This window comes from Indicator indicator, chromosome 4, assembly GCF_027791375.1.
Source record: "Indicator indicator isolate 239-I01 chromosome 4, UM_Iind_1.1, whole genome shotgun sequence".
NCBI classification, from domain to species: Eukaryota; Metazoa; Chordata; class Aves; order Piciformes; family Indicatoridae; genus Indicator; species Indicator indicator.
Genome location: NC_072013.1, coordinates 1,610,450 through 1,754,628, shown reverse-complemented (window position 1 = coordinate 1,754,628; position 144,179 = coordinate 1,610,450).

Here is a 144,179-nt window from a genome sequence, read left to right as displayed (position 1 = left end):
TAATATTGCAGCTTTTGGGAAATTTGACAGCTAATTTTAGTTTGAGAAGGTGTATCACAGTTTACAGTTGTTCTTCTGATGAAAAACCACAATGTTGATCACCATCTCTGTGTAAAAAAAAAAAAAAAAAAGGAGGAATGATCAGTGGAAATGTTTCAAATAAACCTCATTTAATTTAAAATTGAGAGGTTTTGATGGTGTATATTATAACTACTGTTTTCAGTTCTTCTCTTTGTCTGATTCATCCCAGCATATTTATTTTATATTGCAGGACACATAAAAAGATCATTTTTACACACACATGTGGAAATCATAGAATCATAGAATCACAGAGTCAAAGAGTCACAGAACTGTTGAGTTTGGAAGAGACCTTTGAGATCACCCAGTCCAACTCCTAGCCTTGAGCTTGCAATCCCACCACTACTTCTAAGCCACTATGACTAAACCATATTCCTGTGTGTCACATCCACACATCTTTTACGTACTTCCAGTAATGGTAACTCCACCACTTCCCTAGGCAGCTTGTTCCAATGTTTGATAACCCTTTCTGTGATGAGATATCTAACCTGAACCTCCTCTGGCACAACTTGAGGCCGTTTTCTCTTGTCATGTCACTTGTTTCATGTGAGAAGAGACTGCTCCCTGCCATGCTACAACCTCCTTTTCAGGTAGTTGTAGAGGGCAACAAAGTGTCTTCTCAGTCTCAGTTTCCTCATCCATTCCTCATAAGATTTGTGTTTGAGGCCCATCAGCAGATGGGTTGCTCTTCTTTGGACATGCTCCAGCATCTCAATGTCCTTTCAGTGAATGGCCCATAATTGAACACAGGGTGACAATCCCTTCCCTACTCCTGCTGGCCACATGTGTCAGTGTGAGCTGAAATTCCCCCCCCACCGACAATAACCAGGCTAGCTCAGTCTGGAAGCAAATGAAAAGCTGTATTTACAAGCAGAGTCTAAAATCTACAGTGAAATGCAATGAATATGTACAAATATACAAAATTCACAACATTCACAAATATATACAATCAACAGAAAAAAAGCACAATCGATCTCCCTTTGCTTCCCCCCAAGGGGACCCTCCCAAAGGGGCCTCCCTCTCCCAGGAGCTTCCCCCCCAGACCCCCCTGGACAGAGAAGCAGAGTTTAGTTAGAGCAGAAAGTTGTTAACTTAGCTGCCAAGGTCAGTACGTGTTATCTTCAGCCAGAAGAGAAGAAGAAACAGCAGCCAGACAGCCCAGCAACTGCCCCCACTGCCGAACGCAGAATGTGCCGAATGCCTACTTTGTTTTGGGTAATAGTTCTTAAACATTTCTATCTATCCAATGGAAGTGTTTAGAACAATCGTTATTTTGCTTTCTTACACCCAATAGTGACTTATTTACATTCTTTCACTTTCTCTGTTCTGAACTTTGCAAGGAAAAATTAAAAAGACAGTTTCAAACCATCACAGTCCACCCCTTCTAAACAATTCCATTGGCTGCTACTATCATTTATCTAATCTAAAATAATATCTACAACACTAGGTGAATAAAGACCATAGTCCATTCCGGCTATCTCAGATGTAGATGATTCAAAAGAGTCAAATCACAGGAAAAACAGCAAACAGTTTGTTTCCTCACAGATGGAGCGAAGGAAGGAACAGGGACTCTCAGGTGACTCAGGGCTCTCAGGGTTCGTGCACCGTAGATCTCATGAACTCTCCTCTTGGGCACGATGCTGTATCTGCGCAACACTCAGAATTTAACCTCTTTCAGCCAAAGTTAGATTTCTTTGTGGAATACACTGAATTTCACCATTTTCTTGCATCACCCAATAGGTGTGACCAGGACCTTCAGCAGAAACCACCCCTCGGACAGGTTTGGCCTCTCCTGAAGGAGAAAATACCCAAACAGTTTTGCCTAACAGATTCTTTTCTCTGATAACAGGAACTCTATCACCTTCTTCCTTTCGCAACAAATCTGATTGGGCAGGTCCAGCTCGATTCACTGAACCTCTACTATTCACCAACCAGCTTGCTTGTGCTAAATGTTTCTCCCAGTTTTTCAAAGATCCACCCCCCATGGCTTTGAGAGTGGTTTTCAGCAAACCGTTGTAGCGTTCGATCTTCCCTGCAGCTGGTGCATAGTAGGGAATGTGGAATATCCACTCGATGCCGTGCTCTTTGGCCCAGTTTTTTACAAGATTGTTCTTGAAATGAGTTCCATTGTCTGACTCAATCCTCTCTGGAGTTCCGTGTCTCCACAGGATTTGTCTCTCCAGGCCAAGAATGGTGTTACGTGCAGTTGCATGAGGAACTGGATAAGTTTCCAGCCATCCAGTGCTTGCCTCTACCATAGTCAGCACATACTGCTTACCAGATGGAGAACGAGGTAGAGTGATGTAGTCAATCTGCCAGGCTTCACCATACTTGTACTTGGACCATCGGTCACCGTACCACAAGGGCTTGATCCGCTTTGCCTGCTTAATAGCAGCACAAATGTCACAATCATGGATGACTTGTGTGATAGCATCCATGGAAATGTCAATGGATCTGTCACGAGCCCATCAGTAGGTTGCATCTCTGCCTTGATGTCCTGACGAGTCATGGGCCCACCGAGCTAAGAACAGCTCACCTCGGTGTTTCCAGTCAAGATCAGGATCAGGATCAGAGTTTGTGTCCACCTGGGAAACTCTTGCAGCTAGACCTGCCTGATGGTTGTGTTGTTGTTCTTCAGTAGCTTTGCTCTTAGGAATGTAAGCATAGATGTGTCTCACTTTCACTGGGATTCTCTCAATGCGAGCAGCAATGTCTTGCCACAGATCTGCAGCCCAGATTGGCTTTCCTTTCCTCTGCCAGCCACTCTTCTTCCAGTCTTTCAGCCAACCCCACAAGGCATTGGCTACCATCCACGAGTCGGTGTAGAGATAAAGCTTTGGCCATCTCTCACGTTCAGCTATGTTAAGAGCTAGCTGGACAGCTTTTACCTCTGCGAATTGACTGGATTCTCCTTCTCCATCTCTCGCTTCTGCAACTCTGCGCGTTGGGCTCCACACTGCAGATTTCCATCTCCGCTTGTTCCCAACAAGACGACAGGAACCGTCTGTGAACAAAGCATATCTCTTTTCATCATCAGACAGATCACTGTAAGGAGGAGCTTCCTCAACACGAGTTACTCTCTCCTCTGGAGGTTTTGCACAGCTTGTGCCTTCTGGCCAGTTTGTGATCACCTCCACCAAACCAGGCCTTTCGAGATTTCCCATTCGAGCTCGCTGTGTTATTAGAGCCATCCACTTAGACCAGGTAGCATCTGTTGCATGATGTGGTGAAGAACCTTTGCCTTTGAACATCCAATTCAGAACTGGCAATCTAGGAGCTAGAAGAAGTTGTGACTCAGTTCCAATCACTTCAGAAGCAGCTTTCACTCCTTCATAAGCAGCTAAAATCTCTTTCTCTGTTGGAGTGTAGTTTGCCTCTGAGCCTCTGTAGCCACGACCCCAGAAACCAAGAGGACGTCCTCGTGTCTCCCCTGGAGCTCTTTGCCATAAGCACCAGGTTGGACTATTGTCACTCGCGGCCGTGTACAGAATGTTCTTAATGTCTGGACCAGTTTGGACAGGTCCCAGACCCATCGCTTGGACTACCTCTCGCTTGATCTGGTCAAAGGCTGCTTGTTGCTCAGGACCCCATTGGAAACTGTTTCTCTTTCGAGTCACATCATATAGAGGTTTCACAATCTGACTGTATCCAGGAATGTGCAGTCTCCAAAATCCCACTATGCCTAAGAAACGCAGAGTTTCTTTCTTGTTGATGGGATTTGCCATGGTGGAGACTCTGTTTATCACATCCATTGGGATGTGACGGCGACCGTCTTGCCACCGCACTCCCAGAAACTGGATTTCTCTGGCAGGTCCTTTCACCTTGTCTCGCTTGATAGCGAAACCAGCTTGCAAGAGAATGTCAATGATTTTATTACCTTTCTCGAAGACTTCTTCAGCAGTCTCACCCCAGACGATGATGTCATCGATGAACTGAATGTGTTCTGGAGCTCCACCTTTCTCCAAAGCATCATGGATCACTGCATGGCAGATGGTTGAACTGTGAATCCACCCCTGGGGCAAACGATTGAATGTGTACTGAATGCCTCTCCAGGTGAAAGCAAACTGAGGCCTGCATTCCTCTGCTATGGGAATAGAGAAGAAAGCATTAGCAATGTCTATGGTAGCATACCATTTGGCCTGCTTGGATTCCAGCTCATATTGGAGTTCCATCATGTCTGGTACAGCTGCACTCATGGGTGGAGTTACTTCATTCAAGGCACGGAAATCAACTGTCAAACGCCACTCTCCATTCTGCTTTCTCACAGGCCAGATTGGACTGTTGAAAGGTGAATGAGTTTTGCTGATGACCTTCTGACTCTCCAACTGACGAATCAAGTTTTGAATGGGCACCAAAGAGTCACGGTTGGTTCTGTATTGTCTGTGATGCACAGTTTGAGAAGCAACCGGCAGCTTTACATCCTCTATCTCATGTTGTCCCACAACTGCAGATTCATCTGAAAGCTCAGGTCTGATAGACAACTTCAATTTTCCTCCATCAATTTCTACAGTTGCTATTCCAAAAGCCCATTTGTAACCCTTAGGGTCTTTAAAACGCCCTTCTCTCAGAAAGTCAATTCCCAAAATACAAGGTGCATTAGGACCTGTTACAATAGTATGTTTCTTCCACTGCTTCCCAGTTAAACTTATATCAACCTCTATCTTAAACAACTCTTGAGATCCACCAGTGACTCCCTGAATAGTTATAGATTCTCCCCCTTGATAATTTGATGGTATTATGGTGCACTGAGCTCCTGTGTCAACCAAGGCCCTGTACTTCTGAAATTTTGAAGTGCCAGGCCACTGGATGTACACATCCCAATAGATTCTGTTATCTCCATTATCCCTTACCTCCCCCTGGCGGAAGGCAGGGCACCCCTAATGGTGGGGATTACCTCCACATGTACAGCTGGCACAACGTCCAGCACCAGAATTAGGATCATTGTTGGAGCTATCAGAGTTGTTCTGGGAAACTGAGGAAGCGACAGCTACCCTCCTGGTATTGCTACCTCGGGATCTGCCCCTCTGCAGCTCCCGTAACCTCTTGAAAAGATCAGAAGTTGGTTGACCATCCCATCTGTTCATGTTCTCACCAAACTGATCACGCAGAGTTATCCAGATACTGCCACGTGATTGCCTCTGCTGTCTGTTTTGGTTTGACCTATTCTGGAATGGCCTTCTTGGAGCACGTCTGTTCCTAACAGCTGAAACTTGTATCCATCTGGAGGAAGAGGAATTAGAATCATCCCCCTTCATCAAGTTGGATATGGAGGTTTTAAGTTCCTCCTTCAGCTCTTTCATGCAATTCTCAATCTTTCCAGACAAAGTTTCAATGGCTGAAACCAAAGAAGTACGTGCAAGACTATCCTCCAACTGCCTCATTTGGTCAGTGAAATGGCCAACAGTAGGAGGTGCTCCACCATAATTTCTTGCCACAATCCTGCTTGCCAGAATAGTAGCATAATTAGGAGGAGCAAGCTTAATGAGCTTTTTGGCAAGGCCTGTTCCAACAGGAATTTCATCAGGATTTAGAGTCTTAATGTCTCCATACATTACTTCTCTCACAGCAAACTCTCTCAGACGCTTGATTCCCTCAGCTATTGTGGTCCAAGGCTTAGGGTTCCATGGTAAATCATCTCTGCTGGGGTACCTCAGCGAGACTGCCAGTAGGAGGCGTGCCCACAGAGAAACTTTACCAATGCACTTGCCTAGATGCCTGTCTATGCCTGTATCCTTTGAGAGCATCCCCAACTGAGAGGCCGACTTGTCACCTACCACCAATGCTGGGGCTCCCATATCAAAACACCTGGCTGGCCAAGACAGGACTGGCTCATTATCTCCTCTGATGTAATCCTTCCTCACATGTCTAATTTCCTGTCTGGGTGCATTAGCTGACTGTATGTCATCCTCATCCTCATCATCATCATCATCCTGAGGTCGCTGTCCCCATAATCCTATTTTAATCCTCCGTTGAATTTCTTTGAGTTCAGAGGCACTACCAGCAGTTGCTAATCTACCAGGGTCTACATCCTGACCTACATCTCCATCATCCATGTGGGGTCTCAAGAGGTCTACCAGAGTTTTAAGGCTAACCCTCTCTTCCTCATCAGAAGGATCTTTCTTAACAGAGGGACCCTGAGTAGAAGGACCCTCATCTCCATCTGCACCATCTCCTGCAGCATCTGCATCTCCTTTACGCTTTCTGCTTACAGTGGCCACCAAATTTACTGGCTTGGTTTTCACGTTCACAGCAGAGTTGGAAGAGCAAGTAGCCTTATGTCTTTCCTGATACAGTGCTATCAGTAGCCATATGATTATTCCAAGAAGCAACAAAATTAAGATTAAGGCTAGTACAAGATATCTAGGGTACCACTGGTTCCAAGGACCCTCTGTAGTTGTAAGAGGAGTAACAAACTCATATGTGTCTGCTAGCAGATCCATAGTTGAGTTACCATAGCTTCTTAGCCCAATAAGACCACAACAGAATTCACCAACATTCAGTAGCTTATTCTTAACCCAAAGAAACGACTTATATGCCACATATCTCACAATCTTGTCTATCATGCAGGTAACAGCCCATCTGTAGACAATTGCACCGATAATAGATGAAATAAAATGACTCAGAATCCAAAACAGCTTCATTTTGCTTCCTAATCTGAGCAGAAATAAATCACAAGCAATCGAGCCCCGAGTTGGAGCGCCAAAAATAAAAAGTGTGTCGGTGTGAGCTGAAATTCCCCCCCCCACCGACAATAACCAGGCTAGCTCAGTCTGGAAGCAAATGAAAAGCTGTATTTACAAGCAGAGTCTAAAATCTACAGTGAAATGCAATGAATATGTACAAATATACAAAATTCACAACATTCACAAATATATACAATCAACAGAAAAAAAGCACAATCGATCTCCCTTTGCTTCCCCCCAAGGGGACCCTCCCAAAGGGGCCTCCCTCTCCCAGGAGCTTCCCCCCCAGACCCCCCTGGACAGAGAAGCAGAGTTTAGTTAGAGCAGAAAGTTGTTAACTTAGCTGCCAAGGTCAGTACGTGTTATCTTCAGCCAGAAGAGAAGAAGAAACAGCAGCCAGACAGCCCAGCAACTGCCCCCACTGCCGAACGCAGAATGTGCCGAATGCCTACTTTGTTTTGGGTAATAGTTCTTAAACATTTCTATCTATCCAATGGAAGTGTTTAGAACAATCGTTATTTTGCTTTCTTACACCCAATAGTGACTTATTTACATTCTTTCACTTTCTCTGTTCTGAACTTTGCAAGGAAAAATTAAAAAGACAGTTTCAAACCATCACACTACACTATTCCTGATACAGGCCAGGATGCTGTTGACTTTCTTGGCTACCTGAGCACGCTGATGGCTCATATTAATCTGGCTGTAAATCAACATAGAATCATAGAATATATCCAGGTCCTTCACTGCTGGGCTGCTCTCCAGCCACTCTTCCCCAAGTCTGCAGCATTGCATGGGGTTGTTGTGACCCCACTGCAGCATTTGTCACTTGACCTTGTTGAATCTCACACTGTGGGCCTCAGCCCATCTATCCAGCCTGTCCATATCTCTGGAGAGCCTTCCTGCCCTCCACCACACCCACCCATCTTTGTGTCATCTGCAAAGTTACTGAGGGTGCATTCAATCCCCTTTTCGAAATCATTGATAAAGATGTTAAACAGAACAGGTTCCAGTACTAAGCTCTGGGGAAATTCAAAGCCTTGTGAAATCAATTGTATACTTTTCTTAATTTCCCAGAAGAATTAGGGAAGTAATGTGGCAGTGGGTGTCTCACACATTCAGATGCAAAGTATCACTATGCAAAAATAGTCAGTTTTGCTTTAACTGGACAGCTTTGTCTACATTTTGTATGAATTTGCATGCTCATGACTGCACATTTTAATTGCTCTAAAAGTGCCTCAAGCCAGAGGCAGACACTTCAAATTACATCAAAATAAATGAATGAATATCAGTAGTAATGTTCATCGCTTCTGCTGGATACACAGACTGGCAAAATGTGCTCAATATAATCTACATGTTTGAACAACATACCTTTAAACCATTAAACAGAATGAAAATTAGCTTTCAAATTACAAAGCCTGGATTCAAAGTGATTTCACAAGCTTGCCACAGATAACAATTATGAACAGGAGAAGTAAATAAGAGATGAGCTTATTTTGTAAAGGACTGTTTGTAGACCTAGAGGATTTGGTTAGTGTCACGAGCTCTTCACTTGCATTATGCTGGATGCTATCTTACAATTCACAGCTTCCTTTCTTTGAGCTTTTTACATACTATAATAGCAGGTGTTTTTATTATTTCCTTCAGTTTCTTATAGATGGACTGACAGTATCTGAAACCAGACTGAAACTGCACCCTTCCTGTAAGCTTAGCACTGGTGTTTCCTCCAGCTATACCATGTAAGTTTCTGAGTATTCAGAGGCAGTAGAAATGGGGGGGGAAAAAAGTAAAGAAAAAAAAAAGAAGAAGAAAAACGAACTTTTGAGAACACACTTTCACTGATCTCAGGGCAAAATACTTTGTAATAATGGCATTGGTTATTTCTACTACTCCTTCTTCTTCCCCTGCTCCAGCCCTTTTCATGATGCTATTACTGAAAGAGGTTAATGATATTACATTTGTGACAGCCATAGCATTCTATTGAAACATTCATATCCTCTTTTTTCTTTTGAAGGACAAAATAGTGAAGTGATCTCTCACTTGTTTGTTTGTTTCCAAAGGGTAAATCAATGTGTCTCTTTCAATGAATACTTCCACTGTGTCCATCCATACTTTTCGTGTGTCCATCCAGCTTTTCCATCTGGCAATTTCAGACAGAAATTCAGCAACATAAAGACAATTGCCATTAGGCTGCAAGTGGCAGCAATGGGAGATTTCTTCCCTTTGTTGTTTTTTTCATTTGACCTTTTTCTTTGCGTAACATGTTTATACAATAATAATTTGCTGGTTTTTTCCCTCTTTGAAAACAAACAAATCCAAACTTTAACACAAAATGCTGAACAGATCATTAACAGGTTACATTTCATGTTCTTGCTCAGACTGTTCAGAGAACAAAGCTGACAAAGAGCAGGGGATGAAAAGGGAAAACTGAGACTGCTTGCATCTAAGTTGGACTAATACCTTAAGGGTTGTCACACTTAACAGTTGAAGAGCCAATGTTCATAAGACGTAAAAGCGTTCCTGCAGTGTCAAACCTTGGCAGGACTAGAAGAAAACAGCATAATCTTGTTTTCCATTTCTGCTGGGTAGCCGACATTTCTGTCTCACTCTGTCATGAAGTAATCATTAAAAGAGCCTGGCATTTTACAAAATTTGGTAAACAAATGAGGGCTTTGGAGATTTTTTCCCCTTTTACATTTTTTTTTCTGAGAAGAGAAACCTGCTGTCAGAGGTGACTGAGAAATTATCTTTGCATACACATATCTACACAAGAATTGTTGGTCCTGTAACTACTATAGCTAATTGAAATTCACACTCTGGTCATGTATATATGTGTATGTTAAAGAACAAATTTGATGTCACACATGTGTACTATAGTTAGGGCAAGATTATGAGCTTTTATTTACAGGTTTGAGCAAGGTAATGGGGTTGGACTTGCCCTTCTGTGTAGGAACTATATATTTAGCAAGACAGAAAAACAGAGGTAAAGTCCTTCTGTTGGGCTAGCCATGAGAGCAGTGAGTATGTAGATGCAATATCCAATGGTCAAAGCATTGGAAGTAATCCGAGTTTAAGCAAGTTAAGACCAAATTCCTAAAAGAACTGAAAAGTACCACCTAGACAGAATTTGAGTTCTTATGCATTAGCATCATAGGAGCAGGGTTTAGAACTCCCTCTCACGCATGCACTCACTCTAAATCTATGGATGTCTACTGTTTGACAGAAATTATACAAGTGTCTAAAACACTATTTCTGTGTTTATGAATAAATATCTCCTCTGGAACAGAACAAAGATACTTCCTAAACTCAGATCTCATTATGGTGAAATAAGGTGTCTCACCACATGAGGCAAGGCTGACTAATTCACAGATGAATTTCTATAGAAAATTGCATCTACTACTGCTAGGAGAAAAAATAATACTTCCCCTTTTGTTCTCTTGTTGCTTTGGTATATTAATGTTGTGGTTAGATATATTACACAGAACCACAAAATGACTGAGTTTGGAATGAATCTTTGGAGATTGTGCAGTCAATTCCCTCACACTCGAAGCAGGGCCAGCTACAGAATGTTGTTCAGGGCCATGTCCAGTTGAATTTTCTGTTTCTCCAGGAAAAAGATTTCACAATCTTTATGACCGATATGTGCCAGAGTTTGATCACCCTTGCAGCAGGGACAAAAATGCTCAAAAAGCTGAAACAATTTTTCAAAAGCTGAACAATCCCAGCTCTTTCAGCCTCACTGCCCATAACTGCTTCAGTTCCTCAGTCATCTTCTCAGCCCTGCAATGGAGTCTCCAACATTCTAGATGTGCAGCCCTCTATGATCTGAAAAATATAGAGATTTACAGGCTCAATTCTTTTGTTGCATATTTATTTTAAGTCATTTGAGCCTCGTATAGCTAAAGTGTTTACTTCTGTGTGAGTTGCAGGTGTTCAGGATATTTCAGGATTTGGCCTGTCTTCAGCATTTTCATCCAGAAAGCAGATAATTCCATGTGATTGAATCACTTCTTTTTTGCATGTGTAGTTGAACAATGCAACCCAACAGCACACAATTGTCTGATAAGAAGCACGTTTTTTCCAGGTTTGTAACAGAAGAGTTGTTTCTAAAAGTGATTTGCACTAAAAGTGATTTTTGTATTGCATTATACACATGCACTTCCAATTGATGAAGATACTACAGGATTTTCACTGCTAACAAATGGGCAAGATTTTGATTGCTTTACAGATTGCTTGGAATGCTTAGATCACTGTAACATTTAAAACAAAGGTTAATTATTCTCCACTCATAAAGCTTTGAGTTTGACTATGGCTGGATTCATCCTAGACTGACACCATTAACACATGCACACTTATACGATTAAGCTCTTAATTAAGGCCTTAATTAATTGTTATGAATTACATTGCTCTGTTCAGTGTTTCAGGCAAGATCTGTACTTACGAGTAGATTTTCCCTTATAAGGTTTGAATGTGCGAAAACATTCAGCTTTTTTGCTTCTGGCTACTAATTAATTTTCAATGTGACAAGTTAGATATCTGGGTGCCTGATTTCTCACCTGGATGAAAGTCTCTGTTTTAAAAAAAATTACTAAGAAAATCTCCCATTTCCATTCTTCCTTCTTCCCAAAACAATAACACAAAAAGACTTACCAAGAAAAAAATCAATTTCTTGAAATGACTTTTAAATTAAATTAAAGTTGGTGAGAAATTTGATATCAAGAGTTCTAGAGAGCAAAGTCATCACTGAGCAAAATCAATACAGAGTTCTCTAATTCAAGCTTCTCCACCTATTTAACTCAGCTCTAATCTGGAGGACACATTCTTAGGTCAAGATCTGTCACATTCGTTTCTTAGCTTCTCAGGTAGGTGCCAGATTATATCAAAGCATATATTCATATACTTAGGAACTGGAAAATGTAGTGAGTTTAGCAAATCATTTTATATAGATCATTAAACAGCTGTCAGAAAGTGATAGTCTGGGGTCGCTACTACCCTGGGCTGAAAGTAGAACCGTGATCTGCCATAAGTAATAAAAAGCTTCATATTACATTATCACCAAGGTTAGTGGATTTTATGTTTATCCAATAGTCTTTTTTATCTGTCAACAAATTTCTAAAATTTACATTATGAATCCTGAGAGGATTAACACCTTTTAGTGTTAGAGGAAAGAGAAAAGATAGCCTTTATTCTGATAAAAAGATGAGGAAAGAAATAGAATTTATGCAAACACTCTAAATACTTCTATGCTTTCTTCCTGTGTTTCAACTCTAGGATCTGCCAGAGGATGTTTTCACTGACATGTAGGATTTTATCAGGAAGAGTCATAAAGTTCTACTCTAAAAGCTAAAGGAAGTAGTCAAGCTAGGTAAAATAAGACATATGAGATAAAGGCTTGGTATTATACTAAGAAATCATGACAAACTCAATAGATGAGCAAGCACCATTTATAGATATAATGCAAAACTACTTTTCTCTTCTTAGTTCAGACACATTATGCTCGTGATGTAGAAACGATCCCCTACATCTGGATTCAGACTTCTAATCACAATCTATGATGTTGTCTTTTTACTGGTATTTTATTTTCTGAAGAATCTGTTTTGGGAAAGAAACCATCCATGGTTTATGTTTTTGAAAATGATACAGTGTGGAGGGGAACAAAAAAGGAGAATGACAACATGACCCAAACCAAACAGACATGGGGGAATGACCCTAAGGAATAAGAAGTCATGCCCATACCTAAAGCCCTGAACCCCTTATGGCCTCTTTTCACTGTCTTCTCATTGAAAGGAACCCAGATATCTCCCATTCACACACACACACACTCCACCAGTGCTAGGTATTCCATTTTTTCAAAGTTCTTTCCTCCATAACTATTTTCTACCCTTTTTTGATCCCCAGTGCCAAATCTGTAACTATTTTTATATGACCAGACAAATTAAGTGTAAGACTTTGCTCATCCAATTAAAAAAACAAACAACCAACAAACATATGAATTGATGGATATTATTCTATAGCAGGACAATGAGAAAGAAAATATTGAATCTTCTCATTGCAGAAGAAAAATGGAAGAATGAATTAATAGAGCTTTATATTTATTTAATATTCAATTTTTTTCCCTAAAAATTCTTGTGCAGAAAACAAAGCAAACATCAAAATATCCAACAACATAGATGATGCTTACTTGACAATAAAAGATAAAATGTACAGGGTAATTTGGTGCTCTTAGTACTAATAAATAACATAAATCAATACCTAGGATACCCTGTGTGTGTTCTAATGGTTAAAATAAACACAAACATTAGTCTGGGATAAAAAAAAATCTTCTAAGATAACACGTCAGAAACTTTGCTTCATTTCATGTTCCCTGAACTCCTACAGACTCACTCAATGCTAAAACATCTTCAGGATCTCAGCAGCAAATCTGAATCTTGCAATATTGTTTTTGTGGATAAATTTTCTGCAAATAAAACTAGTTAGCTTGATTTACGATTACATCACTTTTTTAATGCTTGTCTTTCAAATGGTTTCTGGGCAGAAGTAAGAAAAAACTGTTGAGGAAAATATATGTATTTAAATATTAATGAACCATTAAATAATGCCTGTTTCCATTTTCTCTTTCTCAACTGGTAGAACAGACATTAAACTGTGTGAAGTATGTGGGATGATGTTTCCAAGGAAACAGCATGTGAATAAACAAATTGACGAATTCGAACACACCGACCTGCAAAAATGAGTACATCATGAAATTACGTTATCTTGTTACATAACAGTCACTTATGTTACTCATGGTAAAATGCTCAGGGTGGCAGAAGCTGGGGTCATTATCAGGGGAGCACTTATGTTTTCTCAGAGTCCCTGCTGTTTGGCAAAGAAATAGATTGGAAACACTGAAAAGCTCAAAAGAGAGTAGCATCATGAGTTCCTGTACATATCTCACTTGTGTTCTTTCTCACTCACGTAGATGACTGTGGGGAGAGAGTACTTTCTTCAGTGCTGCCAGCTCTCACCAGTTCTAAAGGAGACAACCCAGTGGAAGCAAGGTTGTCAGGCATCTTGTGTTATCACATAAAACTCAGCTTTCTAAACTAAGAGTAAAATTCAAATCTCTTTCTCCAAAAGTTACTGTCATGTTTTGGAATCCCAGTATTTTTTAAATAATTAGCCCCATTAATGTAGATTTCAAAAATGTAGCTTCTGTCCATATTTCCAAGCTGTGGTTCAGGAAAGTATGTCTATGTACTTTTGCAGCTGCTTTCTCAGTTGAGCCGATGGGTCTTACTAAAGCCTTTGAGTGCTACTGTCAGTTCAGTGCTGCTGAGAATCTTTCACAATCCAAGATGGCAACATCATAGTGTGACAAGCGTTACCCTAAGCTAAGTTCGTATTTATAACATCCAAGAAAGTCATGCTAACTTTCAGTATGTGGTCCACACTAATTAAGTCAGTCAAAATAATTAATAAAGTTCAAAAAATTCCAAGAGTTGGTAGATATAGCTAACATGGCAGTTTTCCTCATGTGGATAGCCGGTCCAAAACTGCCTACAAAGGTAAAAGGTTGATTGATATAAAAATTGAGATCTTGTCTGAGACATCATTCGCTGTCAGCAACATAGAAGTACACCATATAGCTTGTTACACTTATTTTGTTCACAATTTGCAAACCCAGACAGCAAATTAGAACATTTAAATGTCTGTTCTTCATACTGGGCTGAATTGGCTTTTCATCAGATATACATTCTATGGTGATGGTAACTTGAAAGCAACAGAAAACTTTTCTGAACAGTACAATCTTCACATAAGTGAACAAGCTGAGTTCAGTACACTGTATGAAACCATCTCTCAGGTCTGAACAAGCCCCTGTTAATACAAATAAAATACCATCATCTTCATATTAGTAAATTTAAAAGTATGACCTCACTCGCTATAATCTCAGACACATACAATTTAGATAGATGTGAGGAGAGTATCTGATGGCACCTGATGGTGTATCCAAGTATGCAGAATAAAACTGCAAGTATTCACCGAAAACATTTTGTTTTTACGTTCCAGGGTTTTGCTCTAAATGGAAATTTTTACTTGAATATTTCTGAGGAAGGCAGTGAGGAGTGCTTTACTGAACAGGATTAAACTGATTGTGGGAAAAGCTCTGCTGAATGTCATTAATGTGAACATAATGATAATCTTTAGATGTCATCTAGCATTAAAACATGTTCTATTTTCCTTCTTAAGAACCTAATATTTCCCCTGTGGTAAACTGGATGAGCATAGCTCAAAAGAATCAAGTACAAAAAGAATCAAGGCTTAATCTAGACACATAACAGAAAAATGTGTGGCCCTATAAAAGAAAAGATTCATAGCATGCTACTTTTTTTCCTTAGGAGATAGAAATTGAAATTAGCAACCAATGATAACTCAATAAATGGAAGTCCATTGACATAATTTTGGAGTGTGCTGATAAACACCTGTAACATTTATACTGATTGCCTCAAGAGGAACTCTTATGTAACTTTGATATGGGGACAGTATGATGAAGAATTCTTTTTCTTAGAAGCAATAATAATAATAATAACAGTAAAAGAGCTGGACCAATTTTTTTCTGACTTCTTTAGGCAAGTGCTTTCTTCAGCTTTATGTTTATATAAGAAGGAATGTATGATTTTTTGCTACAGATGGAACAAAACAAAGAAATTAATTCAATTCCTGCTTGTACTTGCAGCTTATTAAATTCTTTGGAACTTAGACTGCATTTTGCATGTCAATCAAGTAAAATCATTCCTAAATTTAAAAATACATTTTTTTCTTCCCTTCCCACTTTTGCCCATGCAATACTGAAAATCTGACTGCCTTTTTATCTTTCCACAGAACAAAAGATACATCTTTATGGCTTTCTCTTTTTTTTGTTTTTAAACTGCTACTTAATATTGGGTTTTAAAGTAAGTTTTAAAAAAGTTAATGGTTTGAAATTAACTTGTTCCATAAAACTACATACCTTAAGGGCTGGGGAAAAGCAAAACAAAATAAAACAAAACAAAACAAAAAAAAAACAGCAAAACACCACCACCACTAAACCAAACACAAACCAAACAAAACTCACCAAAACCCAAAAGGCACAACAACAGCAAAAAAGCAACCACAACAACAAAAACCTCCAAAAACACCACTCTATAGTGATGGCTAAAGGAAGGAATTTGGAATAATATTTTTGATATTTTCAGAAGAAGTTTTCCACATAGTGGGACTGCTAAACAAAGATTGTAAAGATTAGCTTCAAAGAAATTCTTAGGATAAAAAAAAAGAAGAAAAAGAAAAAAGAATTGTCCAATGAGAAGATGCATAACCAGAAGTTCTCCTTCTGGATATTCTTAAACCTCCTAGGTTTATAATAATCCAGTTCAGTCTGCCATGCTTGGTATAATATCATCTTGACATGGGTATTTCTCTGACTTACATTTACCACAATCAAAGTCAATATGACCTTGACCAAGTTCAATGCCTTAAGAAACTTCCACTTTTCTGAAGATTACAATATTTGACCACTTTTAACCTCAACTCTTTTCATTTTTTTTCATGCTTACTTTTTGGCAGGAGACCTCTTCTAGAATTCCAATCTTCTATTTCATTCGACATAGAAATACAAGTCTAGAAGATACTATTTATGAAGGAGTCCACAGAAGCATTGAATAAAGAGTAGGTTTTTAGATACATTAGAAACTGTAGGACTTTTTGGACGGCAGGAACCCAAGAAGAAAGAAACCAGCTGCACCCTATTCATGATGGTAAAAAGCTAATCCAAAACGAAAAAGCCCCTAAAGGATTATTTAAATCAGAAGTTAAAAGAAATCCAGATGTTGCACAAGAGCAGCTATTTTGGGTTGACAGTCTGCAGAAGTGGTATCAAAGCTAATGCTAAGTGTGCCACTCAAAAGAAAGGAAGGAAATTACCGATGTCAGCGCAGTATCTTGCACATAGAATATGAAATCAGTGAAATGGAAGCAAAACTTCATGCTTCCTTGCCCATATTGGGAGCCTGGAAAATAAGATAAGGAAATTTTTAAAGGCTTGGAATCAAAACAACAACCCTGACACACCAGGTATCTCAGAGATTTGGTGAAAGAAGAACAATCCATGGAATGCTGCGGTGTCGGGCTTTCAGCTTCATAGGAATGCTAGAGTAGGACATAAGGGTGGAGAAGTGATACTGGGTGAAGGTTAATATGGAGCTCAAACAACATTCAAGTGTTAAGATAAGAAAGTAAAAGCATTATTCATTTTGCATGCTATTAATAAAAATGTAGAACTTGCACAGAACTATCTCCTTATCAGCAGCATGGTAGTGACAGGAAATACTGAGACAAATTTGGGCAAAGTACTAAGTGAGAGAGATTCTGATTACCTATCTAGAAATCTGATAACTGATTGAACAGGGTGAGATGTAAACTTAATTTTTTGGTTCTGATGAATGATTTATTTCCAGAACAAGTCTTGGAACACATAGGAAAAGATTTTGTTAAAAACTTTGGTCTTGAGTAGTGAAGGAGGATCCAGTTCAAGAGATACTATTGCAAAAAAACCCTAAAGAAGCCAAAACCCATATCCAACTCCATCTAGGCAAGACAGAGAGAGAGGAATTCCAAGTAAAATTAATGTCAAATTAAAAATAAACCAAAATGACTAAAAGATCTCAAAATCATTTATTAGATCAGTAAGCTTAGAATAAAAGCTAGGGATAGTATTAGAGAAAGGTCAGTTTCTGAGAAATGTAAATCATGCCAAATATGAAGACAAGCAGAGAGAATAAAGTATCTCCAAAAAAGGGAGATCATTCATAAGCAGAAAATTGCTATAACTCAAAAAGAATTTGAAGCACAACCAGCAAAGGCTATTTATGCTGATAGCTAGATTTTCTCTAAGCACATCAAAAGCAGGTCTGAGAATTGATGAGACCACGTGGTTACAAAACTATGAAAAAGTAATTGAATGTGATAAGACTGTAGCATATAAACACAATTGAATTCTTTGATTTATTTGTTACTGCTGAAGACATTAGACAGATCCCCCCCTTCTTTTGTAGCATATAGGTCAAAGGAATTGAATAACTTCTAAAAATATACAAAGGACTGTAACAGATAAACACATGGTAAATGGATTCACCTGTCTGTTTCCTCCAACATAGAAGTGAGGGAAAAGTAACACATGAAAAAAAAATCTCTGGATTGAGATAAAGATAAATGCACCACTACCTAACAGTACAGTACATGATTACCTTAGCTCAGCCTATTTGCCAAAAAGCACAGCAAAATGAAGAAAAAAAAATCACAAAAGAAAACCAGGGTGCTACCCCACTCCCACCTATATGGGGTCCATTCCTGCAGGCAAGAGCAAACACCCAAAACCCAGAATCAAAAAGGAGCAACCAGAACAATAAGCCTCTCATGTTGCAATCTGAACTTTCATTTTGAATTGACATGATATCAGCACGGTATGAATAACAGCAGTAAATATTCAACTTAACCCATGACAAGGAGATATTAGGCAAAGAAGATAGGTCTTCAGGATGAGATGGTATTTCTTTATAGTGTGTAACCTATTATTATGAGGCAAATTGCACATACAGTTGACTCCTATCTCTGGAAGGAGATCTACCTGGGATCATGACTCTGGCTTCCATCCTTGGTAAGATAGTTGAGCCTATAATACAAAAGTAAGAGCACTGAACACATCAGTAGATGTAGACTGTTGGGAAAGAACATATCTTATGTATAGAAAACTCCTTCCTCACTGACATGCTTCAGTTCTGCAAGAATAATAATTACCATGGGTATAAATAAGATAAAGTTGACTCAATCTATCTGATTTTTTTAGAAAAGCCTTTGACCTCCCCATCAAATGAGCTAAATTATAAGCTTAGCAAAAAGTTTCCTTTATGCACTCAAAATTGGTTAAAAATAGAAAGGATAGGGTCTACCAGATGTTTTAAAGGATAGGGAAATATTTATAATGGGGTTTCATAGGGTGGATCATAGCTCTGTTATCTTCCAAGCATTGTTAAAATTTGAATTTTGTGAATATATTCTTGCTGTTAATCTTGCTGCAAGTGATCATATGTCTGAATTGTTTGCTCTTCACTTTTGCATGTCTCATAATCTTTGTTTACTTCAGTGATATTTTGGTAGTTTCTTAGTCCAGGTCTTTCAATATAACATAAGATTTCCATTTATCTTCTCTACTTACAACTATTTGATGAAAAAATGTATAGACAAAACCAAGTTCTTGAGATTTTTAATTTAAATTCTAATGAATAATAATATATGGTAGCTCATTAGTTTCATAAATCTAATTTCATTTAATAAGCAAGGAAGACAACTTAAAAATAAAGCTTTAAGATGTTTTATTCAATAATGTCATATTCAAAAAGTATTGAAATACATTGATTTCATGTCACAGAAGAATTAGTGTCCAAATATATTCTCTTTGCAATATAAGAAAGAGAAAAGGGTATAATTAGGAGAGAGAAAAAGAATTTAAACTTGTTTCTCTCCCCATGTTTTTCTCTCATTTCCATGTTGAGAGATGGATTTTTTTAATTTTTTTTTTTCCTTAGGATTTGAGGTGGAAGGTGTGTTTTTCTAAAGACTTCATTAAAAGAAAGGAAAAAGAAAAAGTAGAGTTTTTTTCAGATAAAGGCTATATTAGTCTGTGTGTTGACTGTGAAAAACATAAATTGCCCAAGGGTTCAGATGGTTATCATAAGGAGCAAGTACCAGGAAATGTGGATAGTACACTAACATATAGAATATTCTTGAAGATTTAACAGAATATTTTAGGTCTTAAATAGGTCATTCTGTAACAGAAAGTCCTTGTAGGTTTCTTCTTTACAGAAGAAATGACTAAGAGCTTCTTAATCATACCTTTCTGGAGCTATACTGCATTTTCTGTGTCACGGTTTATTGTAGGAATATGTTTGTCCTATTTAATTTTTTACTTAGTGCTTAAAGGCAAGAAGGACTCTAATCATTTAATAGTTTTTTTTTTAATATTACTTACCACTGAACTGTAAGCTGACTGCACGGTCAGCATTATGGGACTGCACAAGAAAAGCTGCACGCTCAAATCTGACAGTTTGATTGTACAGTCCAACACAGAGGATACTGCTGTGGTGAGGCATTTTGATTCATCAGACATCACTTTGATTTCAGTCCTGAGAAGAAACACAAGGTACGAACAGCAATGCATACACCACATCAGAAGGATGGAAAATAAAGACCATATTGAGGAGTTTCTGTTGTGTGTATACTGCAGAAAGTTAATGCACATGCAGACACACAGAATACTCTAAATAAAATTACTCCTGCACAAAAATTCTCCCTGAGATAGCATCACTGTCTTTTGGGCTCTTGACAGCTTTAAAGGCCATTACTAACAACTCCTCTGCAATATATTCCTCTGCATCACGTAAGTGTCAGAGAATCAGATCAGGAAAAACTCCCATTAAAATAAATTAAAGTTGTGTCTACATAAGAGGCAAAGTAAAACATCAGAGTTCTTTTTGTTGGGTCCCAGGACCTAGATATAAAGAATATGCCCAATAAATAGCATTCTAGGACAGGTGCTTTGTTCTCTTAGCTATTCACAAAGACAGGTAATAAACTTGTAATAATTGTACCCTGGGAACTTGCAAAGATGCCCATAAGCATGCATCAATTTTTAGTTATGAAGAAGTGATATTTCAGTTCTGATATCCAGGTAGAAATTTGAAAAATGTCTTAATTTCTCCTTATTTGAGAGAGAAAGATAATTCACTCTTTTTTTTTGCTATTTCCCCCCCCCCCCTTTTTTTTTTTAAGTGCAAGTAATGCCAAGTGCATTATTTGAGTATGATATACTGTTAGGCTTAGTAAGGAGTTGAGAAACATAAAAGTTAAATAGCGTATCATACTGTTTCCTCAGTCACCTGTGTGAGAAGAGCCTAGAACCCAACATACCAAATCAGACAAAACTAAGGTGTGAGGATAAGATTTTTTCAAACAACAGAAAAGTCTCATTTAAAGTGAATAAATTCCTGCTTTTCCTATTTCATTGAAATGAAGTTTGAGAATCACAGCCAATCCTTTGGCATACATTGATTACTCTCCTCTCATCATTCTAGAAATAACAAATAAATCTTTCCTTCTCCAGGCAAAAATAAACAAGCAAATACAAATAAATGGATCAATGCATTTGTTTCAAAATTGTGTGAATGTTTTTACATTCAAATGTAAAAATGTTTACAAATACCTTTTGTAAACACATACCTTTTGTTCATGTTCTTTAACACAATTATGGAGTATTTCTATATACTACAGTAAGGCAGGCCATATAAAAAAATTGAATAAAGTAAAAATTTTTCCCTGTTGAATTGCTCTGAGTTTACTGATACTGTGCCCACTTGCATTTATCATAAAATTTCACTGTTCTTGAATGATGTATTTCTAAACCATGAATATTTTCCCAGGTAGAGAGTCCAAGAGGTTGAACAGTTCTTTTGCAGAACAGAAGACAGAATGCTGTCTTGTGTGTGTGTGTTGCATTTTACACACCTTTCAGTTTATATGTGGATAAGTAAATGTGAAATTACATCAGAACAAATTCACAAAACAGTTTCAAAAGAGTAAGCAGTCAGTGAAACTTTGAATATTTTAATTCATTGTTCAGAACCAGAAGATGATAAAAGGATATTAACGGTTCTTGAGAATGGCCTAGAGAACAGAGGGTTCATTCATACTTAGTTATGGCTTTCTTGTCCTCATCAAAAGATAAAATCTAGATATTTCTGATGGGTCTCTGGCCACAGACTGGGAAGTATTGCCTGAATTCTACATATGATATTGCTGTACATTGAGCAAAGATGTGTTTTTTTTCTCAGGTTCTCTTACATAGAATTGTCTTTTGTTGAAATTATAGTTAACATGGAAGTTAAAATATAAACAGAATGTAATCTGTGTAGCTCATATGCCTCTACAATATTTGAAAGACAAAAATACAGACAAACAAACAAAAAAACTCCCCCTAAAAAATAGAAAACTTTGTTTTGGGTGCAAACTGTCTCCATCAAAATCTCTAGTAATATATTTTTTCAGTTAGGGGGTGTTGGGTTTTATGTTTTTTTGTTTATGTTTTGGGGGAAAGAAAGGAGAAGGTAAAATATCAAGAGAAACTAAGGATTTTTCAAAAATAAATCTGCATCTTAAATCTCATGTGAAAATTTAGCCTAGACCAAATTTCCATGCAGCAGTCTTAAATGTAATGGAAACACAAAGATGGACCCTTCACCATGTCACTGCTGTAGTTAGACAGGCTGTAGTGAATTGAATTAATGGAGGATGACACTTTCCAAGTTTTTCTGTGGAGAAAATGTCATAGCAGCAAATACAGACACCTCAACAAAATTCCACAGAAACATGCATTAGGAATGAAGATGGACCTTTAGTCAGATTTGCAAATTCAGCATCAGATGAAACTACTCTCACAGTGCTAATTTCCAGCTGATTACTACTGGCAAAGAGCTATTTCATGGATCTTGTCAACTACCATCACAAAAGGAAGTGGGTGCTTATAATTTTTTTCCAGAATTGGAAATCTATTCTGACAATATGTGTTTTCTTCATTGCTTTTTATTTTCAGACTTGGTTTGAAATGTTGCTAGAATAAATCCTTATAAACAGTGCATTATTTTCTTGAATTGTAAATTGGGTATTTACCAACGAGCACCTATAAAGCATTTCAGACTATTTTTTGAACTATCCTAAAATATTGATCTGAAAACAAATTATAAAATTACCAAAAAAAAAAAAAAGCTTTCCTTGTTTAGAATTTATAATTTAAAGATTTGGATCCATATTTACACTAAAGCAAATGTTTGTCTTATGTCCTTCTCATGCACGTAAATAATTACTTCTAATGTGAACTTTCATTATGCATATTAAACATTGGTCTACACTGGGATATTAAGGAAATTAATAACACCATACTTTGACTTTTTCATTCATATTGCACATGCAACATGTGAAAATACCTTGGACCCATTATCCAATGACTTTGAGAAATATGTATTAGGTACAGACTATATGTTTTTTTCTCTCCATTTCTTAATATACATTTCAGGAAACAAGTTGAAGAGCAGGAAATTATTGTGTCTATGGGAAGGCATAGAATGTAAAGAAAGACAACAGTAAGTACACTAAATAGCATGCAAGAGTTTTCCAGATGAAAGCTTTGCTGAGATACAATGAATACATTCTTTAACCCAGGGGTATTCCTAAATGTCATAACTAAACTACAAGGGTCCCAATATATGACTCAAAGTACTGATGAGTACTTGTTTAGCAGTGAGAATACAGTCACTAAAATCAATGACTGATCCTTGTTATAGTATGTATCACCTTATCGTCACTGAGGACTGGAACAATGAAACTGACTTCATTATTCTCTGTAATCATAATTGTTTTATATGTGTGCAATTTAAAGAATTATTTTTTACTCAGTGGTGACCACAAAACATCTATCCACTAACTCACACTTGCACATGCACACAAAAACTAGTGCTATTTTCTCTCTTATTAAATCTGTTAGGTAAGCTTAAAAGCACAGTACATTTGCAGAGGGGGAAGTGGCAGAGGAACTGTGATCATAAAAATTTTTCCCCACTGGCCAGAGTAAGACATTTTTCAGACATGAAAGACAATGACCTTATTGTCATGGGAAAATTCCTCACATTCTTCTACAATACTAAAGGATATACTACATGACAAAGTAAAGATATTCCCTGTGTGCATTATTTTGAAACTGTCAATATAATTCCAATTGTCAGTGTTAATTTCCAGAGAATTTTTCACTGTTTAGAAATCTTCATTTTCTTTCCATTTCACATATTTAATAAGTAACTGTAATGCTCTACTGCAGTCCCCTAACTGTATCTCCTTCTACTTTTTATCCTAGTTGTTTGCTTAGGCCAAGATCCTCTGGGTGATTCTTTTAGGAGAGTTTTCTCAATTTAAACTCAAATAAAACTTCTTTTAGCCCTTACTACAGGCATTACACTAATGGCTAAGCCTGTTATTATTTCCAGATGTAGTTCCTTTCTGTCTACACCCAGGTACTGCTCAGCTGTGTTTGAAGTCAAGCAATCTATTCACACACACAAAAGAGAAAAAGAAAAAAAAAATCCAACTTGAGAAATGTCCATACAGCTGAACTGTAGACTCATGAATTCCTCACTCTAATGTTTACATACCTCTGAATGGCTTCAATTGCTACCAGCCAGGGGCCTGGGTGTTCTGCTTGCCACATAGAAATCCGAAACCTGTAAGAATTTCATAAACAATAGTTCCTAACCAAAAACATATGCTCACCAGGCCACTCTGTAAGGCATTAAACGCCTAGGGAATGTGAAGGAGAGGAGAAGGGGGAGAAGGAAAAAGAGAAGAAAGCTGAATGTTTTGTTAAATGAAGTAGGATTGTCAGTTAAAGACTGTTATTTTTCTTTTTCAGGAGATTTTGCACTCTCAGTGTTTTGCCTAAAATAAACTCATTCTGATGCCTGTCTCTTGCTATCCACTATAAAATATTTAAGCTAAACAAACATGTGCTGTAAAATATTTAAATCTGTCTTTTTTTCTGTTTACCCAGTTTACTCACTTTTTGCCCAATGAATTTTGAAACTTACAAGACAACTTGTCACAACAGCATGACATAGAATCTTCCATACTGCACATAAATTAGAGTCCAAAATAAATGTTTAAACTCATTTTTCAGCCTTATTAACCAGTGAAAGTTTCCTTCCCCACCGCTTAAACTATCTGCAGCTATTAGGATTCCACAATTTCCCTTGAGAAACTATTCTACAATCTAATAGACTCCACCATAAGGAAATTCTTTTGATATAATTGAGCCCATATTTGCTTAATATGTATTCTTTAGCTTGGAAAATTCAGATACGATGGTTGGTGGGGAAAGGGAGGTAACCTGATGTCTATGTTATGCTTTCAGGTTGTAAGTGAAGGTCACCTCAAAAAAAGTGGAGAACTGATCACAAACATGGCATCTTTTGTTGGCAAAATACGATGCAATGACTTAAACTTTGCTGGCTTCCTTTGATATTCTTTGAAAACTCTATTGGCTTCTCTCCACAAGAAAGGAACCCTCATAGAATCTCTATAGATTTGGTGGGATGATTGCATATGAGAAATGCTGAGGTGATGTGATTCATTTTATCCTTCCATCACTGCTGCACAAGCAACAGTATGTGCTTTTGAATGTTTTCATGCTTTACGAACTGAATTTGACTGTAGTTCTATGTATTTAAACAGGGAACATAGACCTAGAGCTCTCAGTAATGCCTGTTTATGCATAGCTAACTCAACAATAAAATATCAGACTAGCTAATGCTGCAATGTGAAGAGAGTTTCAAGATCAGTACTGAAAATATCCCAAATTTTACCCCATTTTGTGCTTTAGATGTACTTTTCAACTGATGACACACAAGTATCTGAACAACTTCTATTCAGTGTCTGAAGTATAACAGTAGAAAGAATTGTTACATAAAAAATACACACATTTACACAGAGGCACATTTACAAATATAAGTTCTAACAGCAGACATATAGAAATAATTTTTAAGTGTTCAACTGGGCAAAAGTAAAATTCAGAGGGGAAACAAAAGCACAGAAAATGGATAGTTGTATTTTTTTCCTATTGCCTTAGTTGTATATAATCAGTCTTGCTTATATCAAAAGTTCTTTAATCAGTTTTACCACTTACTGTCCCACTGTGTCATCAAAACCACACTCCTCTGCTGATCCATGAGGTCTGCTTTGCCTCACTATGACTGCACTAAAAGTTTCAGATATACTTATCTGAACTTCTAATACTTGATGGCTCTTAATGAATAGGTCTTGACAAATACTTTGTGGAAGCTATTTCAAGAGGCGTTAAGCAAGAAAGAAAGGAATGTGGATTCAAGAAAGAGTAAGAAGACAGAAAGCTTACAGAAATAAAATAAACTGTAGTCTTATCTTCCCCACAGTAGCTTCTTCAAAGAAACATCTGAAAAGAAAATACTGCTGACAGCATGCAAAGAAACCTGTAGGTTCATGCTAAGCTGCAGCAGAACGCTGCATACAGTATTTTTAACTTCATGAACAATAACAACTTGTCTCTTTTGATTTCCTCATAGATTCTTTATTTGAACACTTTCATATGCTGATGCCACAGTATTTCTCTTCCAAAAATGACACAGGCACTTGGAAGCACCACATTCAGGCTCATCTTTGTATTGAACATGTACAGTGTCTACATTGAAAACCTTTGATAATATATTGATCTCTCCACATCTGCTGTGGAGTGTATGGCATTAATGTTACACTATTTTTTTAGAAAAATATGGTGCAAAATGGAAATGAAGAAACATGGTTCTGATGATTTGAAATAAATGATCAACTATGGGGAACAGCTTAATTGGCTAAAGTAAAACAGAAAAATCTGCAATGCTGTTCTTTGCAAGACAATCAAGGTCAGCCTCTCCTGTTTCCCATGGCTGTAGTAATGAGTTAACACAGAGTAGTCTATATGACATATATGCCACTATTTATCACATGCAAAAAACCTACTTTATCCAAAACATCTTTTATGAACTTTTGTTAGATTACAATCAAACACCATGACTGTGTTGTCATGAAATTATAGAGGAGTGACCTTTTATCCTTAACTAACATAAATGTCATTCCTAAATTCCAACATAGTCAATCCTCTTCTAGGATATTTCTAGATTAATAGGCACAGTCTAGCCTATATCACAGTATCACAGTGCATTAGAGGTTGGAAGGGACCTCCAGAGATCGTTTGATTCCACCCCACTGCCAAAGCAGGATCACCTAGGGTAGTCAATATCTACCTTTTTTCTTGTCTCTGTACTGCATAAATATGCTTACTCTCTCTGCTTTGTAGAAAGGCAGATAATCTTACATTAACTGAATCTTCCTGTGTACATCGCTTGCATATTGACTGCTCTCAGAGAGGTCTTTTAATATCTCTACAACTTAGTATTATACACAGCTGAAAAATAATTCTATTTATTTTCATTGTAAGGAAAATATCCACTTGATAGAGACATTCTAAGATCTTATAATACTTAAATCATCTGAAGTTTATATGTGTTACTTTAGTGTGGAGTAATTTAATAGAATTTTTTTACATGTGTAAGTCTAAACTTCTTTTTTTTTTGGTTTATATATACAACTTTTTTAATGCAACGACTCACATATATGTGGAAAATAAATATGGAACTAAGCCTATAGTGTAATTTCAGATGACTTTATCATGTCTTAATATATCAAGCATCAATTTGTATGCTGATGAACATTAAGCAATTGGAAACTTATAAATGTACAGAAACAGTATAATTTTGCCCTTTAATGAAACCTTGAAGGAGAACTTGAAGCCTTAAAGGCCCACTGAACAGTCAACAGCTAATATTATGTAGCATTCCTTGGTAATATGAAAGGAGGAGAGGATGGTTCAGATTTCTATCTAAAAAGGATACCTCTAAACCACTAATTTCTGGGTTTTGTTTGTTTGTTTTTTATTATCTCACTTCATGAAGCTATAGGAAAGGAGTACAGTGATTCTAGGAACAGGAAGAAAAAGAGATGCAGTCATATTCTTCCTGCTATTGTGAGTAATTTACTTTGCTTATCCAAATCAGCCTGTTGCAATTTTCATGAAATACTGCTAACAGTTGAAATAACTCAGATGTTCCCACTTCAAAGTGCCAAATATTATCACTATTGTCTCACAGTTGTCACAGATGAACTCATCAGGCTTTTATCTCTCTTGCTGTAGGGCCAGGGGTTGGTCTCCAAAGGGAAGAAGGGCTGATTTCTATGCCCTAAATGCATATAATTGCTGGAATTTGCAGTTTTGTAGTCTGGGTAACCCTGAGAGTTTGCATCAAATGTAGTCTGCATGCCTACTGTTAACAGTCATGCATTTGGTCATATAGCTTTTGTGACTTAAAATATACAATGTCCTAATTAATTAAACTTTGATATTTATTTCTTGTCTGCATTGTTCTCATTTTTTTCCTTCTCCAACTTGCTTTCCTTCCCCCCCCTTACTGTTCAAATTAGTTTTTTATTTGTCTAAATAATTAATAATGCTACCTTTATATCTAATCAGTCTAGTCCTATAGTAAATAATGGAACAATATAATAGAACAATAAAATTGAAACCTTTGATTCTCCTTCAGCACAAAGACTTTTATTAGAAATTGTAATGCCATATGAGAACATTGTTTATCTTATTATTTCACGGATAAGTGTCAAATCTAAGTTTCAATTCATGCTAAGTATATAACTGTAATTGAAAATGTATGTATTGTTATGCAATAGAACTCCATGACCTATCTGCAGAATACTTACTGTGGCTTTATGGACTATTGATGTGCCAAAGACCACACTGAAAATTGCCTTCTCATTGGACTCATTTGCAACATTTCCTTTCTTGTGCTCCACACAATCAAAAGCCCTGCCATCACTTCTAAAAACGTATATTCTTGTGTTACTTATCTTGAAATAAAATTCCAGTGCATACAAAGCAGTCTATAGTCTTCACTATAAGCATTTGTGCACGTCAAAGATGATTGAAAACTTCCCTGTAGTATTGAACTTAGCATATGAATCATGTAACAATTATATTTTGCCTAGTCCTCAATAAAATTTGACATTGTGAATAACTCATGTTGAGAATACACTTTTTCCTCTCCCACAGAGACAACACAGCTGGATAGATTTAGATAAGACAAACTTCCCAAATTAAGCAAAACCCCACATATGTCCCTTTTTTCACAGTTCAGGTCATAGTGCAAATTATAAACTGTAGTAATTTAATGGCCCCATTCATAGCTTTAGGATGCTTGCTAGTACTGTAAATCTAGCAGGCAATTTGCTGGGATTACTGTTTTCTGATCAAAAGAGTGCAATGAGTTGAATAATGGAATGTTCCTTGTCAGGATTAAGGAGTGTCAACAAAGATTGCAGGAGAGAAAAAGATGGAATAGCAGATCTTGCCACATCAGCTAATGACTGAATCACAGTGTCAACTACGTGGATAAGCCCCAGTAGTGAAAGAGTAAAGGCACTCAGGCCTCATGACAGTTTTACAGTTTCAGGAGCTCTTCTCAGGATTGGAGAGGATGAGGCTTGGTCAGTGTTTGGGCAAAAATACGTTCCTATCCCTAACTGTTGTGGAAAACTTTATTCAGTTTTATAAGGATAAGATTCATATTCAAGTTAAAAACGTAAAAATAAATATAGTAGAACTTGTAACTGAAGCTGTCAAACCTATTTTGCTAAAGTCTTTTATTATGAAAGATCAGTAAAAATGGAAGAGAGAAGGATGAGCTTTGAACAGAAGAAAATGTCACTCCCTACAAAAACATACATACATACAAAATATTATACCACAACTACAATTTGTTCATTTATAAGGTCCTTGATTTTTCCAGATCCATTTTCTGACCTGCTTATTTTCCAGGAATATTAACCAATGTTTTCCCTCCTTCTTTTCTTGCAGATGCTTATAGGAATTTTGTTTCTATATGGCGTCAGCAAAAAGGAAACTGTAACGGCATCTGATTGCAACAAAGATGATTTAATGAAAAAAAGGGAATTAAGGTGACAACTTTGGTAATTATTTTTATTATGTGAGCAGTCATGTTTCTAAAAAAATTAATTTAGATGCTCTGTGGGGAAGCTGCAATTCTATATTTGTCTGCCTTAAGTATTAAAGTCTATAAAAGCTCATATGTTGTTATATAGAATCCTATCTTGCTTTGAAATTAACTAAGGTCTGGTTCTATGTGATGAAGAAATAAGCAGGTTGTCTAGATGTCATCAAATAGGGAAAAAAAGTCTTTGTATTATATTCAAAAGATACTAATTCTTCAGTTTCATAGCTGACATGTCTGGTCCTTTTCCCAGTGTCTTAACAATAGTTACATTGATACAGATGCTGTAATAAGGAGATGTGGGGAACAGTAGGCTTTGGAAGCAATTTAAACAAGCTACACAACAGAGATAAAGGTAAAGCAAACACTAAAATATTGTTACACACACACACACCCCCCAAAATAAAAAAAAAAAAAAGAATCCCTGTACTGCCTAACAGCTTTACATACATTCAGCAAAACTGTTTACATTTCAAAGATTTTAAAACATTATAATATTATAATTATAATAAACTAGACTACCAGCATATCTCTACTTATTCCTACTATGGAAGTATAGAGATGTAAGGTGGGTGGTATCTTATGGAGTTTATGTATGGTTAAATAGAGGTACTGAGTAATTTTTCTCTTCTATGATACAGTGGCACTGAAGAAACCTCAACCAGGAGTCCAAGACCTTTTCAGAGTAATTCCTTTTGACCTACCTGGAATTAATTACCATCTGTCTCATGCTATCTTCCTAGCTGAAGGTGAACTAACAGTATCAACATGGGGGCTGAAATAATGCTTACCAGCAGATTTCATTGGTCTGTTGCCAAACTGACAGGGTCCCATCTGCTTTTTGAGGACATCTTGCAACAAACTCAGGTGCTTTCTTAATGACCTGACATAACTATTTAAAGATGCATTTATGATTATAATATATTGTTTTCTTAATTACAGCAGCAGAGATTTCTATTTTTTATTTTTATGCTCTTAGGCTTTGTTTTCTTTCTTGCTGCTGTCTTACTCCCAACTCCTTCAGCATATCAATTATACCACATTAGATTTCTTTAGACCAATCCATATTTAGATAAGGTATTCAAGAGACTTGAACTTTTATTTTCTTGCATGAATGTGCAGCATAATGGAGGTGATTCTCTTCATTCCCTGATAAATGGTAAATATGAAAATCTTTACTATGCTAAACTCACCTTGGATGTTTATAAACACACAGAGTTTAGGGCAAATATGCATTTGAGACTGTGAATGAAACTGTTTTCTTTGACTTCCCACTGCATTTGAGTTAGTAAGCGATCTTTAAATTAAAACTATGAAATAACAATGGAAGAAGTTTAGTATTCCCAGTTCAATGTTGAAGGAAAAAAAAAAAAAGGTGAAATTCAGAATTGCAGAATCTTTGAGTGAAGAAGTGAGAAAACTCCTTTAGTCTAGAAGAAGATTTTGCGATTTTGGAGTGTGTAACTCTCCCCTAATCTGTCAGCTTTTCTCTGTATTTTCTATAGTTTTAAAGGGAGGTTAGAGTGACTGGTATCCACAAAGTCTACATGCGAGCTGCAGGTATATGAGATCATGTATGCCTCACATGATGTACCTCTCTCCCTTTCATAAAAAAATAGGTGTTTTGAATTTAGTGAAGATTCCACTGACCAGTCAGTTTCAATGAGCTGAAAGGACACATATTTTGAAGTTGAAGAAGGCATGTCAGAGGAAATGCCCTCCTTTTGGAAGCTAGGTTACCCTGTTTCTAAATGTTTTTATTTAGCTTCTGCATCACCATGTTCTTTGCTCTTACCTATAGTAAGAGAGACAAAAGAGATAATCACCAGATTGGAAAACATGTCATAGGTACTTTCTAACCACTCTCTCTCACTTCCTAGTTTGCTATTTCTGCCTTTTTTGGTTGTTTGTTGTGTGGTTTTTTGTTTGCTTTGTTTTTGTTTTTTTTTTGTTTTTCTCTGAAGTCTCTTCCATAATGATTTCATTACTGGAGATTATAAGCCATTTGTGCCATTAGAGTCAGAAATTGCTCCAGAATTACTACTCATTTGCCTTTTTTTTTTTTTAATGACAGACATGTTGATGGCTTTAGAATCACAGTTCCTTTCATAATGCGTATCTCAGAGCACAGCTTCTGCTATACGCAGCCAAAAGTTATTCCTTAGAGCCTGTGGAAACCCACACCTGAGATTTTAAACATGTTCATGCACACCAGATGCACTTTCACAGGATGTCCTCAGATACCTGTGAAAGAAACACATTGGGAAAGAAAAAAAATGTGTACTCACGTTATGGTTGGTCTTTAATTACTTTTTCAATGCACTCTAAACTTTGTCTCTAAGTCTAAGCCAATGAAATCGAGCCAAATTTGAGGCAGTTGTAATGTTAAGAAAGAAAGTTATTACTTTTGTCTATGTTCTAATATCAAAGTAGGCTAATGCAGGAGTTACTAATTGGAAAACAGCATTTTCAACCAGTCAGAGCAGACTTGTGAGAAACTTAAAAGTCATAGAATCATCAAAGAACCATAAAATTGCTTGGTTTGGAAGGGACCTTAGAGATCATCTACTCCAACCTCCCTGCCATGGACAGGGATGACTCTCAACTAAACTCAACTTCTCAAGGCCTCGTCCAACCTGGCCTTGTACACACTCAGAGAGGAGGCATCTGCAGCATCCTTTGCTAACCTATTCCAGAGTCCCACCAACCTCATACTGAAGAACTTCTTCCTAAGATCCAGTCTAAAACTACTCTCCCTCAGCTTAAAAACATTTTCTCTTGTCCTTTCACTAGACAGCCTTATCAAAAGTCCCTCTCCAGCCTTCCTGTAGGTACTGTAAGGCAGCTTTAAGGTCCACCTGGACCCAGCTCCCTCAGCCTATCCTCACAGCAGAGGCATTGCTGCCCTTGGATCATCTTTGTGGCCCTCCTCTGGACTTCTTCCAACAGCTCTGTGTCCTTCTTATGATGTGGACACCAGAACTGGACACAGTATTCTAGGTGGGGTCTCACAAGAGCAGAGTAAAGGGGAAGAATCACCTCTCGACCTGCTGGCTACACTCCTCTTGATGCAGCCTTCTTGATGCAACAATTTGCCTTCTGGGCTGCATGAGAGCACTGCTGGCTCATTCTGAGTTTCTCTTCAATCACTACACTCAAGTCTCTTCAGAGCTACTCTTAACCCACTCTGCACCCAGCCTGTGACTGGCCCAACCCAGATGCAGGACCTTGCACTTGGACTTGTTGAACCTCATGCAGTTGGCACTGGTCCAATTCTCAAGCCTATCAAGATCCTGCTGAATGGCATGCCTTCCCTCATAGTATCACACAACACTTTCCTTTACATATCTAAGAAGAAAATACAAGATAAAAATCTGTTTGTACACTTTGTTATCTCTATTGGAATTATATAACTTTCATGGTACCTTTTTTTAGCTCTTGGGCTAAGAAATCTTACATGGTACATCAATTCACTAAGCAAGAATGGCTTCAAATGAAAATTCTTCATGTGGAATCAAACTTAAATTTAGATCCAACTATCTTTACATTGGTTTACATCTGGCACTGTCAGGCTCACTTCTGTGATACACTCAGATATTTCTCATATATATTACGCATAACTTGTGCCTAGATCACTCAGAAAGCAGTCAGTTTTAAATTTATAGTGTCAAAGAGACCTGTCTCAGTTATAGTGATTCTGTTAAGTTGATGTCTCCTAATCAAACATCTTTGGAGTACCAACAATCACATTTTTCCATAGATGTTCACATATATTTGAGATTGTATATTGCTGAACTCATCTGCCCTGTTAGTGGCAAGACTGCCAGTATTGTAGTGTTGAATATAATGACAGAAAGTATCTATCATAGATCATCTTTTCCCTCTCCGTATTTTAAAATTATGCTATGTAGATGTTGTTGGGTTTTTTTGTTTTTTTTTTTTTCCCCACCAGGATTTATTATCTTTCTGTATCTCCTTGGTATACATGAATTATCCTAATAGGAGAGATTTTCTCATTATACAATCAGCATCTTATTTCAAGGAGGTGCTTCTAACTACAGACTCCCTAGGAGATGGAGGGAGGGAGGAAGGAAGGAATCAAAACTGCAAAGCTATTTGTTAGGCCTCAAAGGGTCAATGGTATTTCATTTTCTGTGCTTATGATTAACTTCTCTGTCTAACATTTTAATTGAGACAGTCTAAAACCCTCCAACCTTATTTTATATTGTCTCTGTGATATTTTGTCTTAGATATCAATTAAAAAAAACCCGTGTTTTCATCATAGACAGAAAAAATGAAAGTAATGAAACAAGTGCTAGTGTAATGTTCCTATAATCATGTAATCAGAGAGACAAATTAACCACAAAAGGAGTCAAAGTGAGAAAGGACATCTGTACAACATAGAAATATAAAGGCACTGGTATTTCATTAGAGTTTATTAGCTACAAGGAAATGGAGCATGAGAGAAAAGCATGGTTTTGTTGAGAAGAGGAAGTCAGTCATTTATTATTCCAAGCCTTACAGTCTTAAAAATGTTTGCAATTTCAGATTCACCTTTCCCACCCAATTCAACCTTGTTAAAAATAATGTTACTTCATGGCTGTTGTGCATATGGATTTTTATTTTTTTTCTCAACCTCTCTCCCTGTCAATGTCTCTCAGGGAAAGAGGAAACCATTTCAGCTATTGCTGATATAAAAACTATTTCCCTGGTAACAAGAAGATTCCTCCCTGCTCCCCACTCCATCCCTTCCCTTTAATCTAAATAAGTTTCTGATACTTTCCCCTCATTTCCCATAGCAATGGCATATCAAATTGTTGTGATCTCCGATCTGATGTGTCAGTATGTTACTGGTTTTCATTAGGGATAAAACTTGATACGAATCAGGTGAACTTCGAGATCACTGACTGAATAAAGTACACCTTATTACAAAGGAGCTAGCTAAATGATCAGCTCAAATTTCCTCAATCCACTTTTATTATAAAGTGCAATTTTGAAATGACAAGCAATTGTCCTCCTCAGTTTCATGGAACATGTTCAGTACTGGACATGATGACTCTCTAAATGGTACAGAGACAATCTCTCATACATACAGGCTGTATCCTAGAGGATGTAATCCAGGCTGAATTCCTAACATGGCCATGAAAAAACATCTGATTCTTTCGAGTAAGAGCAAGAGAAACAGACATAGAGGGCTTCACAGGAGAGGGTTTGCCTTATTTGCCTACAATATGAAAAAAAAAGTAAAAAACAAGTAGTTGGAGTGTCTTCAATTCTGCTACTCACAGGCAAAATATCTAGAGAGAAGATCAGGATGTATGGCCAACTGTTGTTACAAAACAACTGATACATTTTGGTTAGATGTTTTGTAAGATGTTGCCTAAATGTTCACACGCGTCCTCTGATATATCTCTTGGTAATAACTCTTCATATGTCAAGGTGTAAATATTTCGAGATTTCATTTTCATCCACTACAGTTTGGAGTCTTAGGCACTTTCCATTTTAAGCCCAGGGTAACTTTCATTTAACTTTTTATTTAACTTCTCATTTAAACTCCCAGGGTGATTTTAATCTATACTATCTCAAAATACCAAAATCCAACTCTCACATCATATAATGAGCTCTCACTGCCCTCAAAATTAACCTGTGGTACTAGCACAATTTTTTTTTGTACTATTATGGTAATGTATTTCACAGAAAAATCTTCTCAACCAGTGTTTCAAAATCTGCTGGCTACCAAAATTGTTAATTACCCTTATGCTTGGGTTCAATGAGTAACCTGTATCAACTATACACAGATACTTGACCTACAGAATCACAGAATGTTAGAGTTTGGAAGGGGCATGAAGTATGTGTATTAATTAATACATTAAAATAATTATTAATTAATATATTAAATGGTTATGGAAAATAAACTTAAATGTAGGAAATATTTCCTGTTGAAACATACTAATAAATTACCAAGGAGGAAAGGGTATGATTACGTCTGAGTCGTTTATTAGTGAGTCAAATGGAGTGGATGAGGCCTTGTTAAAAGATGTTCTACATGCAAAGCTATGGTATAACAACAAGCTGGAGATACTGTAGCAGTGCGAGATGTGCCCTTCCCTTTTTATAAATTAACAGGTAAAAGATCTTTATTCCCATTATATGTACGTGTATGGAAAGCTGAAAACACACTACTTGAGAGAGAAGAGGTTTTAAGTAACTATGAGCAATCAAAATCTCTTACTGTTCACTAAGAGCTGGGGGTACATGCTTAAACCTCAACAGTCTTGATTTGTATATTCCAGAGGTAAAGAAGATTGACCACACATGAAGAAATCTGATATACCAAGCAAGATTAAGTGTTATAAAGGAATGAATTTTACAGCAGTACTTGATTAAACCCTTTCACGGTGTAAAGTTCTGTTCTTTTTTCAGACAAATCCTCTCCATGGTGATGGATCAGCTATAGCAGACATGTCTCAGCTGTATGATCTGTTTTGACTGTAATAAATAACAAAACTTGCTTATTCAGAAAGATGTTACATTCTGTAGACAATCATGTTACATGCAAAATATTCACCCTTTTTTGTATCAAAATGTAAGTAAGTGAAAGGCTGAGAGAGATGTGAGATTCTCTTCAAAGAAAGTATATGGTTTCCTGTAACTATCTGCAACATGGACAAGTCTATAAATATCTTAAACTTCCTAGTGACTTGAAGTTATTCTTAGATATACTAGTATCTCCAGTACTAGAGATTTCCTCTTGTCTCCACAGATACCAAAAACTTCACGGGCTAGATAAAGGTCCTTTTCAAATTTCATATAATCTTTAGCCTTTCATGCATCAGCTGTGAAAATCAATTAGTGTTGGCAAAACTAAGCAGCTGTATGTTCTTGGTAATGAAAAATACCAACTGCACTCTAGTGATTTTCTCTGTCTGTAAAAAGAAAGATGATACTTATGAATTTCTTTTTCACACTTTTTGCTACACAGAATTGCCTTTTTGCTTCTGCTTTTGAAAATCACCAGATGTGCCAGACAGATTAACGCAGGGCCAGACAAATTAACACAGGGCACTGTTTAGAAAGGCTTGAGAGCCATGTTGTATCATAGTCCTGACATTATTTATTCCCTGAGGCTAGTGTGAAGCTGTGTTTCAAAGTAATTGGGTGCCAAAGTGAACTTACGCTAATTCTTTAATAATATTATGGTGCCCAGCAAACCTTTAGGAATTTAAAAGCTATCCTCTTACAAATGTCTTTTGCTTCTTTGGCTGCCCAGAGAGATGGTGGAATCTCCTTTTCTAGAGATGTTCAAGACCCATCTGGATGAGTTCCTGTGTGACCTAGCCTAGGTGATCCTGCTTTGGCAAGGGAGTCAGATTTGATTATCTTTGGAGGTTCCTTCCAGCCCCTACCATTCTTTCTGCACTCAGGAGAATGATAGAGAATCTTTGGACTTGGGAAACTTGAAGGGAGTGTTTGAAGGAGAGGATATAAAAAGATCTCATTCTCTGCGCTGATTATAACTCTATAGCCAAATGTGCATTTGTCTAACACCTGACAACACTGAATTCAGCATAAATAAGAAATGGAGAATAAAAAAAAACAGAAAAGGCAAAAAAGAGGGCTTTTAATGTTCCAAGGTTTATTGGACTTTGTGAGTCTACCTTCTCTTCCCTTTCCTATTCCTTCCCTTTCCCTCTGAAGAGTTTCAAGTTTCTTTGATTCATTCTATTTTCTTTTGCTTTTACTAGGCCTACACAAATCTAGGAACAAATCAGAAATGGATCACCATTTAAGAGTCACTGCTTAGTGAATTTTCCCTTCCCATTAGGAACGTACTGTATTACAGAGAAGCATTTAAGCTCCTTTCATTGTCATGAGGCAGAGTGCTTTTTCTTGAGAAGATAAATTAAATTTAGACTAAAATCTCCAAATATGCCTATTAACTTACAGTATTATATCTTATCATCTTTCTGAGCTCCTGTTCACACATCAGTTATATCAATTGTCTGTCATAGTAAGAACTGAAATGTCACTAGTCCAGTCAGTTCTCACCAAATACCAGAGGGAAGAAAACCTCCCAGTAGTTTAATTTCCTGAATGATAATAACATTAATTTCTTCCTCAGTTCAAGCACAGGAAAATATATTGGAAATAAAAGGTTAGTTAGAAACCTAAAATAAACTGTATAATATTATTCTAGTGTGTGTAAGGGAAACTAAAGAGAAGGAACAGAAGAGATATTTCAAATATATAAATGACTATCACATCACATTTACTGAAGGTTTCTTTCAACAATGACTGTCGTAGTTCCTATTTATGAGAGATAGCCTGCATGAACAGTGATTTTATATTACATGGTATTTAATTATTTTTCTCCAGTTGCAGAGGCAAATTATAGGATGTATCAGATTAAGAATTCACCTCCAAAGTTCTGCCTCACTAAGGTGAACAAAAATCTAAGGATATATGAGGTACTGAAGCAGTAATTAGCCTAGAATATTTTTGCAGCTCTTAATGTACTGATAAAGTTTCAAATATGTTTCCTAATTTATAAAGAAATATGTTGTATATGCTACAATTATTTAATCCTTTTATGACCTACATAGGGAAAAGTCAGAAAATTATATCAACAGAGATGGAAAAAATCCTCCAAAAACCAAACTAGTGAAATCTACTTCTTTTGAAACTTTTTTAAAAATTGAAATACATCCAAGAACTAGGAGTTTTCATTAGTTTTGAGCAGAGGACCTCAACAGAGTCTAATTCTTTTAACTCAGCCTGCATGTAATGTATTAGTTGCATCCTTTTTACACTTTCAATTTCTAGAACTAGCTTCAAACCAATTCTTAATCCATCCATATATTATAATATGTACTATTACTCAGAACCCTAAATAGCTTATTCAAACTACAAACAAATCAAAAAGGCTTACTGTCATAAGTTACCTGAGGTCAACAGCTCTCTGAGCTTGTCCTAATGACATTTGATCAACTGGCATGTGAGCTGACTACATCACTCACTGATACACACAGTAAACATGTTCAGAAATTGCCAAGTTTCCCATTTCTTTTAGAATATTCAGAAATCTTGGATAAGCAGTGAAGAAAATATATTCAAAGGTACACCTGCAAACCCACAGATAAAATAGAGAGCTTTTTGTGGAGTAGGAAAAAAAACTTTAGAGTGCATACTGACCTATTTAGATTGTTACTAGATGACTTTAAAAGATTATAATTTTATACTATTTCCATACTTTTTTTTTCCCTGAGAATCACAATGTGTCAATCAATAAAATCTCACTATTTGCTGCCTTACATACTTAGAAATGTTCTATGCTTTGAGTATGCTGCATTGACTGCTTTCCCTGAGAACAAGTATTCTGATCACTTATAGGCATGCACAACCAAAGGGCACTGCCTGAGATCCTCTTTGTATATGCCACAGATGTTTTTAATACTGCATGTTTCATGAACTCTGGATTTTGTGGCTTCATTTCCTTTTCTCATCACCTTTTTTTGGCTCAAGGGCAAAATGCAAGGCATCAGAGAACATCAAATTCGTCACTTCTTGAGAATGTAGTGAGACCTCAAGACAGATGGATTGTTGTAGAAATTAATTTCAATAAAAGTAATTAGTTAGTGTTCTTTAAAAAGTAATAATTTAACTCTGCAGAGAAATCCTTCTGAAGATTCAAATCCTAATGGAGTTATTCCTGAGGGTGATCCAATAGTACAAGAATTAACATACCATTAGCCAATTACACATAATGGCTCTAAGACATGTCAGTTATGATGCTGTTCAGGTGATTTATTAGATTTACTTCAAAGAGTCTACTACTAATCTGTATTTATTAAAGAAAACACAGTATGTATGCAGTATGTAATACACGGTTTTAAATCTTGTTCTATGATACAATAATTCCAACACCTTCAAAAATGAGCTTTGAAACCAGTCTGTATTATATAAAATTTACATCAAGGATTTCTTGAATTATCCCAGACTTTATGAACTTAAAGCTTGATTCAAATATTTTACTTCTGGGATTAATTTAATTGAATTCACAATTTGATTTCTCTTCTGCTGTTATCTAGCAGAAGAAACAGAAATGAAGGCATACATTTATATTAGTAATTAGAAAGAAAGAGAAAGGAGAATGGTCTTGAAGAAAGATTGCTGGTTATACACTGAAGGTGAATAAAAGTGTTGTCCTTCCTGTATGCAAAACATTAGAAGACATTTTTACTCACAGATTCAGAAGTACAAGAGCCATGACACTTATCCTGAAACAGGGAAAATCTGTAGTCCCATAAGCAAGCATTTTTTCTTTCTCTAGTTCATTGCTATAATAGCATATATATGAACCACATTAACTAGCATAGTTCCATGGCAAAATGACTTTGGTGCCTAGAAAGTCAAAGAAAATGAACAAATAAAACAGAAAGTGCCTACCTAACAAGTAAATGGAGGAATAACACAAGTATTATTCACTTATCAAACATGATTCTTTGGAAAGCTACAAATATGCCTATGATATCATATCACATAGTTGACTGTTTTCAGCACTATCTCTTGCTATTATAGATGTTGGTACAGACTAGTTGTTTCAGAGGGAGCATATCTTCTTTTGGCTGGGTAGGCAAGGAAATCCCCTTTCCTGCAGTTCCGAGAGGCATCTTTGACTCAGGATTTTGAGCTGCCTGCTACAAACAATTTCCCCCTTTCCATCTACAATGTCTTCATTTATTTTTTTACTTCACTGGAATTAATTTTTATCTATTTCATATCCACAACCCTGCTCTTGACCTTTCCTCCTCTTACCAGAAATTTTAGTTTTCATTAAGTATATCTTAAAACGACAAATGGTAGATTACCTCATTTTTCTACTATTGTTTTATCTTGCCCCACATGTTATATACTTCTTGTTAATTTGTGATGAATATTGTATGAAAGCAATTTATCTTCTGTGGCTTAGCATAATGTTGTTCCATTCTTCATTAGTCTTCAAGTGCTTTTCTTATAAGTACTACCAATAATAAGACCTGCAATATCCTGTTTGTTTGCTTTCTTCTTAGTTGCACAACTGTGAATTATTGTGAATTACTCTTCTTTCTGTTACAAACAATCCTTTATTTGTATTACAAATCTGATCAGAGCAAATTTGTCTTTTTGCCTGTTTGCTTTGTTTTGATAATTGAATGTTGTGAGAGCCCAGTGACTCAAACAGGTTGTGATATTACCTGGTCTGAAAAGACATGGTGGTGGGTTTAATGGCCTTAATAACTCTGAATGAGAGCTGCTGGATGGACAGATACCTTAACAATGGAAAGAGATAATTTCTGCAGAGGCAGGACTTCCCTCTTTCCTTGTTTTAAAACCTCTGAAGGGCAGAGGTCAAGAGGATGGAGCTGGGATCTTTTCAGTGGTGCCTAGTGACAGGATAAGAGACATTGGACACAAACTGGATCACAGAAAGTTCCATCGAACATGAGGGAAAAATTCCTTACTTTGAGGGTGATGGAGCACTGGAACAGGCTGCCCAAAGAAGCTGTAGAGTCTCCTTCTCTGGAGAAATTCAAAAGCTGCCTTGACATAGACCTGGGAAACCTGGTCTAGATGAACTTGCTTTAGCAGGTGGTTGGACTAGGCGATCTCAAGAAGTCCCTTCCAAACCCTGATATTCTGTGACATTACAACAGAAAAGGGAAAACAAGGAGGAATTGTACTTTTCTGAGTAATCATGACCAAGATAATAGTGCAATGAAAAAATATGAGATCACTATCTCTCATGAGAGATCTACAGGAAAGGGCTATTACAGATACAGAAAATAACATACCATTTGATTGTCTTAGTCCAACCTGAGATTTGGAAAATAAACAAACAAACAAAAAGTCATAAAAGAATGAGAGTACATTGCCACATATATGTATCAAAACACAATATCTCTGTAGTTTTTCAATAAACCTTCACGTTATTTGCTTTTATTTTTTTATTTATTTATGCGTGATACTGACATCTCAGAGGCTTGGGCTTTTCATGAGTTTTCTTCAATTTTTTTTTTATTGAAGTTGAATGTTAAATGAAAATAAATGTTATTTTCATTTGTGCACTCTAACAAGAGTGTTACACTGGAATCAAGAAAATCATTTATCAGCACTATAAATAAGTTGTCAAATTTATTCTCAGTGCAGGAGCTAAAAGTTAATGTCACATCTTTGGTTTATATAGACAATATTGCTCGTATAATTTAATGCTAATTTACACCAACAAAGAAAATATGGACTGAAATATTTACAATGACATACCCATTTGAAAGCAGAATTCTGGCATCACAAAGGGTTTGTCAATTATGAGCCATAGATAGTGTAGGAGGTTAAGAAAAAATCATCTGATTTTTGAAAATCTATATCCAAACCTTACCAATTCATAGTCCTGATATCTTATAAATTAACAAAAATTTTTAAATTTTATTTTTTTTTATTTTCTTCACCCTATTCCTGTGCATCAAAAAACTGCAGATCTATTAGTAACCTATTTAAAATTTGGCTTTCACTGTACTAGTTTAGGAATATTTTACATCCAAATTAACACAACTTCAGTAATTTACACAGTGTCAGAGTGGATGACAATGAACATTATGAATACTAGCCTCATAAGTAAAGTCACATACAGTTTATCCCAACTCTTTGGTGTTGCAGATACATGATAAAATGAAAATTTTAAAAGATTTTGGGTTGCTTAAATGATGAAAACAAATTAATTTTTTCCTAGTCTATTATTTTCCTCCAATACTTTTCACTAGCATTTAAACTCTGCCTGTGTTGTGATGGTTTTGGTACTAAAGCAGTCCTGTATTAATTTCTCTATTCCTCTCATAGATCTGACACAGTGGAAAGCTATTGCAGGTTCTGGGAAAAAAACAGAAGAATACATTAATTCCTGGAGAAAACCTGTTCCACTTGAGACCTCTCTTAATAGCAAGTTTTGCGTCGTTAATTCTATGATATTTCATTATTACATGCTACAACAGGAAAATGGAATTTTTTCCCTTTATCTGGGCTTGGGATTTTTTTTTTTTTTTGGTTGGTTTGTTTTTGCTGGGTTTATGTTTGGAATTTTTTGTTTGTTTGTTTGTTTGACTGTTTGTTTTGTTTGTTTTGTTCTGTTTTATTGATAGCTTAACATCTGTTTTATTCCACACAGTAACAGCTTTCTGAAACAACAAAACTGCTAGAATCACAGAATCATAGAAATATATACAGTAGTCAAACCACCTCTCTGCAATGAGTAGGGACACTGCCAACTAGATCAGGTTGCTCAGTTCCCCATCCAACCTCTGTTCAGGGATGGGGAATTATCTTAATTTTCCTAATTCTTGAAGAAGGAAGTGACTACTCTGTCAGTTGCATAACTGTCCAGTAATTAACTAATATTTGGACAAATAATAAAAAATGTTACTTGTAAAAATTACTCATGTTCAAGAAAAAATGTCATGAAGTGGAATACTTTACTAATTAGAATATATAATTCCATATTTTCACATATGATATATGCCACAGTGCAAAATATGACAGTATCTTATGACACTAACTTCCAAGTCCTTTTATATCAAATGAAACTATAAAATGCTGAACAACAAAACTTTAGGAAAATTCATAAGAAAGCAAACCTTTAATTGATTATCTAAAGGAACAAACTTTTCTCAACAGCTAATGATTTCATTGAGTCTTAATTTGAGTTTTCTTGGACCACAGATTGTGGATGCTGAAATTAGTCTTTATTGGAAATATATTCCTGAAGTTAAGAAATAAGTATTTTCCCCAGCTTTCTCAGTAACCTTTGTCCAAGAGTGGACATGGGAAATAAATTCTATGTTCATGCTACTAATGGAGAACTCTAAAGGGAGGAAACATTCTGATCTGGTTTGGATGCAAGCCAATCACTTCAGTGCCTTCAAACTGGAACACACATCTCTGATAATCACACTTTTCATGGAATTCCTACTTCTATGTGCAAAATGAGCTGCTATCCTATAAAACAGATTCTTTCAAAATAAACAAGAGGTTCCAAGATAAGCTTATCTCCCTTTTTCTTCCAGTTTAAAACAAGAATCCAAAACAGTTCAGAAATGGTAACTTGTTATCAGCTACTAATAAAATTCTGCTCACATGATTCGATACACTGTTGAGAGAAAACAATGTAGCATCTGCTTCATCAGCAATTTGAAGACGCTACAGGATAGCATTTGTTTCCACTCAGCAAGAAGTAGGGTCTCCGTCATTGCATACAAGGTAGATAATAAATAGCATGCATTCTAACATTAGAGCTTTGTTTACTTTTTACTGCTCTTTAACATTTCACAGCAACCAGAACTAAAACCTCAAAAAGAATTGCACATTGCAACTACCTTAGTGGTATCGTTATTTCTGAAAGTTCATGGATACCCAGCTTGATAAAAGACAGAAAAATGTTGCAAGTGTGGTTTAACTTTCTTATCCTTCATTAAGCAAATGCATAGATTCACCCATAGTGTAATAGTATTCTAGAAAAAAAACGACCTCATCAGCAACAAAATACTGAAATAGTGTCAGCATAGTAATCTGTTAATAAAGATCTCTCTGTGACCTACAGGGCTTACTAGACATTTTAGTTTTTTCATTTTCCTCTCTATATTTCTGGGGGTGTGATTTTACATGGGTTCTATTAACAGCTTGGGGAAAAAAAAACAAAACACCAAAAAAAAAAAAAAAGCCTCACAAAAACCCCAAGCAAACAAACAAAAAAAAAACCCACAAAATAAACACGCCCCCAAACAATAAAAAACCCCAATAAAAAACCCTCCAGGCAACTAAAAAAAAAGGCCCAAAACCCCAAACAAACCAAAATCCTGGAAATCTTTGTACATTTCAAAAGAGACAGCCGATTAATTACATGATGGACATATATTAATTGTGCCAAACTTAATGTCTTGCTGTTAATTAAATTGTGCAAGTATTCTATTTGGTATTCTGTTAGAAAGTCTTGTAGTACAATAGAATTCAAAGGAATGTTAAAAGAATTTTAGAGATAAAAAAGATTTACTGGCTTATCCAGGTTACTTCTAGGTCAAAGCAGGACACTTACCAACAGAACATATCTTGTACTCCCCCTCATGCTTCAAATACTCTGAAAAGGCTACTTCCTCAAAGCTCTTTAGAACTTCTACTGCTGTGATGCTATAAAGGCAGTTGATGAGCTGCTGCACAGAGGGCACTGCACTTCATGCTAATCAAAGCTTTGTAATTAGAAAGTATTCTGCTTTCTAATATTCTCCTGTTCCTTCTTATGGCCCTTTTTTTGCAAGGAAACTATTATTTTGTCTTTGTGCAGAATTCAACATAATTAAAACCTCTGGTAGACTGGAACACTACCTTTTGGAGAGTAACAAGTGAAAGAAAAACAAATAACACTCTAGAGGTAAGGAATTTGTGTACACATATACAACAAGTATTTTTCCACTAGTTTCATAACTCATTGGCACTGGAGCACAAATTCTGATATTGTAAATAGTCTCATAGTAACCAGTGTGAAGACAAATCCCATGACAGCCTGGGGCTGGCAAAACCTTTGGTACTATGATTGTCACCATCTACTTTCAACAATTAGGGAAGAAATGTGAGTAGACAAAGCAGGTTAATGAATTCATATTTACTGGAAATGGGAAACTAATTGAAAGAGATTAAATGGTTTGTATCATATGAAGAGAGACTTGTGCAGTCCTTCGACGTTGTTATTTACCTAAGAAATTTTAAGATCTCTGATATGACTTGCCTTGTTATAAAGCAAATACATTAATTGACCAGTTGTAAACAGATGAAATTCCTTACTTTACACAAATACAGTAGATATCTAAAGAAAAATTCAGATGTTTCAAAGATTCCTCCTTTAAATGAACATAGAATTTGCAAAGTATGTGGGTTTTTGGGGAAGGGGGGGGTGTATGCTTGGGTTTGGGTTGGGTTTTTGGGGTTTTTTTGTGGTTTGTTTTCTTTTTTTTTGAGTGATCAGATGACAAAATAGGAAGATGAACCAGTGTTTCTAATATACCACATTTACACTTACAAGCCACTGATATATCCTAGAAACTTCTGGGACTTTATGGTATCTCTTCATTCCAAGACGAAGCAAACAGAATCATACTTTTACAAGATATTCACTCCAAGGATCATGCACCCTGTGAACACTATCTAAGACTACTGAAGATCAAAGAGACAAAAAAGGCCTTATAGGGTCATAATTCAAAGCTCTATAGGGGAAATAAGATGTAGGCCCAAAAGTAGGTATGATGATGCACAAAAATACTTCAAGTCTGAAATTCAGCTTTAGTACTCTGTAGGCTTTCTGTTGCACCCAGTTTAAAAATTTGATTACATTAAAAATTAAGGATCTGTGCCTAAATCTCTTTGAATGCTCTTTATTTCAAACTTTGATAGATTTATTGAAAAGAATCTCAACATAAAAATTACCCAACCTGAATTTCCTCAGTATTTTCCACATTTTTCTTAAAAATGTAGACTGTATAATGCAGTGAGAAATACAAATAGATTTATTTATGTTAAATTAGTCATAAGCAAAAATATTCATTCCTAAGAAGGTGGGATAAGTTCTTTGTGTTTAAGTTCCTGAAATCAAAGCTTTACCTTCAATACTACTCATCTTGTCAGCTGTCACTAATGAATGTCGTATTCTTAGCAGACATTACCATCCTTTGTTGTTTGGCATATGCAATAACTGAGCACAGTAGAATTGTAAAAATTGCTTTCATATGAAAACAAGAGTCACACTTTACAGGCTGAGGTCAAATGGTTCCTTAAAAAGATATGTATTTATATTTTTTTCCTATGTGCTTAATAAATATATTAATCTAATCATTATTCCATTTGTTTACAACTTTATGAGCAGTGAAGATGACAAAGTTTTAGTCTTCCATCCTTCAAACTTCTCAGTTTCCAAAAAACATGAGACAACTCTGAATACTGGAGAATCTACTTTTTACTATATTTAACTGTTCTGGTTATGGCAAATATACAAAGATTGGAACTGAAGTCTGTAAAAGAATTCCCAGATTTGAATTTATTTCTGTTATATCACAAGTAACCACAGCATTTTACATATTGAAGGCAACTTTTTCCAGTTCCTAATGACTTATATTCTTTCTACAGTAAAGTACTGTAGTCTTTTTTCCTTTGAAGATATAAGGGACATAGAATTCAGTATATCTCCGAATCTATGTTTACAAAACCTCAAAAAGTTAGAGTTAAACTGACCCAAAATGTCTCTGGGTTTCAAGGTTTCATCTTAACACTGAAAGCAAAATATTTTTCACTTCAGAAGTATGGCTATAGAGCTACCCTTGGGCTGCAACGTCAAAAGTAACAAAGTAGAGGTTCCAAAATATACCATCATCCATGGCAAGAGCAGAAGAGACTGCAGACTCTTACCTGATCTAAGTGCACCCATGTGTCATTCACATCCCTCTGCTTCTCTGTGAAAGTATGTAAAAGTTTGCTAACAATGGGAATATAAATGATACGTATACAGCAAATCTATGTATGTAGGGTTATTGCATATATAGTTTGGAAATGTACATAGGAAAAATCAGGTCTAGAGTGGCACTAAACATCTTAAAATAATTAAAAACCCTGGTGTATATTCTTTGACTAAAGAAGTGGCACAAGCAGACACTGTCACTATTTTTATGTGTTAGGAAAATGGTAAACTGAACTGTGATGAACCTGAATTGTAGTACCTATGAAGAGCACAAAATCATTCATTGTACAAATTATAGGGGATGAAAGTGTATAAGACTTCTATTAGTTATGGTATATGGAGTTATTCCAAATTCACACATAATTAGTATTAATAAATAATAAATTAACAGTTCTAGTAACTCAGAAATAAGCAGAGCTTTATTTCATTAACTCACTTTCCTGCTTCACCTCTGCCACAAAGTTTATCCCAGTTCATCAGAAAACAGAAAGAAAGACATTGAAGTATCTCCTTTTGTCTTTGAAGGATAATCTTTGGGAAAATAAATATTACAAGTTATCTCTCAGTGTTGCCTCGTAGGAGGTACAGAATCTATGAAGAGCTCCAAAGGGGGGGTGGGGGGTGGGTGGAAACATAACAACATACTTGAACTCTAAGATAGCTCTACAAGAAAGATAAATAAGAGAATATTCAAAAGAAGAAAGTTTAAAAACTACTGTTCTGCAGTTAATCCATTGTGCTGAAATGGCAAAATGGAGAAACCATAAGACAATATCTTCTATAATTTTGAGATACATGTCATGAAAGCTGGATAGGTTAACCAAGTCTAGGAAGAGTGCTCTAAGTGAATTCAACCAGGCAGAAGCCAAATTGCTTCCTCACATTATCAGTCTGAATTGAGATGGGAATAGTAGCTCCCAGGACTTTTCATGCCCATGGGGGAAGCAACCCCACCATGAGGTGGCAGGTACAAGTATTTCAAATCTTAGTGGGAGATACTTGCTTGTTTCAGAAGTGTGGGTTTTTCAAGTAGAAATTTCTTGTCTTCCTCAGGGGGAATGCAGTGGCTTACTACAGAATTTCTAACTGCCACTGCCTTGTCAGCAACTTAATCACATGTAAAAGAAAAAAACATCTAGCAGAATCTCCCAACAGACAAAGAAAATGTATAGTTGTCAGATGTCTTGCTGCTGCAGATGGCTATTTCCCTCTTTAAAGTGTTGAATTCTAGAATGCATTGGAAAGATGCCAAATTCTGGGAGTATGGTATTACAGAATTTGTGGCATTTTGAGTGACATGATCTTGGAAAGTCATGCCTCTTTAAGCTACTCTTTGTTTGTCTGGAAATTCAGAATAATGACATTCAATCACACTGGGTTCATGTTTTGCATCTGAAGTGTTAAAGGGGAGAAAGGGAAGGAGAGGAGAGGAGAAAAGAAGAAAAAGAAATAAAAAGTAAAAGGCAAAAAAGTAAAAGGAAAAAAAGAAAAAAGATAAAGGAAAGGAAAGGAAAGAAAAAAAAAACCTCTGTAGGAAAAAAAATTCCAAAATGCTTGATAACAATTTCTCCTGAAGGGATAAGTTCTACAGACAGCTCAAAAATAAACAGCACCATAATACTACTGTAGTAAAAGTGAAAGAAGAAATTATGTCATATAACTGGCTTTATCCATGGCGAGGTATGCATGAATTCTTTAGCTGTTGTGTGCTTTGTTGTGTTTGAAACCATGAAATGCATATGCTTTTATACAGTACATTTTCAACATATACTGTCTTAACATAATAGCATCCCAAATCTTTGAACCTTTGTGGCATGTCAATAAGATATCTTAAGTACTAAACTGATGTTTACAAGTATTTTTCATTCTTCAGAAGAAAAAGGAGTTCGGTTAAAAAAAAAAAAAAAAAACAAAAAAGAAAAAATCCAGAGACTTGCATTATCGTTTTATTGTTAAGATAAAACATTTGCAATCACTGAACCACAGTTCAAGTTCTGCCATGCTGGTCACCAGATGTGCCTAAAAAACTGCATGATAAAATGCAGCTTTTCAAGAGCTAACCCATTCAGGATCGTTAGATTCATAACATCCTGCACTGAAGCAGCTGCAGGTTTTATTTTTCACTGTCTTTTTTTAAAAAAAAAAAGAAGTCTGCACATTTGATTTTTTTTTTTTTCTTAACTCTATAAACTCTTGAAAGGACATGTCTACAGAAAGAAGAAAGCAAGTGTTTTTCTAACTCAGCTTTCCACAGTCTGATAGAGCAGTCAGACAAGTTACCTCATTTTTTTTTCACTAGGATAAACCCTTGGAACTCTCCAGCATCTGCAATGATCGTGCAAAAAAATGAATGCTACTCAGTGTAATGGATGTCTTTGAAGCAGTTTGCTTGCTCCACCAGTTTAGGGTCAAAGAGAATCTGTAGTTCAGCTGTAGTAATTAAAAATGCTGGGTTTACTGCTGTGCTAACTTAAAATTATCTCGGGCAAGCACATCCAAATCAAGAATGTGTTTTTTCAGGGTGAAGAGATTTTGTCCACTTCATCTCTACGTTGAACATGTTTTGGAGTGCAACCACATGCCCAGAAGGTCCAGCTGTAGAAAAGAAAATCGACAGCATACACCAATAAAGCAATATGTGGCAGCTGAGACTCTATTATGATCGAAAGTCCATGTCAGACCCAAGGACTTCATTGGCTTACAGATATCAATGGTAATGGAATCTTACAGGCTTTAAAGCCATTATGTGTTGTTATCAGAAAGAGTTCTTCAGTTACATCACCTGTTCAGGAAACAGAACTCCTGAATTCTAAGAGGTCTGAACAATATCAGAAATGAAAATAAAGAAAGGACAACAGTCTTATCTGGACCAAAGATTAGCCCACACTTGTTTTGTAGTAATCAGGCTGCATCACATCAAACATGACAATATGACATTACAGAATTATATGGATTCTGAATGCAGTGAGGCTCCATTGTTTACTAGCTATCCTTTAAACATTTTTCATGAACCTGTAAAATGTTTCAGATTATATACTTCAAGGAATCAAATTAAAAAATAACTAAAAAGTATTATATGATTTTAATTTGCTTTCAAGTGTTTTAATTAGTAGTCAAGAACTATTAATTCTTTAAATGTAATATCGGAAAAAGCAAAAATCTTCCTCTGTTTAAAAGAAATCTTAACTACTTTAAAATAGAGTTTTGTTTTGGGTTTTGTTTTTTGGTTGTTTGGGGGTTCTTGTTTTGTTTTGTTTTTAAATCTTAACTCTCTGAGGTAATGCTAGCAAAAGAAGGAAAAGAAATGCAATACTAAAGAGACAAAATTTGAAAAGTATCTGTCTAAACAACCTGTAAAATATTTCTGCTTTGTAGGACTATCTTGAGATACTGACCTTTTTTTTATCATAATATTCCCAGTTCTGGGAGTTGAAAAAGGATCACCTGCTAAGTGAAAAACAGTTTAAGCCATATCACAATGGACTGCACAGACAGTTGAAATTATATCTGTATCTCTACATAAAAAATATATTTTTTTTCCACTCTTTTGTTGGTAGATAGTGAAAACTCAAGCAAGACAAACAATAAATTTGCTTCTAAAATCATAAAATCTAGAGATAACTTTAACACCTGTACAACTTGATAATTCATGATGTGGCACACTAATAAATGTCATGTTTCTCTAGCTTGCTTCTAATTAAATCCAGTATTTTTCATTCACTGTATATTGAGCATCCTCTGAAGGTGCTAATGGTGTTTATGATGTTAATGGTATTAATAAATGGTGTTTATACTTAGGAAAGTAGTGATACTCAGAAAAATCACAGGACATTCAACTATAAATGGTGACAAAATAATAAAATAAAGATATGGGTGTGATTCTCTCTTTTCTCAGTATACTTACTTGACTTATCTAAATAAAGATTACAAGATAGAAACTCGAAATTGAGAACTAGTGATAACATAACCAAGAATGTCTGTCATTCTAATGGTATAAAATTGGATTCTTTATATTACAACACTTCAAGCATAATGGGTTTTGCTATTACCGTTGTTTAGTAATGACAATTCAAACATTTCAAGTAACTCAAGTAAAAAAACATGAAGACCTAAACTCTCCACAGTGTTACCAAAAGTTACCTTTGGAAGTTAGACTTTGCATCTGAATCTCAGGAATTTAGGCTGATACCTATAGCAGTTCTCAACTGCACATTTCCTAGAGTAATGTAGATACTTCCAACTTTAGTGATGGTGGATATTGGTTAAATTAGGGCTGTGACATTGTGTGGACTGACCTTTTCACACTGCAAGCCATGCTATTTACCTATACTGAAGTTTTAGCATGTTGAGGTTTACTGTCTTGTAATTCTGTAGAGCAAAAGGCTTTTTTCTTTTAAAAGCTGCTTATGTGGGCTTTACAATTTTCACACAGCTCATGGTGAGTTAATGTTTTGCTTGTAAGACTCCCCTGTGTTGAAAGTGTTGTCCACAATGTCCTGTGGAAGAGCCATCTGGCAATGATGCCATTTTCTCTAAATGTCTTCTTTTCTTTGCAGAAAATCAACAGCAGAATGAGACAGGACAGGTGGCTAAAAAGCCTATATGTTCTCTGTAACTTCTCTTTCAATAGAAGTCAGCTATGTAAGTCTACTTTTAATCCTGAAGAATGCTGAATAATAGAACAAAAATACATTCATTTCAACTATATTATACATCTGAATGTGTAGGAGGATTTGCCAAGGAAATCGAAGTGGAAATGGGTATATAATAAAAAACAGGTGTTTGACTACTGAAGTACAAAGGGTTCTACTTGCTCTTCTGTAAAAAAGAACAATTTGTTCCCAAAGTTTTTCCTAGCACCTTTTTCTTTTTTGTAGTGTTATACCTTTCTCAGTCACATTGTTTTATTTCTCCTTTGTGAACTCAATCCATGATTTTTTTTTCTATTACTTGCTTCAATACAATGCTCAGTAAAACAAACTCTGTATGTATCTGTGATCTTGGAGTTGTTTACTTAATGATAGCTCAAAAATCAGTCAGATATAGTTGGTTTACAGCTGATTACATATTTTTGTTTTACAGTGTGTCTTCTAGATACTCAGCAACCAACCAGACTGTTTAGGCTTCCAAAGCTGACTACATTTGTGTTTAGTGAAATCATATACCACTAAATATCCCAGACTTTATCCCTGATTTGTATAAAAAACTTTATAAAGAGTTTTGAAAATCTTGGTTTTGAAATGTTCTTCTGTAATCAGTCTTGCAAATACTGAACTTGGAAATATTTCTTCCAGTGATTAAAATCTGCAGAAAGAACAACAATTTATCTTAACCATTCAATTTAAAAATTATTAAAATGAAATATTTTAATGATTTCAGAACTTTTTTCAGCTATTTTTAGAATTAGAAATATACCAAAGTCTGCTATCCAGTTCTACAACAGGTAGGAAAATCAAACCTTTTGATAATTAATGGAATTAAGTAGATTTTTTTTTTTTACCATGGGTTAACAAAAAATGTGATCTGAAGTTTAAAAACAAAAAAAACCCAAACTAACAAATGTGGCATTTTTGTATTTAATAGCTATCAGAGAAGAAGAATTTCCTGTTATTGCTAAACTTAAGTTACACTTCTTTACAGAAAATTAGAGTTTATAAACAGTATTTCAATTTTTGGGGGGGAAAAATGGAAAATAATCTCTATATACACATGTAATATATATAAATGCACACATGTAAAAGATACAGACACATCCATGCATTTGGTGAAACTGATGTAAAAAGGATTTATTTGTTTGTTTTTCTTCATGCAGAATTCTTTTTAGCTAATTAAAGGTCTCTAGTTTCTAGTCATTGCACCAGACATTGCAAAATTAGTCCCTGTTGTACATGTATTAGTACTTTGTCCAGTCTAAACATCTTGAGCGATGGAATGTCGACTGAGAGACTTATTTTCCACCATCTAATAGATTTTACTGTCAGAAAATTGTTTCTGATACTCAGTCTAACTTTTCTCCTCCCTTAATTTCCTCCCATTGCTCCTAATTATGTCTCTTTATGTACCCTAAATAATTTCTTCCCTTGCTTAGTGTTTATGGCCTTCAAATACTTGCAGAATATTATCATATCCTTATGAGTTGTCATTTAGCCAACTTCTGTGTGGAGATTTATGTAAATTGGCACTATATTGGCTTATGCTATTTATACCACCTGAGGATATAAGGCACAGTATCTGGTTATCATGGGAGGAGAGTTTAGTCCAGTTTGTGTCATGACACTTCAAGCATTACCTGTTTCACCATTCCCCCACAGCCTGCTACTGCTGCCTTAGTGTGCAAAACTGTGATTGCATACAAATATATATTTGTGTGTAAAACATACCTCAAACACTGTGAAAAATCTCTAATGTCAACATTACTAACATATTGGAACAAAACATGAGCCTAACAAGCAAGGATTTAGGTGAGAAAGACTCCTCTAAATATTAAGCCAGTGATGAAGAAACTTTGCTTCTAGAATGAGAAACTTTTGAGGAATATCATGAACCCAGTCAGAGATACACTGCAATGCTTTTGCCCAAGCCAAACCCTCACTTTTTAGAAAGCAATAAATCCTTGACAAAAGTGTGTGTGTCCTTGAAGGACAGTAAGCAACTTTATAAATAGCATTTATGCTCTATCATCCCATTCTGATAAGGCAAAAGAAGGAACTTGATGGCAATTCTGAAAACATCACTAATTGCTAATGTAAATCATAACTCGTGGTGTGACTGCTTTTTGTGCAAGCACTAGTTCCACACAAGGCTTTTAGTGGTCTGTGGATCATAGAATTGTCTAGATGCATATGTACTTCATGCAGTGGTACAAGACAGACTTAGTTATCACAAGAGAGAAGGATTTGTGTGATTTTCATATCATTCAGATTATGAGCAGAGCTGATAAGTCTGGGAAACAGCTTTCCAGTTCCAAGAAATTTATCACTCTCATTCAATCTGTAAACTCTTAGAGGCCAGAATAGAATTCAGCATAGATGTAATCTTCTTATCACAACAGCAGCTTCATCTGAAGAAGTACAAACTTGAAGCATAAAGACATAAAAAAGATTCCTTGCTTGCCTCTTCAAAACAGCATGGGTCTATACCAAGCACACACGACAAGACAGGTTGTTTTCAAATAAAGGGCATCTCAAAGGGTGTCTCTCTGACAAGTACCCCTCCCACACATGGCTTCTCAGTGTCAAAATTCCCATAGCAGGAGCACTAAGAAACTGTACAATGTGACCTAAGCACGCTCTACAGGAGACAAAAGCGGATAGTTTGAATCTAAGACACTCTTTTATTGAAAGAGTAATGATCAAATTCTCCAACAAAGATTCTATTTGTTTGTATATAATCCTCATATTGTTATAACACCTGTTATAATGCTGATGTTAATGTATTTATTATAAAGAGGAAGTTAATCCTAAACAACTAGAAATATTATTTCTGTGCAATATCCTCAACAGTTGCTAAAAAAGTTATAATATGACAGAATAAAACCACACTTACACAGCTTAAACAAAAAGCCCATAATATGATCAATAGGTATCTGAAACTACGTTGTGAGGGTGAAACTGATGCTGAGCAGGGACTTGCTGAAATACACAGCTAACATGACATCAGCATGGTATTGAATACTTGTCAAGAGATTCAATTGCCTAAACCCATGACAACAATCCTTTCAGTGAAGATGTTTCTTCTAATATCCAACCTTAATATCCCTTGGTACAGCTTGAGGCCACTTCCTCTCATCCTATCACTATTTGCCTGGGAGAAAACACCAACACCCAACTCTCTCCAACTTCATTTCAGGCTTACCCATAGCCTTCTTTTCTCCAGACTAAACAAGCCCAGTTCCCTCAGCTGCTCTTCATAAGACCTGCTCTCCAGACCTTTCACCAGCTTTGTTGAACTTTGCTGCACACTCTCCAGCACCTCAAAGTCTTTCTTGTAGTGAGGACCCCAAAACTGAACACAATACTCAAGGTGTGGCCTCACCAGTGCTGAGCACACATGGACAATTGCTTCTGTGTTTCTGCTGGTCACACTATTTCTGACACAGTCCAGGATGCTGTTGGCCTTCGTGGCCAAATGTGCTCACTGATGGCTCATATTCAGATGAATGTTGATCAAGACCCCTATCTCTTTCTCTACTGGGCAGCTTTTTAGCTGCCCTTCCCCAAGTCTGTAGCATTGCATGGGGTTGTTGTGACCCAAGTACAGGATCCAGCACTTGCCCTTGATGAATCTCATACAATTGGCCTTGGCCTATCAATTCAGCCTGTCCAAGTCCCTCTGTCAAACCTTTCTATCCTCAAGCAGATTCATACTCCCTTCCACGCAGACAACATCCATATCCTTTCCATCACTCCCTAAACAGGTCACCAGGAGAACAGGTTTGTGAAGCAGGACCTGCTCTTTGTGAACCCATGCTCACAGCCTAATCACCTCCTTGTCCTGCACATGTTGTGTAATGGCACTCAAGATGATCTGCCTTCCCCTTCAGATCTAGTTTAAAGCTCTTTCAGTGAGCCTACTAGATCATGTGCTAGGAAATTTTTCCCTCTTCTTCAGTTTATTCTGTAAGAATGCAAACTTGAAAGGTCCTGATGAGATAGAGCAATAAAATTCAGCTAAAATTTACAATGCCAGCCATCATTAGGAAAGAGTAATGCAAATTTAGTAATTCAATGCAAGGAGAATAGGCTAAGGCAACACATCACAGATTATGAATCAGACAGGTTTTGTCAGGCATTTGTGATTGACCTTTGTATGAAGTGTGATTAATCATAGTCTCCCAAATCCACACTGATACATTCTTCAAAAACTGAAAAATCTGGAAGAACTGCCTACTTCTCAAGGTTCCTCAAAATATGGACTCATTTATTCTGAATACTTGTCACTGAACATTTTTCCCTACATTGATTAAAGATGGTATGTAGTAAGAATAAATTTTCCAGGCTAAAATAATGTTCTAAATATCCACTTCATTTCCCTTTTTTTCTTAGCCTAGGTTGTACAATTCCTTTAATTTTCACAAATTCCTATATTATTTATCAGGATAAAAAAAAATTACTGAAATAATTCATATATATGACATTTAAGATAAGATGTGTTCTTTGAGCCTTTCAAGTATAAAGTGAGAAAAAAATGAAAGTCCATAATATGTGTAAAAGCCTGATTTATGGAATTTACATGTTTTTCATGGGCAATCATGACTCTCCTGCTGAAAACTCCCATTATATCTCATCTTGTGTACTATATAAAGTGTTAGCCAAGTGAAAATTGTGCCCTGTATTATGCATATGACTATGCATAACATATAACAGAAAAAATACTTTCCTTGTGTTTAATTTAATCAGATGTAGAGAGATGTAGAAAAATTACATTTACACTGGTTTAACTACATCCCTAACAAGTCAACAAAATTAACCCTTGAGAAAGGATTTTCACTGTCACTAAGACAGAGGCAGATTGATCAAAGTATATTGTTTCACCTGATTCAGCTGAAGTAATTGAAACATTGTGAAGTGTGAAATGTGTTTAAATTACTTCAGCTGAATCAGGTGAAACAATATTTAGATTTTTAATTGGAAAATGAATGAAATTTAAATTGTAATAAATAATTATATGTAATAATTTCTGAATGGATGTAATGAAAGAAAGAAAGAAAGAAAGACTTAGAAAACCATTTTGGGTTTATATATAAAAAAAAAATTTCTGATAATAGAAATTTTGTTAATAGGTGTAAGGGGAACAGTTGTGGTTTTTACTGAAGTGGAACAAATGTGATGCTTCAACCTTGTCATAAAATAGACTAGGTAGGTGTAAATACATTAACAATTGTATCATTCTGATTTTATATTTAAATAACAGTTAAAAATTCTTGGATATATTTATGCAACTGTACTGAGTTTAATAACAGTTTCAGTCCTCAAATAATATGCCTCTTAAGTAAACAAAGATTTTATTCTTAGCCTCAGTAAATTTAGAATTAGGAAGTATGTTTGTTACAATTGGATCTATGACTACTTTTTTGATGTCAGTGAATGATCAGATAATAGGCATTTAATTTTACAGAAAAGAATGAGATAATCAAAGCTGCAGCTTCTGTGAGTTTCTGTTTCACTCTCACTTGGCTTGCAGGTATTCCCCAGCTTTCAAATATTTGTGATCTGGGCATATTTTAAGGGTAGATAAAATCAAGGATTCCCTACTATTGAAATAAAATAAAATAAAATAAAATAAAATAAAATAAAATAAAATAAAATGTTATTAACATTCCTCCTTTACAATACAGTAGGTAGCAAAGAGTATATGATGTTGTTAGGATTTTTTCTCTTTTTTAAAGCTGTGAATTTTTTCATCTGAATTCTTTTAAAACTATATCCAGAACAGTTTTGTTGCTTCTTGACAGTGCTATGAAATACTCTTCCCCCAACCCCAATGTTTTTAAATATTACAAACCTGATTTATTTCTTTTTTATGCAGGTTTTTTTAACTTTCTTGTCTTTTAGGACCATAACAACATTCTGTTTAAAAAGCTTAAGCCAGACTAGCTCTGTTTCGTTAGGATAAATAAGGGAAAATTCCATTTGCTTGTATACATTCCTCACATGTTTGATTGTGCATGGTACTGGAAGACACATACGTACAATGTTGCCTCTGAGTACTGATAGCTTCACTATGCTGTCAAAAATTTATGCCAATATCCCTGACATTAATCTGAAAAGGTCAGGCTGTTAAATATATAGAAATAATACAGCTCTTCTTCAGCTCTGTCTGAGAACAGATGGTAAATCATATTTAGAAAAGCAGAGTCTGAATTTTTCGTTTTTTGTTTTTTGGTTTTTGGGGTTTTTTTTGAGATACTCCTGAAAGTTTCTTCAAGGCTGAATGGAAAATAGTGAAACATAAACTATTAGTGTGATATTCTTATGACACAAGCAGATATCTCCTGTCTTGTTAAATGTCATTATGGTAGTTAAAATAGTCTAAGACTTGATCTGGAAATACTGAGAGAAACAAATCATCCATTTATATATTTCCCTTCTTCTTTTCTGCCTACACATTGTCTCAGAACAAGTTGCTTCCCCAAAACTTACTAGAGGCAAATTCCCAAATCTTTTATCTGAATTTGAGAATCAAAGTAAGAGCTCTGTATGTCTTCTGACATATAAAAATTCACTATGTTGACTCCCTTGTACATTGTTTTTAATATTAAATAAAGTGAACATAGTTAAGTAGTATCGGAGAAATAAAAGATTGGGAATGGGAAGCTGGCTTAAAACTACTACAGGGGATGTGAGAAGCATTATCTACTGTTTGCTAAGAGTAACAAGGATGGACTGCAATAACAGAAAGGGAGAGCATGCAGCATGTTATTGCAACATTTGTACTGAAGGTGATTTTATTCTGTTGTGCTATAACTCAGTTCAGTTGTCCATATTTTCTGTCTCTTCACTTAGTTCAAATTCTGGAAATGATAAAGCGTAGAGGATTGGTTGTGCTATCCAGTTGTGATCAACCTAAAGAACAAAACCTTGCATCAAGATTCAGTATGAGGATAGGGCAAGATATAAAAGATATATTATAAAAGACTTGCAATAAAACAAGTTTCAAGGGATTTTATTCTTTATGATGCAACATATACTTTTTTTTTTTTTAAACAGTGTGAGAAAGAATGGTTCTCTAGGCAGATTAACTAGGTCTTATAAAAGAAAGTTACAAATCCAAGGGACACTGTCATCCTGCAGTTTCACAAAACATTCAAACAGGTGAAGCTGGAAAGGAATGGAAAGGCATAGATTTGGGAGAGGAAATAAAAGCCATAGATTAGGAATGTGAATATTTTGTCTGTGAGAAAAGTTAACACATCCAAATTCAGGAAACACAATATCCTAGACTTAGCTGCTGTGGGAACACTTTAGAAGTATACGTCCATTATTTCTTCTCTTTCTGAGTTCCAAGACATGTTAGAACTGTCTGGAAAGGAAAACATTTCAAGCAAACAGAAATGGAATATTAAAATGTCTACCTAAATCCCTGCCCTATGTTTCCTACTTGGTGGTTTGCATTTGTCACCTTTTAGAATCCTGAATTCTACATTTTCTACCATTTTTTTCTACTCATTCAATGTACATAGAGCTCGACTAGTGTATTATAGTCATAGACAGCTATGAATAAACTGGACACTATGAATAAACTGTCACAACTAGGGTATCTATAATATATATGTGTGTGTATATATATATATATATATATATATATGATGCCACTGCTTCTTGTTTCTAAAATATATACAACACTTGCCTACCTGTTATGTGCAATGGAATGAAAAAGACATTAAATACACAGGACACAGCTAAACTGTGGCAAAAAAGAACTCTCAAGTACCTAGTAAACATTACAGAAGACTTCAAGGTGCCAAAATTCTCCATAACTTTTAATGTTTTACCAAATAAATGTCACCATGCAAGATAAAAAGCATTCTCTAGTCCTTTTGTAGTTGCATAAATATAGTTTGTAAATTTGATCATAAACCATATCACAGTGATCCATCTTCCTTTTCCTGTCAGATGTCAATATCAACACTACAGAGCATGGGTGATAGAATTTAACATGCTAAGATAGTGAAAAAGATGTTTTGGAACAGAGTCAAATATTTCCTTGTAAATAAGGAAGCAATATTCGAAGGAAATGACCAAAGCAGTGACATTACATGACTGAACTCTCACTTAGATCATAGCATTAAATGTCTCTTCTTAGATGGGCTGCTTCAGCAGTCAAAATTGGAGACAGAATATCAGAAATTTTGAACGATATGTTATGTTAATGTAATTAATTTTCTTTAACACCAAAAGAGGAGAAATTGTTTTCCTACAATTGTTTTCTGTTTCTTATGTTGTCTGGATAAATTACAGATATCATTTTGCTGTCGTAGTTCCTAGTTCTTCCAATGCATAATGTCTTGAGCTGTCAGATTGTCCAAAGAAACAGCACAAAAATCAAAATGACCGAAAAATCTATTTAACTTCAGCTCTCAGGATGAGCAAGTTTTCCAGCTATATGGCAAAGTTTTCTCAAAATGAGATACCTTGGCAAAGAAAGTTTCTGCTCTTTTTCTGTCCATAGCTTATAAATCTGTGAACACCAAGAAGTCTTAGCTTCGGAGCTGTTCATAGACAATTTTGAAAAGCCTGGTTTTACTAATCATCATTATTCCATAAAAATGTCAACTTCTCCTCTAACTCCAATCCCATATGCTCTTGATCACAATCTTCTGCCTTTCATCAAATGAGGCCCTAAAGGAACTCTTTTCAGTCCTTTCACCCCGGAGCAGTTCATGTAAGTTCAGTGATAAGTTATGAAAAGCTAAAGAAGGAAATCTCCATTCTGTACGGCTCTTTCCCAAACTAAAAAAGGTCTGATGAATTAAAAATTGTTCATGCATTTATAATCTCCTTTCTTTTTTATTTTTTTTTTTTAGTAGACATGAAATGGAAGCTTTGATTGTTGTATTTTGGTTTTAATTTAAATATTCACTTTCAAGAAAACAATGGTTTTGGGGTTTTTGTTCTGAATATTTTTTTTTCTAGACCCTAGTCTAAGGAAATCTACATCTGAAGAAGGAATTATCAGAATTTCAAAATATCAGAGATATGGTTGTTGAGTTATTAAAAGCAGTTCAAACCTGATGTGGCAAGGAGCTTAAATAAATAGGATTACTGATGAGAACAGAAAAAAATCTGTTTTTTTTATTTTTATTCTTAAATTTTTGCAAAAAAAAAATCAGCAAACTACATCTATCCTGAAATCTCAAAGAATCTGAGATGTGGGTATCGCCATCCTTAATCTCCTCAATTTGCAGAATCATAGAGTTTGTCTTAGAAGAGATCCCCTCTGTCATTTCACTAGACCAGGTAATGTTAATGGGTAAACATTGCATTCTGTATCTCTGGAATTAAGAAAGAATTCAATTTTTACATAAAAATTCAAATGTTTCCTCTTGGAGGATTCATTGTGCAAATTGATTTTGCGTTTTGTAATTCTTTCCAGAGAAGTTATACTCACCCTTAATCTACTGTCAAAAACTACATACACACATCTGGCTTAACAGCAATCCAAGTAATATATGAGTATATGTGACCCTCAGTGTGTGATTTTTCCACTAAACCTGTGCAAGATCACCAGTTGTTTTGACAATGCTACCAGTGTGATCTGGTAGACATAAATTAATCTTGGATTGGTTGCATGTCAAGTAGTCCTAGGGATAAAGATAAAGTTTCTCTAATGAAGGAAAGAATAAATAAAAATAAGTATTTATTCATATTACACTTTATAATAGAATTTGCTATTGGCACTAATGAACTCTATCTCTAAATCCTGGTGATTTCATCATGCCATCCTTTTGGCTTAACCACATTTTAGGAGGCTCATTACATTGCTTTTGGACGCAGAGCACCTTGCCACAATGGTAAAGCCAGAAAAGAACAAGGTACTCTCTTGAATAATTCTGAAATTACAAAATTACCTTCAAATTATCCAAACTATGGCTTCTGGTGTAGCACCTATTCCTTTAATAGTTCTAATTTTGTCCATGTAAAATTATATTTGCCCTTATTGATTAGAAAGTTGAAAAGATAGTTCTAGCTCTACTAGCTTTGGCAACTTTATTTATTCACTTGTTTTCCTTGTCTATAGTCCTTGTAAGCTATACCATACTGTATGTAAGTTCCATAAAATTCTGAACCAGAAATTGGCTTTTTAAGCTGTACTTTTCACATTTTGGTATTCCTTTGTAGAAATAAATTGATAAATCACAATGATCCAACTTCTCCGATGGTGTAAATCATCATAGCAACATCAATTTATACCAGCTGAGACTATCACACAATAATTCCACTCTTTCTGTCATTCATTGTCTATATATCTTCTGCACTGGTGAGTTAGTTTAACCAATGTCTGTGGGGACTTTCCATTTTTTCAATTAGGAGAGAGGTCATTAAGGGCAGAGTTTTGAGAAAATACATAAAGCAGTGTAGGAAAAGGTCCTAAGCTCATAAATGTTCTTAATTATATATTGTGTCCTTAGTGTAAAGAATTACTTTCAGGTCCTTCTGTCTCTTTTATCAGAATAAATCACCATCACCATCTATTCACTTGTGCATTCAATTCATGACATAATAGTGTCAGAGGTGACACAGAATATATACATATATGCTCAAATTCCAACACAATGACCCAAATTATGACTACAGCTGCCAAGCAGACTGCCACAGACATTTAACAGAAAGAGCTTATTTTAGAGAAATGTTTATTCCTACTGAAGGGAGGTAAAAGGAGCAATGGCTTAGTGAAATAGTCTAAGGAACTAAACTCAAAGTCCATTTATCTTGTAACTGAAAATAAATTTGAAGATCATCTTAATCCCTGGATGGTATCAGAAAAAAAACAATATAGCATATATCCTAAATGGCAAAATAAATTTCATATACAGGGAACACAGGAAAATAATAGCATGCTAAATTTCAGAACTGAAGTGTATCAGTAGAATCATGCTGATGTATATTCGTGGTGGAAAACAGCAAATAAAAAAAATTCATGGGTTAAGCTTACATAGTATTTCACAATTTAGAAGAAAAAAAGGATATTCTCCAGATACAAAATTTGTGTTCAAAGTTTCACTATATATACACGATTCCTAAGAAAAATAATTCAGTTTTGTCCCTGACAGTCTTATGATTGTAGACTTTAATAGCAACCAAAAGATTTAAGTTCAACTACTGGATTTTCTGAAGAACTGTTCATTAAGAATTCCTATGCAACCACATATCTGTGCCATATTTGTAAAACAGAGGGCATCCTACATCTAGGCTCCTGAGACTGCAAGGCTTTGGGCAGAACATCTCTGGTATATTTGATGTCACAGTGCATGTAACATAAAGTCACCCTACAAGGGCAGAACAGCTTCCAGGTGTTGGATTTACTGTGTACCAGCAGATCAGCCACACGATATATGTACATCCAGCGTACACACATTGGGATCCTTAACTCATCAGTCATCTCCAGACATACCCTGAAATAAAAGCAAAGTGTTCTTGGGAAAATTTATCTGCTCTTTCATGGATGACACAAAATGTGACACTGAGCTTCATTCTCCACCTATACATTGTATGGTTATATAAGAACACAACGGCTCCAGACTTGCAATTTAAGAAACAGATCATGAGAGGCATTTCTATACAAAAACAGCCATTAGAAAAACTGGTAATAGAGTATGGATATTTACTGAAATAAGTTGTTTGGTGTGTGTGGGTTTTTTAAGTTTTTTTGGTTGTGTTTTTTTTTTTTTTTCCTGAAATTCGGTCTGTCTTTTCATTTGCTCCTGAAAATTTATGGGTAAAATAGTTTTCTCTTCAATCCATTTCAAATGGTAAAGCAGCAGATATATCATGATTAAGCCTATTTTCAGAAATGCAGATGGAAAGATAACATAGATCAGTATCCAGAGTTTTGATTATGAAAGTAGTCTCAGCTTTTTCAAAGTTCACTCATTCTAAATTAAATTATAAGAGTATAAAATGTAACAAGCAATTTGAGATGGCACCTGACCTCTCTTTATAAATAAGTTCTCAAGTTGATAATTAATTTTGTTTAAATTCATAGACATGTAAACAAAAAGCTATTCATTTGGGAAAGACTAATTCCTTTTAATTAGAAATAATTGACACAGAATTGCCTAATTAAAATTCTACAACGTTTTTTTTTTTTCCCTTCATATTAGATAAGGCTTACCACAAGACAGAAATTTAGGTTGGGTTTCTTCCTGTAGTGAGTGATCAAAATGTAGGTGTAACCAACTAACAACAACAGCAAAACTTTGAGGAGACTATTAGAATCACATAATCTTCCATTACTTTCAAGAGACTGTCTGCATCATACCTTCTTTCAATATAGGAATTTATTTATTTTGGTTTTTACTGTGTAAAAAAACCAACTATATTTTGGGTGTGCCAAAACACTTAGATATCCCACCGTGTCATGGCTAGTACATTCAGCTGACAGTTTGTATTAAACAAATCATAGAATCATAGAATCATAGAATCAGTCAGGATTGGACGGTACCACAAGGATCATCTAGCTCCAACCCCCCTTGCCATGGGCAGGGACACCTCACACTAGAAGGCAGACAAATAAATCTTAAACTCTGATGTGCAATCCTAATCTCTTTAAAGTGAAGATTTTGCTTTGTTCTATTTTGCAAGAACTGCAATGAGACAAAGAATTTATTCTTTAGTATGCTACTGATGTACTGTGAAGTCTTGGATGAGTAACTTAAATCCACAGAGGTGTAGATTTTTCCATTATTGAGTAAAATAATATTGTAATGGAATACAAATTCTTAGCTTAATAAAAATAATGTTTCCAACATTCTGTGAGATCTCTGGATGAAATATCTATTTGTATTTATATGCTTTTATTATCACTGTAACACCTTACGTGTGTTCCATTTAGCAGTAAAAATTGTGTATTCCTATTTTTCAAACTAACAATCCAGATGTAACATGACAGACACAGTCAAAGAAATCTAAGGTAGGGAGACACAAGATAGTTTAAAAGTACAGTTACAGCAGCTCAATACAGTGCTAATGCTGAGAAGGATTCCAGTTCAGAGCAGAACAAGATAAATGGCAGGGAAGGGGGAAAGATGGGCTCAAAACTAACATGTTGATTCACATCACGTGCAGTGGTTATGCAGCAAGACAAAACACAGGCTAACTTTAGAGTCAAGCCTGATCATGCTAAAGAACATTTGTGTTACAAGTCAAAAGCATTCCTAGTGTAAAACCTATCATATTCAGCAGAGCTTATTCCAGGTGTGAGTTTGGCCTTGGATGTTAGAAACCACTGCAGTACAAAATGAGAAAATCTTTCTAAAAGATAGGAGTTTTATTTGTTTGCAGAAGGATGGGTAACAGACATTTGGCTTAGCAAGTGTGAGCAGCAGCAGTAGCAGTGTGAGTAGCAAATTTTGCTATTATTAGCAATTCAAATGCAGGTATCAGATTGGTTTTGTATTCAAATTATTCAGCAGTTTGCTCCAAGGATAAAACTTTTTTTCCGGAAAGTTCCATAAAACATTCAGTCAAAACACTTTTCCTTTTCTCCATAGAATGAAATGAGGGGAAAAGAACAGAGAAAAAAGCCAAACCAAACCAACCAAACAAAACCCCCATATCAGTGTAGATTTTCCAAGAGTATTAATATTTATTTATTTCAATTTTTTATGGTTAAGGTGTAATTGAAACATTATTTACAGTCCAGAAATCGAGTGCAGTCCCAGATGGTTCTGCAACTTCCATGCACATGTGAAACTTTCAGCAATTTGCATTCTTGGAAGAACTGCCAGCTCCTCATCTTTGTTATTAACACTCCAGCAGCCATCTCGTTAGAAACTCTGATTCTGTGATTACAATGCATAGACTTACTCCAAATGGCTCTTCCTGCTTATGTAATGCTCTTTCAATAGTGAGTCTTACTAAGACAGTCAATTATGAGCCATTCTCTCTTGTCAGATCAGTGAAGTATTTATGTACTTGAGGTATTCATGTCTGGAGGTTTAGTTTTAAATCTAAGAGCTCCCCTCACTTTCTGAAACTCATTGCTTTATCAAGTGATCTTGTTATATAAAGCTATTACTGAAGGAAAGATTCTTTCATTATTCATCGATTGCTAGCACCAAAAGTCTTGAAAATATAATAGAAAACAGTCACTGTTTCAGCACTCATCAAAGTAGATAAACCATTCTCTCAGTACATTAGGAGATACATAGACAGAATATATCCCATTTTAAGCACCCCTGAATGCTTGCATGGTGTCAGGGAAATTTGTGGCTGGAAGTGGATAGGTAGCCAGCTTGACTGTACTTCTGAAAACATGGTGTGGTGGGCAGTCAAAATGGTTAGGAATATGGAGAAACTTTGGTGCCACAGTTCCAAAATACTTTTTCTCCTGTAAGTCAGCCAGCACAAAATGAGTAGCCATGTGCCAACGTGAATCACTGTGGTGGGTTGACCCTGGCTGGACTCCAGGTGCCCACCAAAGCTGCTCTGTCACTCCTCAGCTGGACAGGGGAGAGAAAATATAATCAAAGGCTTGTGGTTCAACATAATGAGAGGAAGAGATCATTCAACAATTACAGTCACAGGCAGAACAGACTCCATTTAGGGAAAAATAATTAAAATTATTACTAATCAAATCAGATTAGGACAATGAGAAATAAAATTGAATTTTAAAACACCTTCTCCCCCACTCCTCTGCTCTTCCTGGGCTCAACTTCACCTCCGATTTTTCCTACCTTGTCCTCTGCAGTGGCACAGTGGGGATGGGAAATAGGAATTATCATCAGATCATCACACATTTTCTTTGCCACTCCTTCCTCAGAGGCAGGACTCCGCACACTCTTCTCTTGCTTCACTGTAGGAGCTCTCCAATGAGAGACAGTCTTGAGTCCTTCCCACAGGCTTTAGTCCTTCATGTATTGCTCCAGCGTGGATCCCCCATGGGATCACAAGTCCTCCCAGCAAACCTGCTTCAGTGTGGGCTCCTCTCTCCACAGGGCCACAGGACATGGCATGAGCCTCTTTTGGTCCTCCATGGGATATGTGTGATTGTTTGTTCTATCATTGACTTTCATGGGCTGCAGAGAGACAGCCTATCTCACATTCATCTTTGACATGGACTGCAGGGAAATCTCTGCTCTCGTGCCTGGAGCACCTCCTTCCACTCCTTCTTCACTGACTTTCATGTCCGCAGAGTTGTTTAGTTCCCATACTATCATTCCTCTCTTCTGACTGCTGCTGATATTGCACAGGTTTTTCTACACCTTTTTATATATGTTATCATTACTGCTGATGGACGCAGCCTTAGTCAACACTGGGTCCATTTTGAAACTAGCTGATATTAGGTCTCTTGGACACAGATAAAGCTTCTGGTAGCTTCTCACAGTAGCCACCCCTGTAGCTCCCTCACTGCCAAAACTGCAATGCAAACCTAATTCAATCTATAATAGTTAATTTACATCACTTTAGCTGAACAAAACAGAAATTACAAGTATCCAAGCAGCTCAACAATATTTTGAAAACACACAACATAGTTTTAAGTGTTTTTTCCTCCTTTTAATTTTTACTAAAAGGCTCATTCATAGGAGTCAGCAAGGACCAAAGTCTATATCCACTAATTTTCATAGTTACAAATTAGAATCAGAGTTAATTACCACAAGTTGTGAATAAAGATGAATGGAAAAATGCCATTATCAGTCCTTATTTTAAGCTTCTGATATCTCTAGATTTTTTGTTTGTTTGTTTATTTAAAAGTAAATGTTATAATGTCATTATAAGTCTAAATAAACAGTTTATATTTGATTCATATTGATAGTTTGAAGATTTTCATGGTATTAAAGAATTAAGTATTGAATTGGGGAAAAGAGGAAAGAAAGAAAGAGTGACAAAAGAAGTTAAAAAAATCAGAAATTTTTAAATAATTTGCTCTTATTTTTCAATTTTCATGCAAATATAAGCATAATTTATGTATTCTTTGACCTTAATACAGGAATAAAAAAGTACCTGAGCTATTTGTGCATTGACAGTTACATCTGTTTTCCATCTAAATGGAAATATTCTTGAATTAATTCAGCTTCCTGCATCTCAGCTACTTTTGCTTTCTACTCTACCTCCAGGTACCAATACTTATTAGGAAGCTTTTCATAAGTCAGCTCAATTCATGCATAACATAGTATTACAGCAAACAAGAAATATTTGCTTTCCAATCACTGTATATTTACTGTGTGGGGGCTATGCAATACACTTCCTCTGTGACATACTTTAACAAATTGCTGAATTTCACTTGTCTTCAGAAAATACTTGAATACTGTAATCTTCTCACTGCTATAATAAATTGATATGTTGTATCCTTGGGAAAATATCTAAACAAAGTTTTTATGACAGTGTTCTGATGGGGTTTTTTACAGAAAATAAAGGTATGCTGCAAGAATGTAATGGACTGGTGTGGTATATTTATTTGGCCAAGAAACAAATTAATATGGGTCTAGTAGCTTGGGTCTGTACTTTGCCTACCTCATATGTCTACCTCAAGAAATAGGTGCATAAATGGAAGCAAAAATTAACAAGCTTTGTCCCAAAGTAGCTAGGAAACTGAAATTTAAAAAAAAAAAAGAAAAGTATATTGAAGCTCAGGAATACAGTAAAATTGTCAGCTAGAAAAATGAACTCATATTACAATGTATCCTGGCATATATTAAAAAAAAATAATAATTTGTTCACCTTTTTTGCAGTGCATTGTGTAGTAAAATAAATTGAGAAAAAAGATAGACATAAAATATCCACCTGGGATTTGTAGCTCTTCACTAGCTTATTCAGCATATCAATTGGTATTCTCTTCTTTTTTTTTTTTTAATATTTTGAATTGTCAGTTTTATTTTATTTTTATATAGAAGAAATCAGCATGCTTTTTTGATTTATATTACACCCAACAGGAGTTTTAGTTTAATTTCTAATATCCTGATAGTCATTCATCTTAAGTTGCAGTTTCCTATTTGTACTCTATAGGCTGTACACAATAAACACCTGTATGGAATGAGCTCTGGGAATTTTGCCATAAGCAGATAAATGAGGACAGAAATGCTGTTTCATCCTTCTTGTCACTCTATTCAATTTCTTCTTTAAAATAGGTTACTTATATACTATACTGATTTTTTTTTTTTAAATCAGTTTGTAGCAAGTGGAGTAGCTTGCTTTAAAATCTTTGAGGAGAGAAATTAAAAATAAGGGAATAAAACCATTTTGTTAATTGTGAGTTTCCAGGCAACTTGTTGTGTAATGTTCTGGTATTACTATTGGACAAGCACTAATTAAACTAATCGACATGTCATTTGGCCATCTCCTTTCAGAACTAAGAAACTCACCTCCCAGACCAATTTTTTTATTAAAAAAGAAAAAAAAATCAGGTTAAAACCTGGAGAATCAAAATTATCAGCTAACTAAAACACTGGCTGTGAAATTTTCATCCTATGATGCAGTTTAACAGGGAACAATTTATGAGGATAAGGACTTTTGTAAGGAATACAGATATGTCAGCATGACTGCACTGCAGTTAAAAGAAACACGAGCAAGGGTTAAATTGCCAGAATCAGCAGAGCTCTTTTGGCAGGAAGTTCAACACAGCCTGAATTTTTTTCTGTACCAAACCCTGTGCTTCAACAGATTTCCACTCTGCATTCAATACCAGATGGAGCTAGGTTAAAGCTCACTTTGATATACTTACAGTGTTACAGCTGTCCCTTTGTCTGCAGCTGAGGCATGCCCTCTGAGACAGCAAATCCCAGAGCACACAATGTTATGAGGCAACAAATCACTCAAGGAACCTCCCTGTTGTACCTGTGCTTACATTACTAGTCCCATACCAGCAAAAGGAATGTTAGCACAAATGTTTGACAGAAAAATTATTTTTGCCATGTGGCTTTTATTTCAGAGGGGGTCTCAATAAAAGAAGGAATATTTAATCTACTATGTGTGCACTTTACTTCTATCAGTAATGCACCCTATATTAAAACAAACAAACAAACCCCCAACCAATCAACCAACCAAAAAACACCAAACCAAACCAAACCAACCAACCAACAAAACAAACAAACAAAGTTAATTTTTCATAAGGATGGTACAAGTGTTCTTTTTGGTGACAATGATAAAGTTTTGCCAGTGTTTCCAAAGAATAAACAGCAAAAATTTTTTGATGGCTCTATAAGAATAAAATATTATCAGGGTAAACATTTCTATTTTGAATGTAATCTCCTTTCTCGTTGTAGCTCCGTGAAGTTGCCTCAAATTACAACACAATTTTGACAGTACCATCTATGAGTAAGCAGTGAAAGACCGGATAAGTGAGAAGAAAATGTTGTTCAACCCTTTTAGAGTTCAGAAGCAGAAAGAAATTCTGCATTACAAGGGAATAATTTTTTTTTTTCTTAAGCATGACTACAACAAGATGGTCATAGTTAAAGACCTTGAAAGAAGGAGTTCTGGATTTTAATAAATTTTTAAAAGGAGGAGAAAGACTGTCAGAATCTTCTAAGATTTTGCAAGCTGGGTGAATTCCCTACCCCTTTCAATATTCATGGGATGGTAAAATTGTTCCATTTTCTTTTCTCTTCAGTCTGACAAGAACAAAAAGTGTTAAACGGCTTGGAGAATTTCCGTGATACAGATTGTAACTACTGCTCTCAAACACAGTGAAGTACTTAAAAAAAATACTTTAGGAGTAGACACAAGAGAAAACTGGAGACTAAAACAAAAAAAAAAAAAAAATGACATAGACAACATGTAATGAGAGCTTGAAATGTGTTGGTTTTTTATCTTTTTTTTAATCCTACATTTTCTTCCGTTCTCAAAAATTTGTTCATTCATTATTAAAACCACTACATTTCTGACTTCATACATTGCACAAATACAGCCAAACAAACACGCATTTTACAGTCTTGCAAATACTACCTTCACCAAACAATAGCAACACAAAGGGCAGAAGGAAATCTTTGACATTTTCCTAAACTGGGAAAAATTCAATACTAAAAACTATAAAGACTGTCACTCTCATCTGCTATGTCTTGATTGCAGTTAGCAGAAATTTCAGTCAGATTCAGTGAACATAAATTAACCAAATAGAATGAATGTAAATTTTCCAAAATGACTAAAGCTAATACCTTTTGTACGTTATATTTTTAGGTGAGAAGAGACTCATTCACTACAGTGTTTCCTGCTAGTAATTTCTGAACAGTTTCAAAGTGATGCTGATGCTAGGATTCAACAGAGGTGTCAGAAATGAGAACAGTGCCAGTCTGAAATCTGGCTTGTGTGCTGTTAGGTACCAGGGATGTCCTTAGGCGAAGCAAGAAGTAGCCTAGGGCAACAGCATGATGGGATTTTGATGGCAAAATTTGTAGAGGTGGCAAAGCAGCCTTTGCAGATAGCAGCCTCCCAAGAACTACGTGCACTGCCTCAGCAGTCCTTGTCATGACCCCTGTTTTTGCACATCCAACCTTTTCCTTTTTTCACTCCTAAAGCACCTTTACTGGGGACAAAATCCATTTAAATAACAGTTTATCCCAGCACTGAGATAAAGGAGTGAGGCAGAGAGAATATAATATGGCCTTGTATCCCCTGTCAACCTCCCTAAACCCAGGGATTCTCTCATATCTTAGCAAACAGTAAAAAATGGACACATGGGTACAGAGAATATGGCTGTGCTGCAAAGTCTGTGGAGCTTACCCTGTCTCAGGACACTGAGTTGCTTGGGGAAAATTGTCTCTAAAGCAACTGCTTTGCTTTCACTATGTAATTTTACACATCCAATGGGAATGGAGTTATCTTGTCCTCACCTTTGTAGAAGCATATTTTGATTTAATCATCAGTTTGACAGGGATCTATGTTGACTGCAGAAGTGGAACCAAGGTCAAGAGAGGACTTTGGTGTTGGTGTGGCTATAATCTGGAGAATGAATATGTCTAGTGCAAGTGTTAATGGAGTAGATGGGGAAGGTATGACTTTACCATCTGCCCCCCTTCAAGAACTGGAAAGAAGCATGTGTGGGAGAAAAGAAGATGATCTGGTCACAGAGTAGGGACTAGGAGAATGAAGAAGTGACATATGTCAGTAAAGACAATGTCCACTCCATTACACCAGCATTTTATTCCCTAGTCACAGGACAAAATCCAATAAAAACAGTTTTTCTGTATCTGTTAAAAAGGAAAAGTCTTCTGTATATTAAGAAAGAGAATACATATAAACTGTGGATAACTTCTTTCTGAATGAGTCTGTTTCACTGGTATGAAGCATTGCTCATTTTTTCAGAGGCTGGTTCCAAAGCAGAGATTTCTGCCTTAAAAAGCAATTGTTTTTTTAAAATAAAATCAGGCATAAAAATGAAAGTGGAATAACTAGAATACAATGTCAGTGATTATTGAAAAATGATTATTTTTTTCACCATCTATTTGCTGTGAATTCTATATTACTTCCTGAAGAGAAAAATTAATAACCCTGGACTATATTTACATACATTTGAAAACTGCAACACAGGGAGCACCTTCAGAATGATTAGTCAGGGGTTAATCTCTATAAGGAAGAAAACATTTAGGTATTTGCTGTGAAAATTAGGTCCCTAATTTCTGCACATCCTAAATTGGATATTCTGTCATCACACACCTTACATGTATGGATAGCATTATCTTTGGCAGGGAGCTGTAGTCACAGACTCCACTTACCTCTCACACCTGCCGGTGTTCATTATTGTTACCAGGTTTGCCTTTGAACACATCTCTGGTAAGAGCACTTGCACAGAATAGGGAGGAGAGGTGCATTCATTAAGAAGCCCCATTAATGAGGCTGTTCCTTGCAAAAGACAGGACTCTTATAAAGAAATATGCAAGCAAATGGTCTCATCTAGTAGCCAAATGTTCATGTCCTAGTCACGACATCTCTTGAGTTCCCCAGTCTTGGTATATTGTCTTCCATCTTCAGTGAGAGCCATAGCTGAACAACCTTCTCTTGCTCTCTGAATCAAGCATACTCAGTGGGAAAAACAATCACTGGGGAAGATAGCTGCCAGCCAAGCCAGAAAATGAACCTGACCTTCTTGCTCTCTGCAGAAGTAAATCATTTGGGCTGTCATTGAAAATTTGCCATAATCACTCTATTGAAAATGTTTGAATATTGAAGAGAGGCCTTCAAGTGGTAGATCCCAAATTAAATGGAAGCCCTTCCTCTATAAGACTGACTTCAATACACCAGATCTAAATTTCAGATACAATCCAGTGCCTAGCCTAGGCAGCTAGTTACTATATTTAAGCAGCTTCATGCTCAAAGGTGTTGTTTTTCTGAATTCGAATCAGAAATCATTCACCTCTGTCAGTACGCTCAAACCATGTTACTGAAACACGGGGTTGGGTTGCTCTTTAAAGGACAGAAAATTTGTGTTACTGTGAAGAGATTTTAGGCACTGGAGTTCTTTATTAGATAGTGCAAAAAGTGTTATCTGGAATGATTACAGATTGTTAGCTCCAGCCCATTTATTAATTCCTTGAAAAACACAAACTATACTCTGAAATGTCAAAAATAGACAAGAACATCTCCAAACATACCTCCATCTCCCACTGAAGATATTCTTCCAGAAGTCATATCTTCCAAGTGATTTCAGTAATATAATTTTCTTTTCAAGTGTCACTACTGGTAGGCTGTCATGACTATTGTGTTTAACTATTTAACCTCTTCTGCAAATTCTAACCAGCTTGTACATCCAAGCTAACCAATAGGTGGCAGTAGTAATTTGTGGATGCCCTTACTTTTATGAGTAGATCCTACCTATTTTTTCTCTAATTTTGGTGTTTCGACAACATTTTTATAATAGATGTATAAATGTGTGAATTTCCAAGAGATAAAATGGCTAATTAAAGATTTTCAGATTTCAATAACAAAATAAGGATGGATGAAAAAAATCAATTTTTTTTCATTTCTTTTACACAGAATTTTTTTTTCATTTCTTGAGTAATTTTTCATTTCTAGATTAATAAATTGTAAGAACGATGTAGTACACTAGGTTTTATTTGAGCCAATATGAAACAAACAGTATTTCCTTATAAGCAGAGATCCTTAATATTAAAATTTATGTTCCAGGGAGTTCATAACCCATTTGGAAATGCAAAAATTGCATACAAAAGTGAATCTTAAAAATATATGGAGCTTAAGAGGAAGTTTCAAAAAAAAAAAAAAAACAAACAAACAACAAAAAACCCAACACAATATGTGAATATAGATTTGTACTTTTAGAGCACTGTACCATTTTCTACAGAATGCTACTGAAACAGAATGAGTATCAGGCCTGTATGCAGTACGTTAGTGGGACAATAATGATGCTATCCTGTGGCTCTTTCTTTTCAAAGGAATACTCAATCTTTTCCTTTGAGAGGGTGGATTTCTGTTAAAAAGGGAACATTTTCCATTGAATTAGATGGAGATTTCTCTCTGTGTTCTCTCTTCTCAATTTGTCTAGCAATTACTACTGTCTGAAACTTCAGGATGCATAAAAACAGCAGCTTGTGAGACCACTGTGAATCTGTGAGTTATATTTCTATTAGAAAACTGCTATTTACTCTAAAACCTGATTTTTCCTCTGTGCAAAAAAAAAAAAAAAAAAAAAATATCCTCTGCTCCTCTTCTCTTCTCCTGCTCTACAGCAGCCCTCACATTTTGAAAATATTTTCTAAGGCTGATCTTCACAAATGATGTACAACTGAAAAAAAAAAATTTGTGGATAGGTGTCATTTAAATTAATTTAATTGTAATTTTATCCTACAAGCTGTGGGCAGCAGCTGAGCTCTTAGGTTAACTGTTTGGAGCACAACAGGAAGTTTGGATGCAGTTACTTTCTAACATTAAGAACTTCAAATAATCTCTTGCATTCGTACACCTTTCATTTCAATATTTGTTTTGCTATTAAGTTCCTGGAGTTTTTATTTCCATCAATATTTTGTGTCACAGGTGCTGTTTGAGCTTACAATTAGGAAGGGCTGTGTTGGAAAGTTTGCAAATTGTGAAGAGTGGAATTTTAAGATTTCGGTGCCAGAGTTTATTTATATTTGTTGTAAATTTGATATATAAACTCTTTTTATAAACTTTTTTCCTATTCAGAGTATTCTCCTATGTCATCATGAAGAATGTAAAATACTTCAAAGTAAAACAGTAAAACAGTTCATCAGATCAACATTTACTTGTGATTTTTTTAAAATTTTGTTTGGATAACCATAAAGTGTTTTTGTTTTAGTGCTAATGAGTATATTAACAGTACAGTATTTTCAAACATAGGTACTATAAACCCTTGAAATAACCATCTGAAAGTCTGACCATTTAAAGACCATAGATTTTTATATTAAAGTTACAATTATTTTCTTTCTGAAATAGTGAGAGATATACAATTATTTTATAACAAAGGTACAGCATATAAGAAATCTAACCACTTTCTTGACATCAGAATCTTTACCCTTATGATTCTCTAGTTTATACTATGAGTATTGGCAAACTCATCTCTGGAGGAGGACAGGTTGTATTTTTGTCTTATGTTGGTAATGAAAGCTCATTTGCCTTCCTCTGGGACAGAAGCACCAAGTTCTGATGCAGAAAAACTCTACAGCATTTTTTTCTGTTCTCTTCATTACTTATCCTTCCTCAGTGCAGTACCTCCGCTTGTAAAGGTGGGAGGACTTTGAAACTTCATTCCCTGGCATCAAGAAAATAGTGTATCACACCAACAGCAGAGGAAAGAATAAGAAGGCAAAATTAAATGAGCAGGAGGATCTGGTTTGCAAATTTGATGTGAAAGTAGAGTGCTGAAACAGAAGTGAGGCAGCACTTGACAGTGTATGATTGATTTAAAATTCAGATGGGTAGAAGTAACTTCTGAGTAAGAAACATGTTTGCTTCAGTGAGACTTATGACAGAGACAGAATTAATTAAATAAGCTTGGGAAAGCAGTAAGATCAGACTAGTATATTAGGTATGACTGGGGGACATAAAAAATAAAATCTAGAATATAATCCATGGAGGAAAAAAGCTGACAAACCAGCAATGAGTTAAACTTTTTTTTTTTTAATGACTCTTTTGAGAATCAAAAATAGAAAACTTATATGCACTTTTTATTGACCATAGCATTACTCATAGCAGTTACTTTAATAAAGAAGTAGGTCAATTCTACACCTGAGAGACCTTTAACTTGGTAATCTATCATACAGTTCAAGATTCAGTAATCATATAATTAAGTAAATGTATTTTATAAAAAATGCATGATGAGGAAACTGGGTATTTATATCTTCTTGCTTATTTTAAGCTGTTTTGATCAAATATACAGTCTAAAGTTTAAGGAAAACAGAAAATAAAATTAATGTAAAGCTATCAGTAATTCCAGTAAAGTATAATAAGAAAATTTCTCAGGTAATGTTTCTGGTAAGAGACATTTTTATTTAGACTAAACAACTGTTTTTAAAAGCTATTTTATCTGAAAATTTATATATTGGGGGGAGGTGGTGTGGTGTTTGTTTTTCAGCTAGTTTGGGGTCTTGGGGTTTTGTTTTGTTTTGTTGGTTTGTTTGTTTGGGGTTTTTTATAAGAAGAAAAAGATAGTTTGCAGACAATGTAATTTCTCTCCTTTGATCTGTTTGCCCAAACAGTTTTAAAACTTAGCTCTCACACTGACAGTAGCTGATAATAATAATTAAGAAATTACAATTTACCAGTCATCAGGGAAATAAAAAATGAATGACTGTAGTTAATACAAAGGATGACATATCACAGGAGGAGCTACACAGAGGAATTAGAAATACAGAGAGAATAGTATACTTATACAAATGTTACCTCATTACCTTATATGTTTTCACTTGGGTTCATCTTGTTTTGTCCATCTATGTCCATGCACTTTTCCCCATTTATCTTGCAAAAATAAACATATGGAAATGAACTGTACCACCATCAAAGCAAAGAGCTGCTCTCATGCTTAACTTTGTTACATGCCTGTACCTTAAGCCTTTTTGATCTTACCAGAGGGCAGCAATCTGTAATATCTTGCTGGACTTCTCAAGGTGCACTATCACCATCAACTTGAAGTTTATGCAGAATATGCCAATGAATAAGACATATGTATGAAACCAGAAGATAAATGATGTACTGACATCCTGTTTTCTACAGATTGATAAAGTACATGGACCCCCTAAAGGGTAAGGAAAGACTGGTTAATGTATGCTGTGAATGTGTCATTGTCCAGAAAAACATTAAAAGACCATTCCAGCTATTTTAGGAACTTCACAGACCAGGGTGAAATGTACCATATGTCCATCAATACTGAGGTACAACAGGGTGCAATAAAAATTGCCATTTAGGTGGATCCCCATTGTGCCAAGCCTTTTGAGGACATAGAGTACCTTTCACCTCAACTAACATTTCCTTTCATTCATTGCACTCCAGTTGCTGTAAATATTCTTTGAATGTTATTTTTATTTCCAGTTATGTGTATGTGTGAATGAACATGTATATAAGAAAGAAAGATAGGCAGTTTCCTCTTACAAGGCTTCCTATTCTTAGAACTCAAAAGATTCTGCATCAAATTTGACAATCCTCATTGCTTCATCGGCTGGGAACAAGTGAATTTTTGAAAGTCTATGCAAGACATTAAAGGGAATTAAAAAGAACTTTCAGTCTTTAAACAGGAAAATTAAAATAGGACAATAAAGTCCTGTTTCATGTCTGGTATGTGAGATAACTCCAATGACAGCAACAGTAGCAGCAACAGCAACAACAACAGCAATCATAGAAACACTACATAAAACATAAGTATTTTTAATAATGTAATGAAAAACTGTAATGAATTACCTACATAAATTTATAGAGAAATGGTAATTTCTTTAGAAACTGCCTATCAGATTAATTATTTATCCCTTTATTTGAAGAATTATTGAGGTCTCACTGAGGGAAATCTCTATCATGTATTTCTTGATAATTTTCTATAAATTGATAAAGAGTATATGCTAGATGCCATTTTGATTTATAAGGAAGTAGATTCCCTGTGCAAGGTGCCAAGATTCTCCTCTATATTAGTGTTGCTTTCAGAATAGATCTGGCACATATTGGAATAAGATGATTATACACACCTTGAGAGAGTGTGTTGGGACACCTTGCAGATATTTATTGCTGAAAAGTAAGAAAGAACTATTCTCTCCAGATGAAGTCATAGAGAAGATGAGAACTAGATTCAGAAGAGGACAAAGTATTGCAAGACTGATTGCAGCACCCAGTCTCTGGACTCCCGTTTTCCTAGCATCTATGTGTTAGGAGCAAACTGCTTACTTCTTAAAGCCAGCCTACTAATATGGTGGAGTGCAAAAGAAAGTCAAGACGATAATGTCAGAAGTTATATTAATCTCATTTTATTCATTGCTATAAGAATATTCTTATCCCCCAAATGAGATACACAGATATCTGCCTGTTCGCAGGTTAAGTGTCAAAGGCAATGGAAAAGTGACATCCACTATCGGTTATCTCATTGATTTCTTGTCCCAGGGAGTGAAAATTTGTTCTAAGAGGATTTGACTTTGCTTCCATGGGAAAATATTAAATGTGAAATAATTTCATAGAAAAGGAAATTTTCACTTTCCTCTGGTGTATTTGATTCTGATTTCATTAAATGACCAAGCATTTAGGCTGAAGGTAAGAAAAGAATATGAATGAATTATTCATTAACTTGACTCGTGGATGAATTACCCAGAGGAAAGACTTAAGTTAAAGTTATTACTTATAAAAACATCTAAAGATTTAATAGCAGGTTGAGAAGTGGTAGCAACCTAAACAAATATTCATTATTTGTGGAGATCTGTTCCATATAGTTTCTTCTATCCAGCTGCTTTTATTACTTCTTTTTCTTGTGAAGTTTCAGTATGTTACTTTTAAGGCTCTGACTGTTAGAAAAGCAGAAGAAAAATAGACCACTCATCATTCAAACTCTTTTATATAGTGAATCCCTTGTTTCTAAGCATCAGAGAATCATAAAATCAGGACTGGGGTACACTGACTGAAAAATCTATTTTTTTTTAATTTGACAAAATAAAATGTCAATTGATCACTAAACAGAGAAAATTTTGCAATAATGTTCAAAAAGACACTCAAAAAATATGTAGTCTAGAAAAAAATTATAAAATATCCTGTAACTGAATTTGGAAATCATGATAAATGGTTATTTGTTTTTTAATCTGCAAATAAAAAATAAAACAAACAAGAAACTAAAAAAAATTGATAAAGAAAAAATAATATTTATTCAGCATACACATGTATCCTGTATTTAGTTTGGCCTACTATATCTAAAACAAAAGATTCTAGATACTAGAGTATTTAGCAAATTATAGCTAATTCTTGAACAGTAGACAGCTGGAGCTAATATCTTTCATATCCTTTGCCCTGACATAAACTGAGCCATGATTAGAAAGCACATGAGGAAGAACGTATTGCATCTAACCTCTATTTGGATATAGTAGGGACAACGGCTGAATTAAAGTTGTCAAATGCTTTTAAGAATGAACCATTAATGAGCATTACTTAAAATGAAGGAAACCAAAACTCACCCACATATGCCTGATTAAATGACCCATTAAAATTGACATTAATAAGCTAACAAAATAGTCCTCTGTCAACCATTCAAATAAAATGATATATGGTAGCTCATGTAAAACTCGTGTCCTTCAAGGAGATTTTTCTCAAACTTTGAAAAATCAAGCATCTTGTTCACAGAACTGAGCAAACTTAGTTGCTTTCTGTTTTCAAAGACATGTTTCTCAAATGTACCCTCTCTGCCTCTGTTCATTAATTCTATATACCAAAAACCTATGTTTTAAAACACTTTGGAGGTTATGAACTTGGCAAACCTCCACTTTTAGTGCCACGAAAAGGGGTTTTTAGCTGATTCTGTATGAGGTGAGAACATGGGCAAGATGTACAAAATATCTGATGATACCAATGAGATCCAAACTTATAATGAAATATGAAATGCTGAAGTCTATATTTTACTTCAAAGCCAAACAGTAAACAGGCTTGTTTATCTTTACACCTTCTCACAATCAAAGCTTGTTTCTGGGGTTTAGAAAGAGGAAGGAAGATGGTAAGATAGATTTTCTGTTCCCTCATAGCCCTGTCTTCTTCTTCTGCCCTCATTAGGAGATGAAGAATTTTCACAGAGATTTTTTTAACAACTTTGTTTAATCCATTTGTCTTCCAATGATTGATGCTATATTTTTCTATAAAGTTTAATGAACCTTAAATGTATGTTCACTTCCTTTATTTAGAACTTATTGTTCTCTAGCTATGGTAAGTTTGTTACTCCATAAAAAGTAAATAAAATCTTTGTATCCTTTCCTCTTCAAGGAAAAAGGAAAAGATCATTTATTTCCCCTTCTCCCTGCTTAGCCTTTTTTTTTTTTTTTTTTTTTTTTTTTTTTTGCCTTTTCTTCTCTGGATACTTTCAAAACCCCTCTGGATGCATTCCTGTGCAGCCTGCCCTAGGTGATTCTGCTTTGTCAGAGGAGGTTTGGCTCAATCTCTGGAGGTCCCTTTCAACGCCTAACAATCTGTAATTCTGTGTTTCTGTGATTCTGTGATACATACAGTGTCATCCTGGATCTGACAAATCATTTCCTAAGAAATGTCCCATTGGAATTTTATCTTTCAATAAAAAAAGTTGCATCTATTTGAGAAAAAAAAAAAAACAAACAACAAACCCCAAACCAACATTTTATTTTCAATCCTTAACAACTGTATTAATTCAGTTATTCTGATTTACAGTAGTATAAATAAGAGCAGAATTTATTCCACCAACATCTTCAAGGAGCTCATAACAAAATAAACAAATACACAACACCAACAAAAAATAACATCAACAAATTTAAGAAAAAAAAATGAATTAGGTATAGTGGTTTTGCTTCTTAACTCCAGAGAACTTCATAACTTTTGTTGAGTTTTCTGTTTTCCATTCTCTGACTATTCTGAAAACCAAAATTCTTTAAAGTCTCTGAAGCTTCATTAAACACTGAGAACGTATATTTATTTAATTCATTGGCACCTTTTCCTCAGCTAACCTTAAAAAGAAATAGTGTATGTTCAAGTATCTCAGTTATCATATGCATTAGAAAGTATTAACACATTCAGATAAAAACGTCATTTAACATATATGTGCATGCAAAATCAACCACCCAGAGAGAGGAGACTTTATAGTCCTTTTAAAGAAACACACTTTCAAGAAGTCAGATACATGTATGTGTACAGGAGTGGGAGACATCCTTTGAATTTCTCATGTTGTACATTGGCTAGATAAAAAATATCACAAGTTTAACGATTAAGCCAACAGTGTGAAATAATTGCCAGAGGCATCACAGTCACTGTGGGGAAAAAGGAATCTTGCAGCAGACTGCAAAACAAATCTGAAAATTACATTTCAGCTAGAGATTAAATAAATTAATTAACTTAATCAAACTGTCAATAAAATCATTGTTCCTTTTGCTTCCATAATGATCTGATTCTGTTTACAAAACTGTTCATTGCAAATAAATCATGCCGAATAGGGAATAGTCACTGGAAATTAAAGAGGCAGGGTGAATCTCCTTTTCAAAATAGGTGTGTAAACTGATTTAGATTCAAGAATGCATCAGCTGCAACATTGTCAAGCACAAAAATCTTACCAGTGGGTAACAACTTGGTTTACCTTTTGTTGAAATGCAGTTCTTCAAAATCTCCTTTAAAAAGTTTCCCTCAGCTACAATATTGACCCTATTTCTTTACATAAATCGAGAGGAGAAGGTTCTTCTCCTCCTATCTTCCCTCCACCCCCACAACACATTGTGGAATAAAAGAATTCTATTTAGAAAAAAGCACCACCCAAGAGACAAAGCAACAAAGCATGAATAAGTGAAGCCCTAAGGCCGTTCCAACTTCCACTAGTCTTCAAGTTGAAGGTTTTCAAAAGACACCAAGGCTGTTGACATGAAAATGATATTAAAAGCCATTGAGGTTTGAGTACCTTTAGGCTTCTTTGAAAATGCCTCTCAATTTTTACTTCGGTATCAAGATGCAGGGAGAATTAAAGAAACTTACATTTCAGCAACTAGACCTTCTGTTTGAAGAGTGCTACCCCTGTCCTCTGAGTGCAAATTCCCAGTAGCAATCCTGAATGTAGTGAAAGTACAGCATCTCCCCGTAATTTTAATAAAAATCAAAACTGAATCATATAAATTACCACAGCCTGCAGGAAAAGACAGCTTTAGTAATCCCATATAATGTATTGACTTGCAAAAGAGATTCCTATAGTTGCCATTTTTCTAGTTCTTTCTTATGTTAATATTTATTTTTTTAATACTTGTCAGAAGAACACTGTATTTTTCCATCCCTGTTTTTTTCATTAATCTCTTCTATTTTCATGTTACTTTCCCCTCTTTTTCTTAGCAGTTAGGTCTTTAGTATCATTGCTCAGAGCAATACTAAGTAACAGCAATAAAAGAGCCACTATCCTTCTCCAGACATGGTATACATGTCTGTTTAACGGTGCAAGTTCACACTAATTCCCCTGGCTGGGCTTTTATCTTCCTTTAGAGGGTAACAATTCCAGAGGCTTAACTCTGTCTGGGCTGCTGAAGGCTGAATCACACTCACAAGCAAACCTCTGGAATTAAACCACAGCCTCACTTGACAAAAGCAGCATGTTACTAAAAGCAGCTGTTGATTTGAGGGAAAGAGATAGATCTGGGAGGTAGCTTCTCTATTTATTTTCTATATGTGAACATGAGCGATTCCTTCCTGTAAGGCCAGGACTAAAGCAATAAAGAGCAAGGCTTGAACATGATATCAATAAATTTCTGCTAACAGCTTTGTTCTTTGTACACATTTGTCTTTATTGACTTTTACCTTTCTAACCTGCAGTTAAACTATGCTTGATTGCCCATCTGTTGAGCTAGTCCCACCATTGAAGACTGAGAAAATATTTCTAGTATCCTCAGAAAATATGTCACAGTAAATTGTAAGAAAGTACTTGTGAATTTACTGTCCTTTATGCAAATATTCCATTTAGTAACAATGACTGAATTATTGATCTTAGTGTTCTTCTGACCACTTATCTTCCAGACTTACTGCCACTAGGCTGCAAAGTCTGAGTATTCACCAGATGATGACAGACATTGTGCACTGATTCTTCATATGTGATCTTTTCAGATTACTGACCACAGGCTGGTATACACAGATGACCAAGGGTTCACTTCTGGTGAACTGAACATTGCCAGTAAGAGTAAATATATCTTAGAGATATTGTGAGTATGTTATCAGAACTTTGGTAAATCAACACAGCTCCCTTGCACCAGTTTACTTGAGTAGTGGTTTTATTCTCCTGTTTGTGTCCTGAACCTCAGATTTCTGTTAAGGATGTCAATAGAAAACTACTCTTTGTTTTACTGGAACAGGTCATATATAGGTCATGGAATGCATTGTGCAGAAAGGAAATAGATGGTGCTAATGACGTAAAGACATATAATGCATTTTCACAAGGATAAAAGCACCAGATTCTCTCTTTTTTTCTCCTTTTCTTTTTATTTTTTTTTTAAGTCTCTACATTCATGCCACATAGCTACAAATAGGGGGAAAAATTCAATGACGTTATTTCTTTGTCTCTAAGATGCTTACTTGTACCAAAAAGAGAAATGCATTAAAGAATCTGGTATTTCTTCTGTCATTGATGTTTACTTACAAAGAAAACCTTATGTGAAGAAAACAGCCAAATTAGTTTCTTTATTCCCTTTTTACAAATCATGCAAAACTTTTCTTATCTGTCAGTCAGTCATGCTGCAAAGGTTTTTACTGGTTGTGTTTGGTGGCTTTGTTTTTTAATTTTATATTTCTGTGAACTTGTACTTTTTTTTTTTTAATTTAAATAGGCATAGTAAGCTTTCTACATCAACCTCCAGCAAACATTTTAGAAAGCACAGTGCACCTGCTGCTTCAAATTTCTCCTGTGCCTGGTTACTAGGATTCTGTAAAAGAGCTTGGTTATTCCTTACTGTTATCTCAGACTGAAGTCAGTGGCTCTCACAACTAATGCATAAGTTTTAGTCAAAGATCATTTAGGATGTTTAGAGCACAACAAATTACAAGGAGAATCCATCACTGAAACTCTATGATGTGCATTATAAAGGACCTTAGATCGAATGACTTTAGTCCCCTTTTGGCCCTAAAATCTGTAGATTAGAAGGAATAGCTTTCACAGAGTACTGAAATAAATCCCCCATTTCTCATCCAATGCCTCATTATCTGATGTGAAATATGTCCCAAAATTAATATAATATTTCATCCTAAATATTGAAACTAAATTTTGAGAGTATAAACTTCATGTGTTGGTCATAGGTGGCAAGGTTTTGGTAGTGGGGAGGCAAAGAGAAGAGAAGACAGGGTTGCAGGGGTGGCCTCTGTGGGTAGAAGTCAGTATCTGCCTTGTGCCAGACCAGCTTGTTCCAGCCGACTTCACAATATACCCACCACAGGAGACAGCTGAGACCTTTAGTAAAATTCCTTTAAAAAAGTATTTATGACAAAAAGAAAACCCTACGCAGAGAGAGGAGGGTACAAAAAGGTTGACAAATAATAAAGGAAATACAATGGTCAGAGAAGAAGAATGTGTTCCATGGTGGAATAGATAGATGCTGTGGCTTGGAAAGGACTTGTACTGGAGTAGTTGGATGTTTCTGAAGGAATTGTGGCCCATGGAGAGCCCATGTCAAAGCAGAAGAAAAGTCTGAGCAAGAAGGAGCAGAAGAGAGAATGGCTATATACTAACTGTAACACACACCCCTCCAAAGACACATAACCCCCACATTACTCAGAGCGGTGAGACTACTATGGAGGGAAGGATCTGGGAAAAGTGAGAAGAAAGGTGTTGATTTACATTTATCTTCCAGTTTTCAGTATTCAAACTGGCAAACTCCCTGTCTTTTTCTTGACCAATAAGCTATTGCATCCTCTCTTCTCCCCATGTCATGTTGAAGAGGCTGGGAGAGTAAGTGACCATTTCACTGTTAGGTAGGGCTAATTGACCACACCTATGCATGAAACCTAAAATCTAAAAAAAAAAGAAAAGGCTTTCAGCAATTAGCATATCCGAGGACTGAATCCATATCAGTAAACAATAAGCTTCTAAGTAATTAGAGACAAGGTATTGAAGAACACTTGCTAAGTGGTACTAATGAGTTTGATGAGACTACAAAGTGGGCTTTCAATTACTCTGCTGGATGCTGACTAACACCAGTAGAAGATTACACTGTATAGGGGCTATATAGAGGGAGAGCTAAATTAAAGAAGAAATGGGACAGAATTAAATAATACAAAGTGAAATTTCATCTGAAAAAAAAAAATCTCCAAACACACTCTGGATATTATCAAGTGAAAGCTTTAAGGTCCAGGCAGGTGAACAAAAGAGCTGCCTGTGCCAAGGAGCTTCCTGTTTCTGAGGGGAAAAAAAAAAAAAAAGACTGCATGAGGCAGAATGGGGGAAAAAATCCCAACCTACCTTTTCATGAGGGCAATATATTTAAACTTACATGACAAAATGAGAATGGAAATTCTATGGTATGTCTATAAAAATGGATGCACAGTTGTTTGCCCACATTACACCAGGCAGATGTTGTCCAGCCATGTTGGGGATGCCTTATTCCCGAGATACTAAGATCCAGTGAAAGGGTGAATTTACTATCTTGGGCACTATGCCTGCATATGCAATTAGGTTGGAGCTTGTTTATTGTATCAAGCCAGAGTATAGGTGTAGCAACTGAAAACTGTTTATGGACAAATATAAGCACATAAACACCGGATATCCTCACAACTATATTTCTGTGAACAGACTCAGGCAGGTAATTTAAGATGGCACAGAGTTCTGAATGTCAAACTTGATCCAAGTCATTCTTCCATTCCTCTCCTGCAATACATTGTACATAAAACCTGGTGTCAACAGTAGAGGGAAAAAATCATAGGTCTAATATTTCATGGCTCTTTTTAAAAAGAATGTCTTAGCTATTAGTACATGTTTAATAATGAATGAATATGTAGATAGCTGTAGGAGATAGCTGGAGATGCTAAGATTATAATCATGCCTTTTTAGTTATTTCCCCAGTAGTATGTGTCAACTTATTTTCCTTATAGAGGGCTCAAGCAACAATTGTAGTTGTTCTGTTAAATATGAGTTTTCTACTTTTCTCTTAAAACACAGTGTGAGGTGTCCCTGCCCATGACAGGGGTGTTGGAACTAGATGATCCTTGTGGTCCCTTCCCACCCTGACTGATTCTATGATTCTGTGATTATGCACACAAAATGCCTGAGAAAGTGAGGCAGGATTACAGTTCTGCATCTACATATTCTAGGGCAGGTAGAGTAAGCCGGTGGACATATTTTCCAGGATTGTCTAAGAAGATCCTTTTCTGTGTGGATCTCTGTACTTACCCAGAAGCTACCCTATTTCAGTCTCCTGCTACCACAGTAACCATTCGTGTGCTCTTCATAAGCTTTATATACTGTCTTCCTGAGTACTGGTATGCATACACCATAGCAGTTAAATCTCTGTGAGTGTTAACGTATATCTGCTAAAGTGTCTAGGCAACTGCCGGCTTTCATGTAACCCTGTTTATGGTAATACCTATGAAAATATACTTCTTTAAATCACTTTGATTCAGTAATCAGTTGAAGCTGGAAATATATAATTTATATTTTGTGAAATCTTTACTTTTCTCCATTCTGACAGCATTGTTTATTGCAGAAAAACATTTTTCTCACAATATTTACACCAATATTATTTTAGATCCAGCTAAATAGGGTGAGATGAAGAGGTTAAAATCTATTGGGATATTTTTCTCCACCTTATGTAGCTGTTTTGTTTAAAAAACTGCACATACACATAAACATGTAACTTATCAGATAAGTCCCATTTATATCTAGAGAAATAGAATCAACTTTTGATCATAAATCAAGGGGGGGTGTATTTTGGTTTTTTTCCATTTGTTTAGGAATGAAATCTGAAGGGAATGGCAGTGTGTTGGAGTTCTTATAGAAAAGTTTTGGCAGGTACAGTTTTATTAGTCTGCCTAATTTTGTATTGTTAAGATAGAATGGCTTATTTTTTCTGCTGTTCCAACTTGCTCACTTTAGGAGGATTGGTGATAAATGAAAGTTTCAATCTTACTAGTCTAATTATATTAGTATTAAAAACTTCAGATTCTGTGTTATGCAGAAATCTGGATGGTTTTCAATGTCTTTAAATCAAAATAGATAATCATTTACAAAATCACTTATCACAGATCTGTACAAACTACTGTGAGAGACTGGTTGCTTACTTTGCCTTGACATTGCTGGAACATGAAACCACTGACTGATATCACCAACATGGCAATCAAACCACAAGACTAGAGGCTCCTGGCCTGGGAGGCAGAGGAGTCTGGAGACCCCTGAAGACCACCAGAGACCTCCAGGGATGGTACAGGGCATGCACACCACTGCCAGGTGGCAGGTGTGGTTAAGCAAAACACCTCCCAGAATATCCTAAGTAGTTCTCAGAAGAAGATGAATATATAATAAGGCGACCAGATAAAAGAGGAGAGACTACCAACTTCAGATGGAACATTCCCCCACCAAGCTGGAAGATGCTGAAGATGCTGAAGGCCCACGGTGGTGGTAGCTATTGCAACTGACCCTTTCTTTTTTTTTCCTTTCTCTCTCTCTCTCCATTGCATTTGCAAATTTGTTGGCACCTGACACCACTTTCAGTCTTAATTCTATTCTTGAGAATATGAGTAGAGCCATCACACCATTCTCTGACCAGCGTGTGAAAACTACAAATTAAAGTACTTGTCATAAGCCCTTTTTTGAAGCTTAGTTCTGTTTCCCCAAGTTTGTTTTGCAGCCTTCTAAGAATGGCACTGGAAATGCTTTTGTTTAGTGTTCACTGTAGAGCAATGGCCCTTCATTGTCCCCAAACACAGTTTTTTTTATTTATGCAATTGGCATAACCCCTCAGAGAGGCCACACTGATTCTTCTGATGGCAATCTGTACTTAATCTTTCTGGATTTAATTTGGTTTTATTCAGAAAACTTTAATTTAGAATTTATATGTGAAAGTTCCAGGCTTTTGTGCTTGTCTTTTTTTGTTTCCTTTTAATCTTTACTATTTGCATAAGATATTGCTTACCAAGATCAAAAAATACAGCTTTATGAGATGTCATACAAACACATTGAAGATTTTAGTTCTAATAGGTTTTTCAAATAAAATAATTCTTACATACTACCTGCCTTACTGTGGAATTAAAACTATCCTTGAGAAAGTGAACTGAATGTGTGTTTCAGAGTCAAAAATAAATGTTAAGTGAAGGAAAAAAAAATACCCAACATCTAAACTACAACTGAATGAGTAAGAGGTTTAAGCTTACCTTTCAGTAACAGGAGTTCCAAAATGTTTTCTAAATGTTAATGACCTACTAATATTTCAAAACCTATTGAATTGTATAGTGCCTTCTTTTTTTTTTTGTTGTTTTTTTTTTTTTTTTGGCTGTTTTAAAGTTCAGTATGAAGACAGTAATGGTTCTGAAAGAAATGAAATATTTTCCAGCCTCTATATTTTGAAGCTCTGATAGTCTTCTTACCATCTTGTTTTAGAGAATTATTTCTCTATATAACAAGGTGAAAAGACTCAGGGTTGCAGTGCTTTCCTAGTCATAAAAAGACTCAGGGACACTGTTCTGTCCTAGCCATAACCACTAAATCAGAACACATTACAGTGTCATTCTCAGCAGTCTGCAGACAGAACTCAGAAGAACAGAAATAAGCTTTATATTTAGTCCTAGTGTTCTGAACCATTAAATTCTTGGACAAATTCTCTTATTTTCTCTCTGAATTGTCTCTTTATCTGTAGTTGAGGCATAAGTTTATTGTTATCCTTTTTACTGCTTCCTTTGTCCTCATTTCAAATAAGATATCACTGTGAAAAAGTAAGGGATGCAGAAGAAAAAAGAAAAAAAATCACATTATTTCAGGACACAATATGGTTGTTACATCCATTTACAGTGTCCACATCAAAGCTTGTTAAAAGTTCTGTCCAAATTAAAGCTGCTTTAACAAAGTGAATCATCAGCCAATATTTGTCCTGACCACTCAAGGTAAAAAGACTCAGTGTAGCTGTAATATTTATAGATATAGATATATAGAGACAGAGATAGAGATAATGTGAATTATATTGATGTAGATAGATGTATCAGCTGGTGACTGTGTCAAATTTTATTGTTACCTGTTTATGAGTACCAGACCAGAGCACTTTTGCATGCATTGATAAACTGAAAAAAAAATAGTTTGCAGTACACAATTTTAAAATAAAATAAAATAAAATAAAGTAGAATAAAATAAAATAAAATAAAATAAAATAAAATAAAATAAAATAAAATAAAATAAAATAAAGTAATAAAACTCTGACTTTAAGAACAAAATTTAGAGCGTGCACTAACATATTTAGTAAGTCTTTCCGGCAGATGCCTGAAGCAACACAGATTCAAAAAAACCTACCTGGTTGTCCTACATCAGCCTTTTCTTGACTCTCAATAAAATGTTTGGGACCATACCCCACATGGGCTCTTAATTGAGGACAATCCTGGTCTGTTAAGCATTCTCTCTAGAAAAGACTAGGAAAGTTTTTTGTTTTGTTTTGTTTTTTCTTTTATTAATGTTAAAAAAAAGAACAGTATCATAAGCTTACTGTTAAAAGTAATAGGAAGGAACTATGTGTGCTATGTGTTGACATGGGAAAATGACGTGGTATGAAAGCTAATAAAATGGCATTTGTTTACCAGTGTTTTTCAGGAGACATTTTTGTTTTATTTACTCTGGCTTCTAAATAAGTAAGAAGGCTGGGGAACAAACAAACTTATCACAGATGGCAGGAGGAAGTGTCTGTTTTCAGAAATATGATTTCAACCACATTACAAAGGCATATTTTCTGCATATATTTTAGGCCTTTAAATTGTAAAGTAATTATAGAGCTCAATGCTAATTTGTACCTTTTTCATGACGTTGATTGTGGCTTTGTGGCTTCCTTAATTCTTTTGGACAAATCTCATCTTTCATGTAAAAGCTGATATTTAAACCTTTTAGATTCACTCTGAACTGTCCTCTCTCTATAAAAAGATAGAAGACAATCATTAGCAAATGTTTAAATTATTACTTTAATGAAATAAGCATTCAGCAAAAAATAATTGTCTGATATAAAACTTAGACTTGCAAAATGATTATTCATTTGCTGAGATAGTAGATAATAAGGATGGATCAGAGAAATACTGTGAACACAAACAATCACAACAAAGTAGATTGTGGGTTCAAAGAGCTGAACCAGATGAAAAGTGCAGCTTACTTTTAAAAACTGCTCGACTAAATGATTGAACTAATAACTGTAAGATCAAAAAAAAGGATAAAATATTTTTTGTGAAGCATTTCCTTCAAGATCTCAGAGCGGCTGTAGTAATACATTAAACCACATATGAAATCCTTTCTGATGAGTATTAGGGGATCCATGAACAGCAGTATCATAGATACCAACCACTCATGTCATTTTTCAACACCATGAGACATGTGCCCTCATAAACCTCTTGAACTCTCTATAAAGCAGGTCTACAACTACACAGGCAAATATTTTAGTATGACTTGACTTACTTCAGCATGGACTTTGAATAAACACATTAACACCTAATGGCAATAGGTGGAAGAACGTAGTGAATTCTTTCTACTCCCTAACTTTCCTCTTCTAATAGCTGAGCTTCAAACATTACTGAAGTTCCTTTTTTTTTTTTTTCCTTCATCTTACTCACTATTCCCTCTATGTTAAGATTTTCCAGACATTCACACTGCTGACTGACATTAATCCACTGCAGGCAGTTTAATCAGTTTGTCAGATTGCAGTGGCTAACCTAAGGATATCTAGCCTGTCTCTTCTTGGGTTGAAAGCAAGGGTTTGTGGGGAGTATTGTCCTTATCACCAGGTGGCTACGCTAGAAATCTCTTGCCAAAGAAGAAGGAGGGTTTTGACCTGTGGCCTACGCATGGATGACTTAATTTTCTTCATTTGGAAAAGCTGAATATATTCATCACATTCTTGAGCTTTGGGCACTGTTTACAAAGCACATATGCTTTAAATACATCAAATATAAATATAAATACATCAAATTAAAATTCATCCATTTCACCATTTCATCTAATTATCAATTTTTTTCTTTATTTGTCAGTTAAAATTATGATACTACTTGGCCATCAGAAACAGAGGAGATGATTCTCTGGAATCTGCAACCATTAATTTGGGAAATTAGTGAGAGGATATTGGATACTATTAAGTGGAGGCCTGAAGCTTAGGTCGTATAAAACAATCTTTTGAAATATAATAAAAACAGAAATCAATGTCTATGCTCACATGACTACCATTTTGCAGATAATTCCAGTATGTTTGCACTGAATAAGATTTGAGCTGTAGTTTTTTTTAAAAAAAGAAAGTGTCAGAAAAAAATACATTTGCTTAATGATTTCTCACAAACCCATGTGACACTGGGACTCATGTGTTTACTTTCAGTCTTCACACTTAGATATGCTCAACCACTTTGTGCCGTATGAATGTCTTCTGACTTCTGTGTCTGTTTCTGAGTGCAAAACTTTTTTTGAAAATGTCCTAAAGCCTTTATAAAAATCCTGCCAGGGGTAACGCAATCCTATGAGCTGTGGAATCATGCTGATCTTATTATGAATTAAATTGGATGGCAAGAGCAAGCCACAGTGGAATATTATTACACTGATTCAAGTTCTGTTATGTCTTTATAACAGCTTTCTGACTACATGTAAGGATTTCTTGTTTTCAAGGCTGACGAACAGACAAAATCAATTCCCACCCCTGTAGTATAGAAAGACTAATTAAAAGTGGTTATTGTTGATGCAATTTTCATGTTGAAAGTGTATGATATTTACTAAATTGTGTACAATTTCTGAAATTCTGTCTGGATGCTAGTCTAATCACTAAACCACAATATGGATATTTATTTATTTGATTAATTGTTTGATTTTCAGCTGTTTACTAACTCTAATGACACAGTGAGTTGTGGGTGTTTAGCATTTCTGAAAACAAAGTGAAGCATATTCAAATCCTTAACTGTGGATTTAAGTGTCTCATGGTGACTGCTAATTGACTCTTGTAAAAATGTATTTACTTTTGAAATTTACTGCCTGATTTCTTTAAAGCTTAAAACTCTTAAGAGGGGAAAAAAGAAAAATGTTGGTAGCTCAGTAAAGGAAATGGGAAGGTTGCCATCAGCATATAACCTTGTTGAGAGGTTGCTAATACCTATCTTTTCTTCCTTGACATTGCAGATGGTAGACCTAACTTTTTTTATATTTTCCAGCAGTGCCCTAACTTTATGATATGTTAAAGCAAACCACCAGTGCTCTGAAATTCAAGACCCGCACATTCCAGATGCATATGAGGAATCTTTATGTTAGACAAATGCCTAGCAGTGTGTTAATTAAAATGAGTAGAAAAAAAAATTTAGCCTCACTGGAAAAGGGCTAGGTCCTCTAACAATTTGTCACCAATCTGTTAAGTTGAGAAACCCCTTTTTCTTTACTTTGCCCTTAGAGCAAAAAAGTTTATTGAGGTCATGAGTAAATCCATATTCATTCAGACCAAGGAAATGGGGAATGAGAGGTTCATCTGTGATCTCATTGATTGAGAATGGAAGAGCCAGCTGGGTTAGCAAAGTAATTGATTGGAACACTGCAAGCATACATTTTGTCATACAGGTCAGTGGAAAAGTAGTGTTACCACTCATTTTGTTTGCTTAGGCATAATACACCCTCTAAGTGGCATCTAGTAGTAGAAAGTTTTTTAGCACTCAAAACCATTTATAGAGTCTATTTTTGTCCAAGACAATAGTAACTCCAAACACCAGCCTGCTGAGACCACCTCTATTAATTAATGCTGCTGGCATTGCTATTGGGTGCTTTGTCTTCCAAAGACTATTTGTATTTAATGCAGTCTCCTCAAGGCCTAATAGTCTTTTTGAGTGTGGATTTTTATATCCAGCATATGCACTGCATGATTGTTATTCATCCTTCTCTAAAGAAAAGAGAAACAGGAAATTTAGTGCATCAAGTAAAAAGCTGCACTGCTGATTATTAAGATATGGCTTAATATACCATGGATTGAAAAGTTTCACTCTAGACTTTTGAAAGCAGGTTGGTAACTCTCAACTAAAGAACATTCCTTGAATTACTGGAATATATGCAACATGACCTAAGCTTTTGTCTAATATTTGTTTGCTGTTATACATCAACTACAATACATTACAAAGAGGAGCAAGGCCACATCCACTCTGTCCTGTGGTTTTGACTTTTAAAGCATGGACTAACTTCCATTATCCTGCCAGCCTGAGAAAAATCTAAAGTAGACCAGCTCCCATCATGTTGTTAGCTTTGAGAATTAGGAGTCTAAGTGCAATGTTCTATCCTTCTCTTTCTGGACAACCTGTTATAGTGTTTTACCACTCTCATAGTAAAAAAAGAAGTCTTTATATGGTCTAAATCTACACACTTTTCAGTTAAAACTCTTAACTCTAGTCCTGTTGTAACAAGCCTTGCAAAAAGAGATTGTCTTTGGTTTTCTGAAAGGCCCTGTTTAAGTATTGAAAGGCCACAATAAGGTCTCCCCAGAGCCTTCTCTTTTCAACTCTGAACAGCAGCTCTCAGCCTTCTCAGTAAAGGTATTCCACCCCTCAGATGTGGCCCTTCTCTGGACCCACTTCAACAGGTCCATGTCTTTCTTCTGATGAGTGCTCCAGAGCTGGACACAGTACTCCAGGTGAGATCTCACAGGAGCAGAGTAGAGGACATCACTTTCTTTATCTGCTGGCCACATTTCCTCTGATGCAGCCCAGGATACAGTTGGGCTGTCAGCATGCATTGCCAGTCCCAGTACAAAGCATTGAGGGACACTGCTTGTCCCCAGTTTTCAGCTGAACATTAAACCATTGTCCACTGTTCTCTGAATATAATCATCATTGGTCACACTTCCTTATCCACCAAACAATCTACCCTTCAATTCCATATCTCTCCCATTTGAGATATTGTAGGGGACCATTTCAAAGGCCTTATAGAAGTCACTCCATCTTAGGAAGTCACTAGTTTGGTCAGACAGGACTTGCCATGCTGGCTTTCGTGGATAAACTCCCTGTCCTCAATGTGCCTTATCATAGTTTCTAGAAGGATGTGCTCCATGGTCTTCCTAGGCTCAGAGGTGAGGATGAGAGGTCAGTAGTTCCCAGAGTCCTCCTTTCAACCCTTTTTAAAAATGTTACTGACTTACCGGTCAAGCACATAAACTGGCTAATGCTTGTCAGAGATTATTATGTTAAATATAGCTTTGCACTACATGCCTTCTGTTTCTCTTTGCTATTCCTGCCATGTCTTACTTACTTACAGGTTTTAAAAACTTCTTTAATGCAGTGTTTTTACATTACTCACTTCAGTACAGAGAGGGCATTGATCTGAAATGTACTCTCACAATACCATAAAGAAGTTGTTCAGTAAAGTGCAAATGGCATAAGTTCAACTATTTCCTCTTGCAAGTTTGGCCCACATTTGGGCCATATATGTATATAGTTAAATGACCAATAATTGTACAGTGCTGAATATCAGTTTTATTCAGTATGATCTTAATTTAGCCTATCCAATATCTATAACATTAAACAAAGACATGTCTGTACTGTAAGTTAAAAAGAATTAGCAAGAAATAAAATCACTGGGTTAAAGCAAGTGGATGGGTAAGTTATTGCATACAATACTTATTACAGAGTGGAATATGATCCTGCTATCTAAATGATTGAAGAGGCTTAGGTTTTGTGCACGTTTCCCCTTGTTTTGTTTTCTGATTGAAAATCCCACTCAAAAGGCTAACTATTTCAAACTGAGGCCAGCCACTTGCTCTCCAGTCATATGGAGTTCATAAGCAATTCAAATGCAGACTCTCTTCTAGACCTGCATGGCTGGCTGTGGAAGTAAACACGATTACAGATGACAGGCTTTAGTAGCTCTTCTGAAATTTAGCCAAAAACCAGCCCCCGAGTCTCAGAATCCCTGCAGAAACACCATCTCCAGTCTACTCTGTAATACACCATCATGTCTCTCCAAGACATTTCATATACATACATACATATATACATGCATACATATATATAAATTATGCAACAATTTTGATATGCAAGTACCAGAGTGAGGGAAGATGGCTGCTTCTGCTACACAGCTTTCTAGCAGCATTTAAGGAACTCCAGTTAAGAAACATCAGTATTCTTAGTCTGAGTGTTTAACTGAAGCCATTGTACTACAATCTTCTCCCTCTCTAATCTACAATTCTAGCAGCTCTGTATCAGCAAGAAAATATCAGTAAACACTCTATACCTTATACTTAAGATAATTTTCTCCCTTCTTATCTTCTTGTTTCCATCTGGAGAGATATTCTCTCTCTTGTACTCTCTCCCCTTTCTTCTCCTCCTTTCTCTCTCTCTCATCCTCTGCTCTCTTATTCCTCATTCCCTTCCCCCTGTTAATACTAAATGAGTTGATGTTTTTGCAAGTATAAAGATGAAACAAAGCTCTGATTAGTCGATTTGCATTAAGACATGCTTTTGATCTTAGTCAACATGTGATCTCTCGGAGTCACTCCTTTTATTCCACAGATGCACGCCACCTATTTTTTGAGACTACTCATTAGTTCCAATGTGAAGGCAGTTGTGATGTAGCTGGTGCATGAAGTTATGGATTGTATGTACATAGGTGTCTCACTAAGACAGTGAAGTAATGGGAGACAATTAAGTTTGTCAGTTTGCATAGTTTGTCAAATATTATAATATTGTAAATCATAGACCTCATGAAGTGTTTAATCTGTAAGAGGAAATGCATTCCAATATCATATATATATATATATATATATGGGTATATGATTGCCAGAGACTTCCTGGGTCGACAAGTCCTTTTTTGTGTCATCATTTCTGTAAAACTCGTATGAAAAGTTGCTTTGCAGATGAGTACAATACATGTAATCTGTAGAAGAAACAAGTGAAATCCAAGTAATATATAGGTTACTGTTATTCTAAAGAAATTTCTTAACATGTGAAAGGAAATTACAGAAATTATGAGTTGAAAAGTAGCTTTACAAACCACATATTGTACAACTGTTGCTTTAATATTTTCAAAATTTGTTTAATCTATTGCCTGAGGGAGAAAAAATTTCAAAGTTAGATGTGAAGTTTAAAGTTGCATAACTACCGCTGAATCTGATGTAAGTGGAGATATGGTGCATAAAGTTTTGAAAATACACCAGTTTAAATTAATTATCGGTGCTTCTGTGATCTGGTTATTTAATAAAGAGAGAATTGTGAAGAAAGAGAGCAAAACTATAATTGCTTGTTAAAATTTGCTTTCTGATACAATCACCAACAAGCAGAATTCTAAAGCAGCATTGACTCCATTTCATTCTATTATTTCAAGCATGTGCTTCACCAAGGACAGCAATACTGAATAAAGGATAAAGCATGCAGGGGACAACTAGTATAATAACTTTGTAAAGTCATAAATTTAAATTTTAATTAGCTTCTATTTATTCTCATAATGTTACCCTACTTTTAATTACTACAAGGTACAGGTACCATACATTAGGAATTTTGGAATTTATGTTTTAACAAATTATAGACTGTTGTCACAACTGTTTTAGTTCTGCAAGGCAGTGCAGTATAGAAAATGTGTGTGTTTGTAAACATCCACGTTATAGACATTTAAGGCTGGGTGAGAGAAGCTTCATTAATAGGGCTGTGAAGGTTCCCCTCACTTGTTTTCTTTATACTATCAAATGATATAAACTACTGTTCAAAATCACAGTGTCTATTCCAGCTTGTCTGATTGCCTGAACATATCCAGAAGATTCCAGAAGAGAAAGAAAACATGAGTGAGAACATGAGGCTTAGTATATGGAAAGCTTTACATTTCTGTTTCCCTCTGTGCATTGCAGAGAATTTCCACTTGCAATGTCATGGAAAGAATTGACAAAATTACGGCAATTTGCAATCTGATACAACAGGAGTAGCTTTTAACTAAGTATGTATCATTCAGATTGCTCATCCAAGTGTAAAGTTCAGAATACCAATGAAGTTCAGCAGAAAACTATATGACATTGCAGAAAAAAAAGTGTATGTCCTGTGTTGTTGAATTTGAGGTGGTATTTGAAACCTTACTGCCCAAATGACACACTAATCATTTCATGTTGGTGGCAGACTCTTAGGAACTCTCTTTCTAATACTCTTTCTCTTACTGCGTGACAATTGGTAAGCATAGAAAACAATTGTGGAAGTAGAAAAAAAAAAAAGTTACCCCTTTTTCCCACTTCCAGAAGTTACTTACTGGTTTATCTCATCTAATCTGTATTGCAGTGCAAAAATACTGGAATATTTGTTATTGAAAACAACCACAATTTTCTTTTTAAAACCTAACTTATGGATCCTATATTCTCATTTTTATCAGCAATTTTATACAATGTAATTAAAATGTCTGATTTATGATCCTCTTTCCTTCTTTCCTCTTATAAATTTTTTAGTGCAGTGTGTTTTACTCAAGTTGCGATTGACGCAGGAGTAGTATCTATAGCTGGTAGGAAGAGGTACAATTTTAGTACAAACTAGGAACATGCAGTATAGCTCCAGTGTTATACTGTAGTGCCTGAGTTGTATAATGCAAAGCCTGAACTTTTGCCAGCTGAGCTTTTCCATATATATATTTTTGCAGTGTTTAGAAGGTCCAGTGATACAGTATATTGAAAATATACTTACAGAACAAAAGAAACCCAGAAAATAAATACGATTAAGTCTGATGAGAAAGCATGTGAAAGCCATATGAGAAGTATTGTACAGCCAACAATATTATCAGTAGGGAGATAACATAAATAGATTGATTTTTCAGAGTTGCATATTTATCTGAATAAAGAAAGTCATAAACAAACAAACAAACAGATGACTTTCACAGTCTTATTGTTTCCTAATAAAAAGGAAGAAATGTAGAAAACTGGTCTGTATGATTTCTTATTAATTTTTAAACCCACATTCTAGAGTTTAAAATAAGTGGTCTGTAAAAGAGATTAATCTGCATGTCTGACAAGTCCATAGTAATTAGTTTCCAACTAATGTAAAATGTTCAATTCCAGAAGAAGAATTTTAATTTTACTTCCACTATTCATTTAAAGGATAACATGTCAAAGCTTAGCACTTTGCTCTGGATTTGGTTCAGCTGGCTCACAGCCACTTAAAGTTCAGCTTTCCAATAAGATGTGATCTAATGCATGTGAATGGGTTATGCAGTTCAAGAGGAAATAAAATCTATAACCCTACCACTGGTCAGAATTTTGATTTAGTCAATACATTGAAATACATTATTTATCCTGAAAACTGTGTGAGCAAGGAAATAGACAGGTTTCCTAGTTAATAAAATGCATGATATATTGTTTCAAACACTTTTTATTCACATAACCAATCAAATTGTTTCAGCCATTCTTCTATGAGATTTACTTTTTTAATCAACTCAGTAATATTAAAAAAATAAAATAGTGTATGCTTTACATTAGAGTATTTTGTCATGCTTCATGATGTGTAAATATGTAAAGGCTTTGTTCACCAAAGTAACCCAGAAAAATGACACAGACTGAGACACACTCATATTTGAAAAGGTACATTATTACAAAACGGGTTCTATCAGTGTATTTGTGATTAAATTTTAGCTTAATAAATCAATATGACTTTTGAAGCAACATATCAGTTGTGGGTTTTTTTATATCTATGAATAAGCATACGAAGAGACTTCGTGGACTCTGTTTTGTGGATATTCAGCATATAAATAAATCTATGGAAATACAGGATCAAGTTAATAGAACAAAGATATAACTTCACTTGCAGACAACAATTTCAAATGTCCTTATTGGAAATCAGAGAGCAAGTGCTTCATTTTATTTCACTAATATATCATATTTTTTAAAAGATGAAGCATTTTATTTCACAGGCAGTCTTTAACAACAACAAAATTGAGCAGTCCACAGTCATGCCATGATAGTTTGAACTTTGATGCCATACTATCGCCACATATGTGTTAAATCTTTTGCTATTGCACTCTTTACCCTCTGTTAAAATTCATCTGCAATTTTCCTAGAATCTAAGGTTTCAGTGATTGGCCAGCACAGCTACACAGGCCACCTGTTGTAATTAAGTAAAGAAAAGGTCTGTATTAAGGCACTGAAGTGTGTGTGCAAGCACTTTGTCTAGACTTTGACTGTGAGTTGAAAACTTATGTCTTAAGATTTTAATACACCTGCACAGCTACTTGAAAGGTTATCTGAAGTGATCTAAAATTCTTAAACTTAAAAATGAGAAGGGAAATGTCAGAGAACAGGAGATACAGTGACAAGCAGTATAAATAACTGAACAAGTAAAATGCTACATACTAATCACCTTACTTTGGGTTATATTCATATCAGAGCGATGGTTATTTTTCATTCTCAAATATGGAAAGTAGGAGGCACTATCAGTTCTTAAACATTTCTAGTCATTTACATTCTTTTTAACATTTAGAAATTTCAGGCATTAGAAATTTCAGGCATAAGAAATTTCTCTTACCATAGACTTCGTATTTGAGAAAGATTTCCCTGAAAGAATTGATTAAGGTTTATGCACTAATTATATTCATTTTTTCCAGTATAGCACACTTATCCATATATATACCTAAAGGTTAAATTTTCATTTGACTTAAAAAAAAAAACCAACCCAAAACATTTTAAATTTGTGTTTAAAAATAATATTTCATTAAAAATATATATGCAAAATTTTTTTCCAAGGGTAAAATATCCTCTAACAGTGAAATTATATATATATATATATTTTAAAGTTACTGAGAAAATTGTGGGAAAATAGTTATTAGGCTGATTTTAAAATATAAATTTTTAAAATTTATTTTGCCAATGAAATAAAGTTTTCAAAAAGCTCTATGCTTTTTTTTTTTTTTTTTTACTAATGTGAGTGTACTGTACAAATCATTCTTCAGTCTGTACCTAGTACAATTATCACATACACTGGTAAATATCTATGGAGCAATCCATCCTTCTCCACTGTTTTTCAGAATTTCCAAGTGTGTCTGCATTCTTACTAGCTCTGCTGTTAAATCATGGTTTATTTAATATGTGCTGTATATCCATTTGTCTACAGTTTCTGGGTGCTTAAAATCCACCAATCACCAGTTATGCTGTATCCTGGATACCAAATGTGCTGTTAGTGCCTTACCATCATTTGCACTTCAACAAAGAACGCCAGCAGAACCTGTCCATTTTGCTGTCAAGCATATTTTACAAACATCTTACCCCAGAAGCACTAAAGTGTGGGAATGTGCCAAGAATTTTTAACAACTTAGGTAAATCAAGTTCATTCCAGTGCTTAAAGAAGGCTTATAGAAAAGATGGGAAGGGACTCCAATTAAGGAGTGTAGGGACAGGACGAGGGGTAACAGTTTCAAACTGAAAGAGGGTAGACTTAGATTAGATATTAAGAATAAATTCTTTACAGTAAACATGGTGAGGCACTGGAACAGGCTGCCAAGGGAAGCTGCAGGTGCCACCTTCCTGGAAATGTTCAAGGCTAGGCTGGATCGGGCTTTCAGCAACTTGATCCAGTGAAACTAGAAAATCTTTAAGGTCCCTTCCAACACAGTTCTATAATTCCACAAATCTCTTCTTAGAAATTAACATTCAGACCAATAAGAGAGTTCTAAGGTCAATAGAATTAAAAACTTTTTTTTTTATTTTGGAAAAGAATTCTCTGTCTTATTACTACAGCCATGGTAACGTAGTGCTGATTCAAACCATTTTACATTCCAAGTTGCAGGACATTCTACCACCAACTTGTTGTTTGAACACTTGCTAAATTTCTCTGAGTCAGGCTTCTATCATGCAATTTCAGGCTTAATTTAACTCATCTTACGAACAGCCATAATAGAAGAATGTCATATCCCATAGCAAACAGATCTGAGCACAGTGTGTTTAGCTAAGTAAATTCACTGTGGCTCTGTGGTCTCTAGTTTAAATACAGACTATTCCAGACAGCTGTAATTAGGTCATGGATGATGAGCTGTATTTTAAAATTTTTGTTTTCCTTCTTCTCAAGCCTGATAAGGCACCATTAGCACTAACCAGTGGATCTTGCTTTTCTAAACTATATTTAACCATGCTACTCTCATCTCAGTATTTAATTTTTATTCGCTTTCTCAACTCTTCTCTCTCAGTATTTAACTATAACCTTTCCCTGAGACTACATCATAATTCATTTAATCATCTTCCAGAGATTCTTAGGCTTCCAGATAAGAAACACTAAATAATTTTTTAAACATCCATTTCTTCATTAAGTCTCAGAAACAATGGTTTGGAAACTGGTAACAGTATAGCAAAAATAAATGTTAAAGGATGTTCAAAGTAATAAATCTGTGGCCTGTTTGAAATGTATTTCTGAGTATAGGAATCATTGTTCCAAGTCTCACTCCCAGACATAAAATCAGTTGCATTAGTTCATGACTATTTATTTTCAATGAATACAAGAAAAGTTCTCTGCAAGTGATCTTAAAGGTGGTCCTGTGTAGAAAAAAATTGAGATATTGCCTAGTTGCTGATTTGCCCCCTTTCAGAAAGAATATAAGAAAATCTCCTATGTTCTCAGGCTGTAACCAACTCTTATGTGACAGGAGTTACAAATAAAAGAGGAAGAGTTAATAATAATGTGAAGCACACCTGGAGTGGTAAATTGAAGTGGTTGTGTAAATAAAATGTGTTATAAAATTATTTCTACCCTAATACACTGTGGAAGCAGAAATGCCAAGTTTTGTAACAACCCTCCTAAAGGTTTGCTTTTCCTTTCTGAAATAAAACATTTATTTCAGATTAAAGATATATTCTCTGATCCATCTGCACACCTGAATTTGGAGCTTTACAGAATCTCAGCACAATTACTGCAAAGATATGCACATGACTGGTATTTATTATTTATTTTTTTACCTATTTATTTATTGATATCTTGAGCTCACACTTCTAATGAAGACTAAGGATGTAAACAATACGGTTTGACTTTGCCACCCACGAGTGAGAAATTTTCCCCATATGTATTCAGAAATTGCATAATGGGCATAAGAACATGAACAGCAGAAGTTATTGAAATTGGCAAGATCAAGCAGTTTTGCCTCAGGAGGGCTTTTTCTGTCTTATTTTAGGTATGGGACTCAAAAGGTAACATCATATTACAAAATTATGCTTACTTATCTGTGTTCTTCTCCGTGTCTACTTTCCATAGCTATCCTTTCTAAGCACTTTAAGCTGTTGCTGATTTCAGATATCTCCTTCTTCAGTTAATATTACATTTTTGCATTTGCAGTTGAATTGGTGGATATGTAGATTTTTAAAATACTGTGCACTGGAGAAGTCCTTTCTTTGCAGAGATCTGAGTGTCTTTCCTATTTGTACTCTGCCTTTCTGGCACCTCATCAGCTTGGTATGAAAGCCATGGGGCAGATCTCACAAGGCATAGACATTATGGTTGCTTTACACTTTGTGTGTTCTCTGTGCAGTCTGTTGACTTTTTAGGGAATCTGTAGAGTCTTTCATGCAAAAGGCTGGAAAACTGCTTCAAAAATGCTAGTTTTCATTGTTTCCCAGAGTACATGATCCTATTTCCATTGAAGGGTACAGAATATATAAGAAATAAAGATGAAGTGAATACATAAGGGATGGGAGAAGGAAGTGTCTATTGTGACAGAATGTTTTCAACACTTTACAGTCTTGCCTGTTGCTGCTAACAGGTTTGTGTTTAGAAATGCTTTCAGCCAAGAATCCTATGAAAGAATTTGACTTACATCCCTAGACAGAAGGCTAGATTTATTGCAATAATATAATAGGAAAATTAAATATTACTTTGGCAATGCATTAACCCAACAATGGGGCATAGTATATTCATTTCCTAAGTAGGACACCTAAAATAAAGGTAAAAGGAACTTTCTTACTTCTTGAAAAAATAAATTAAAAATCCATTTCCTCTACCTCAGAAGGCCCACTCTTTGGGCACAGCCATCCAGTCAGTTTTTTATCCAGTACAGAGAGTACTTATCCAAACCTTGTGTCACGAGTTTCTGAAGGAAAACATTGTGGTAGACAGTATCAAAGTCTTTACTAAACTCCAGGTAGACCATATCTATTGCCCTTCCCTCTTCTACTAGGCAGGTCACATTATTGTAGAAGGAGATCAGATTAGTTAGTCAGGACCTGCTTTCATAAGCCCATGCTCAGTGGGTCTGATCACCCAGTTGTCTTGTATGTGCTACTTGATGGCACTCAGGATGACCTACTCCATAAATCTTCTTGGCACTGAGGTCAGACTGACAGGCCTATAGTTCCCTTGATCACTGTTTTTGACCTTTATTGTGTATTGGTGTCACATTAGCTAGCCTCCAGTCAACTCAGACCTCCCCAGTTACTCAGGACAGTTGACAAATAATAATTTAGCTGCTTAAGAAAGAAGGCTTGCTCAGATTATCTTCAGATTAGGTGAATCAGATAATGTTTAATATCTGCAATTCCATGCATTTGCCAACATTGTTATTTTCAAGAATATGAAGATTATAAGTAATTTGACTGTATTTCTGACTTTTACTGCAAGATCACTGTCTGACTCCTGACTAGTGGGGACTGAAATTGAAAACTTTTAAAATTCAATTGTTGAGATGTTCAGTAAAATTACCCAGATTAATTGAACTTGAAATGTTTAACTGAGAAGGCAGGTTCATGAGACCATAAAGATCTCCATTTCCCCAGTATTTGTATTTCTTAAATATTTGCATATTTCTTTTTATCATCTCAACAAATGCTAAGGGTTTGTATACTGAACCAGGAAATGCTGGAATAATCTTTGAAAAAAAAAAGAATTGAAAAATTACAACTTAAAAATCTTTGATTTAAATATTCCAGTATATGTTTTATGCAAGTGAATAAATTTGTTGGCATTTGGGCTCTTATTTTTTACTAATACAGAATTATAGAATCATAGAATCATTTTGGTTAGAAAAGACCTTTAAGACCACATCCAACCACTATCTAACTCTACCAGGTCTGGTACTAGACCACGTCCCTTAGAACTACATCTGTGTGATTTTTCAACACTTCCAGGGTTGATGATTCAACCGCCTCCCTGGAGACCCTGTTCCAGTGTTTGAGAACTCTTTCAGTGAAGCAGTTTCTTCTAATATGCACATTTAAACCTCCCCCACTTTTATCACTTCTTACTTGAGAGAGGAGACCAGCAGCCACCTCCCTACAACCTCATTCCAGGTAGATGTAGAGAGCAATGAAGTCTCTTTTCAGCCTCCTTTTTCCAGGCTGAACAACCCCAGTTCTCTCAGCTGCTCCTCACAATACCTATTCTTCATACCCTTCACCAGCTTCTTTGCCCTTCTCTCAACCCACATTTCTCATTCTTAAATACCACCTATACTTATTCTTGTTTCTGTGGAAGCTTTTTTGGTTTGTTGTTGTTATTTTAATTTTACATCTTGGTGCCTTTATTACATCTTTTGATCTGTAATTTTCATGTCAAAACAAAAATTAGCCTTACAAGAGATTTCCCCCATTTTTCATGTTATGTTTGCCATGCAATTTTAATTGAGTTTACACTGTGCAAATTTGTCTTCAATAACAACTGTCTCTTACATAAAAAAAAAATAGAGGAAGAGGAAATTTCAAGTAAATAAGGCAGATTACGACAAACTGGAATGGGAGGAAAAAATATCAATAAAATAGGACAAAAGAAAACACAAACAACCTGAGAGATATTGAAGAGACTGAATATAAATTTGAATTTGTAATGTCTCTCAAGTTTCTATGGAAAGAGCCTGTGAATGTCACAAATTTTGAACTGTGATTTTACTGCAGGATTGTGCAGAAGGTTAATGTGATTAATAAGGGAGAAGCAATGTGATTTTTTTTTTTAAATTAGTAAGGAAAGAAAATGAAGATAATTATTTGTCAAGAAAAGAGACAGCAGGAGTATTGCTTGCATAATTTAACATGCCCAGAATTTTTTTAATTTCATTGCAAATTGGAAATGAAACAGACTTCAATGCTCCATGTCATTTTCATGTTTAAATTAAAGAACCTCCAGTATAAAAGGGTGACTTGCTCAAACATATTTTTTGTTTTGTTTTGTCTGAAACAAATGCCTTTGTTGATTTTCAAATCTGAGAAAAAAAAAATCCTCACAAAACAATGCCAGCTGCAGACCTCACAAGTGGGAAAACCTAAATTACAGGATGTATCTTTGAACATTATCTGTGACCTTGTTGGAATTCTACAAGTGTTATATATATTCTGTAGCCTTAATAAAACATTTGTGAAAACAGGAGATCATATGTGTGTACAACTATTTCAATTATTATTCTTAAAAGGTCTGTTTCTCTCCAGGAGGTTTGCTTTACTGTGTAGCTGCATTCTTTTATTTAAAGTTCATTTTGCTATCTTGGCTTTAATAAAAATAGAGCATAACTATATAGATATTACACTAACATGTATGAAGCTTCAAATGGAATCCAGGCTGACCTCAGTCACTGCCTCTGTGAGCCTTTATGAATGAACTGCATTGTCTGTACTCTTCCCTAAGTTTTGTTATTTGAGTGTAGGGGCTGTCCTATACTATATACTTACACAGTATTATTGATTCTCATGGCCTCTTAAAGCTCAAAACTTTTTCTGTGACTTAATTGCTGTCAAAACAGCAGGAAATAAACTGGACTGTTTAGGATGATCCTTGTTAAGACTGGTCACTTCAATGAATAATTCAAAATCTTAACATATTTTCTCAGTAAGATTCTGACAAAAATACAAATCTCAGTGCAACAACTTGTGGAACTGCTAATAGCAATAGATCTCTACCAAAAAAAAAAAAAGGATGTTGTGTATAAGATTCTGGATTTAGGCAGAGGGAATGAAGAGCAGAAGGGGGAGGAAATATGAGTAACCAAAGATAGCATGACCTTCCTCGCAGACAAGACTGGTAATAAAAATATTTTCAGCATAATGAATCTGAATGGCAAACAATCAAATAACATCTAGAGGTATAAAACAGGTTATAGAAAATTTCATATCTAGGATTGAGAGTTCAGACTGATGCAGCATATAGAACTGTGTCACAAAGGAGGAGCAGAGATTTATAAAGGAATTGTTTTACAAACAAGGGAAGAACCTAAACAGTTAGAGGATAGAGACCAGTCTGAGCTTTGCGAGGAGCTAAGCGGAAAAAATGAACACTGTCTGAGAGGCAGACAGTGAAGGACTTTTATTATATATACAGAAAATGTATAATTCCTATGACATATATTTGAGCAAAGTCTTTGAAACTGATGACTACTGCTTCACCAAATTTTGAGGTGTGTTAGCAGCAGCCACAAGTCGTTGCCACCTCAATTTATGCTGCTTCCCCTGGAGTAGGAGAATGTTCTCTCAGGGATGCCCCTTGGAACACTTTTCTCACTGTCAATTTCCTGCAGCTCTGCCAAGGAAGCCTGACACTGTGCTGCATCCTCAGGTAAGTAAAACACTCATGTTTTACAGTGAGGTGGTTTTGGGTTTTGTTTGGGTTTGTTTATTTCTTTGGATTTTTTAACCTAGTGCTTAATCTGATGTACTTTAAGAAGTTTATTCATACCCATGTACTGCACTAGTAAAAGTAACATGTATAGAACTCTTTCTTTCAAAGTGAAGAAAATTAATCTAGTGTGTGAAATTGCATGTTAAACAATCACAAGTGTACTGTGCCCAGACTTAGTTTAAGAGCAGAATTCCAGAAAAATACTTTCAAATAAATAAAGGAATGTGGTCGTGCCTGAAGGAGCATTTTCAGAAACAAGCAAGTGGTCAAATCGTTACGCTGCTCCTAGCCATGACGTCTCGTAAAACTACTTGAGCTCAGTCCAGCTTCTGACTTTGATAGAATGTGGATTTGATCCTGTGAGAAATAGTTATGTATTGCTATATCTAAGGTAGAGATAAGAACCAAGGAATAGAGACAAAATTCATCAAACAGTTCATCTTTCAGAGCTGCTGCAATTCACTAATATGACCATTGGTTTTGTAATACATGAGACACCGCAAATTGAAAAGGTAGAAATTCCTCATAAGTTCATAGAGTAGTGATTGACATACTGAATATTAGAAGCATTCTACTTGTAAGTAAGAAATTTTAAGCCACTTACAAAGAGATAAGATATTATGAAAGTAAGGAATCAGGAGACAAGTTCATATAAAGCAAGGTGAGGTAATATAAGGCAAGAAAAGGCAAAGAAGAGAAAGAAACCAGCCAAGTCTTCTAGGTGTGCATCTAGATAATAGGTATGAGCTAAAAGAAGCTGATTCAGTACCCTTCTTGGAATACACATCTACTTGTAAATTTCTTAGTAGAAAGACATGTAACCAGCCTAACGTTTTAAAGCAGATGTAATTACAAGTAGAAAGAATTAATTATCGTAGTAAAAAAAAAACAAAAAAGAACCAAAAAACCCACAACAATAAAAACCACAGACAAAAAAACCCCCTTCATATTTCAATATCTAAATATTATAACCATATCACATGAAGATTCAGTCATATGCCTAAAACTCACCACTACTGTGCACAACTATGTGGAGAAAGATACTGTTGGGCATGCAAATGACAAGAAAGAAAAGGTACTCAAAATGTTGGCAGTGTCTTCTGAGAAGTGTTGGCTTCTCAGAGAATTTACATACATAATAGAATGCTGACTCTTGCTGATATATTGGACTCCTGAAGAAATGTTATCAGGATGTAACTTCACATCTTCCCATCTTACATTTCATTTTTACTATTCAAAGAACGGTAAACTGAATATGGTCTACAGTTAACTAGCATGGAATTGTATTGCAAGTCTGCCTAAATTAGCAGTGAGGAATTAGAACTGTATGGAAATTTAGAGTTGGCAGATGTTATATGTATAGATTTTAATTAAATCAATCAACTTATTAAGAGATTTGTGGTGATAATTCAGAGTGTTGTAGAAACTGGATTTTGGAATAATATTATTTTTTTGCATACAGAATTGAATTTAGGAATATATAAAAATACTCTTGTATGGAGGTGAATGATTATGTTTCATATGACCACATGAAGAGATAGATCTGCTGAATAATCAACTAATAAAAAGCAGATGTTTTACCTGTAACAGATCTTACTTCCCAGTTATTAGTAACATAAAAACTGTGGGACAGCTTACTTCCTATTGCAAGTACTTAGGTAGCTATGAAGAAGGTATTGATAAAAGCAGCAGAACTGTATGCTGACATTTCTCTAATTTGAGCCTTTAGCAAAGTACTTTCTGGCAGTACTAAAAAAAAACCAAACAGAAATACCAAACAAAAAATCCCCAAACAAACAAAAAAAGAAACTACAAAACAAACAAACAAACAAGCAAAACACCACCTCCTACCTCCTGCCCTGCCCCAAAGGCAAACAAAGAAACAAAACCAAACAACTGAAAACCAATATTTTTTTCTGAAGCCAGACTCTTCACCAGTTCACATTACTCCCTAACAGCTGAACTTTGCTGCAGGCTAAGCATTTATGCATAACCTTCTTGCTTCATTTGAAAGGAGTGTCAGCATAAAAACCAGAGTCCTATAATTGGGTACTGTGAGATACTGAGGACTGCAAGACTATTTGGTATGGCACTGCAGAAAAGTGAGGAAAATGGAATATAATGAAGAAATGACAATGTCACTTGTCCTGTTTACTTGTCTAAGGAAAATAAAAGGTTTTAGAAGAGAAGGAGTCAATGAGAGGAGTCCTCTGAATAGAGGCAGAAGTTACAATTCAGGCTAAAGTTGCTGGCACTTGGTTACTACTGATAATTTATGGTTCCACATGTTTTTTATCAACTTGTTTTTCTTAAAAATACCAAAAATATAGCAGTTAAAAATTACATATTTTTTTTAAAGGCAGAGCTTTGATTTATGAAGTAAAACTAATAGCAAAATAGTAAATAATTGATTCTTTCTTCTAGAAAGCAACTAACATTTAATATGGGTGAGGAATTTCTTTAATTCAAATCACTTTACTTGTTGCTATTGAGGTTACTGACAAGGCTGTCATAAACTTCATCAGAAAATTCATTATACGAAGATTAATGCCTTTTGAAGATTTCATTCATATGCAACACAGGAACAGAAAGAATTTGCAAGTGTTTTGGTTTCAAGCCCAGCTGCAGCTGAGCACCATGTTGCCACTCACCCTCTCCCCTCAGTAAAATGGGAAAAAAAAACTGGGAGTAAAATGCAAAACCCCTCAGGTTGAGATAACAAGTGTTTAATAGAACAATACAAAGAACAAATGAAAAATAGAAATAATGACAACAGTAAATAAAGTAATATATAAAACCAAGCAATGTAAAATATGACACCCTCATCTGACTGCACACCAAAAGCCCAACCAGAGAAACATGACTACCCCTGCTCCCATTCTCATATACAGCAGGTGTGACTTTTATGGTATTGTGATATTTAATACCCCCTTTTCTTGTTAGGCTGCCTATCCTAGGTTTGGCCTCTCCCAAATTCTGAAGAATATTAACCCCATCCTAGCTGAACCCAGGACAATTTATTGTAATTTATAGTATTTAAAAAAAAAAAAAAAATTGCAGAGCTCCCCCATCTGATATTTGTGCTGAATTTTAAACCCTAGGCATATAGTTATTGAAGCCAGTGGGAAATTTACTGACAGCAAAAGGATTTTTTTTTTACTACAATGTCTGATTCTGTCTGATTTTTAATCTAAGCAAATTAGTTGATAATTTTATTGCTTACATTCCAGACAGGGATTGTTAAACAAGTATGTTTATTTCAGATGCAGCATTTCCTATTGGTTAAAAAAAAAGTTATTAAAAGCTTCAGTTATTAAAAACTTATCTATTTTAATCAGTAGAGTTCCTCACTGAGAAAGATGTGAATGAAGGGAGTATTGCCACTTAATTTCTCATCACTGCATTTTTAGAATAGCTATACCTATATGCCTATGTCTATATGGAGATACAGTCCATTGATCATTCCAAAATTACCACAGTTCCACATATATAATACAAACATTTTATGTGAAAACAAATTTTAAACCTCCACGAATCATCTATTAAACTATTTTGGGGGTTTTCCCAGTAGATTTTCAAAGCTGATGTCGATGGAGCAAATTCTATGCACGAAAGCACATTGAAGTCCATTTGACTTTTAAAAAAAAGTAGAAACAGAATTAGAGAAAATCCATCCTGAAAGAAAACTCTATGCCATCACTAAATTTTAAATATAAATGCTTTTGTTATAGAAAAAACCAACTCAGTCTTGAGAGATATTCCCAACTCAGATAAATCATATAAATTCAAATGCAGAGCAAGTGAATGCTATCACATTTTTCCACATTCCACATTGCAGTACTGAAATACTGACACAATTCCATAAGGGCAATTAGGTGGCACTTTCTCTTAAGCACTATCTCCTTTCTGTTCACTACAGATAAAACAGCAAAGACAATTAAGTGTGAAAAGCAGAAAAAATGTGGCAGAAATCTGTTGAAATTATTTTGTAAAGCTGTTGGAATCTTGTTGGTTGGTTCAAATTAAATTCTTCATAATTGGAACTTGATGTTGACCAAAACTTTCTGTCAGATTCCTGGTGTCATATATGCTACTGCTCATTAGTTACCAAAAAGGCACCCTGGGGAACTGTGTTGCATAATCTGAACCTACAGGGTTCTTATTCATGATGCCAGTTATACAAATACTAGTTTGTGTTAATTGTAATGATTGTATATAGTCACCTGGGACATAAAGAGCAAAAAGAAAAAAAAAAAAAAAGAATTTTTACAAATTTTCTTCGGAGTACACATATATAGTTATTATATACTGAGGGCATAATGGGTGTACACTGGGTGTATAATGGGTGTGCACTTGGTGTATATTGGGTATACACTGGTAAAAACGAAATGCGTTTGTATTATTGAGAGCAAGAAGGCATTTCCATGTGTAGCTGTTTGCAAGACCAATCTGCAAACATCTTTCTTTAAAAGAAAAAAGAATCAGAAAAAGAACAGTGTCTTCTATCTAAGTCAAAACTAAAATGAGATTTTATGTAAGGTTTAAGCATAGGGATCATGTGCAAGAGAAGCACAGCCTGAAGAAATGTCAGAAAACATATATAGTATAAAAAGCATACTTTAATACTACAACAGCATAAGGGTGAGAATTCTACCTGGTGTATAAAAACTCAAACCAAGTTAAAAAATCAAGCCTGTAAGTACTTGTAGAAAGTCACCTTTTTTAACTCATATGCCTATTTTTACAAATTAAGAGCTTTTTTTAATATAGATTGATATGTTTTTTTTTTACAGCACATAGGTATGGGCTATACCAAGCTATAATAGTAAAGTAGGAGTATGTAAACACACGCACATAGGCACAAAAACAAGCCACTATTTTGAATCTCTCACTGTTTGTTTAATAGACATTTATGTTCAGTTTCAGTACTTTGTCCTCTCCATCACGAAGACTGATAAGGTAGAGCAATTTCCAATACAGGTTTACCTGTCCTCACTATTATAATACAGACTATGATTCTACGAGAATTAGATTTTCTAGCTGATAAACCTATAGATATTGCTAATAAAAGTTTAAGTTAATGTTAGTATCTGGAATGCAAAAACTCTATTTAAAATTGGGATATTCAGACACAGCAAATTTTCTGCATCCTGCAGATGTTGCTACTTTGCAAGGACATTGATAATGGACTTGATACATTGTACTAGTTCTTAAACAAGGGGTCTATTGCATTGTCCAGGAACATGAAATTCATCACGAAAGGAAGCCACACATATGCAGAAACAGTCTGTACAAAATTTTAGGGTAGAGGTCTTGTGAGATCCCAGACGCTTTGCTAATGTATTTCATACTTCATAGTTTTTTGCTTTGCATAGTAATGATGATATTTTATTCTATCATTATAACAGCTATTTCAGTGGTTAGGTTTCTGACTTCTGCCATTATGCATGAACTTTCCTACCCAAGCTCATTTAGCACAGATATCTGAAACAGTTCTTCAGAATTTTGTATTCACAAACCCTGAGTGATTTGGTTTTACAGGAAATCTAAATGTTAGCTTAGGAATATCAATAAACAGTTTTCATTAGAAAACGAGTATTCAAAAACTAGCTAGACAGAGTTTAACACAGTGCTATAAATATATGAAAGTAGTAACTAGGAAATGTATATGTACAGAGCAAGCCTGGGGTTAGACTATCATGAAATCTATGATTTCTTTCACTGAAAGGCTGGAGATGGGTGACATCTCTGTGGTGAATCAGAATTAAATTTGAAATCCAGCAGGAACAGGTGAAATTAAGAAAAGAAAAAGGAAATTAAAAAAAAAAGAAAGAAAGAAAAGAAAAATAAGAATGATGGTCTACAGAATGAAAAGACTACAAAGAAGTATATGCAATTGTGTATTTTTATACCATCTGTTTTTTAGGACTCCACCTAAAACCACAAACTCGGGGAAAAGTATGTTGGTTTTATCGTAACTTTAGAACTTTAGGCCACGTGACAGAACAGGGTGATTTTTTTTTTTTCAGAAGACACAATTTTCACTGAGGGAGTGGATTTTGTACTGACTCAAAAATTGATGTATTATCCATCAAAATCACAGAGGGAAGTTAAATGACCAGTTGAAGCCCTTCAAAGCTCCTTGATTTCAATTAAAAAAAAAAAAAAGAAAAAGAAATAAAACATGCAAAAATCTCGAGCTGTTGGAAAAAATATTTTATATTTTTCTATTCTTGCATTTTGAAATGCACCTTAATTTATTAAAAGTAAAAAAAATGCCAAACCCACAAAACAAACAAACAAAACAAACAAAAAATCCACAAACCTCCCCCCACACACACACATACAAAAATCCCCACGACACCTAAAGTGTGACCAAGTTTTTGTTGTTTCAGAAAATATTTTTACCTCTTTCCCCTCAAGATGAAAGGAAATAAAATAACACTAAGGAGTTATTAGCTTGTAGTTTCCACTATCTTTTAGCATTACAAATATAATTCTAAAAATGCAGTCTCCAAACAACTTGCTTTATGATGTTGTTCAAAGATATAACTGATCATCGTATATTGGACCAGTTCACTGTCCATTGACATGAAAACACATCAGTGCTAAGTACTTTCGAGAACTGATTTGCTCTCCATCCTTGCACATTCTCATTTCTGCAAATTCTTATTGTATCAAATAAACGTTACATAGACATTTCTTGTAATTGCTTTTTTTAAAATTATTGGTCCCATTATTTCATGAGCTTCAGAGCCAATCTTTATTGCATTCTGAGTAGTATCTTCTGCCACAAGTTGTTTAAAAAGTTATGATAGCATTTGTAAAATAGGGTTATGTTCAGCTGGATTTAAATATTTACTTTGTGATTTAATAAAGTTGATGTTTCTGTAATGAGATTCCTCGACATTTTATTTTGTGGCTAATGGGACTAGAAAGGACTATAAATCACTAAATACACTTAGCCACTTTTGTCAGAATAGCCACATATTACCATCTATTTCATAAAAAAGGTTTTTGTCATTGATTGAATCTGGAAACTAGAAAATTCCTTTCTTTCATCATGCAAGTAAAGGCAAAACAAGAATCACCATGAATAGAAGAAATACACTACTGTAAAAGAATCAGCTTTTCTGATAGGAGGATATTTGAATACATACATACACTACTCATTACATCAAAAGGAAATTTTATTGGTCTAACTTTTTTGTTTCCTAAATTATTTGGACTGTATCCAAAGAATCACTTAAAGAGAGAAATAATAAGCAAATAAACAAAAGCAATTATGAAATCTTGTGTCAAAGTTTTGACTTTTGAAGCTTAGTTTCTATCCTTCACTTTCCATTATGCTGTGGCAACTTCAAGTATAAAGAAAACAGAAAACAAACATGTTAACATAGTGTAAGCTCTCTTTGGAATTCAAAGACATTGTGAATAAAAGAGATTTCAAAAAGATTCCAAATATATTTTATATGGCTTAATTTTAACATGACTTATTCCTATATAAACAAAAATTAAAATAAAAAATCCAGGCTTTTGCCCAATATTGTTCTGTGTCTTTGCAGTGAACAGCTATTTATATATAATATGGAAGGTAAATAACAGATTATTTGCTCACATATTACAGATTAAGAGAGTTATTCTCCTTTGTATTTCTAAATTTTCATGAATCTGGACTTCTAGGGCATGAGAAAATTTCCATTCTGTATTAAACAGTAAGAATTTCAGATCTAACACTGGAAAAACTATTCCATCTCTTTTGCAAATGTCAACACCCCTTTGAGTTGGATTCAGTGAAGTTTCCTTTCTCCAAGCACAACTCTAACTGGCACACCTCTAATTTGTTCCATGCTCATATTTCTGAGAACATTCTTATCTCTCTAAGCTCACTTGGTCTCTCCCTCCATCTTTAGCCTCACTGTGAGTATCTGGAAAGGGAAGATTCTGCCTTAGTACTTTAGAAGATTGGTAAGATGAAAAGAAGAATTACTGACAGTACTGGTATGAACAAATAAGATTTTCTCCATGTCTTGTACTCAGAATATATTTTTTAATATCAAGCCTTCAACAGAGACAGCACAGATCTTGCAGGACAAAATTAAAACTGATTTGAAGAAACTTATATTCAGAACTTGAAGTCTCTAAAAACTTTTATAAAAGGCTTATGTATAAGCAAATTTTGCAGTGTCAGGTTACCTGTGAACTTAACCACTGTCAGGTTACTCTGTGAAGTTGTCCATAGGATCTTTGTCAATCATTCCAAACAAAGATTTTAGGGGTTATTTTGGTGAGTGCAATAGCATTGGCTAAAGACGAGAGACGAGGCAAAAAAAAAAACAAAAAAAACCACCCAACTCTGTAATTGTGTTAGGTCTAGATGCCTACAAATATCTCAAGAATCTGGGATACAGTCAGAAATCCAGCAGGAATTCCAGTTGTTTAGGAAAAATTATAGGAAGTTCAATTCAGTTACACATAAAGACAGTGAAGGGTAAAAGAAGTGGAGAAAAAAGGACAAAGGTAAGAACCTACAAGACAAAACAAATCAAATCTTAGATGAGAAAATTTTATTGTTTAATTCTATCCCTGAACACAATGTTCGTACACTAGAGTGGCAAAGTATCTGGAAGTATTTGGTATGCAAATACATTCTGCAATTACAAAAAGAAAACTGCATTCCCTCTGTTGACCTGACCCATGGTGTGGCACATGAACAAAGTTTCTATTGTACAGCTATGGAAAATAGGAAAATCCCTTTCAGGGACTACATTATTGCGCTAATATTCTTTTCTTATTGATAGTACTTAAGCACTATGCTTGTATCTTTTTTTTTTTATTCCCTCTATGGCTCCATTATAGTCTATAAGAACTATATAAAAGCCACAAAGGGATTTGCCATAGTGGGAAGTAATAACAATTTATTGCCAATTATGTAGTAGACACTCCTGAGGTCAGAAGGAAAATACATCAGGCAGCATGGCAGTTTTCTGGACTCGTCCTTTTCAAGTGGATGGTGCTCTCGATTTCTTTCATATTGCCTTTGAAGAGAATGGAAGCAGTGAATCTGTAGATAAGAAAAGATATGCTGGTGACAGCTGACTTTCTCCTTGTGAAATCATTTTCCCAGACAGCTTTCCTTAAGTTTGTCTCTCCACCATGTATTAGGGACAGAAAAGAAGGCTTTTAGCCATATCACCAATAAATTCTAGTACTTCTTAGTGACTCCACCACTGCCCTGGGAAGACCATTCCAATGTTTGATAACCCTTTCAGCAAAGAATATTTTCTATTGTCTAGCCTAAACCTCCCCTGGCACAGCTTGTAACCATTTCTTCTAGTCCTGTCACTTGTCATCAAGAGGCTGCCCTCTCCTCTCTACAACCTCCCTTCACATAGTTGTAGAGAGCAATAAGGGCTCCCCTCAGCCTCCTCTTCTCTACAGTGAACAGCCCCAGCTCCCTCAGATGCTTCTTGTAGGCCATGTGCTCCAGGCCCTTCATGAACCTTGTTTCCCTTCTCTGGACATGCTCCAGCACCTCAGTATTCTTCCTATAGCGAGAGGCCCAGAACTGAACACAATACTCCAGGTGTGGCCTCACCAGTGCTGAATAGAAGGGCAAGATCCCCTCTGTGTTCCTGCTGGCCACAGTGTTTCTAATACAAGCCAGGATGCCGTTGGCTTTCTTGGCCACCTGGCCACACAGCTAACTCATATTTAGTCAACTGCCAACTAATACCCCCAGGTCCCTCTCCAAGTTGTCGCTTTCCAACCACACCTCCCCAGCTACCTTCCATGGAGTTTTTGTGACCAAAGTGGAGGACCTGGCACTTGGCCTTGTTGAACTTTATACGATTAGCCTTGACCTTGATCTAACCTGCCCAGATCCCACTGTAAAGCCTCCCTACCCTCTAGCAGATCAACACAGCCACCCAGCTTGGTATCATCTGCAAACTTACTGAGGGTGCAATCAATCCCCTCATCTATGCCATTAATAAAGATATTAAAGAGGACAGGCCTCAGTATTGAACCCTGTGACTGGGTGCCAGGCAGATTGATAGTGTCTATCTCCAGGGAGCTACTGCAAGGCTAGATGGTTGCTTTACTCCTCTTGCAATAGCCTTCATTCACTCATGATTTTAAGTCTTGCTGGTTCTAAAGTCTAAATGAAATTGCTGAGATGCAGTGGTATGACTTGGTTTTGTTAGCTGCTCCTCTTTTCATTAGCCTTTCACTCTAGCCATGCACACCACCAAAGCCAGTGTAAGTAGCTCCCACAGATCTTCCCTCAGTTTATGCTATTTCAGCTCTTGAAAGAGTGTGTAGCACATAGTGAGCTGAACAATTTCCTATTTATCATCAATATTTCCTAGACATGTAGAACACACAGAGATATGTTCCAAGATTGCCTTTCTGTGACACCAACTATCAGTGTACTCCCCCCCATAATTGGCATTTTTTGGAGAGTGATGAAGTTTTTACATTTTCCATAGGTGTCTGGTACCATGGTTACATGCTAGTTTTTCTTTGGAACTTTAAGCCAAATTAACTTCATGTCAGTAAATGTGACATGTCTATTGTCATTGAACTATTAACATATCATAAAAGTTGTAGTACTCTTATTTTACTGTGGTTTTGAAGGAGTAAGTGGCTTGCTAAAAGATCACAGAGAAACTCTGTGTGAGATCAATGTGCTGCTGAATACTAGTTTATAACACAATGGAAAACGACTACAGTAACTGAGCTCTCAAGGTAAGGAATGACATTTCATGATTTTTTTAAAGGAAGTAACAAATTATTCAAAAAATAGATGGAGATAGAATGATTATATACTATCTTAGTTAAAAAGGTATCTTTTTCTGAATTTCCTTATATAAATTTAGCATACTGGAGGGCAAAGCTTCCCTTCTATTGATTTCTGTTGACTCATCACATTGCTTACACAGTTGTTTTGTTTGTTGTTGTTGTTTTTAACCTAAGCGTGCGCTCATTACTTTCATGGCTTACTTCAGTTTGCACATGCATCTGTTGTGAAGCAATCCAGTAACATCAGATTATTTTATTTAGTGATATGTAGCAGTTGAGTTTATTTTTTTTATTTTTTTGCTTTCTGATTATTTGCATACTGGTATATTATATTTTAATCTAGATTCTTGATCACTATCTAGCTTTTATTACTTGCTTATCATAAGTTTTGTATGGAGCACTGCATCCCTGTACTAGCCATGTGTTTGCTGCCTTTTCAGTGCATTTCATTCTGGTGTTCTAATTTTTTACACGAAAAGAATATTCTTGCTTTTATTGAATTGTAGCAGCTGTTCAATAATCTCCTCTGTCTGTGATTTAGCACAGTGAATCACTGCTATTTTGTCTTCCATTTTTTTATGTTGAATGTGCCAACACATTTTTCCCTAGAAACTGAACTGTGAAGCTTTGTAATGTCTTCATCTAGAAATTTAGATATGATCCCTTAAGATCAAGTGAGACAAAACTACGAGTTCATCTGTCAAAGTATTTTTTAAAATTATTTTTCAAACATTCTGTGTGACATCAGATCAATTCATAAGTTAACTTAACCCTCACAATAGATGACCAGCAATTCCCACCTCCCCCCACCCCCATTTTGCAGGCTTCCTCCTACTGCACTACAATTTAAGATTAATATGCTATTCTCTGCTTCTTATAGCTACCTAGTTCTCTTAGGAGGTGGCTTTATTTTTCTAATGTTTTATTACCTCTGTGTTTTATACATGCATAACTTTTCTGCAGTTCTTTTCAGCATCAAAGGCTCAGTTCAAGCGACTTTTTTTCCTGGCAAGACCTTTTTCTCACACATCATCATGCTGTTTACTCTGAGTAGACCAAGAGATTTGAGCTTAGTATACTATTCCTTTAAGTCTCTCATCTGATTGATCTTGTTTACATTGCATTTCTTTACTCCATACTGCTAAATATATGGTCAAGGCCAAGGAATTATTTCACAATGGTAACAGAAGAATAAAAGTTTAATAATTATAATTTTGGTTATTAATGTCATTGACCATATTCAAGCAAATGGTCCTTAAACTCTGCAACTTATTATTCATCATTTTGGTGTCATTTGTATCTAGCTACTCCTATATTGCACCTACTTCAGATTCATTTTTATGGATAAGTTTTAAATATAAAACCCATAACTTACAATATATTTTAACAATAACATTCCAAATGCCAGTGACTTCCCTTATTATCATTAGAAATTTTCCACTGGCTGGCAAACTCCTGGGTTTTGAAGATATGCATGTGAGTGCAGAATGCACCCCATTGGCTGTTTTATGACACTGACATCTGGCCATCGTTTATCTGAGAGAATCAGGAGAGATCTGAAGTCTATGTGGATTCCCGAAGAGCTAATATATCATCTGGGACATATGAGCTTGTAGCTGGAGAACCATTCAAGTTGTCTACAGGGGCATGTTAGAGTCTGCAGCAGACAGAAGGCCATTTGCACACCACTGAGTGATGCATTTTGGTTTTCTGAGCTATTACAACACTTACTTGCTCTCCTAAATTTGAAAAGCATAATGGTGAATAAAAGTCTTGATTTAGATCCTATTTCATTTAATGAAAATGATCTTTTTATGATCCTCTATAGAATCAAGGCCATGTCTGCCCACGTTCCAGTAACTGACCATATCACCATGTAATCTCAAAGTACATTCACATCACATTTTCATTTACTGCATAATAACAGAGCCCTACCAAATGAGTCTCTGTGCTTTTCTCTATTGCTCTCAAACATTATTATTTTAGACAGTCAACATGGAGTGCAGAAATGTTTGAAAACCATAAGCATTTTTATTTCTGTTTCCTAACAACTGATGTTATTAATTATAATGTAATCATTCTTTTTCCTACTAAATCTAAAAGCAGTATTTATTACTTCATCAGATTTTGTTTGGAAATTATGCATTATGTACCTGATATGCATAAACAGATACTGTGTCAATACACTGCATGGTATGAGTGATGATTTGTCTTTGCTTATTTTTAACACACATCTCTAATGAAAATAGGTATCGGTCAGGCTGAGTATTCCTCTAGTCCTGAGAGACTCCTTCTTAGGGCCCACAGTTCAACATGAATGACAGATTAGTGGAAAATGTGGAGTAGAATTTGTTCTTCAAAGAGGCTTAATGCTGACTTTGAATTTGACTTTCATAAGGTGCAGATCTAAACCCATGTGGTCAACGGAGTTTGGAACCACCTTGGAATACTGGTTAATCATGGACAGAAATTGTAAGCAATCCTGGGCCAAATTATTCTGTTGTTTAACTGGTTGTTTTAAACAACAGACATTGAGTAACAGATGTAAAGATACTTGGAGAACATAAACTGAAGGAAAATAAATACCCTTCATTGTTTTGACATATGAAAGATCACAGAATCACTGAATCACAGAAACATTTAGGTTGGAAAAGACACTCAGGATCATCAAGCACGACCCATAACCCTACTCTACAAGGTTCACCCCTAAACCATATCTTCAAGCACCGCATCCAAATGACATTTAAACACATCAAGGGTCCGTGACTCCACCATCTCCCTGGGCAGCCCATTCCAATGCCTGACCACTCCTTCTGTGAAAAAAAAAAAAAAAAATCCTAATGTCCAGTCTAAAACTACCTACTTGCAGCTAGAGGCCGTTCTTGTTCTATCACCTATTCCCTGTGAGAAGAGACCATCATCAGTCTCTCCACAATATCCTTTCAGGTAGTTGTAGAGGGTGATGAGGTCTCCCCTCAGTCTCATCTTTTTCAAACTAAACAACCCCAGCTCCTTCAGTTGCTCTTCATAAGGTTTATTCCCCAGCCCTTCATCATATAGATATGTATGTGAGTAAAACAAAATATTTTCTATTTCTACTCCAAGATGAAAATCAGAACCGTATGAAAATGATGTCTCAGAAAAGACCTGAGATAAAGATACCTGCTTGTGATGTGAGAGAATCTTATTCAAATCCATGGTGAGCTAAGAACAGAAGTAGTCTGAAACTCAGGTTTCCTTTTTCATTAATATTTAGCTTTTCTGTGAGAGAGTCTTAGTACATAGTTAAAATTTGATCAGAAACTTCAGATTTGAGTTGATGCATTTTGTGCATAAACTAAGTTTTCATTCAAAAAAGTATTTCTCAACAAAAGTCTTGTGAAGCCTGTTGTTTCTGATTCAACCCTGACTGCAGTGTGTTGCAGCCTAGCTATCCACAGTGCTCCTTTAGTAAAAGTCCTTATCTCTTTCCAAAGGTGATTAAGTCACACAGTAAAATATCATAGAGTGATGCACACAGCACGCTCCAACTCATTAGTTCTGTTATGTTTGTCAATACAATAACTAGATACTTTCAGGACCAAAAATTGCACCAGTAGCATCACTATAAGAAGTTTATTATTCACTAAATTGAAGCATAGAGAGATTAGCTGCTATTCTCCAATAAATGTGAGAGCACATTTGCCACAATAGCAATCCACTGATCACTTAACCACATTAAATCATCAGTATACAGAGTCAGCTGGAAAGAACTTTTCCCAGGTATGCTGAGCATAAAATAAGAGGATAATTTTCCCAGTATTCACTAACAAAATGAGATGGGACTGTACCAGTGTGAGGAAGGAAATTTGTTTAATCAAGGATAATAAAGATGATATAGACTAAATCTTTTTGAGCACTTAACTGTGCAATAATGAATTTCCTTACATAGTGAGCTTGGCTACCATTGCAGTATTACTTTGAATCATCACATAGTTCAGATAGCTTACAGTGAGCTGCAGGCATATTTATTTGTACACAAAAGATCTTGTGGTGGTGTTAGAAAATAGTGCCTGGGCTTTGTGGAGTTTCCCTCAGATTTTGAAACATTTTAGCCATTTGCTGACTAAAAGCCCTGACTTCAGTAATTCAGAGGGCTGATTTAAGTGGAATGCCAGGTAGGCATAGATACTTGTTGTTTTCAGCAACAAGTGGGGAAGTAAGGTTAATAGTGAGTGTTTGATAGCAAAATTGAAAATCAGCTCTTTAACTGATTTCTTCCTTTCAGTGGCCACGTGGTCATTGGCATTAAACTAGTTTAAGGCTATTATTTAGCTGGCTGCTGATTAATATTTTTGATGGTTAGGTAATTGACATTCTGAATGATCAATTAATCACAAAAGGAAAAATAATAAATGGGATACTTAACTTATATTTTATCACAGCCTGGAGACCAAGGCTGCCCTCAAAATTCCTATAAAAGGAATGAAGTGACTATTAGCTATATATCAATGTCATTGTCCATTTAACACTTGACCTTTAAGAAAGAGATTTTTGCCTTAAATAAAGATATATACTTGAGACTTTAACAGATAAAATTATTTATTAATAATTTCAAATTAGCACATTTTCAAGTATCAGATTACTTTCACTTAACAAAATCAGACTTTTAAATTTCTTGATGTTTGTGCAAATTCCCAGAAAAGAGAATAAACATATAGAATATGTGATAGCTATTACCTACCCACACCAATATGTGTGTGTATATATATATATATATATATATATATATATTAATATATGCACGAATATGTACACGGACTTTTGGGAGACGTCATATGGCCAATGGCAAGCAGGTAGGGTATCTGGTTTTTTGTTTGTTTTATGGTAGCAAAGATAGGTGGAATTTGTAGGTAGACTATGTTCAGGTTTCCAGGTTTCCATTACACTCATGTTATGTGAGCCATAAGTTCTGAAGATCTCAGATGATCATATTCACCTTACCTATTGGGGCAAAACATTGAAACTGTACTTAAAAAACACAACCCAACCCAAACCAACCAACCAAAAACCTATGAGACACATTCTACTACTAATTCAACTTAACTGAAATTTTCCATTATCACACATATGTAAGAGATCAGAATCTGATTATCCACCCAGACTGTCCACAGTCTTCAAACCAATATGCAAACACTTCTCCTTGCATCTCTTAAGGATTAGTCCCACGTCTTTATTGTAAAAAAAGCAACACAGTATGAAACCAAAGAAATGTTGGAAATATCTTCTAATTGTAGGAATTTTCTCCTCACATTGTTATGATACTGTTCTTCTATTTTAGTTGAATCAGTAATCCATATGGTTGAACACAGAGACTGCAGACTGAAAATACTGGTTATGTTAATGTCTTTTTGTGTATTTGCAATTCAAGGAAAATATTAAATGATTATGGATGCACATATGTCTGAATGGGTTCTTACTAGATGGAGTTGTGTGGTGGGTTGAAATTACCCCTAAAACTACCACAAGTTTTTTCAATTGCTGTGCTTTACTACAGAGAAAAATACATATTTTGTTGTTTATATAATTAGAGGACTAACAGCCTCAATCAAGGATAGCTTTCATTGGAAAGGAAAGTGGCAGTTCCTGGGTTTTAGATTTGTGTCTGTAGCAATTCACATACCCTGTTGACTCATAGAATCATAGAATGGTTTAGGTTGGAAGGGACATAAAAGATCCCTCAGGACACATGGATGAATCTCATCAGCTCCCATGGTCTTGTGAACCTTCTTATTCTTTTGGTGGTCTTGAACATGATGTCAGTTACAGTGGGCAGGTTTTCATTTCCCACTTCTTCCTTTTACCTAACATAACCTGGATGGTGAGGTTAGAGACCTTGCTGGTGAAAACTTTGGCTAAAAAGTCATTGAGTACCTCAACCTTCCCCTTACCCTGGGTGATCAAGTCACTTCTTTACTTCCAGAGGAGGGAAACCCCTTTTGTAGTTTTTTCTTTTATCATTAACAAACTTGTAGAAGTTTTTTTGCTGCTCTTGATGTCTCTGGACAAATTTAATTCCATCTGAGCTTTAACTTTCCTAAGGTGATCTCTGGCTACTCATGCAACTTCTCTGCATTCCTCCCAGGATACCTGTCCTTTCTTCCACCCTCCATAGGAGGCCTCATTTTAACCACACCCTTACTTGATTTTAAAGAGCAAGTTGCAAGGTTCCTCAGAGCTCACAAAAAGAGTCAAAATCTTCAAAACTATGTGCAAGATCTACTTCTTCCATTTAAGATTAAAACATTTTCCACTATAAAATCAAATTAACTGAAAAAAGAAAAGATACCAAAAGAGACGGAAAAAAAAAAAAAGAAAATACAGTAAGAAATGGAAAATTAAGCAAATACAGTTCAGTCTATTAAGTCCTAGGACCTTGTTCTGGGACAAAGGGATTTTATTTTTAGATTCAGTGAGATGTTTCGGTGCCACAGCAATGTGATTAATTTATGTGTGATTGTATATCTCAATAGGAAAAAAAAATCCTTCATGGATAAATTCACAGCAAACATTCTTCAGTGTTAAAACCTCCCTCTCCAATAAAAATGCTTTGCAGTCATGTGGAATTGCCTATCAAGACAAAGTGAGATAAGACAGTGTATACCTACCAGGGTGACTAAATCTTAATGAATGTTGTCCAGGAAAATAAACTGGAATTATGGGTACTTAAAGACAACAAGAGGACAAACAGCACCTGGCTTAGATTTAGTAACAAAAGTGAAATACTTCTGGCCATGTATGGATTTGATGAAACAATGGATAAGAAATTCAGAAGACAGAAATCAAGTAGTGTTTGTCCCAAGATGAAAAAATATCATCTTGAAAATCTTGGCTGTATTAGCATAATGTTTGCCCCACTTTAATTAGTTAAAAGTGCTTTGAATCATAGGAAATTGTTGTGAATCAGAGCTTCATTTTGTCAACTATTTCCATAGTGGATTCTTCAGAATCCCTTTTTCTCTTTTCACTTTTCTTAGCATAGTTTTTTTCATAGCACTGCTTAGCTGATACATTTCCTATTGTCTTTCATTTAGCATTGATGTCAAGTCCCAGCTCTAATTGGCTATACTGCTACATGCAATTCATTAAATTTTAAAATCTCTCTCTTTTTTTTTTTTTTTTAACTCTGACTGTCATATGTGGGAAAAGGTCACTGTGAATTTCTGCAGATCTTTTTTCATTCTGTCACTAAAACCTTTCTTCTGATTTTGTTGTTGTTCTTCTTGTTGTTGTTCCAAGGCTTTGAAAACAAATAAATCAAAAAGGAAGATAATTTTTCAACTGCTGATGTGCTATGGCATCTGTCTCCCATGCTGCTCAATATCATATCTTATACTTGCCTGGTCTGCACACACACAGAGAAATCTACTAATTTCCTAGAGTAGGAGATAGATCAGACATCTATTCTTAATCAGGATATTGTAAAGCATCTATTAGAGATGTAGTAGAAAAAACACAATGGTGTAAAAATTAAAACTTTCCATATTGTAAGTATGTTCATATGCCTGCCATGATCAAAATGTTAATTTCAGCACAGATATAAAGACTGAATGAGCTACACCAATATAACTGAGCAGTTGTATCCAGCAGAGGACTAAGGAATATACAGCAATGTGATGGAAGTGTGGTAATCCACTTCCCATATTTTTCTTAGAAAGCACCTCAAATCCATTTCAATATCTTTCCTTTCCCTACTACTGCAATATTTTCAAATCAATTTCTTTATTATCCTGCATATTAGCATGTAGTTAAATCTCATTATTATTTTGGGTTTCATTTGACCATCTCTTCCTTTTTTTCTCCAGCTATGAGGCCATTTGTTCTGTTGGCAGATGCATGTAAATTCCTGTAATTGTTGTCATTCTCAACTTAGTGCAAATCACCCACAATTTGAAGGACAAGGCGTGCTATATTTGTGAGTTGGTCAAATGAGTAGTGTTGCCAGGATTTCTTAACAAAACATTAACAGGAACAATATTTGATTTTCTCACTATTTAGGATATACATCTGTGCTACCAGGGTTAGAAGAGAGGAATTTTTTGAAACTACTCAATAATGTGTCTTTCCATCTCTCACATATTTTTCTGGTGTTTATGATTTGACATGAGTTACTTTTGTCTATTGTAATCTTAGGGCTACATTTTTTATTTTTTTGGGGGAGAAGGAGAGTATTGACATTAGTTAAAGTCTACAGACTGTTGTCTTATAAGACTGAACTCCTCTGTATATGCAGAAGCAAAAGAAATGCAACTCACCTGGAGGTGATAGTAAAACAGAGGCTTAGAGAATATAGTTCTGGTAAGAGAAGATCGTTGGATTTTGAGGATTCCCTTCTCAATCAGATCATCCTGGGATATGAAGAAGTTCCCCCCTCTTTTCTATAAATTTTTCTTATATTTTAAAAATGAGAAAATTTTTGTTACGATGTAGAGATCTAACTAAAATGGATATTATAAATCACATTTGTTGGGAAATTCACTCAGAATCTTGGTACTTGTAAAATCTACTCACAACAATTCACTCCAATTGCAATCTGAAAAACTAAAAGGAGCATATGTCTCCTTTTGAAATACAGAAAGAAATAGAAAAAAAAAACATGTATTGCATTTCATAAATCTCAGTTATAGTCTGGGGTTTTATAAGTTGTAGGCAGCAGTGTGTTATGCATTTTCCTGTACCTCCTTTCTTCTGTTTATTTTAGATTTCATAACATTTAAATGAATGAAATTAAATTCAATAAACTTGCAACAAAGATGTAAATACGATGCAACATTCTAGTAACTGAAGTTAGTATGCACAATCTCTTAGGAACTATGTTGTGACTTACATATTGGATGGAATCAGGGGATTTTTGCAAAACTAAGTGAGATTTTCAAAAGCCTAATCCAAAACCAAATACCATTTAAATGAAAAACTTGCCTCAGTTCCTCAGTGAGTATGTGCTTGCTTTCATATAAGATTCTTGGAAATCCGGAATCATAGAAATCTTGAGTTGGAAGGACCTTAAAGATCAACTAGTTCCAACCTCCCTGCCATGGGCAGGGACATCCCCAACTAGACCAGGTGGTTCAAAGCCTCATCCAGCCTGGTCTTAAACATTTCCCGGAATGAGGTAACAACTTCTCCAGGCAACCCATTCCAGTGCCTTACCGCCCTCATAGTAAGGAACTTTGTCCTATCTAAATTTACCCTTCTCCAGTTTAAAACCTTTGCCCCTTATCCAATCACCAAATGCCCTTATAAATAATCCCTCTCCAGCTTCCCTGTATGCCCCCTTCATGTACTGGAGGGCCCACTTCATGTTCTGGAAGGCCAGGCTGAGCAGACTCAACTCCCTCAGCCTATCCCAGCAGGAGAGATGTTCCACCCCTCTGATCATCTTTGTGACCCTTCTCTGGACCCTCTCCAACACATCCATGTGCTTCTTGTGTTGGGGGCTCTGGAAATGGACGCAGTACTCCAGGCTGCATTTCACAAGAGCTGAGGGAATAATGATTGGTGGTTTTATAGAAAGCTCTTTAGTGGAATTCTGGTTGATTCTTTGGTTTGATTTGGCTTTTTTTCCCCACAGTTTAAGCACTGAAAAATGTGAATGTTACAAACAGTAAGCTTTCTTCAACTCTGTCAGTTTTATCCATCTACAAACAGAGTGAAGGAACACGTACTCACCTCACAGCCAGGACTGAAGGTCAAAAATTATTCTAAAAAGGTTCTTTTGCACATGCTATCCTAGGGCAGGCAATTATTAGGTTTCTATGAAGTGCTATAACATTTTAATTCTTCGGTGATTTAAACCCGATCCAGTGTTAACCCGCAGGGTGATGTACCTATCCAGTGTTAATCCTCAGCTTGATATACTCACACACTTTAAATAGGAAAAGAGACAGTAGAGAATACAAAAGGATCTCTCTAGCACCTGCATTCTTTTCTTTCAGTTTGTTGTTCACACCCCCCAGTAAGACTATGCAATAGTTACAGGACAGCAAGACCATGACAACTACTCAAAGACAGCTCAGTCATAATTCTTCCTTTGCTCCTTTTCTCTAGTAGTAACTGAGTTTGGAAATGTTTAAGCACCTTTGAGCAAGGATACTCAAGTCATCAAATAAGAATAGGAATCTTTGGTGGTGGAATATAATAAAAGAGGAAAAGACAGACAGTAAATTACTCTCTTTAGGAATCTATTCATCGAGTCTCTCAGAGAATGACATTGTAAATGAACTCAGCCATTGCTGTAAACATCAATCTCTGTGAAAGCCTTGTACAGGAATGTTAACATCCACCTGGTGCCACCCTGCTGGTTAAACAAACAGAGAATGGGGGGAAAAACTACAAAATCTAGTGATGCTTGTTTAACTTCCATTTCTTTCTCTGATTGACATTGAAATCTCTGTATAACCTACTGGGCTTTTTGCAGACAGATTACAGCCATTGTCCCTGAATCCAGGTCAATGTGTGCCAATCTACCCAAACACCTCATCTGTGGAGGAGAATAGTTATTAAAAGCTTCTGGAATAGGAAAGGACAATTTCTTTTATTAAAAGTTGTGTTTGTTCCAAAGATTATTACTAAATGCTTTCATAAGTTTTAGTTGAGCACACACAAATCACTCCCTGAAGCTGCTGGGTGTTGTTTCTTCTGTGGATACATCTCCAAATAAGTGACAGTCCACTCACAATATCTCCTCCACTACAGAGGCATGGTGGAAGAAAAAAAGAAGCTTATTTTCCAGGAGAGAACAATTCCTCTGTTCTGGTCATTGTTTGGTGACACACAGTATATCTAAGACTCAGTGTGGCAAGTGAAAAGCTTTCTGATGTGAATAAATTGCAAATTCGTCATCTGGTAACTGGTGATAAGTGGACCTGCAACATTTCAGAGAAATCAGTAGTGATCCTGACTGGGGCTGAAAAAATTCATCTGACAAAAACATTTCTAGGAACTTGAGGGGCTTTTTTTCCCATCTTTGAATTGGCCATGAAGTAAAAGAAGAATAAGCTTTCTGGCATAGATTTTTGTCAATGATAGTAAATAAATAAAAAAAAAATTCCCTATGAATGATTGATTTTTTAAATTTTTGCATAATATTACATATTAATTTTTCAAACTGCAATTATGAGATGGTTAATTGGATTCTTTGAATCTAACAAATCAAACCAATAAAAACACTTTTAAGCTGTTCCACAATCTTTGTTTGAAAAAGTATCAGACCCATACTCCAATGTTTTGTCTTTTACAGAATTATGAGACAGCGTTGCAAACTCACTAATAAACTAAGGAGATTGCTTAACTTTGTTTATTTGTAAGCGTAATTTAATTTTCATTACTAACATTCATGGTGTAAAGAGTGATGAACATTATTAAGAAAAATAAAATTTTAGTGGAACACGGCACAACCGTTTCTGTCTTGTGTTTCTTTGGAAACAGATCATTTTTATGTGTGCAAAATGAAAAAGACATAGATCATAAGATATAAAATAAGTATTATTCTGCTCCATGTACTTTTTAGAATGTTCAGCTCTGTTCCTTAAAATGAGTGAGATCATAATTCATACCTATTAATTACAAAGTTCTAGTTCAATTAATATGTTAGTAAGATGTGTAATGGTGATTGTGCCATCAAAGTGCATTAGGTGAAACATAACTCTCATGGAAATAGGTATTAAGATAACCAGTGCCCTTTCGTCTGTAAAATTATTGTTTGATTCATCACTAACCATAAGGGAAAGACTAGCTGCCAGCTACACAAAATGGAATGTGAAGAATTTGAGTTATATCTGCAAGTACTGAGCCTAAAATCTGCCCAGAAACTGAAGCAAGAGACCTCTAGTAAAGGTTCACGGGTTTCTTGGATGAATATGCAAACATGACAAGCCCTAAGACAAGGGTGAATTTTCCCATAATTCACTGAGTGGAAAACATGAGTCTGTCTGAATGGCTATCATTACTCTAAATTTACCATTAGAGGAGACTAGAGACTGTGCAAGCAATCATACAGCATATGGGCTTTCAGTTCTGTGGGGCTTAATATGAGACTGGTTTATGTCAAGAACAGAACTTCATGGCTGTAATTAATTGCCAGGTGTTCACAGCAATACCACGTACTGTCGTGAAGTTCCATTAAAGAAAAGCTTTAAAGCATCTGCAGAGCCATGAAAAGTGCACAGCACCTGCCCACACTTTTTCTTTTCAGAATGACACAAAACCTACAATGAACTCATGAAAAGCTATAAAAGGAATGTTTATATGGATTGTATGTCACTTCAGAAATCTGTAACAGTATCAGGGCACAGAATTTATTCCATGCCATTGTTTTGTGTCTCGGTGCCTCAAAGAATACAGTATGTACTGATGTCAAAGACTGGTGGATGAAATCTATCAATTCAGAGAGCTGAGAAAATTTTAATGAAAGCCTAACTACATTTACAGTCTGCTCAGTCTTGATGTATCAGATGACCCACTGAATTATTGGAGACAAACAAAGATAATAATATTAAATATAACACGTATAGTAGTAAATAATAATTTAAATAAGAGTTGCATTAGTAATGATAAAGAAATGACAGAAAATTAGAAAGCCAGTAACTAGTTTTAACTTTTAGTCATTCCAACCTAGCAGAAACTTTCAAACATCTTTTGGACATCTAACTTTATAGTATGAAGGAAAAAAAAAGGATTTACCCAAAGAATACAGAGTTAGAAACCTCAAAATCCTAAATTCATGTTTATAAGGGAAAATTTCTGGCAACCAAGAAGAAGTCAAAAGAGGTAGCACAGTAGTTTGGACACCGCACAGTTTTATGAAGAATCCTAAATTGCACTGATCTTGCTGATACAAGGATTCCAAAGAAAGACCTGGGCTAGATCAGAGCGAAAGAACCATCATGATCTATATAGGAAAGAATGATAGGTTGCTGTTAGCTTCTAGTGTGGATTCAGAGTACTTCAGTCATGTCATCTGGGTTGTTTTGGCCCCACATATGCATTTCTGAGAACAGAATGTGGTTAATCAGATATAGCTTTGGATCTGAAAAGATTTAAGACATAAAATGAGTATATAATGTCTCATTGTTTAAATAACATTGAATTCTGCTCTATGAGTTTGGATAATTTCAGTTACATTTCAGAACTGGTTGTCATTGTACAGTGACTACCCATTTTCATAATTTCTATAATAATATGAAATATCAACTCCATCCTTGATATACGTAAAGTTAGAATTTTCCTGTAAAGTACCAGGAGTATCAGTATAGGATTTAAACCAATTCCATACCATAAGCAGCCACACTATAGCATCAATACCTAGTGACCTTCTTCAAGGAAATCAGAGTAAAAGACTCCTGTGCCAAGAGACAACCATGCAATATAAGTAATCTGCCTTTCCCATAGTGACTAGAGATTTCCCTCCTCTTTGTCTCCTCTGCTCTACAACTGCCAGCTAAATTTTCCTCTCATCTAATAAATTGACATAATTGTTCATAATCTATACATACCTTAAAGTTTGCTACTCTTCCTTGAGAATTCAAGAAAGACTTTGATTCTTGAAATTTTGCCTGCTTTTCCAACTATATGCAGATGTTCTAGTAAGAGATATCGGTTTTCCTTACAAGTTTTGCCAGAACCAATCAGATAATCTGATATATCAGTTACTCCAAGGGACTAACAAACAAGGATCAATGACAGAATGGGAGAGAGTTGGCATGTTGCCAGGCAGAGCAGATCTTTGTCACATTTGATAGTGTAGGGAGGGAACTAATGGATGAAAGTTGTTTGAGAGGGAAAGTGAATTAAGTAGCTAATATTTGTAAATATTTTTTTGCATATTAGACTTAAGAAATGAGTCTGGGCTGTAAAGCAGACTGTTGCTGTAGGACTTTGATCTTGCTAGTTACAGATTTGGGGAAAAAGTACAGAGTGCCCAGAGAAAGAAATAAAAGATTCAAAAAGTGCAAGGGAATTCCATGTTCTGTAGAGAAGTTTCTTTGTCAGGCTGGACAAATTATTAATTTCTAAAATCAACACTTTTTAGGCAGACTATATATTTGTTGTTTCTGGTTTTCAGATGTTCCTCTTTCATGCAAATAAAGTTGAGGGGCTTTGCTTTTTGAGCATATCTGATACTAACACATACTCAAAAAAACTAAAATTCAAAAGCTACGTACATGAAATAGGATGTCAAATTGGTCTGCCTCTCATTTCCTCAGAATAAAGAGAGTATTGTAAAGGGAAATTAATTTCTGCAAAGTACTTATATACTGTAGAAAATAAATAATCTTTCCACTGAAGGAATTTAATAAGCATTCAGAATAAAGACATTGTTTTGGACACTAAGGACAAACCACTCTAGTCTATAGCTCTTAAGAAGCTTCACCTCTCCTGTGTGCTGTGACATGAACCTTTCTCAGTTTTGCAGCTCATCATAAATTCTGCCTGGAGTGTGTACATAAAAGTCATATTAAAGACTGTACACACAGTCTTATTTGTGGAGTATGTCATATTTTGCATTCTGAGCTTTTTAGTTTTGATTTCTATCATGTCCAATTTTACAAGTTCTAAAGGATTTATTTATTTATTTATTTTAAATTTTGTTAGGGTTCTATGGAATCACAGAATTGTTTTGATTGGAAAAGACCTTTAGAATCATCAAGTCTGCTACCATGTCTGGTACTAAACTAACTATACTAGCACCACATATATGCATCTATTAAACACCTCCAGGGAGGAGAATTCAACCACCACTCTGGAGACCCTGTTCCAGTGTTTGAGAACTCTTTCAGTGAAGGAGTTTTTTTCTAATACCCAATCTAAATCTCCCCCCGTGCAGTATGAGGCCATATCCTTGCTATGTGGGAGAAGAGATTGACGCTCACTTCGCTACAACTTCCTCTCAGGTAGTAATAGAGAATAATAAGGTCTCACCTCAGCCTCCTTTTCTCCAGGTTAAACAACCCAAGTGCTCTCAGCTGCTCCTCAGTAGATTCTTATTGAGACTAAAGAAATTACAAACCACAAATTCTTTCAATCTTTTTACTCCATTTTAAAAGAAAAGTTCAGATATTGAACTCTCTGCAGGGCCCTCGTAGCTACACATCCCACTGATCTTGATATTTAAATAGCTATTAAAACCTGAGACCTACAAATGATTTTTCATCAATGACAACTACAAAGATTTATGTCTCTGGATTATATTTTATGTAGATAGCTGTGAAATCTCATCTGGGCTTTCTATAGACATGGGGAGAGAAGAATATAATCTGTTTTGTGCAGATTTCCTATGTTCTCTTTAATAAAGACAGAAAATGTGGTGCTGTTAGTATTCATATATAAAATAATATTTCATACATTTTGCAAGCTTTTAGCTTCCTGTTTGTTATACTATAAAAGCTTTCTATCAACTATGTATGTGAGAAAAATGCATTGCTGAAAGCTTAGGAACTAGAAACAGATACATAATATCTTATCTTACAAAAGTTGTGAGCTCTTTAGCAGTAAAATTTGCCATAGTCAGTAGATAACATACTGCATTAGCTGGCTTTTATACTTGTGGTAAATATATTTGAATATACCACTATGCCAAAACCCTCATAAATCCAAAACCCTCCTTTGTCTATCTCTGTCACTTATACCTTCCACAAAAAAACACAACTCACATCTTTTCCTATCAGCTTAAACGAAAAAAAAAAACCCATGCTTGAAAAGGCATGCTGTGATCAGAATTGTACAGAACCTTAACAACTCCTCTAAATTCCAGTTGTAGGTAATTCAATTACTTATGACTTCTGCCACCCACCTTCTGACACATTTTAATTCCATGAATCTTATTAGCTCCATTGAAGCCAGTTAATAGCATACAGTTTATATTTATGGATTAAACACATTCTACCCTCTCTCCCACTAGTGAAGCTGTGTCATTCTTATTATTAAATCAGCATGTTAAATCAGCCCATGTCACTTCTTTGCCATAACTAGAAACCTTCAAGACAAGTTTTGGTCTCATCTTGAGTGTCTGTGCAAATCAGCAGCTGCTCTCACTAAGCTGATTTGGGATGGTAAACTGCCTTGAAATATAGAAGCTTAGTAGCATGTCATAGCTAGATCCTTCTAGTTTGCCAGAAAGCCAAAAAGTGGACACTTGATACCTTTTATTTTGCTAAGACACATGTTTAGAACCTTGGTTTCTTTTTATTTCTCTTGAAACTAAACAGTGGCTTATATAGTAGCAGAAATTCCTTCAAACTGAGTATAGTGAAAAGCCCTTTAAAAACTCTCTTCAGACAAAATCTCTAAAGCTCTATTAGATAACAATGGTGGACACTATTTAAGGTTGCAAAAGGGGCTGTGAGAAACACAAGTTAACAGCAATGCTCTTACTACATCTTACAATACTGAGGACTCTGATTTCCCTGCAGTATCAGATAAGGAGTTGGGCAGAACACTGCAAACATAAGTGTAACAACTGGAAACTAGCATGATGATCCCACACCAGGACTTCAGTGGTGAGTTTAATCTGTGTATGTCAGTAGTTAGAGGTGCTCTAGAGAATCTGTGAGAGTTGGACTGGAAAGGGATGTTGTGAGTTGCTTTTTCCAGGATGTTCCTTGTTTCCCTTCCACTGAGTAATACACAGAAAGAATTAGGGGACAAGTTCATATGCTTTCTTCAGAAGCTGAAAAGCATTGAAAATTTTTCTGTGGCAACTCAGATTCCACAGATCGTCAGAAACACGTTCTGGAGATGTGTGCCCCAAATCTTCTCAAATACATCATATTTTGTATTTGAGGATTATGTTAATGAACAGCTGTGTACTACAGTCAAAGGCTGGCTGGCTGGCCAGCACATAGTTGAACTTATTAGGCATGCAAGTTATGTATAGGATTCCTTTCACTGAAGGGGCAAAATTACTTACTTCTGAGCCATTTACAAACCCATTAGATCAAGAATGTGTATTTTCCTTGCCTACTTTCAATCCATACAGTTATGATAAATGTAAATCAGGACACTACACTGAAAACAAGGTAGGGAAAAAACAACCAACCAACCAAACAAAACAACTCTAATAAGCTCTAATTAGTTCATTACAGACTATTTATCCCTTGATATCAGAACTTAACTACCCGTGGTCTATCAAAGTTCACACACAGTTGTCAGAAAACAGAACTATGGAGTTAAATTCAAAAGGCAAAACAAAAAGGCAATTTGTAGGTAAAATAGACATAATGTACTTTAGTTACAGAAAACAAACAAACAAAACCAAACACTGTTAGCCTGAGGATTTTGAATACTGGATGATGGGTAAAAAACTCCAGACAATGTAGTGGAAAGAGACACAGATCTACAAATGAAGCTTCAGGCATTCTTCTTTTCTTCCTTTTTCCTGAATGTGTTGCTAAATATTTTTCTAGCAAAGCTCTCTTTTGGATTCACTTTCTTTTTTCCTAATCACCTTAATCAATGGGTTGCATAGATAATGCTTTCCTGTTGTCAAGTTGAATCTAAATGCACTCGTTAGTCTGCAAATCCTTCTCAAGAGATTAGGTCCCATCATGGTTGTATGTGGCAGTCATGGAATGAAAGAAAACAGTAGAAGACTGGAGCAAAGACTCCAGAAATCACCCTTTAATAGTTGGAAATGGTGAAGTTTGAGTAAATGCCCTCTATGACCAGATATTTAGTGTTTTCCGAAACAGTGGAAGGTAGGAAGGTATTTCTATCATGTACAGAAAACATTAAAAAAAATAAATCAATAACTGGAGATTTAATAAACTATTAATCTTATGGTTAGTGCTGCTGAGAAGATAAAGCCATTACAAAGCCATTGAAGAGTACTTAATAATTTGTTGTTTGGCTGGCTCTGCTGGCTTGACAGATGCTCAACTTTGATTAGTCTCAAGTTAGCAGCATGTGTTAACCATTCTTTTATACAGCCTCTTGCTTTATGAAGCATTGGGCATCTAAGAGAGAATACAGATTTTACTAAAGGAACATAGCTGGGTAAGAACAACTTCCAGAGATCAGTTAGCAGGAAGGCAAAGAGGAAAAAGGGAAAACAAAGGTGTAGTTCACTGTGACAGTTCACTTTTTCACTGTGATAAAATCCAAGTAGCATTGCTAGCATTCCCTTTCAAAATCTATTTATTCTGTAGTTAAATAGCAAACTTGGAGGAAAAAATTCCTGCGTGCCTGACTATCTGTTTTGTTTTAAGTCCCTTTGAATTTTGAAACATATTTTAGACATTTAGTAACAGCTGCACTGTGAGCATGATCATGAAACATGACAATTTATGAATACTGCCAACAGGAAGATGTTACCTTAAAAGAAAAGGTATCAGAGAACAAAATCCTTCCGTTTCAGAATGTGTTAATGTGTTGCTGATTTAATTAACAGTCTTTAGTTCAATAAAATCTGTCTCAGGGTCAACAAGGTAATCAAATTCAGGAGCAGAAGTCTTTCTTTTGTCATTTTCAGATTAAAATCAGAAGATGTTTAGAATGTCTGGGGTCATATATATGAAACCATTATGCAACTAATAGATTATATTTCTACATCACTGAGGCATAAAGAGATAGAAATTATATTTAAAAATATGGATATCATTGCATGTTTTAGTTATAGGGAAAAGTGCTGCTTCATAGTTAAGAAATTTTGTTAATCATTGGTGGGTGTCTTGATGCACTTGTCCATACCGTCTCAAGAGAACATAAATTTGGATCATGGACTTTAGTTTAGAACATCTGGGCTTAGCTCTAAAGGAAATGTGAGGGAAATTGCTTTAGACAATTTAGACAAATTTTTTAAATCAGCTGAGAGTTTGAATCTTGGAATATTAGTTATATCGTTCCAAACTAGACTGCAAATCAGAAGCAGACTAAGCACAATGTGGTAATTTTCAGATATTCAGAATTGCTATTTGCAACACATTATTTAGTGAAGAATAACTTGGTAGAAACCTGCAGGGGTACTGAGGAATACTACACAGAGACAGACTTGCAAGACAGCATTAGTCCTCACCTCTTTTCTGTTACAATATAAGTAGGGTGCTCTTCATTCAAAGTGTAAATAACTATATTTCACGTATCAAAAGTTATAGGACAAAATTGTCTCAGGAGAAGCAACACAATACTGCATATGGAATGAAAGTGTGCTGAGACTCCTGTTATAACCACCCCTGTCATAAGTAGTTTTGTGAGAACAATAAATGACACCAGCAGTTCACAGCCCTGAAAAGTGTTTATCCCCAGACTTTGCAGTTGCTTTTCAAAGACATATACCAAAGGTGGTCTGCAATTAATACACAAAGATCTTCTATATTCTAAGGTATGTTGACAGCTCCATGTTCAGGAGTTGATAGGCTGATTAGGAAAAGTTGTTTATCAGTGCGCAGTTTTGAAAGTGTTTCTCTGCTACATTTATTGTTTCACAGAGAAAATAACATTAGACCATTCCACATGGCTAGATGCTGACTTAGGTGTGCTTTCCAAGCCTTCCCTTTTTCCTACTCATATTTCGCAAGTTGCAGTTTTACATTCTTCTTCCAGTACCAGAAATTCTACCTAGCTATTTTTCTAGAAAATTTTCAGCCTTTGTCTGGATCAAAATTATGGCATGCCTATGATAATTCTTAAAGATAATCAGACTCTCAGGTGATGTGTGTGATGAGCAAGTCATCTCTTCATAAGCTTGTATGAAGCTTTCTCTCTTCCCTGCTAGGTACTGGAAAATGGATGCCAGCTCTGTGATTTTGTTCATGTTCTCATCAGACCATGAGGCTTTTCTAGATGTGTTTGATATCCCACTCCTAGTTGTTCCTTTCTAAAGACTCTGCAATATGCCTTCATATTGTCTGATGTGTATATATCATGTTGTCCTTTACCATACAGCCATTTAGTGATAGAGAATAGTAGCATATTGGTTATATGATGCATGGACAGTTCAATTACATGTCATGAGTAATCAGATCACACAAACTCCGTTCTCTCTATGAAAAGCAATTTGACTTGTTCTGCACAGAAGATCTTATCTCTATATCCAATAACATATACATTTTTTTCTTGAATTCTGACAGAGCTTCACTTCCTAGGTATGCAACCCACTGATCTCACAGGTAGAAGACTTGATTTGGATTTTCACTGCATTTTCTTACTGTTGCTGCTGCTGCTAACTTTCCCATTTAATTAGTCCAGTTTTTAGATTATCTTTCTACCTGTCTATGAAGCTATCTGTATTCTGTACATCACAAGAAAAATCAGATGCAAAAACAAATGCAAGATGACCCTTCTGAAGTTTCCTTTTAAAAAGGGATGGAATCCACCTTTGATGATTTATTAACATGACCATCTGTAGATTGTGGTTGTATTGCAGGTTGTTCACTGTGTTCAGTGTTGAAAGTTCTGTGCCAGTACCTATGCCTGTTGTGTGGATGCTTTATGGATGAGGTGCAATGGCCAGCTCTGTTAACATTTGTTTCCATGTTGAGATAAAACCTCAAAGGACTGTCAAGAGAAATTCTTGCATGTAACACTGTGGTAGTTTAAATTCCCTTTAGCTAAATAAAAATCCCTGAATTGAGAGATAGCTATCATCCAAAACAAGCTATTGATAAAATCTGACTCTCTAGGGTGATCACTGAACAGTATATTGCCTAATAAGGTTTTTTAATCATCTGGCCATTTTAATGTGACATGATTATTTAGAAGAAAAAAATCTTTCCACCGAATTCCAAAAAAGGAAAAAACAAAACTAAAGTGTCTCAGAAATGTTTTGTTCAAAACTTTTGGATTTAGGAAAGAAATTAGGAAGTGCTGGTGAGAAGCTTTAAACCAAACTGAATATTCAGACCTGGTCCCAGAAAACTTCAATATGATGAAGAAAGAGAATCTGAGGAAGTCCTGTAAGTGTTTATTATTTCATCCATGTTTTTTATGTTTTCAGTTTAAGTAATAAGAGAATACCTTCATGAACACTCATAGAGTTGAGGAAGACATAAAATGTGATCTCAAAATACCTCCCAAGGTGATTAATTATAAAGACGAAGTAGAAATATAGAGTTAAAAAAATCAGGCAAGCAAACAAACAAAAAAACAAAAGACAAATGGAGGATCTGGATAAAATAAAATATGAAAAAAATAATTTGTGAAGGAGGTTGATAAAAAAACAAGAGAACAACAAAGCCTCAAGTTTCTACTCAGAACTCATGGGTTTTCTTTTTTGGCAATTGTCTTTGATTTAGAGAGGGCTGCTCCTAATGTTTATCAGTGTAACCGAATCAAACTCAGAGTTCAAGAGGTTTTTACCTGGACATCCTTTACAACCATCATTTCTGAAGCTCAGATTATAATGGACAATTAGATCTTTCATCCCCCCTCCTTCGATTTCTCCAGGTACTCCAAATGATTTTCCGAAAGTGACATGATTCCTGTGAAATAGCTGAACCAATATTGATTTGAAAAATAGAATAAATACAAAAAAGGTAAAATTCTGTTCTCCAAATTTATCTTGAACAGCAGATTAACTAAATGGCTTTACTGGAATTTATCTAAACTTAGTTATGCTTATCTAAGCATACTGCAGAAAATAAGTGTGTGTGTACAAAATATTGTGAAATTACATTTTCCAGGCCATAGCCAGTAAGTACATGAATAGCTTATTTTCCTTTCCATTTATACAAAACTTTAATAGAGTACACTAAAAAAAATAAAAACAAAAAAAAAATAAAATCCAGATGTAATTATTTAGCTTTATCATCACTCTAGACTATACTGTTCATAACATGTATATTTTGCATAAGAGTTGTACACTCACAAACTAACCACTTATGTATCTGCCATTCATCATGAATCACTTAAAATAAAATAAATTCACTTTTATTTTTATCATTGTCCTTAATTCACAAAATTTCACAGAAGCTTCACAATACAGAGAACAAAAGAAAATTTCCAACAGAAAAATTAGGCAATTTACATACATATTTTCAGTGATTATTTTATAATCTATGCAATGTAATTATCAGTGAACTGTTATAAATAATTTCCCTATAATTTTCTTCCTCCTACATCATACATTATAATTCTTTTTATTCTCCATACCGTGTGTGCTGATGTCTCTCTACTCCTCCTCCATCCTGGCTGAAGAGAGAGAGAATGGAAAAAAAAGAGTACATTAAAACAAGTACAGAACTGGCTTTCATTTTGATAGTTAAGGCCTTTTGCTGGGTAAAAAAAAAAAAAAAAAAAAAAAGACAAAGAAACAAACAAAAAATCCAACAAAGACAAAACAAAAAAACTTTCAAACAAACCAAACAAAAAAACCACAAAACTTCTCATAATTTTCAAGTATGAACTCAAAGCACTTGAGTTTAGGCTCAAATTCTAATTCCAAGCCCAAAAATCCAGTCTCCCACCTAACCAGCATTGCTCAGGTCATTAATAGATGATTGAGTGGTGGTTAGGAGGGAACAAAGTTGTATTTGCATTTCTGTCCTGCTTCTCTTATGCACCTCTTGGTAAGAAGAGAAAAGAATATGTGTACAAACCATACTTTTAAACATGTTTGTCTGATCTCCTCCTGTTGTCCCTTTCTGTTGCTCCCAGAGCAGAAATATGCTTGCTTGACGCCCTTTTGAAGATATGTTTCCAAACATATCTCTCATTTCCATCATTGTCATCCAGGAAGTACAGTCACAATCAGGAGTTTTAGACAGGGGTTTGCATACTTCATTGGAATACCATTGGACCTGTTGTGAAGCACTGTAAGCTATGGAACTAGCCACAGCTTCAGAGAAGCCAACAAAGCTGCAGACAAGAGGAATAAGTAAACCAGAGCAATATCTTTTATTATATTTGATTGTATTTCCTGCTGTCATCTGACTTGATCCTAAAAAAAAATACGAGATGAACATATTTGAAGAGGAAGGGAGTTTTTATATTAAGTCTACATGTGTTGTGGCTATCAGACACATTCAAGTAGAACTCCTTTGTAATTTTCTATTAAGCAGTATCACAACTAATACAGTTGCTGTGAAGGAGAGTTGGGGCACCAGAACTAGTACTCAGTTAACTGAGTATGGTTTTCATCAGTTTTATGCTGTGTTATATGCATATAATCCTTTAGCTATTACAAATCATGGTAATGAGTGAATGGCATAACTTCAGACTGGTGTATGTGGGTGTTTGCATTCTTCTTCACACCAAGACATGGAAAGTCTGAATACTTCTTGATACTTATGCAGGACCACCTGAGAAACAACATTTATGGAGTTTCAGATTGTCTGCTCTAATAGTGACACGGAAGACTGACAAAACTTGCATTCTTCGTAAAGCTCAGATTGAAACAGTTTGGAGTCAACTCCATTTTAATTGTGAGAAAGGTGAGAAAGTGAGAAGGGAAAAAAAAGGTTTCTAAGGTTTCTTGAGTATACTTTGTTATATATATTCTCTCTGTGTTAGATTTGCTACCCAATAAACTCCAAATCTGACTTGCTGGCACAACGAACAGGCTTCTTATGTAGTTGTTACTCCAGTGTTCATACCAGTGAATAGACTATGATACAGAATGATCAAAGAATACCTCAGTTTATATCACTAGACCATGCTTGTCTACAACATTTGAGATGACAGAGTCTTATCACACTAAAAGACTTTAATACAAGTGTGGGTAAGAATTTCAAGTTTTAGGAAAAGGCAACATGTTCTCAAGGAACATTCAACTGTCATCCTACAACTAACGCTTTATGGTAGCAACCACAGACACACACTGCAACAGCTGACAGGGTGTATATACAGTTCTCATTCAAGTACTGCCATCTTTTTGATTGCATCAGTGTATAAAAACTGATATTCATAATGTCAAAAACAACCAAGCCATGCAAATGATCAGTCTATTCAAAGCCCAGTAAAATTCTGTGTCTAAGTGGCTGTCACTGTCATATTTTGCAGTGAATCAAGCTCCCTAAAGTACTACATCTCAAATTAGTTAAAAATGTCTAAGTATAAGAATTAGCTGGAGACTAAGTTCAATTCTTGCATAGTTTGGTTAAAAAAAAAAATCAAAATGTATTGAACTAGAGTACAAAAGACTCACAAGTGTTTATGAAGTGTCTCACAAGAGTTTTTACCTTTGATAAAAAGATGAGTCTATCTAATCTCTATCAACTGTACAGGTGTAACAAAAAAAAAAAAAAACCCAAACAAACTTGGATAAAAGGTAAAAAAGAAATGGTAAAGGGGAAAGCTACTTATCTTACAACAAAACAAGAAACAAGCAAAGCTTCATGACAAAAAATGATAAATGGTAGGTAGAAGAGGTAGGGAGAGTTTCATCAAGATGCAGATCCAGAATGTCACACATTTCTACCGCATTCAAAACCAGTCTGTTCCTTAAAATCCATGGTATTTTGCATCTCTTTGGTGAAGAGGTTCTGCTAAGAACAAATATGAAATAGTGTTATACTAATGTACATGCTGTGCTAAGCTGTTTGCATGCTCACTGTAATGAAGCTTCTGATAAAATTCCACTGCTCTACTTGAGAACCAGCTGGCAAACCAGCAGTTATTTTCAGTGTCTTTTTGGGGTTAAACTGTTGTTACTGACCAAGTCAGTGAGGTCAGATGGTATTCTTACCAAATCTTAATAGTTACCACCCAAAGAGGAGATTAAACAAGGAGATAATGACCAGGGAGTTCAAGTTTGCCTGTATCATTGACCTCTCCAAAAAACAGGTCACCAGTCATGTTGTGATAAATGCTGACTAAGTTTATTCCCCCTTTTTCCTGGAAAAATCTTTCCAGATAAATAGGCATTAGAGTTCCTGAAGTTCAGTTTAAATGATAAATTAAATTCAGCTTAATCTGATTTCTGCAACTGAATAGATGCAAAAAAAGATTGAAAATCTTTATATAATCATATATAAACTGACCAGAGTTTCTCATCCTGTGAGCCCTGAAGATCTCTTAAGACCTCAGTAAGATTCTGGCTGTACACAAAAGGCTGAGAGTATTTTTTTTAGTGGTAAGGTGCAAAGGATTCTCAGTACAGAAAGTTTAACAGGTTCTCCCATTATAAGAAAATTTCAGTAAACAAAGTCATTCTCTGTCACTGTGCTTCCCTATAGCTACACTTCCATAATGTTTGTAGGTACAAAGAAAAATAAAAGCATCTTTGTTCAACAAACACACTACCCAATGCCTCTTTATGTAACCATCTGAAATACAAAGAAAGGATAAGGAGTAGGCTAGTCCCCCTTCCTTACAAAGACATGCTCAGTGTAAGTTTTGAGCATCAATCAGTTCAGTGACGTGATTATCACACAGTGGGATAGTACAAATAAAGACCATCACCTGCATTGGAATACATGTTCTTATGGTGTCAAAATTAATGATGAAAAAATGTCAGAATAATGTTATGTATCATGAAGACATGAGAGAAGAATATAAGAGGGGAAAGACCACGGGAAATGATCGTACATGTGTTCTTCTCTCATGAGAGAAGAATATAAGAGGGGAAAGACCACGGGAAATGATCGTACACGTGTAGCAAAAACAGACTGTTTACCAATAGTGAAACCCACATACATGAGATTATCAGAGAGAGAAACTCACAAAAGTTTCATCACTGTTTATTAACACACATTGCAATATATATGCACTATTGCTGCTTCAGAAAGGGCTCCTCTTTAACTTAGCAAGTGTGGCAATCTAACATGCCTCTGAAAGGACAGAAAAGACAGCAGCTGCCCTCAATCACTTTTAAATTTTGTTGTTCAGATAAATTATTAAGCTTGAAAACAATTTCTTTATGCTGCGAGAACTTGTAATATTTTTCCTGATAGGAACATTGTCTCTGCATGCAATTCTGTTATTTTACACCATTGGGCTCAAAATACACAGAAATATCTTTTTAAGACACTTTAGACATTTAAAACATTTAAAAGTATTATTACTGTAATATATACCTCTTTCAGTTTCTTGTAATAAATAAAGCACCTGGCTTCACAGGTGGGGGATAAAAACATGGTTTCATATTTTTCCATAACTTCTTTATAACACATTTGTAAAATATCTCACTTTCTTTCCTGTAATATACATGGCACATTCAAATTGTTTCTAGTGTGATATGATATTATGAGTGTGTTAATGCCCTACTGGGACAACCTGTATAATTCGCTCATGGCTTTGCCGTTTATGAAGGCAGTGATCTCAAATTCATACTACGAAAACTCTTGTCACGGCACAATGACTTTCCTATTCATCTATATAATAGACAAACTGAAAATTGTACCACAGCACAACCATGGACAAAGTCATGCAGCTAGCTGAAGGGTAAAGTTCCATTTCACTCCTCGCCTAGATTCCCAGGCTGAACAGATTATATTCCTGTTAAGGAAAGACAGAGGTAGAGGTGCCGCAAAAGAAATGGGGATATGGATATGCAGGAAAAATAAACAGTAGTAAGAAAATTACCTTTAATAAACTGTCCAGTGTAACTGAGACATTCAGCTTTAAAGAATCAATTTCAGCCTAGTTTATCACTGGTTTTAACAGAAAAAGAGGAGAATCTCTGAAAGGTTATGCTGCTTTAAATGAAGATCAGAGAATTGAAAGAAATCTGATGAAGCAACAATCTTCGTGGTTAGCTTTATTACTATGATTGAGAAGAAATTTGGTTGGTTTGGGTAAGAAATTTTCATCGATGATTACTTTCTCCTCTTTCTGTGTCATGTACACAGGAAAATTACCAAAATGTCTATTACAGGCATTCCTTACTTTAGAGCTGTATTCAATATCTGTTCTTCACAAAATTCATTATTTATACTACTGCAAGTTGTTTAGA